This window comes from Neomonachus schauinslandi, chromosome 10 (assembly GCF_002201575.2).
Source record: "Neomonachus schauinslandi chromosome 10, ASM220157v2, whole genome shotgun sequence".
In the NCBI taxonomy this organism is placed as follows: domain Eukaryota; kingdom Metazoa; phylum Chordata; class Mammalia; order Carnivora; family Phocidae; genus Neomonachus; species Neomonachus schauinslandi.
In genome coordinates this window covers 99,214,963-99,333,106 of record NC_058412.1, presented here as the reverse complement: position 1 = coordinate 99,333,106, position 118,144 = coordinate 99,214,963, and the positions used below count along the sequence as shown (strand labels likewise).

General features: G+C 37.4%; 2 protein-coding genes across 3 annotated transcripts; one reads left to right on the top strand and one right to left on the bottom strand.

Annotated features, from left to right (window-relative positions):
• Positions 1–11,620: 11,620 nt before the first annotated feature.
• On the bottom strand, positions 11,621–76,332 carry ESF1 (ESF1 nucleolar pre-rRNA processing protein homolog). 2 transcript variants are annotated; one of them, XM_021700668.1, is made up of 14 exons: positions 76,283–76,332; positions 74,080–74,764; positions 68,192–68,583; positions 66,705–66,818; positions 64,420–64,520; positions 63,273–63,425; positions 60,839–60,953; positions 59,083–59,230; positions 53,392–53,550; positions 28,185–28,306; positions 24,283–24,370; positions 16,908–16,990; positions 13,418–13,564; positions 11,621–12,465 (listed from the first exon to the last, which is right to left on the bottom strand). In XM_021700668.1, exons 2-14 carry the CDS (start codon positions 74,720–74,722, stop codon positions 12,172–12,174), a joined length of 2,559 nt encoding a protein of 852 aa, XP_021556343.1. In that variant the 5' UTR covers positions 74,723–74,764; positions 76,283–76,332; the 3' UTR covers positions 11,621–12,171. The 2 variants fall into 2 exon arrangements, with proteins under 2 accessions (XP_021556343.1, XP_021556344.1); XM_021700669.2 differs by lacking the exon at positions 66,705–66,818 and having other exon boundaries at positions 76,283–76,308.
• A 90-nt stretch (positions 76,333–76,422) lies between these two features.
• On the top strand, positions 76,423–104,938 carry NDUFAF5 (NADH:ubiquinone oxidoreductase complex assembly factor 5). Its single transcript, XM_021700665.1, has 11 exons — positions 76,423–76,699; positions 79,170–79,210; positions 82,254–82,317; positions 83,555–83,602; positions 85,040–85,143; positions 86,713–86,752; positions 89,472–89,669; positions 95,121–95,181; positions 103,507–103,590; positions 103,941–104,023; positions 104,194–104,938. The coding sequence occupies exons 1-11, from the start codon at positions 76,478–76,480 to the stop codon at positions 104,284–104,286; spliced, it is 1,038 nt and encodes a 345-aa protein (XP_021556340.1). The 5' UTR covers positions 76,423–76,477; the 3' UTR covers positions 104,287–104,938.
• The last annotated feature ends 13,206 nt before the right edge of the window (positions 104,939–118,144 follow it).

Here is a 118,144-nt window from a genome sequence, read left to right as displayed (position 1 = left end):
CTTCCTTCCTTCCTTCCTTCCTTCCTTCCTTCCTTCCTTCCTTCCTTCCTTTCTTTATACAGTGCCATACTGTATTTATTGAAAAAAAGCCCTTCTATAAACAGACCTGCGCAGTTCAAATCCGTGTTGTTTGAGGGTCAACTATATATTCATTTCAGAGTCACTCCTTGCCCAGTGCCATCTTAAGAATATGTCGGTTAATAGCCAAACTGTGGAAAGAGCAAAGATGCCCTTCAACAGATGAATGGATAAAGAAGATGTGGTCCATAGATACAATGGAATATTACTCAGCCATCAGAAAGGATGAATACCCACCATTTGCATCAACATGGATGGAACCGGAGGGGATTATGCTAAGTGAAATAAGTCAAGCAGAGAAAGACAATTATCATATGGTTTTACTCATATGTGGAACATAAGGAATAACATGGAGGACCACAGGGGAAGGAAGAAAAAACTGAAGGGGGGGAAGTCAGAGGGGGAGACGAACCATGAGAGACTATGGACTCTGGGAAAGAATCTGAGGGTTTCGGGGGGGGTGTTGGGGGGATGGGTTAGTCCTATACTGGGTGTTATACACAAATAATGAATCATGGAACACTATATCAAAAACTAATGGTGGGGCGCCTGGGTGGCTCAGTTGGTTAAGCGACTGCCTTCGGCTCAGGTCATGATCCTGGAGTCCCGGAATCGAGTCCCGCATCGGGCTCCCTGTTAACCGGGGGCCTGCTTCTCCCTCTGACCCTCTTCCCTCTTGTGCTGTCTCTCATTCTCTCTCTCAAATAAATAAATAAAATCTTAAAAAAAAAAAAAACTAATGGTGTACTGTATGGTGACTAACATAACATTAAAAAAAAAGAGATGTCGGTCACTCCTAAATTGGGGACCACTGAGCATCAGTAAGAGCCACCAGCAGATGGCAGCCCAGCTGGGAATGCAGGACACTCAGGCCCCTCCATAGGTTCCCCTCTGGCAGGTTATTCTGGGTGATGTGTTCATCCATTGGGACTGCCCTAACAAAGTACCCTGGACTTGGGGGCTTGAACAGCAGACATTTACTCTCACTGCTCTGGAGGCCTGAAGGCCAACATCAAGAGGTTGGCAGTGCTGGTTTCTTCTAAGTCCCCTTTCTCTGGCATCCTTCTCCCTGTGTCTTCACGTGATCTTCCCTCTGTACATGTCTGTGTCCAAATTCCCTCCTTTTATAAGGACATCAGTTGCTGTGCATGAGGGCCCACTGTAGTGATCTCTAACTTAGGTAAAGACCCTACCTCTGGATACGGCCACTTTTTGAGGTCCTGGGGGCTAGGACTTCAACATATGACTTCAGGAGCCACAGTTGGGCGCAACAGATTTTTGCCTATTTTCTAATGAGATTTTTTTTTTTTAACTGTAGAGTTCTAAGAATTATTTATATATCCTAGATGTTAGTCCTCTTTTGGATATGTGGTTGGCTAAGTATCTTCTTTCAGTTTGTAGCTTATCTTTCCATTCTTTAAGAGCATTTTCACAGAGTAAAAAATTTTTTTTGCTGATGTAGTATTTTTTTTTCTGGCTATATTTCCTCCATTGAATTATGTTTGTACCTATGTCCAAAATCAGCTGGGCATATTTGTGTTGATCTATTTCTGTGTTCTCTATTCTGTTCCACTAATTTATGTGTTTGTCTCTCTGCCAAGGCTATATTGTCTTGACATAGTAGCTATATAGTAAGTTTAATATACCCTTAATATAGGGTAGAGTGGTTCCTCCCACTTTGCTCTTTTTTAAAAGATTATTTTAATCATTCTAGGGCCTGTAACATTAAAATTTTTAGAATAAGTTTGTATATGTATATAGAAAACCTTTCTGGGATTTTGGGGGGTGGGAGGGATGGTGTGGCTGGGTGATAGACACTGGGGAGGGTATGTGCTATGGTGAGCACTGTGAATTGTGCAAGACTGTTGAATCACAGATCTGTACCTCTGAAACAAATAATACAATATATGTTAAAAAAAAAAGAAGAAGAAGAAGAAGATAGCAGGAGGGGAAGAATGAAGGGGGGGAAATCGGAGGGGGAGACGAACCATGAGAGACGATGGACTCTGAAAAACAAACTGAGCGTTCTAGAGGGGAGGGGGGTAGGAGGTTGGGTTAGCCTGGTGATGGGTATTAAAGAGGGCACGTTCTGCATGGAGCACTGGGTGTTATGCACAAACAATGAATCATGGAACACTACATCAAAAACTAATGATGTAATGTATGGTGATTAACATAACAATAAAAATTTTTTAAAAAAGAAATTGCATTATGTTACACAGTGGAGGAATTCATCAACAAAAGGAAAAGGTAACCTACTGAATGAGAGATGATATTTGCAAATGATATATCTGACAAGGGGCTAATATCAAAATATAGAAAGAACTTTATAGAACTCAGCACCAAAAAAACCAATAATTGGATTAAAAATGGGCAGAGGGACGGGGAGCTAAGTTGGTGGCATAGGACTGCAGGCTTGCCTCGACCCTCAAACACAGCTAGTTAAGCAATAAATCATTCTAAATACTCGAGAAGTTGACCTGAGGACTGATAGAACAGACTGCACAACTAGAGGGAGAGAGGAGGCCACTTGGAGGAAAGTAGGAAGTGAGCAGAGTTGGTTTGGGGGAGAAATGGATGGCGGGTGCTGTACGCAGGTACCCTTGGTCACGGAGAAAGGCAAGAGAGTGGAGTGCACAGGGACAAGCCCAAGAACACTTCCCCCAAGTCATTGCCTGGGAAAATGAGTTGGGCTGAATATCATGAGTATTTGCAACCAGTGGCGCTCAAAGACTGGAGTTTCAGAGGTCAGCAGGCTTGGATGTGATAGAGACCTGAGGGTGCTGCCTTCCTCCTGGAGCAGAGCCCGGCAAACAACCCCGGGGGACAGACTGCGATCTAAGGATCGCCTCAGTGGCATAGAGAGAGACTGTTCGTTCTTTCTGGAGCACATCTGTGAGAGGTTGCATTGCCTCTCTGGGGACAAAAGAGCCCGGGAGGGGGGCACTTCCCTCCCCCACCCCTCAGCATCGGCGCAGAGACACCTGCTGAGGGGCTAACAGGGACACTGGCTGTTTCACCTGCTTGCTTCAAACCCCATGCCCCTGTGCTTCTGGGTCAAACCCGTACCAGTCCTAGCACAGTGAGATCCTTTCCCAGAGGACCAGTGCAAGTCCCTGCCACACAAGGTCCCTGAAGTTTGGAATTCTGAAAGTCAGCAGCCTGGCTAGGGTAGAGCCTAGGGTGCACTGCACTGCTCCAGGTGGGCAAGCGACCTGGAGACAGACAGTGTAAAATCAGCAATCTGAAAACCACCTGTGACCCAGGAGGGGAGATTGTTCGCTCCTCTGAGAGGGCCTCCCTAAGAGCAGCAGGTATGCACTGCCATTGCCCTCCCCCACCCCTTAGCCCCTTAGCATAAACTAACTCAGTAAACGGCACAGGGCCAACACTGGCCTAAACTGCTTACACCAAGTCCCACCCCCTGCCTTCTGCAGGTGCTACTTTTCTTGGGCAAGTGTGCCTGAGAACCAGAGCAGTGGGCCCCTCCCCCAGAAGACCAGCACACCCCCGCCCAACCATGCACCACAACTACTGATCAGAGCTCGGCAAAGCTTCAATTTTAGTGGAAATAGCATCGGTTCTCTTTTAGGAAGCAGACCAGACAACACCTAGTTAAAATTGCCATACTCTGGTCAAGGTCCTAACATTCCCCACTGCAGGCAAGGAGACACTCTGCAGAGGTCTGACCTGAAGGATAGAATAGCCATAACACAGCAGCAGAGTGCATGCAGCACACATCAGAGCCACTTCCTGAAGCACCAGGCCCTGGACATTACAAGACCTCATCTTCAAAAGCCATTACTCTCAGGAGCAGGAAACGTAACAGTCTTTCCCAACACACGGAAGAAGACAGACATCTAGACAAAATGCCAAGACAGAAGAATTCATCCCAAAAGAAAGAACAAGAAAAAGTCATGGCCAGGGATCTAATAAAAACAGATATAAGTAATATGCCTGATCCAGAATTTAAAGCAACAATTATAAGGATAGTAGCTGGGCTTAAGAAAAGCATAGAAGACATCAGGTAGGCCCTTACTGCAGAGGTAAAAGAACTAAAAACAAATCGTGCTGAAATGAAAAATGGAATAACTGAGATTTGAAACCACCTGGATGTAATGATGATAAGGATGGAAGAAGCAGAGGAACAAATAAGTGACAAGATAGAATTATGGAAAAACTTCTAAATTCATTCTATGAGGCCAGCACTACCCTGACTCCAAAGCCAGACAAAGACTCCACTAAAAAAGAGAAATACAGGCCAACATCCCTGATGAACATGGATGCAAAAATTCTCAACAAAATACTAGGAAATCAAATCCAACAGTACATGAAAGGAATCATTCACCACGATCAAGTGGGATTTATTCCTTCATTGCAAGGATGGTTCAATATTCACAAATCAATGTGATACACCTCATTCATAAAAGAAAGGATAAGAACCATATGAACCTTTCAATAAATGCAGAAAAACCATTTGACAAAGTACATCCATTCTTGATAAAAATCCTCAACAAAGTAGGGATAGAGGAAACCCACCTCAACATAATAAAGGCCATATACAAAAACCCTACAGCTAATATAATCCTCAATGGGGAAAAAACTGAGAGTTTTTCCTCTACAGTCAGGAACAAGACAGGGATGTCCATTCTCACCGCTATTATTTAATATAGTACTGGAAGTCTTAGCCTCAGCAATCAGACAACAAAAAGAAATAAAAGGCATCCAAATCAGCAAGGAAGAAGTCAAACTTTCACTTTCTGCAGAAGGCATGATACTCTATGTAGAAAACCTGAAAGACCACCAAAAAATTGTTAGAACTGATACACAAATTCAGTAAAGTCACAGGATACAAAACCAACGTACAGAAATTTGTTGCATTTTTATACACCAATAATGAAGCAACAGAAAGAGAAATCAAGGAATTGATCCCATTTACAATTGCACCAAAAACCAGAAGATACCTAGGAATAAACCTAACCAAAGAGGCAAAGGATCTGTACTCAGAAAACTATAGAACACTCAGGAAAGAAATTGAGGAGGACACAAAGAAATGGAAGAACAGTCCATGCTTATGGATTGGAAGAAGAAATATTGTTAAAATATCTATACTACCCAAAGCAATCTACACATTTAATGCAATCTCTCAAAATGCCACCAGCATTTTTCATAGAGCTAGAACAAATAATCCTAGAATTTGTATGGAACCACAAAAGACCCTGAATAGCCAAAGCAATCTTGGGAAAGAAAAGCAAAGCTGGAGGCATCACAACTCTGGACTTAAAGTTATATTACAAAGCTGTAGTGATCAAGACAGTATAACCCTGGTACAAAAACAGACACAGACACATAGATCAATGGAACAGAAAGTGAACCCCAGAAATGGACCCACAGCTAAATGATCAAATAATCTTTGACAAAGCAGGAAAGAATATCCAATGGAAAAAAAGACAGTCTCTTCAACAAATGATGTTGGGAAAACTGGACAGCGTCATGCAGAAGAATGAAACTGGACCACTTACTTACACCATATACAAAAATAAAATCAAAATTGATGAAAGACCTAAATGTGAGACAGGAAACCATAAAACCCTAGAGGAGAACACGGGCAGCAATCTGTTTGGCCTCGGTCATAGCAACATCTTACTAGACACATCTCCAGAGGCAAAGGAAACAAAAGCAGAAATGAACTATTGGGGCCTCATCAAGATAAAAAGCTTCTGCACAGTGAAGGAAACAATCAAAACTAAAAGACAACTTACTGGACGGGAGAAGATATTTGCAAATGACATATTGGATAAAGGACTAGTATATAAAATCTTTAAAGAACTTATCAAACTCAACACCCAAAAAGCAAATAATCCAGTTAAGAAATGGGCAGAAGACATGAATAGACATTTTTCCAAAGAAGACATAGAGACGGCTAAAAGAAACATGAAAAGATGCTCAACATCACTCATAATCAGGGAAATACAAACCAAAACCACAATGAGATACCACCTCACACCAGTCAGAATGCCTAAAATTAACAACACAGGAAACAACGGATGTTAGCGAGGATGTGGAGAAAGGGGAATCCTCCCACACAGTTGGTGGGAATGAAAACTGGGGCAGCCACTCTGAAAAACAGTATGGAGGTTCCTCAAAATTTAAAAATAGAACTATCCTATGACCCAGCAATTGCACTGCTAGGTATTTACCCAAAGGATACAAAAATATTGATTTGAAGGGATACATGAACCCGATGTTTATAGCAGCATTGTCAGCAGTAGCCAAATTATGGAAAGAGCCGAAATGCCCATTGACTGATGAATGGATAAAGAAGATGTAGTATATATATATACATATATATATATATGTATATATGTGTGTATATATATGCGTGTACATACACATATATACATGTGTATATATGTATATGTGTATATATATGTGTGTATATATATACACACATGTATATATGTACATGTGTGTATATATATACACACATGTATATATGTACATGTGTGTATATATATATATATATATATATATATATACACACACACACATACATACACAATAGAGTATTACTCAGCCATAAAATAGAATGAAATCTTGCCATTTGCAATGGCATGGATGGATCTAGGGAGCATTATGCTAAGCAAAATAAGTCATTCAGAGAAAGACAAATACCATATGATTTCACTCATATGTGGAATTTAAGAAACAAAACAGGTGAACCATAGGGGGGATGAAAAAGAGAGAGGCAAACCATAAAACAGATTCGTAACTATAGAGAACAAATTGAGGGTTGCTGGAGGAGAGGTGGGCGGGGATGGGTTAAATGGTGATGTGTATTAAGGATGGCACTTGTGATGAGCAGTAGGTGTTCCATGTAAGTGATGAATCACTAAATTCTACACTTGAACTAATATGACACTGTACGTTAACAAACTGGAATTTAAATAAAAACCTGAAAAAGAAAAAAAATGGGCAGAGGATTTTGAACATTTTTCTAAAGATACACAAATGGCAAACAGACACATGAAAAGATGCTCAACATCACTGATCATCAGGGAAATGCAAATCAAAACCACAATGAGATACCACCTTATACCTGTCAGAATGGTTATAGTAAAAAAGACAAGAAATAGGAGTACCTGGGTGGCTCAGTCAGTTAAGCATCTGACTTTGGCTCAGGCCATGATCCAAGGTCCTGGCATTGAGCCCCGCTTTGGGCTCCCTGCTCAGCGGGGAGCCTGCTTCTCCCTCACCCTCTGCTGCTTCCCCTGTTTGTGCTCTCTCTGTCAAATAAATAGATTTAAAAAAGATAAATAACAAACGTTGGGGAAGATGTGTAGGAAAAAAAATATGATGCACTGTTGCTGCGAATGTAAATTGGTTCAGCCACTATGGAGAACAGTATGGAGGTTCCTCAAAAAATTAAAAATAGAAATACCACATGATCCGGTAATTCCACTACTGGGCATTCACCCAAAGAAAACAAAAACACTGATTTGAAAGATATATACATCCTTATGTTTATTGCAGCATTATTTACAATAGTCAAGATGTGTAAGCAACCCAAGTGACCACTGATAGAATGCATAAAGAAGATGCACACACACACGACACAGACAGATGGACAGACACACACACACACACACACAGGAATACTACTCAGTCATAAAAAGGATGAGATCTTGCCATTTGCAACAACATGGATAGACTTCGAGGGCATTATGCTGAGATAAGTCAGACAGAAAAAGACAAATACATATGATTTCACTTATATGTGGAATCTAAAAAACAAAACAAATGAATAAAAAAACAAAAAGCAGAAACAGACCCATAAATACTGAGAGAACAAACTGATGGATGCTAGAGGGGAAGGGGGGAGGATGGGCAAAATGGGTGAAAGGGAGTGGAATACAGAGGCTTCTAATTATGGAATGAAAAAGTTGCAGGAGTAAAAGGCACACAGCATAGTGAATACAGTCAGCCGTATTATAATAGCATTGTATGGTGACAGATGGTAGCTACGCTTGTGGTGAGCACAGCATGACATATAAACTTGTCAAATCACTATGTTTTACCCCAGAAACGAATATTATGTGTCAACTGTACTTCAGTAAAAAGGAAAAGAAATTTACATTAATCTATACATCAGTTTGGGGAAAAATGGACATCTTTGCTATGTTGAGTCTTCTAATCTCTGATCATAGAATGTCTCTCCATTTACTTGTCTTCCTTGGTTTCTTTCACCGGCTTTTTGTAATTTTCAAGCATACAAATTCTTTACATGTTTTGGTAAGTTTTTACCTAAGTACTTTCTTTTCTTTGCAACAATTGTGTTTTTAATTTCAGTTTCCACATGTTCATTGTTAGTACAGTATATAGAAATGTGATTAATTCTTGTTTGCAAGACATTGTATCCTGTGATCTTGCTGAACTCATTTATTAGTTTGAGGCTTTTTCTGTTTTTGTTTTTGTAGGTTCCTTGGGATTTTCTACATCAGCAATCATATCATCTGCAGATACGAACAGTTTTACTTCTTTCTTTCCAATCTGTATGTTTATTTTTATTCCTTTCTTGCAGTGGCTGGAACTTCCAGTATTGTGTTGAGTAAGAGTAGTGAGAGTGAGTGGACATTGTTTGAAGGGTACCTGGGATTTGTTTATACAGATATGGTAAGACAAGCACACATGGAAATGACTGCCATGATGGAAATTTTTGTACTCTTATTCCTTAGAAAGAGGAAGGATAGCACAGCACATCACAGAAAGGGGCCACAAAGAGGAACACTGGGGTTAGTCAGGAGGCAGAGAAAGCAGGGGAAATGTGGGCAAGAGCTTTATTTGTGGTTTCTTTATGGGAGGAATGAGTGAGGCAGGGTAAGCAGGTTTAGCATTTGCAGGTTTGAATTTCAGTAGGCTCTAGAGTATAGGGCTGTTCCTAGTTGGGTCCCTGGCCCTAGAGTGATTAGGGTAGGGGGATAGAGCCCTGAGTGTGAAAGCCCAATAAAGGAGGTGATAAGGGGGTATGGACTCTGGATTGGTAGGTTTGCATTTGAAAGGCATGCTTGCCTGCAAGTTATTTACTATCCCCAAGAATTGGCTAGCCCTGGGAGGGGCAGTTTCTCAAGGGCCAGCGAGTCTCCACTGGTCAAAGCATCAGAATACAGAAAACTTCTAAAAGACAACTGTTGAATCTCAGATCTGTACCTCTGAAACAAATAATGCAATATATGTTAAGGAAAATAAAAAAGAAGAAGAAGAAGGTAGCGGGAGGGGAAGAATGAATCGGGGGAAATCGGAGGGGTAGACGAACCATGAGAGACAATGGACTCTGAAAAACAAACTGAGGGTTCTAGAGGGGAGGGGGGTGGGAGGATGGGTTAGCCTGGTGGTGGGTATTGAGGAGGGCACATTCTGCATGGAGCACTGGGTGTTATGCACAAACAATGAATCATGGAACACTTCATCTAAAACTAATGATGTAATGTATGGGGATTAACATAAGAATAAAAAAAAAAAAAAAGAAAACTTCTAAAAGACAGGGTTAAAACAAGACAGCCTTGGTTCGTTCTCAATCTCAGGAGGAAAGCATTCAGTCTTTTACTAGTTTATGTTTAGTTTTTTGTAAATGCTCTTTATCAAGTTAGGTAGTTTCTCTCTATTCCAGATCTATTATTGATCATGAATGGATGTTAGATTTTTGTCAGATACTTTATCTCATCAATTGATATGATCATATTAATTTTTCTTTAGCCTGTGAATATAGTGGATTATGTTAATTGAGTTTGAATGAACCAGCTTTGTATACTTGAAATTAAACCCCACTGGTTACGGTGTATAATTCTTTTTATAACGTTGTTGGCTTCAATTTGCTCATTTTGAAGATTTTTACACCTAAACTCATGAGAAGGACTCTCCAGAAGCAAGCACATCTCTAATACTAACAATGCCAGTCTCTAGTTTTATTTGTACTGTCTTTGTCTGGTTTGGGTATCAAGGATACCAACAACAAACAACAAACAAATCAAATAAATGTGAACTTATGGGTCACCCAAACTACCCTCACACTGTTTGCTGAATTTTGACAGTGGCCATTTTTTTATCCTGAGTTTTACTGTCAGCAATTATTTATTGAGATCTTCACATTCTTTGTGTGGAATATTTATTTAATGCTGCACCTGACAATGCTATTTTTTTTTCCTACCTAAAAAATATCAACTCTTTGAGAAAAGGAGCCAGGGCCATGCATATCTTACAAACAAGCTCAATTTATTTGTTATAAGCAATTATATGCCTGACTGGTAAAATGAGATTTATAATTAAAAATAGTGACTTAAAAACAGAACTCAAAAACAAAAAAACCAAACTAAACCAATCAAAAAACCAAAGGGCTAAGTTTCACAGGAATCTTAAAATCAAACTCTGAGTAATCCCTACATCGTGATTAAAGAGTTTAAAGGAAATATGTCTTTTTCCTTGCATAAATGAAATATGAATAATTATAAAACTGTTTATATACTGTATTCATAAACATATTGGGATTCATGGTCTTCTCAATGTTGAGTAGATAAATACTGGGAATTTCACAGATGGATCAATAGGAATGCTGCTCTATTTGGCTGAATTACCTAACAATGCCAGTGCTTTATGAAAAAAAACAAAACAAAAACAAACCACAATTTCCTGCATTTTCCTGTTATAATGAACAATTTACATGTTCTTTTTTTCTCCTTTCAGAGACTGTTTATACACCCTTATTATCTTCATATCCCTCTGAGTTTTACATCCTTTTATTCTTGAAAAAACATACTACATTAGTAGGCTTGAATTTTCATACCAAAAATGTCGAGTTTACTATTAACCACAAACCTAGCTAAACTCCTACTGCCTTTCAGAAGCTACCATATTTATCATTTGTTCTAAGTGACCATTTTGGTTTTTATTTTCATTTATTTATATAGCACACCTAATTCTCCTCTCTAAATGGTTAATCGTTTGTAAAACCTAGACCAGATGAGATCCAGGAGTATTAAGGCCTTAAAGATGTGCTTTAATTTTAAAAGGAATTAAAATTCCTTAAACTCTATAGCAGCATATCCACACTTCTAAGCATTCCAAAAATCTGAAGGGTAGACAGAAGAATTTTCTGTTACTACAAATAGAAAAATCATTGCAGAGCTCATGAACATTTCAAATACAATCATGAGCAATGCAAAGCTGGAACTGCCTCTTCATAGAATTGTCCTCTTAAACCATGAGAGACGATGGACTCTGAAAAACAAACAGGGTTCTAGATGGGAGGGGGGTGGTAGGATGGGTTAGCCTGGTGGTGGGTATTGAGGAGGGCACATTCTGCATGGAGCACAGGGTGTTATGCACAAACAATGAATCATGGAACACTTCATCTAAAACTAATGATGTAATGTATGGGGATTAACATAAGAATAAAAAAAAAAAAAAAAGAATTGTCCTCTTAGTCAAGTGTTCAGGTATTTTTTTCAGAGGTGCATAAAATGAAATAAATCAGTCCTACACAAAATAATAAAAATATTTTACACTTTTATTTACAAATTAATTTCATAAACAAACTATAATAAACATGAACAAACAATAAAGAAAATTACTGGCTTCTATCCATTATGGCTAGAAAAATAATTTACATAGATACCTAAATCTGCCTCCTGTTTCAGAGAAATTAATGTATGGCATATATATATTTTCAAATTATAATTCTTATTCAGACTTAAAAACTGTGCACTGCTCTATTTTTTACATAGAATTGTAAACAATCTTTTAAAAAATTAGGCTAAGTTTCTACTAGAATGGCTGAATTGCATAAAATTCAAAAATTTTATAAATTCCGTATTTCAATTTAATTAAATTATGATTAATCTGTGGAAATATACAGAACAAATCTGCCAATCATCCACAATTAGGTCAAACTGTTATATAGGGGGAGAAATTTTACAATGGTCAGAATAAGATTTTATTCTTATTCTTGAAAGATAGCTTTGTTCCCAATAAATATTTCCTCTATCACTTCTCTATACTTTAGGAGAACACATTCCCAATCCAGAAAGAAACAACATAGAGCTATTTGACTTTTTGTTTTTTTCTTGCTTGAAACTGCTCTGTTTTATTTTTTACAGATTTGATCAACATTGACAAGGCAGGATCGATGGATCTCTTCTGTGATTCCTTTTGAATTTCACTCTCTTTTGTCTTCATTGTCTGAGTAAGTTCTTGTTCTTTTTGTTCTCTCTGCCGGGCTTTCTCCTCAAGGATTTTTTCCATAGCTTTTGTTTTCTTGAAATTAGGATCTGAAGGATCCAAATTGAACAAGTGGGAAGTATACATTGCTTGAAACCGTGCATCCTTAACATTTACCTGCAAATCCAAAAGGGAAACGAATAATTAAATTAGTAAACCAAAAGGACCAGAAACGGGGCCAAATTTTGAAAGTGAGCTGTCGATCATATAAAATACAAATGTGAGTGTTTTGCATTGATTCATTAGAAAACTGTTTTCCCACAGATCTTCAATGGAGTTTTTTTTTAAAGATTTTATTTATTTATTTGACAGAGAGAGACACAGCCAGAGAGGGAACACAAGCAGGGGGAGTGGGAGAGGGAGAAGCAGGCTTCTCGCTGAGCAGGGAGCCCGATGTGGGGCTCGATCCCAGGACCCCGGGATCATGACCTGAGCCGAAGGCAGACGCTTAACGACTGAGCCACCCAGGCGCCCCTCTTCAATGGAGTTTTAAGGCCTGCTCTTGGAAGTCATTAAATAGTTGCTGACATCAGTTTGTAGACTTTTTTGTATAGGCTCAAACTCACACATAGGAGTGATTGGCCTTTAGGAATAAGTTCTTATTAGCAAAAAGAGGGAAAAGAGGGAGTGACAGAAACAAAGAGCTGTAGCAATAAAAAAAAACATGGCCTACTGCAGTGGCCACTGTACACAGTGTATGTGTGACACGATGTGACACGAACCTGCTCTTTCTCAGTCAAGCTTGAGTATGTATATCTTTCCCATCATGAGCATCACATTGCATATGATTCTAACATAAAAAGCTAGGTTTAAAAAAAAAAAAAAAAAAAAGCAGCAAAGCCATAGCTTTGGTGCAACCAAAAAACAAGCCACTACTTCACCTGGTGCTCAACTAAACAGTGATTTGATCCACCCTGGATGAACTGGCTATTTTGGACTAAAAGATGGCAGCTGTGGCTCCACTGTGGGCCTTTCCTAAGACATTTCAGACTAACTTTGGCTGTGCTCAATGCTCATCTCCAGAGCCAACTTTAAATTCAACCCAGCTTTAAGAGGTGTCCCTGGTTACCTCAAAGTCATCCTCTAATAATTCCTTCTTTTTCATAAGCTGTTTTTTCTTCTTTTTGCTCAGATTCTGGTGCTCTACAATCTTGTTGTAATTGAAGTGTTTCTTACTCTCTTCCTCCTCATCCATCACGAGCAAAGCCATTTCAGCCTGTGGAGGGAAAAAAAAAAATCAAATATACAACAGTGCTTTTTTTCCCCAAGCTGAAGTATGGGGCACAGATAGCCCCTCTAGGAAAGGAGAACCCAGTCGCTAGTGCTCTGGGATGACATCTGTCATCCATAAACTGATTGTGGATTACCAAAACTCATAAAGAAACTCAGAGATCTTTGTAGAGCAATGAGATAAAATTTTTAGAAGCAACATCACCAAGAGCAGGAGAGGAATGAAAATTTGTATTTAAAACCAGACCAAAGGGGCACCTGGGTGGCTCAGCCAGTTAAGCATCTGCCTTTGGCTCAGGTCATGATCCCAGCGTCCTGGGATCGAGCCCCGCACTGGGCTCCCTGCTCGGCGGGGAGTCTGCTTCTCCCTTTCCCTCTGCCTGCCACTCCCCCTGCTTGTTTTCTCTCTGTCAAATAAATAAATAAAATCTTAAACAAAACAAAACAAAACAAAAAACCCAGACCACATTTCACTTCATGTAACTGGTTAATAGGCTATAGAAAAGAGTCCTCAAACCCCCAAATAAAAATTTCTCATTTTCACTTCGGTCTTTTCAGGCAATGACACTAAATCTAGCAAACATGTAGTATTTTGTGAAACAACCTACACTTTCCAAACATGTGCTTTAACAGCAAGGAATTTTTTTTCTTTTGCTTTTTTTGCCTTTACTTTTTCAAAATTGATACATTTCTATGAAGGCAGAATCTTAATATTTGGTTCTGAAATATGTCTGTTTCCACTAAACAGTGGAATTTTCTTCCAACCATGGGATTAAACATGAACCTTTAGGAACCAAGTAAACAACCATGTATACGAGAGAAAATACAGAGTATACTGCCAAACCTCTGTGAATCTTTCTATACTACCACTTTAGATTATTTTTTTTAAAGATTTATTTATTTGTCAGAGAGAGAGAGCACGCACACATAGGCAGAGGGAGAAGCAGGCTCCCCACTGAGCAGGGAGCCCGATGCAGGATTCGATCCCAGGGCCATGGGATTATGACCTGAGCTGAAGGCAGATGCTTATTAACCAACTGAGCCACCCAGGCGTCCCTAGATTGTTCTAATTTTCTTTCACTTCCATCACTGGCACCTGCAGTTGGCTTTCTTTTAAGAACCATTTTCCACAAAAGAAAGATTTTTTTTTGCACTCCTTTACTCTATGAGCATTACTGTATGTGCAATAAATGGAGGACAGAAAAGATGCATTATCATGCAGAGTTTAGGTGACCAGTTAGGCTCACTCCCAGGCAGTGACATGAACATTGGTCATTGGGACATTGTTGACTCCAACTCCTGCCTCAGCAAAAATACATATTAATCTGTGCCATGGATCTTTGGAGTCAGTGAAGCATAAAGGTCACTGCATTTCCAAGAAAGACTTTAATTTTGTACATTACATTTATGTTGTTTGCAATAGTAAGAGAGAAATTAGCACTTGATAACACAAAAACAAAGTCTGAATTATAGGGCAGATTCAGATTGAATTAAAACTTATGGCAATATTTTCTTGTGTCTGTTGGCCATTTTTATGTCTTATTTAGAGAAATGTCTGTTCGTGTCTTCTGTCCATTTCTTGACTGGATTATTTGTTTTGTGGGTGCTAAGTTTGCTAAGTTCTTTATAGATTTTGGATACTAGCCCTTTATCTGATAAGACATTTGCAAATATCTTCTCCCATTCAGGTTTCTTTTGGTTTTGTCAACTGTTTCCTTTGCTGTGCAAAAGCTTTTTATCCTGATGAAGTCCCAAGCTCAACATCACTTGGCATCAGGGAAATACAAATCAAAACCACAGTGAGATACCACCTCACACCAGTCAGAATGGCTAAAATTAATAAATCAGGAAACGACAGATGTTGGAAGAGATGCGGAGAAAGGGGAACCCTCCTACACTGTTGGTGGGAATGCAAGCTGGTACAGCCACTCTGGAAAACAGTATGGAGGTTCCTCAAAAAGTTGAAAATAGAGCTACCCTATGACCCAGCAATTGCACTACTGGGTATTTACCCCAAAGATACAAATGTAGTGATCCGAAGGGGCACGTGCACCCCAATGTTTATAGCAGCAATGTCCACAATAGCCAAAATATGAAAAGAGCCCAGATGTCCATTGACAGATAAATGGATAAAGATGTGGTGTATATACACATGGAATACTACTCAGCCATCAAAAAAAGAAATCTTACCATTTGCAATGAAGTGGATGGAATTAGAGGGTATTATGCTAAGCAAAATAAGTCAATCAGAGAAAGACAATTATCATACGATTTCACTCATATGTGGAATTTAAGAAACAAAACAGAGGATCATAGGGGAAGGGAGGGAAAAATAAAATAAGATGAAATCAGAGAGGGAGACAAACCATAAGAGACTCTTAACTATAGGGAACAAACTGAGGGTTGCTGAGGGGAGGTGGGTGGGAGGTTGGAGTAACTGGGTGATGGGCATTAAGGAGGGCACATGATATAATGAGCACTGGGTATTATAGGCAAATGATGACTCACTAAACTCTACTTCTGAAACTAGTAATATACTATATGTTAATTAATTGAATTTAAATTTAAAAAGTAAAAAAAATTAAACTTATGGCAATATTATTTCAAGGTTTTAATAGCATTTTTTTGTCTTAGTTATAGTAAGTTTTTTTTTAAGATTTTATTTATTTATTTGACAGACAGAGACACAGCGAGAGAGGGAACACAAGCAGGGGGAGTGGGAGAGGAGAAGCAGGCTTCCCGCGGAGCAGGGGGCCCCATGTGGGGCTCAATCCCAGGACCCTGAGATCATGACCTGAGCCAAAGGCAGACACTTAACTACTGAGCCACCCAGGCAACCCTATAGTAAGAATTTTTAATAGTGACTGATTTTCCTCTAAATCAAAAAGGGACATGACCTGGGTTTGAGATAAAATTTCAACTTTGTATTAGCTGGAAAAATGTCTGGTAAAAACTACACTGCTAGGAGCACCTGGGTGGCTCAGTTGGTTAAGCATTTGACTTGATTTCAGCTCAGGTCATGATCTCAGGTTGTGAGACGGAGCCCCCACATCGGGCTCCCTGTTAAGCAGGGAGTCTGCTTGAGATTCTCTCCCTCTGCCCCTCCCCTCCATGAGCACTACCTCTCTCTCTCTCTCATATAAATAAATCTTTTTAAAAAATCCTACATTGCTAAAACATTTAATTATGTGTTTTATAATTTATTTATAAATTTCATTGCTAAAATCAGTTATTTTTTTATTAGGGACATTAGAAACTCATGTAGACAACTTCATTTAAATTGTACATATCAATTATCCACTAGGAATGTAGCAATGATCATGTTTTACCTTTTGTCTTTCTATTTCAGCATCTTCCACTGGAGATGTGCAATCTTTTGTAGATTTCATTGATTTTTTCTTTTCTTTTATACCTGGCACAACAAACCAACACAGAAGGGTGAAAAAATTACAAGACTATCCATGACATTCTATTTACACTAGGAAGTCAGGATTATTCCTAGGTATCTAGGAATAATCTTATAAATAGATGTAGAGAAACTAAAAGAAGTAAAAAATGTCAGTGGAGATAACTATGGGTATGAACGAAATAAATACATCTGGATACGGTGACTGAGTATTATAAAGAAGGGATTTCTTCTGAAAGTAGTGCATAATTACATCATTAATTAAAAAAGAAAAACCATGAGATCATTTGAAAAGATATAGAGTAAGCACTGGATAAAATTCAACATCCATTCATACAATAGAACAGTATGGCTTAGTGTGTAATAAAATGCACTATCATACATTGTTGGAAAAAGAAGGGATTATTCAATAACTGGTGCTGGGAAATCTGCTTTATTCTGGGGAAAAAAAATCGAGTTATAACCTCACCTCATAATGTACAGGGAAATAAAATGCAAATGGACTAAAGAGTTAAACATTAAAAAAAAAAACAAACAAACAAACCTATGAGAATTCCAGAAGACTAGTTACCTGATCTTAAATAGAAGAAATATTTTCTTAGAGTAAGAATAATAGAAGAAATCACAAAGAAAAAAAAGTGATTTTAATACATAAACTCTTAAAATTCTATATATAAAAAACTCACCTGGAAAATGAAAAATTCATCTCTACAATAAGAATTTCATAGTAAAAGTTTAACAATTTTTCCTTCTCTAAAGACAAAAACTGATCTTCAATTAACTTACCAGCCCTATTATTAAGCAAAACTACTTATGGTAAAAGTGGCTCCTGGTTGGTAACACTGCTTGTATCTCCGGGGACTCAGGGACTTCTGGAGACCACAAGATGTTAGAGGAGATGTTCTCGTCCTGAATGAGAGGTAGTCATGTGCAAGAGTTAAGGGCACTTGAATCTGGAGCAGTTTGCCTGGGTTTAAATTCTAGCTATATCACACTTATGCTGTGGCAGTTTGGGCCTGTGCCCTCATTTGTAAAATGACAATTCTAATAGTAGCACCTACCTCACAGGGTTATTGTGAGGACTAAATAAATTGGTAAATGTGAAGAGCTCAGTTAATGCCTGACACATGGTGCTATAAAGTGCTTGCTATTACTACACATAAATAAGATGTCCTGGGGGGCACCTGGGTGGCTCAGCTGTTAAGCGTCTGCCTTTGGCTCAGGTCATGATCCCGGGGTCCTAGGATAGAGCCCCGCGTCGGGCTCCCTGCTCAGTGGGAAGCCTGCTTCTCCCTCTCCCACTCCCCCTGCTTGTGTTCCCTCTCTCACTGTGTCTCTCTCTGTCAAATAAAAAAATAGAATCTTTAAAAAAAAAAATAATATGTCCTGGGTTCCTCAGTGATCATGCTGATGCCTTATTTTTTCTTCCTTTTTTTGTGTCTGTTGGAGCAGGAGGGGTGCAAAAAGGATTGGCATCAGGATGCTAAAGTATGAAAGACTAGTCTAATGAGTAAGACGTTTCAGAATCTACAAAGACATGTTGTGTTACTCTAGAATATTATTACACAATGCCAATCTTCTCTACGGGACGCTGTCCTCTTTGGCTAAGAAACCAATGGTCTCTAAGGTAATAATGATTAATGCTTACATAGCACTTACTGTGTATCAAGCAGTAGCATTGTTCTACTCACTTTACATATACTAACTAATATAATCCTCACAACAATGCTATGAGGTAGATTCCATTATTTGTTATAATCTTCATTCTGTGGATGAGGAAACCAAAGCACAGAGAGATTAAGTAATTCTCTCAAGTTTAGTAAGTGAAGAAACCATGATTCAAACCCAAGCAGTCCAGCTCAGGCTCTCTATTGTTAATCACTAAACAACACTCCTTTATTATCGAATGTCCTTCTCCTTGTAACAACTCTTTCTGTTTAAAATACATTTTGTCGTGAAATAATAAATAAATTCACAAAGCATATAATGGTTGAATAACTGCAGCTAATGAGGGGTAACAGGAAAAATGAAGCCTAAAAGTTGAGAGAGGCTTTAGAAACTGCTCCGTGAGCACTAAGTCCCTGCTGTACTTTTGCAGACGTGCCCAGCTGAGAGAAAATGCCAGCATACAAGTGCTGCTTAGGATCACCCTTCAGTGCTACCAAGGCATCTGTCTACACTTCCAGGAAGAAATAGTTGTAGACAGCCCTTTTTCCTAAAATGAAAGCCTTTACTGTTCCTATATCAAATGTTTTTAAGGAAATGATATATCTACTTTCAGATTATAACTTTTTCTCTATTTTAAAATATGTGTATATTTATATATAATATCATCAAGGTTCCACTTTCTTAGGGTCTGACTTCTACACCCTAAGTTTACTTCTGCTCCTATGTTCTCAAGGCAAGAGCTCCTTTTGAAGTGAATAGACAAGTGACATATGCAGAAGATAGTTCTGTGGCAGGAAAAAAAACCAGGCTGTATATGATTAATACATAAAGGAGATAAAGATCTTCATATACAGCTGTGGGAAATAATTTCAAAGAACCCACAATGAACTGTTCCTGATTTTATAACAACCTGGTGAAAAGTCATAAAAATAAACTTGAAAGAAAGATTGTAGCAAAGGAGGAAAAAAAGAATCTCCAAAATGGTCAGGGCTAAAAATGATATCCAATTTTAACATGATGAATATTTCTTTACTCACAAAGAATTTACTGTGCTGGTCCAAACTGTTTAGCCAGAAGATAAATAATGTGCATAGATCTTTTCTGCACTGTTAACAAGATCATATTAAGAGGGCACATCTTAATTTCTTTTAAAAAGCATTTTTTTTTTTCTCTTTGGAAAGCTATTAGGCCTAAGTTAGATAAAGAGTACTAGGGAAATGAAAATTCTGTTCTGAAAGGTAATCTTTATTTTTCAGTAAATCTTTTGGCAAGTAAGAAACCACGTGTCTGTGACTGCTGAGAAAAGGACATATGGTTGATTCTAACACACTGAATACTAACAGAGATTCCAGATCAGATATGGATTAAAAAAATAAATCTAAAAATCCTTACTGAGGCTACTATCTCTTTAAGCAAAAAATGTAACAGAATATATTTATGGAAAAAGATGTGTTGCAAAAACTTGACCTGTAAAAGGAATATCTGTAAAGGAAGTTCCATTTTCCATTACTTGTAATGTCCGAGAAGTATTCTCATAAAAAACTTCCTCCAAAGGGTTTAGCGGAGCACTTCGTACCAGAATAGTTAAAAGAATTCACTGGAGGGCAAATGCGGTCTCAGTACTGACCAGACCGGAGTGGTAAGCCCCCTTGCAATTCACTGTTTTTTGTAGCAAGTTCCAATGCCCATAATTAGATACAGTCTGTTAATCGTCCTCTGGACCTGGGCATTCTGGCTTTGGTTGGAAATCCAGCAATTCCCCATGTCCACCTCTTATACACATGGGTCCTGGCTCTGGCTTCGGTCTTTACAACATACTTACTTTGAGGGTGACAAAAAGTAAAGAGGGTCCATTAAGACTCAAGTTCTACCATCTACCACTGACCGTTGTGCAATTCAGCTATGTTTTTTGAGCTCCAATTTACTCATCTATAAAGTGGGCTGAAGTTTAGAGGACAGAATACAAATATAAGCATTTTTAAACTGTAGAACAACATATACAAGCAATTTGATATAAGCACTCAACATACTAAATGAATCAAGTATGTGTAGCATATTATCAGATTTTCATGGTAGTTTATCAAATATCTAAAGTTGTCAAAGGATACATTTTAATAGGGTATATTTACATGTGATATACTTTATTTTACTCCTACTTCTTCAAAAACAAAATCTTATTAAGGAGTTTATGTGATTAGACAGACATAAACAAATTTTTCCAATACAGCTGACCCTTGAACAACACAGAAGTTAGGGGCACTGACCCCCCCCCAGTTAAAAATCCACATATACCTTTTGACTCCTCCAAAACATAACTACTAATAGCCTACTGTTGACCTGAAGGCTTAATAACATAAAGAGTTGATTCATACATATTTTGTGTATTTGTTAGTATCTATTTTTACAATAAAGTAAGCTAGAGAAAAGAAAAATGTTATTAAGGAAATATAAAATACATTTACAGTACTGTACTGTATTTATCATAAAAAATCCACGTAAAAGTGGATTCACGGTTCATAGTGCAGTTCATACCCATGTTATTCAAGGGTCAACTGTATTTCATTTCTAAGAAAAAAGTAACTTTTAACTCATTCTAGAAGTACATTATATTTTTGAAACTCTCATTTGTTATCAAGTTTGCAGTTTAGGAAAAAACAGAAAAAAAAATATAGCAAGTTTATAGTGTAGGGGGAAAAATGAGAAAAGATTTCTAGTACTCACACTGGCTCCTAACCCAAGCCAAACACCAGGTCTGGCATTAATTAACGAACTCAATTCCTCCATAGTTTGAAGAGTATGTAAGTTTAGCTCTACAGGATTGCCAAGGGCAAAGGTGTTATAAATGTATCCAAGTCCATCTGGCTTAAAATGTCTCTGTCCTGCTCAACCATGGGGTTTGAACTATACACCCTTCCAAACACTAATGCTTTTCTTCCTATTCCACAGCTGCTCCTCAGTTTCTTCAACGTTCCCCCTACCCTCCAAGTAGAACCTTTGCCAGTATGACAGAGTAATAGTACCTTGTGTAGGCTTTACCCAACCTCGGAGCCCAATCCTGCATCCTCATCTCTTATCAATGCTTTTCACCTCCAGTTCAATGGTTTGAAATACTATTTATATGCTACTAATTCCTAAGTTTATATCTGCACTGACTTCTCAGCTGATCACCCAGACTCCTTTATAAATGTAACATAATATCTCCAACCATCTCAAAGTGATTATAACCAAAATGGACCTACTGACCTTACTTCCCACCCAAACCTATTGTTCCTACATTCCTTCCTAACTCAGTAAATGGAAGAATATACTTCCAGAGACTCAAACCAAAAATCTAGAGTTATGCTAAATTACTTCCCTATTCAAGTAAGTCAGCAAGTCTATGTCCAAAATATATCTAGAATTCCATTTACTTTTCTCCTTCCAATTCCATTACTGGCATGCTATCTAAACCAACCATCATCTCTTGCAAAGTCTGGTCTCCCAATTCTCACCAATGCTTCAATCTGTACTCTTCACAGGAACCAGAATACATACCAGATCATGTCATGTTCTTGCTTTAAAGACCCTTCAGTGGCTTCCCACTGTCAGGAGAGCAAAATCCAAATGTGTTGCCACGACACAAAACCCTGGGTTGATCCTGTGTCCAGCCTGGCCTCATACCAAACTCCTCTGACCATGCTCCAGCCACACCAGGGTCTTTCAATTTCTCCAACATGACAATTCTTTCTCACCTCACAGCCTTTCTATCTCTTACCTCTCATTTGCAACATTCTTTATGCAGGACTCCTCATTCTACAGGTCTCAGCCAAATGTCATCACCTCAGAAGTCTTTTTTGCCTACCCTATGTCTACAGTAAGCTACTCTCCTTCCTCTCAGTTATATCCTCTATATTACCCTATTTTCTTTAAAACACTGACCATATTCTCATAATATTCTTATTTGTTTACCTGTTTAGCATGTCTTCCCTAATACCATAGACTTCTCAAGAAACGTAACCTTGCTTATATCATTACCGTTCTACCTTTAGCCTAGCAGAGTGTCCAGCACCTAGTAGGTAATACTTATTGTTTGAATGAATAAACAAACATGGCAAGATACTATTTTTTGGCCCTAAATTTTATTAAAAAAATTCTCAGCCTTTTTGTTTTTCTTTTTCCTTTAAAGAAACAACTTCAGCCCAGATATAAATAATTACTCCTAGGATATACTCTGGAATCAAAAGTATATTGAAAGCAAAAAATTTTATCTATACTTTCCCTTGGAACTTTTGCTACTACCTTTCGAGGAAGCTTATTCACAATTTAAATGTGCTGATTCCAGGAAACAAGCTACCCCAAGCCATCAAAACATTTTTAACTTACTCTTTGAATCCTACCCTGAGTTCTAAAGTCTGACCAGAATGTACATGCCAAATGAAGCACTTTGGAATGAGAACAAGGAAACTATAATGCTTTGCATTTCTCCATTATAAATTTGGTTTCCTGAAATCAGAGGATAAGGCTAAAATCCATCATCTTCTAGAAATGACCACTCAGGTATGATAAAAAGCAGAATATGCTAAGTTTCCATTTCCCTTTCCAATTCCTAAGAATATGACATCCTATAATAGACTTTATTCATCTTGATCTCCTTTTCATCAATAAAATGTCAGTGCTAAAAGGCTATAAAAACCAGGAAATAATTTTGAGCAATTTTGACTTTCCTGTTGAGAACTATTCTGGCCCACTAGTCACAAGGGACAAGAAGCAGGGAAATTTCATAAAATCCTTCTCTTTACAATGCCAATTGGAGTTGCTCCAGGAGCAAGTCTTTTGGAGTTCATGTGTGTGGTATTTAGATCAGGGAAAGGCAAAATGCATGAAAACAAATGGAAAATGCTTACAGTAGTCTCTGCACTGACCTAAGTACGGCCTGAACCTTACCACACACATTTACACATACCAAAAAGGTAAGAATGAAAGCATTCAGGAAAGAATGAGCAGTGCATATGCAATGGAAACAAAGCTCCTTGGATACAGGAAATTGAATGCCTAGATAGTTCAGGGATCCAAGGAAAAAGGGGAGGAAGCTGGCTTTCATCTATAATGATGAAGTAGGATAAATGTAAAATGGATAAAATGGAACATAGATGTTTTTGTATATTTGAGCAGAAAAGTTTTTATACGTTATATAACACTGTAAAAATTAAAAGAAATTTATATACACATCCACGTGAACATAAACAAATTTTTCACTTTCACTTTTTCACAGCCTTCGCAAAGACCTAGAGTAGATGCATCATAAAAAAGCAGTGAAAGCACACAAGAAGCTGACTTCCTTTTTCTTTCATCTTTTCTCTCATCAATCCTTCTACAAGGATATTTCTGAGAAAGGAATCCCTGGTAAACCATTAAGTCAATCACATCACCAAAACCCTCCTAATGAAATTACCCCTTGTATGTATAGGAGGCATGCCGACCCTTCCTGAGCTGAGAGATATTTATACCCCATTGTACAGACTGCTTATAAGCCACTAAAAGAGCTACACAAATTCTAGGATTTTAAGAGAATGAGTAGTTTATATTGTTTCTACCTATGACACCTTTTTAAAAAAAATTCCAATTAAAAACTCAAATATGGGCTGGCTTACCTATTTTTGTAATTTCTTCAGCAAAGTATGGGTCATTCAAATCAACATCAGAGGGAAGTTCATCTTCACTACCCTCTTCAGCAAGAGCCTTAAAGTTGAATATAAAAATACATGTAGTTTATTACGAAGACCATGAAGGAAAATCCTATCATTTCTTTTAAATCAAATAGTTCAATCTAGAATTACACCAGTTTTTAAAATGGATTGGTTTGTAAAATAACTCCCATCTGAGTTATTCTTTTGTTTGTTCAACAACTATTTATGGAATATTTAATAAATATAGAAAATTATGTAGGGTTTTTGGAGAAATGAAAGCTATCAGATACATGGTTTCTGTCTTTAAAAATTTTACAATTTATAAGCAAAAGCTAGACACATAAACAGACACATATGTCAGTAATAGTAGTTCAAGATAGGAAGTGCTAGAAGAGGCAAAAATGAAATGATACAGACATTCAAAAGAGAAGAACACTTTTATGTGGTTGACAGCGAAAGGAGGTGGCCTTTTCTCTCACAAAACTGAGAAACTGCAGTGACTATCAATAGTTTGAAGTAGTACATTGTGGGTTATCATTTAAATTATTTAAAATAATTTATTTGCAGGTTAAAAAAAGTGATCTTTTATTATGACAATTAAAACATATACAAAAGCAGTAAGGACAGCTTAATGAAGCTCCTGTTCTTATCACCCAATTTCAACAATTATCTTGTTTTATCTGTAATCCACCCCTGAAAACCCTTTGGCTATTTTTAAGAACTGTTGGTTAAATTTTTTCCTAATTAAATTTGAACAGACGGTCTACTAAATTAGAATATTTAAATTAAAAATCAAGCCTATAAAATAAATAGAACATATGAACTAAGATCATACTAACCAGACTGAGTTTTATTCCCAGGAACCTAAAAAATGAGTCATTTTAATAAAAATATTTAGAGTATATATTGCTAAACATCACCCTGCATGCTGAAAAAGACCCACCAAGCCCTAAAGAGTATTCATTTGGATATTAATATCCTTTTTAAAAAATACTTAATTATTTATTTTGGAGAGAAAGAGAGAGAACACAAGCGAGAGGGGCAAAGGGAATCTCAAGCCGATTCGGCGCTGAGCAAGGAGACTGATGAGGGCCTCGATTTCACGACCCTGAGATCACGACCTGAGCTGAAACCAAAAGTCAGATGCTTAACCAACTGTGCCACCTAGGTGCCCCGATATTAATATCCTTTTAAGAACAAGAACTAAAAATTTTTCACCAAACTCTTACAACAGATTCAGTAATAATATGATGTTTCTAACAAAGATTATGTAATACCTACATATCTAACTATCCATTCACGTATTTCTTTAACTGCTTTTAGAGCTAAATTATAGCTATATCAACTCTGACACATAACCATGTATTCATTTCTTTATTAATAATTTCTCAATTTCAGGGCGCCTGGGTGGCTCAGTCGTTAAGCGTCTGCCTTCAGCTCAGGTCATGATCCCAGGGTCCTGGGATCGAGCCCCGCATCGGGCTCCCTGCTCAGCGGGAAGCCTGCTTCTCCCTCTCCCACTCCCCCTGCTTGTGTTCCCTCTCTCGCTGTCTCTCTCTCTCTGTTGAAAAATAAATAAAATCTTTAAAAAAAATAATAATAATTTCTCAATTTCAAAATTGAAGTCACAGAGAGGAAAAGGGGAAAAATATTTTTAACATGAAGGAAATTCTTGAAACTCTTCTCTATATGAAAAACTGTGGATGGAAGGGATCTGCTGGAATGCAGCACCAACCCAGCACAGAGCACTGAGTTTAGAACAAACTGGCTTTCAACAGATGTATTTTTAATGGCAGTAATAAAACGAGTCGTCTTAGCCCAATGAAGGGAAAGAGTAAAAGCACAAGATAAGCTCAAAGTGCCCAGCAAATGAAAATCAAAAAGAATAGCTGCTGAAGGTCTCAGAAACAAGTGACTACTTTATTGACCCAAAAAGGACCCACTTGTAAATTTTACAATAAACTGATGGTTTAATAACTTATGAGATTATTCCATTTAGAAGATATTTTACTGCTTACCTTAGTTTTAAAAGAAGTTCTAAGGAAGAAGAGAGGCAACCTATCAATGGGGACAGGGCTCTTACCCTCTATTCTCATTTTATTATCTATTTCCAGAAACACTGACTAAAATAGAGGAGTATTAAAAATCCCTCCAGTGCATCATTCAATTTTGCAGCCCTCTATATTTACAAGCACTGAAAGTCACACCTGTACCAAAAGCACAAGCCTCTGCAGGACAGAGAGAAACAATACCATACAGTAGAAAGGACACTGGAGTGAGAGATCTGGATTCCGGTCTCAGCTTGGTCATTAACAAGCTGTGTAGCTGGAGATAAATCAGTTATTTTTCTACAACTATAAAGCATCAGGATTGGACTAGAACAAATCATTTAAGATTACTCAAACTGCAAAATTCTGTGATTACTGATACTATCTTAAGGCAATAACTATACTGTTAGAATGCTGAATTTCAGTGATAAGATAGAGTATTTTTAGTGGCAAAAACTGTTAAGTGGTCTCTGCTATTTCTAAGGACTCTGATGGAAAAGATGTTATCCTCAAATTATGGGATTCAAATTAGATTTTTCAAGACAACATACTAGTGCAGAGGAAATATCCTTAATTAAAGGGATTTAATGACAAGATGTTAATAGATCCATATAATACTGAAACGTGAAAAATGCAGGTTGAGAAATGTAGAGAAAAAAATTTCACTCATTCCTACCTGAGAGGAAAGAAGTAGAAGAGACTGATGAAATGGACCAGGTAGAACTGGTGGACTTTGATCCAAATCAGGAAAGACGGCGCCATTATAATGGGGAAGCCTATGAGGATGATGAACATCATCCCAGGGGTGGTGTTCAGTGTCAGACCTCTTAATGGGGCCAGTGAATAACACTGCTGGCATTTTATATGCAGTAGTGAATGAGTGAAGGACTATAATCATAGCTCACTACTTGCTATTGTTTTTGTTTTAATATTCAACTATAGTAGTGTTTTAAAAGTTAAATGAAGAATAAACTCAAATATAAAAGCTCAAAAAAAAAAAAATTTCACTCATGTCAAAAATTTCTATATGTAGGGGCACCTGGGTGGCACAGCTGGTTAAGTATGCAACTCTTGGTTTTGGCTCAAGTCGTGATCTCAGGGATATGAGATCAAGCCCTACGTCGGGCTTCGCACTTATTGCGGAGTCTGCTTAAGACTCTTTCTTCCTCTCCCTCTGGCCCTCCTGCTTGTGCTCTCTCTCTCAAATAAATAAATCTTAAAAAAAATTTCTGTATGTATATAACCTCAAGTAAAAAATTCTGTATGCATCTTTCTTCCTCAAAAACACAAATAGAATTGAACTGTTTTATATCTACGTATCAACTAAACTATGTATCTTATAGGTGGCATACTTAAAGGTAAAATACTAGAACACTGTAGTTAAAGTGGCTCTGGTCTTTTATTAGGATTTGTACCTCATTACATCACTTTGCAGAAAACACTTAGGCTACTGGGTTTTTCCCTTCCTCTTTCTTAAAATTGTGATTATAACAAGGCCTATTCTAGTGAGTGGTTACATTATGAGATAATGGATGCCAAGCACCTGGTACCTTCTGATACATGGTTGTTGTTCAATAAGTATTTGCTTAAAATATCATTGATACCGGGGCGCCTGGGTGGCTCAGTTGGTTAAGCGACTGCCTTTGGCTCAGGTCATGATCCTGGAGTCCCCGGATCGAGTCCCGCATCGGGCTCCCTGCTCAACAGGGAGTCTGCTTCTCCCTCTCCCGCTCCCCCCCCCTTGTGCTCTCTCTCTCTCTCTCACTCTCTCTCTCAAATAAATAAATAAAATCTTTAAAAAAAAAATATCATTGATACCTTCTGTTTCTTCTTCAGTCTTTTTTTCTCTTTCTTCTTCTCTAAAAATTGTTCCCAAGGCGTCAATTTATCTTTTCCTTCCAATTTGTTTTTGACCATTTCTTCTGCACTTTCTTTCAGACCTAAGAAAAAACACAGAGTTCAGTTTAAAATGTTGTATCTTCATTCATTAAAAATGTAATTTACCCAAAAAGATAATTTACATATATTTACCAGAGTAACAAAATAAAATGCAACACTAAATTGTGTAATAGTCCCAAATCAGAGAAATATAGGATCAACTCATATCAAAGCTATTTCCTAATAAAAAACAACAATAAACTTAACCAAACCAAAATAAATAAACAAACCTAGCAACTTGATATATAGTCAGGCCACTGAAGAAAAATCTTTTATTTAGGTTCAAATTTCATTTCTATATACTTAATTGCTTTGAGACACTAGGAAAAATCCTGGAACAAAATCTTCTCAGGATATGACTACTAATTCATTTTTGATGGCAAACAGGTAAGTAGTCTTTAACATAATTATCTCTAATTGCTTCTGTTGCCCAAATAAAAGCATTCCTTGGAAACCATAGGTGACTAACAAAAATTGATTAGTAAGGCAATCCTTGTTGAAATACCCCCGGAGGAAAGAATTCTCATAATCTCTCCTCAAGTACTATGTGAGATACATCCTTATGATCAAAAGGACCACCAAGGTCAGATTCCACTTTGTATGGTTTACCTCTTTCAATGTTATTTGCTCTTTTTAAAAAAAAATTTTTTTAAGATTTTATTTATTTGAGAGAGATAGAAAGAGAGTGAGAGAGCACAAGCAGGGAGAGTGGCAGGCAGAGGGAGAAGCAGGCTCCTGCTGAGGAGGGAGCCCACCATGGGACTCGATCCCAGGACCCTGGAATCATGACCCGAGTCGAAGACAGACGCTTAACCGACTGAGCCACCCAGGCAGGCACCCTCAATGTTATCTGCTCTTGTACTTCATCTTTAAAGGTCCTTATTTCTTATATTCTACAGTTCCTAATTTGTGTTTCTAGGTGGCTTATGTAATAACTGGACTAGATGAGTGAGAAGGAAAAAGCCCTGAGGCTGACGTATCAGTCCTTGAAGACCCTCATTACTGCCAAAGTAAGGAAATGTGATTACTGTGTTGTTACCTTTGGTAATAAAGACGTTTCTTTATTTTGTAGTATTGTTTGGACATCACAGTTTGGTTTGGGGAGGAGGCAGCTTCACTATTTATATGACATAATATTCATTTCAGAAAAACAATACTTAATGGAATGATTCAAAATGCTTTTTAAGAGAGACATGGTCAATCCAGATCATCTTCCCAGATATACTCTAAATTCTAAGGTGAAAGCAATCCTAAGGATATAACAATTCCTTTTTTACCTGACGAGTATACTGAGACTAAGAGCATTCAGCAACTTGCCTAAGAACATGCAGCAAGGAAGTCACACGACTGTAACTGCCTAGTTATCCTCTATACTATGACCAGATACATCTAAAATGCTGGTTTGACCCAGAATAAAGAAATGTATAAAGTATAAAATGAATAAAGTCAAAAGCTTTGGGTCTCAGGTTCCTTATCTGAAAAAGGAGGTTGGTCTAGATCAGAAGCATATAACCCTCCCACCCACATACACCTCTCCCCCACCCCCAAAGAAAATATTTGGTAGAAGTCCAAATATGTAACAACTAGAAGTAGTGTTTTGGGTCTTGTGCCTCAAAGAACAGCCTGAAACAGCTGGAATAGATGATCTCTAAGGTCCCTTCCTTGGCTTTTAAGCCAAGACTTAATCTTAAAATTTCTATGACTTAGAAAAGTATTAAATTATCTGCATACTCAAGGTTATGCAGATTTGTTTTTATGATGCACTGCTGGTAAGATCTCTAATTTATTGAATGCTAAATCAGAAACACAACTCTCAATTCAAAGATGTTTCTTATGAGAAAAATACAATTCTCTTTACTAAACTGTTTTTAAGAGAAATGTGACCTGTATAAAATGATGTCCAGATCTTTGACTGAATCAACAGATATACAGCATTTAGGAAATGTAAACTGGGATCCTTACTTGGGAGAAAGCAGCAAATCCTGACAAAAGAAGTTGATTTTAAATCACAAAATAATAGGTTTATATATTATGCCTGTGGGTTAGCATACAATCAAGCCAGTCTAATTCTACATGTACAGTATTGTATTATTAGATATGATGTTTAAATAATCTTTAAGGCATTCTTGTATAATTTCCTCAAACATTAAGAAAGATTTTATTACTCCAAAATACTAAATTAATATATTTAAACTTTTTTATTCACCAAAAAGTATTCTGTTTAATTTTGATCCTTGAAACTTACTACAATGATAAGGAAAGTTCTGTATCATTGTCTCTTTCACGTGACTAGGACATTGCTTTGATGTGTCTTAATCACTATGAACTTCTACTCCACATGTAGGGTCTGAATCTTTTTTGGGAACATGGATACCTTGAGAATTTGATAAAAGATACGGCATCTCTCCCTGAAACACTGTACTGGAAAAACTTGCATACAGCATTCAGGGGTTTACGGATACTCAATGCTCATTTCGATGTAAGAATCTAAGGGTCTCAGGCAAAGAACATTTACAGGGGCACTAGAGGTCTACATGAAGATGGGGGGCCAGCTCCCATAACTTCAAAACTTATTAGCACTGACATTTGTAGATTCTACAGCAGGGTTCCTCATAACAGCACTGTTGTCATTCGGGACCAGATAATTCTTTGTTGTGAGGAATTATCCTGTACATTGTAAGGAGTTTATCAGTATGTCTGCACTATCCACTAGATGCCAATAGCCCCAGTCATAAAAATAAAAAAATGCCTCCAGATATTGCCAAATGTCCTCTTGGGAACAAAATCACCTCTAGTTGAGAACCACTGTTCTAGACAATGATTAGAAGGCATTTCTGAAAAGAAGGGCTATTTCATTATTTGCATCACATAAGTTATGTGTTATTTTATTTGGTACTTGATTATATAATGTCTTTTTCACTTTAGAGTTTTCTCCCAACTAAACCAAAGGCAGCTAAAGTCACCTTCTTTTGTATTCCATAATATTTAACATAGTGCCAGACACATAGTAAGTACTTAATAAACACTTAATTGATCTGTCTTGAAGGAAGAATTCTTATTTCAAGCCAACTGTTTGATCTTGCAAGTTTGGAACATACTCTCTCCAAAAGAAAATGAATCAAATCTTTAGGATATAAATATAAATGGCCTTTATCCCAAAGTGGTGTGTGTGTGTGTGTGTGTGTGTGTACATGTGTGTATGTAAGAACCTACAGCTCTAGAATAATTCATGAAATATTATTCTCAGAAAATATATTTTCTTTCTTTTTTTTTTTTTGGTATTTAGCTTGTTTGAAACAACAAAGAAAGAGTTATCTTCAGTTAAATACAGTCTGAAATTTTTTGCCTGGCTCTCACTTAAACATACCAAATGTGTATTAAGTAGAATGACAAACACATTGCAGTGAATTAACACAACACCATGATAACTTAAAAATGCTTTGTTCTCATTGTCATCGTGAGGTCATTTAAATCTCTTGCCACAGATCACAGTTGTTTATGTTCTGGTTCTTAAAAATATGTCCATCCCAGAAGTCTCTTGGCATATGCACAAGAACATTCTTCAGACAGTTTCAGCCTCATTTGAGAGCAGCCACTATGTGACTAAAAAACAACTTCATTATAGCTGTTTTTAAGTTTTGCACAAATTTGTTTTAAAAAATTGTAAGTGTATAGCCAAAGACTACCGAATTAAATATAAATTAAATATAATAAATATAACATATTTATATATAATACATAATAAATATAACATCAATAATCCTACAAATAAGTGGTAAAAAACTCTTTCAAAGCCAACCATGAACACAGATGACTCAATTATGACAATAATTTAAGTGCAATCCATTCAGAATGATTTTGGCAGTTTGCATACATACAAAAATACTTTAAATTTGCTTTCAAAATCCACTAAAACAAAAGTATACATTTCTCCTGACCTTACTACTCATGTGAAATATCTGGAAAGTCTTCAACAGGTAGGACATGAATAACCTAACTCAACTAGGTACTGTAGTTGGTTTTGTTTATAAAAACAAAATGCATGTTTTAAGATTTCTGATATAGGCTGAACTGGCACTTTTTATTTAAGTGAGGACTTAGGGTCCATTGAGAATATTTATGAACACTTATGGCTCTATCTTTATTTATGGTTGTATGTTTAAATCAAACAGTATAACACTCAATTCCAAAAAGAGCTTTTAAAATGTAACTAACTACCACCACCACCACTGCACGGGAACTCCCAGCTTGGAATTCACTCTGGGTATAAGGGTTTTAGAGGAAAACCACCAACCATGTCCTGAGGAACACTGACATCAAAGGCACCCCTTCAAACTGGCCAGTTATCCCCAATGGTGTGGAGAGAGGGAAAAACACACTTACTTATGTAACAGAGGTCACAGGAATACTTGTTCCCTATGAGTAATGGTGATCTTCACCAGTGGCATTTTTTGGTGATTCAAGTGATTATGTACTTAGGATATCCTCAAAGCATACTGGTTAAGTCAACTATCAATCTTTATAATGAGAAAAATGAAGATGTGAAATGTTTTGAACTTGGTTCAGGACTTGTTCAGAACAAGAAATTGTTTAGAACATGTTCAGAATTTGGTTCATTATTTCTTATTTTAACTTCTGTAATCCCTCTCTCTTAAATTCTTACAGTACTGTGTATATTCTTTTATTCTGTACCATTTATCACAGTTGCAACTTCATAATTTGTGTGATTTTTAAAATTATTATTAATAGCTATCTACTTTGTTAGCTTGCAAGCTCCATGAGGGTAGAGGCCATTCATAGCTTGTCTCCCTGAACCAGTCCCAGTGAGAGTCACCCTGGTGGCTAGTGGAGGGCCTCATATACATACCTAATAAATGTCTGTTGATAAATGAAAGGATAAACAAGTCAAATTTGTTGCCAACCTTACAGACAGAGGGCAACAATGCATGAAACTAAAAAAGTAAAATAACAACTAGTTTGGGGAACAATAGTAAACAGTAAAAATTACCAGTCAGCCAGAACCAAAATTGCTCTTCTTATTCACTTAATACTGTTAGAATACTATTATACCTACTATATGGAAACAACACAGACATCTATAATAAAGATAATAACGATAAGAGAGTATAGGTAAGCTACTTAGATTGGAAATGGTTTCTCACATAACATTTAATTTGGTATCTCCCAAAACATTCAATGAGGTATTCATAGAAGATACCGCTAAAGTATGTACTGAATGAATAAATGGTAATGCTTTTTGCCACTGCTGATTATCTAAAAGCTATCTCAGTGGGTAGCAACTGTTTTATATTTGTCTTGAATTTGAGCTTATACTCTAAGCTCTTCTAAATCTCCTTCTACTCTCCCTTAGAGTGATGCCTTCCATTTATTAAGTATTTTCAATTTACTGTGAACCAAGCTGTCCTGCTTCTTAGAATTGAATGTTCTTAAAAAACTGACTTCAAATACAAGACATTTGGGCCTCATTAGGGAGCTACTGTTTTCTGTATTTGTCTGTAATTATTTGTATTTTTTTTTTGTCTTTCAAATAGTTTGTAATCACAATGTACATAATAACAAGCTGTCCTAATAACAGAGTAAAATTTTGGCTGAGTTTGATGAAGCCATTCTGCTATTTAATTTATGGCAAAGAGAAATGACAACTGTCTATTCTACTTTCAAATAGTTATTTTTGGGGCGCCTGGGTGGCTCAGTCGTTAAGTGTCTGCCTTCGGCTCAGGTCATGATCCCAGGGTCCTGGGATCGAGCCCCGCATCGGGCTCCCTGCTCAGCGGGAAGCCTGCTTCTCCCTCTCCGATTCCCCTTGCTTGTGTTCCCTCTCTCGCTATGTCTCTCTCTGTCAAATAAATAAATAAAATCTTTAAAAAAAAATAGTTATTTTTTACACGTTTATGTTTACAGACAAGTTAGAAAGTAAATATAAAACTTTTAAGTGAATGGCTAAGATGTAAGGAAACAAAAGGGGATTTTTTTGGAGTCCAGTCACAATAAGAAAACTCAAACAGAACTGTTAAACTAGCTCAGAAGCAAGGACTTTCCCTTGGGGACATACCCTATTCCACTAGGGTCCAGCATGGATCTTGGGTTTTAATGGGCTGCTAGCCAAGTAGGCAGGATACAAAGTTTGGAGCCTGATTATGGGGGAAGGTCCCACTGGAGACCACTACCATGAAGCCAGCATCCTTAAGGGTGCCTTCAGGGGTGCTGCCCTTCCTCCAAAAACTTAAGAGAGAATACATGCCTTTTTAGGCTTTGGCTTTGAGCAGAAATAAAAACACGTTTTCCCCCCAGAGAAATTTTTTTTTAATTTTTTAAAAGATTTTATTCATTTATTTGACAGAGAGAGACACAGCGAGAGAGGGAACACAAGCAGGGGGAGTGGGAGAGGGAGAAGCAGGCTCCCCACAGAGCAGGGAGCCCGATGTGGGACTCGATCCCAGGACCCTGGGATCATGACCTGAGCCGAAGGCAGACGCTTAACGACTGAGCCACCCAGGCGCCCCCCCCCCCCAGAGAATTTATAACCACAAACCCACAAATCCATGGGTTTGTGGCTAGAATTCACACTATCTGTGTGGCCCCAAATACCCCAAACCAAAAATTTGGTTTCAACTGGTCTTGGATTGGACGTTGCCCTTAGGCATCTGGCAAATACTCTCTCAAGCACTCTCTAAAGAAGTACTTTTGACCCAGGCCTCTGAGAATTCCCACAGGTAAAGAAAGATCCAAGGACAATGAGATCACAAAAAAAATTCAGTATGAACCAGAGTAAGCAGAAACAAAATAATACAAAAGCTAGATCTATAAAGACTACAGATTTTGGAATGATCAGATATAGAATAAAAAATCAGCACATTAAAAACAAAAACGAGAAAATTAAAAGATAAGATCATCAAAAGTATGAGACAGATTTGGAAAAGAAAAAAAAAACTTCCTCAAATAAAACATGTAACTGAAATAATAAAGTCAGCAGCCAAGTTAAACAGCAGCCTGTAAGTAAAGAAAAAAATAATGAACTGAAAGACAAATTGAAGAAATTACCCAGCATGATACATAGGTTCAAAAATATGGAACATGTGAGTTATCAGCTATAGAATGAGAAGTTACGGGGCGCCTGGGTGGCTCAGTCGTTAAGCGTCTGCCTTCGGCTCAGGTCATGATCCCAGGGTCCTGGGATCGAGCCCCGCATCGGGCTCCCTGCTCCGTGGGAAGCCTGCTTCTCCCTCTCCCACTCCCCCTGCTTGTGTTCCCTCTCTCGCTGTGTCTCTTTCTGTCAAATAAATAAATAAAATTAAAAAAAAAAAAAAAGAATGAGAAGTTACCACACATATCAAATAGGATTTCCAGAAGGAAAAAACAGAGAACATGAGGAAAAGGCAATATTTTAAGAGAAAATGACAGAAGTTTTCAGAACTGATGAAAGATACTAATTTTTAAGACTCTGGGAATCCAATTAACTCTGCACAAGATTGAAGCTACCAAGCAAAAGTATGACTTAGATAAACCTTAATGAAACTCTAGAACATTAAAGTATTTTAAAAGTCAGGGACAAAAAACAGCCTGCAGAGCAAAGCAAGTGTGTTCTTTAGTTATATTGATTTCCTCACCTGTAACTGTCAACAGGAGTCAAGGGGGACCCTCGTGAGCTCACAGTAAATTTGCCTGTCCCCAGAAAGGGGTTAAGAGGGTGATTAGCTTGGTGCATCCACAGCAATATCAGATACCATTCCATCCCTAATCCTCAACACTTGCAGCCTCACCACCAAAATCTGCCTTATGCTTACCAGAAATAATCTCTGCCTTTTATCCCTATTCATTTTGGTCACCACAAAAAGCCCTAATCATCAGGTTCCCCCTAATCTTCCATGTTTTTATCCTCAGAAGTTAACTATACATCCACTCTTCTGCCACTATTTCTCTTCCCCTCCAACTCTCTACCACTAAATTCTCTGGAACTCACAGTGCATTATCAGTAGAAACTCAATTATTGTATCTCTGAACATTTTCTTCATCTTCTTGCTCTAATTGAAACCCGGCTTTCCCCTGAAGATACTGCAAACTATAGCATTTGCAAGTGGTTTGTTGGTGTTGGAGCTTGTTTTCTTCAAAGAGCCCTCAACCGATTGTTCTGGGAGGGGGTGGGATATTTTTGATGGTCACTTGTGCTTTTATCCAGTTTAAGAAGTATGGTACAGGTCCAGGGATAGACAGACTAACTAACTAATAAAACAGAGAGCCAAGCAAAAGATCCATGCAGTTTTTTTTTTTTTAAAGATTTTATTTATTTATTCATGAGAGACAGAGAGAGAGGGAGAAGCAGGCTCCCAAGGAGCAGGGAGCCCAATGCGGGACTTGATCCCAGGACCCTGAGATCATGACCTGAGCTGAAGGCAGACGCTTAACCATCTGAGCCACCCAGGCGCCCAGATCCATGCAGTTTTGAAATGCTGGTACATGACAGAGGTGACATGTCAGATTTTATTGAAGTGAGAGATGATTCAATAAATGGAACAGGATAAAAAACTCCATGTAGAAGAAGATGAAATTGGATGTCTACCTTAGATCATATAAAAAACCAACTCCTAATGAATCAAGGACTTCAATGTCAAAAACATTAAAACTTTCTACCTTTACTAGAAAATAAAGATGAATATCAGTCTCATCTGTATACAAAAGGATTTCATAGATGAAACACAGAAATCACTAATTAGAAAAGAAAAGACTGGCTTAACAATATTAAAATCAAGAACTTTTATTCATTAGATAAACCTCCAAGAGAGTGTATGTGGCAAGGGTTGGGGTGGGGAAGAGTTTCATATAGAAGAAGATATTTACTATCCTATGAAAGACAAAGGACTAGTATCAAAGATAAATAAAGAACTCCTAAAAGTCAGCATAAAAAGCACAAACAATATAACAGAAAAATGGCCAAAAGACATTTATGAGTATTTCACTGAGGAGGAAACATAAGGCCAATACATATATGAACAGATATTCAATTACATTAGTGAAAAGAGAAGTGCAAATCAAGCACTGCTGGTAGGAGTGTAAACTAATGCCAACACAAAAGAATTTAGTATTTCATCTTGTAAAGTTGAACATTCACACACCCTATGGCCCGGCAATTACACTCCTTGATAGATACCTAGAAAAACTTAAACACCTACCAGAAAATGCATTGAAATGTTCATAACAGCATGATTCATCATACTAAAGGACATCCCAAATGCATATCCAACAGGAGAATGGATATATAAACTGTGGTATATACACTCAAATGAATGAGCTACAGTTACACAAAATATGGATAAATCTTAGCAATATAATGTTGAGTGAAAAAAAAAATCAGTCCCCAAAGATTTTTTAAGTATCTAAAACAAACCCACACCCCTTCCCCCATGTGAACAAAGTTAACAGCTTTAATTTATACAATTTAATAGTTTTTAATATACTCACAAGTATGTACAACCATCACTAGTCAATTTTAGAACATTTACATTTCCTCAAAAAGACACTCTTATCTCTCTCCCCAGCAGGATACTCTCAAATACCCCCCTCCTCCAGCAACCAACAATCTATTTCCTTTCTCTATAGATTTTCTTACTCTGGATATTTCATATAAAATATGTGGTCTTTTGTGATTGACTTCTTTTACTCAGCATGAAAATTCAAGGTTCATCCACTTTGTAGCATACATCAGTACACCTCATTCCTTCTGATCCACTCACGCTTTTTATAAATGAGATGAAAATATACAATGGAAAGCCAAGGAGTGAATACTGAAATCTGGATGATGGTTATAACAGGTATGGGGAAGTAAGGGAGATCAAAAGGATAAAAGTAAGCTATTGTATGGTTCTAGCTTTTGTAGTGGGTTCACTTATTAATTTTAAAAATAAATAAATAAAAGGGCCAGGCTGGACCAATGATGAGAGTGTCCTAATCCAAGGATTATAATTAACTTAATTATATGAACCAGAGGTACAAAATAAAGGAACAAGTTTAATAAAGTTGACTACACCATTTTTGTTCTTCAAATGGTATTATAAAGAATAAAAAGATAAATTACAAAGAACATATTTGTAAAATATAGGACTGATAGACACCAGTCTAGAATATATGAAGAACTATGAATCACTAAAACAAAGAATACTACATAGAAATGGTCAAAAGACTAAACAGGCATTTCACAGATGAGGAAATAAAAAGAAATGTTCTTCCTCATAAGTAATTAGGGAAATGCCTGAGCAAGCCTTTAACTTAAGTCAGGTCATATCCTTCCACTTCCCATTTCATTTACAGTAAAAGCTGAAGTCCATTCAGAGGTCTCAAAACCCTCTGTGATTTGGCCACCTCTCTACCCTCATCTTCTACTACTGTCCATTCCCTGGCTCATTCTGCTCCAGCCACTGCTGTTTCTTAAATGTTCTTGGACAAATCAGAAATGCTCCCCCTCAAGGCTTTTGCATTTATTGTTTCCTCTGCTTGAAATGCTCTTCTGCAGGGTAACAACTAGTATGTACTGTCCTTTCTATTAGGTGTTTGTACAAATGTCACTTTCTCAATGAAGCCTTTCCTGACCTATTGAAATTGCTACCTACTCTCATCCCTGAACTTCCTACTCCTCATTCAGGCTTTGTCCTTTTGTTTCCACAGCCCCTAATCACCATCTGATTATTTTACCTATTTGTTTTTTTAATTCCCTTTCTCACCTTTTTCCTAACCCCCACACACTAAAATGTAGGGCCCCATAAACATCTGTTCAGTGTTCTGTCTCCAGAGAAAAAGAGTCTGGCACACATAGCAGGAACTTAACAAATATTTGAGAATAACACACATATAATGAGATACCATTACTTACATATTCAACTAGCAAAAACTGAAAAGCCTGATAATATCAATTAATGATGAGAATAATGAGCTTTGGGAACTCACACTACTGGTTAAAATGGCACATGCACCTGGGAAAACAATTCAGCATGACCTAGTTAAGGTAACTCTGTGAGCAGGCTCTACAACCAACAAATTCTACACATATCCAAGACATTCTCTCTGTATATTCCTAGGTAAGAAGTCCTAAGAATATTCACAAAGACCTTGTTTATAACAGCAATGAACTATAATAAGTGGCAATAGAACAGACATGTGATGTATCTAAAATGGAACTCTGTGTAGTAGAGAAAATTAATAGACCATATCCTTACATATTGATAACTTTCAAAAACAGAATGTTAATAGCAAAAAGCAAACAGCAGAAGAATATAGAGAGGATACTTTTTATAAAGATCAAAATTAACAAGACTGTTTAGGGATATATGTGGTAAAACAATTATATAGAAAAAGAGAATGATTAACATGAAATATAGTTTGCTTCCTCTGGTAGAGAAAGGAAGAGGGCGTAACTGGGGAGTCTCATAGGTGACTGCAGACATTGGTAAAGTTCTTTCTTAAGCTGGGTACACAGGTGTTCATTTTATTATTTTTCTTTAAACTGTATAACTCACTGTGTTTGCCTTTTGTATCTTTTGTTGCCTGCCCCCCCCCTCCACGGTAAAGCATAAAAAAAAAAGAGTGCTTACTCTTTGACAAGTGTGTGCAAAAATGGCTTTCACCCACCTTTTGTCATTTACTCCCCATCCAAATAATAAATACTTGAACCCAGATTTTCTGACAGCAAGCCCTCTATGCTCTTTTCATAATCACAGTAAACTATTAATGCTATCCCAAATTTCATTGTAAGTAGGTCCCAATCTATACACTGTATTTGAAAAACCCACCTATAAATCAGTGGCTTGAAATTAAGCCTGTTTTCCTCCCTGGAAGAGTTTCTGACCAAAGAAGCTATTAATATATAAGGACAATTTGAGGCTGGAGTCCAACCAAAATGGCATTTCTAAGTCAATTAAAGAAAAAAACTTCATATTATAAAAATAAAAGGAAATGAAAAATATATCAACCTCCCTAGCATTTCAGTATTTAACAACTTTTCAAGCTAGATTTTTCTTGCTGCAATCTAAGTGTTTTCTTCCACATTTACTGGGGTTTACATATAAATAAACTATACATTCTGATTTCTTCTAAAAAGATGTCACAAATAACTATTAGGAGAGCAACAGCCTACCAACCTTCTTCCTATTATGATAAATAAAAAAAAAATGATAAGACTTATATAGGACACTGGAGTAAATGGAGGAGGCAACCAGAGAAGGAAACCAACCTGAGGGCTCTGGTTGGCCTAAGGGCTAACGGGATCAATATACTGGTTGGGAATCTCTGACAGACTATCATTTAAGGTTTACTTTTTCAACTTTTCCAGTATTTGTAATTAACTCAGAATTTATTTCATTGGCAATTGTCCTCTATTGCAACATTAAAAAAAATTACAGAATGAGAGTAATATAGAATGAAAGTAACATTAAAACTTAGGACTTCAATATTTCCACAGCTTGTAAGTAAGCACTGTTTCTATTCTTTGGGATTCTCTGGTGACAGAATCTCCTGAGGAAATCTGTAATAGGCCAAGCATTCTTAGGTCCCAAAAGATAGAATCTTCAAATACCAACTAATAACATGCATACCCCCCAGAAGCCTGCAGTGTTCCACATTGTGCGAAATGTTTTTTTGCCTTTTCTGTTTGTTTGTTAACCTCCAGAACAGCTTATTAATCAGAAGATAGCCCTCTCTGACACTGTCACACAGGTTACCCTGGCTGCAGACCAAAATGTTCCCACATCTTGAGAAATCTGTAATAGCACATATGGGATCATCCCCGGTAAATGCTTGTTTTTTATAAAATTTCTCCAAATTCTCAAGTAAAATTCACGGAACATCTTTATGTATCTTTGTGCACACAACAGTAAACACATGCAGATTGAGAAAAAGCACTAAATGAAGACAATGGACCCAGACTCAATTGTAATCCAGGGAAAATACTCTAATGGGTACAGAAGTCAGACACATCAAGGTTTGAATTAGTTCTTCTAGCTCCTAGTTTTGTGATCTTGAGTAAGTCTGTGCCTCAGTTTTTTCTTCTGTACAGTGGTCTAATAACCACTTTACAGAATTGTTGGAAGAATTTAATATAAATTTTTTTGCAAAGCACCTAGCACAGTTTCTGACAGAGCACAAGCATCCAATATGTGCAAATTTCTCCTCCCACCCCTAAAGAGCATTTTAAAATGTAATTCTTCTGGATCAAAATTATACTTCCAAATAAATTACTTTCAAAAATATTTTTAAATCTCCCTACACTTCTACAGAAGGGAGCGATGGGAATCTAAAAATGAAATGTATTTTATGACAATGTAAGCTGAAATGCTTAGGAAAATCTTGGTTAAGTCCTTTGCAGACAGAATTCCCTATTTTACACAAGCCAATTCTTAGGGAAGCACATGCCTTCAAAGTACATGCTTCAACTTACTTCTAAGGCATATTATTCCAAACACCAGAGGGAACTCACCCAAGTCAAATTATTGGCACTCATCTTTTGGCATACATAGGATCAGGCTATTCCAAACTATGCCAAATAATTTTACAGGTACAGGTTTTCCATGTCACTGAATGAGCAGATTAAGCTAAGGATATATCTCTTGACAGTTCATTTGATGAGTGCTATCCCACCCACCCTCAGTGAAGATTATCCTAATGGAGAAAGTTCCCCTACAACCTCTTTCTCTAACAGATTACATCAGGAAAACAATGTCAATGTGAAATGAATAATACAGAGCCCTTCCCACATGAAGTCGGCAGATTCAGCCTGCCTAGCCACCAGTTCAAGCCACAGACATTTTACTGGCTTTATCTTGGACCTCATAGCTGAAAATTATCATTGCATTATAATCAGTGAACATTTGTCTACAATGGTCTAAAAGGGCACTGAGAAAGGCTGGCAAATGTTTCAGAGAACAAAGATATGGCATATGGTCTCAGAGTGGGATTAAGCTTTGCATCAAACCAAAGATCTGCAGAAAGTACTTATGCCCTTTCCTTTATGTGGATTCAAAACCTGAACCTATTGTAGAAGCTAGATTTGATTTTGTGTAAAATGTTATCAGCATTTCTATTTTTTTTTTTATTTAAACCTATATCTGTAATATATTTATTTGGGAAAGAGAGAGACAGAGCGTGTGCACGCAGGAGTAGGGGGAGGGGCAGAGGGAGAGAATCTTCAAGCAGACTCCACAAGGAGCGTGGAACCCAATGCACGGCTGGGTCCCATGTCCCATTAGATCATGACCTGAGCTGAAACCAAGAGTCGGACACCCCTGTTATCAGCATTTCTGAGGCACCTTGATAAACTAAAAAATGTTTCCCAGTTAGCAACATGAATTAATAGAACTATTTCAAGATATATGATAAGAGACATGGAGATGTTCTATTAGGAATTTACCTTAAGAAAATCCAATATAAGGTTATTATGTTATCCACAATAGCAAAACATTAGAAAGAGCCTAAAACACAACATCAGGGAAGTAATCCATAATTTATAAATCAGAAACACAATGGAATGTGATACAGGCATAATGATTATAAAGATTATTTAGAAATACATAAAAATAAGTATGGGAAATGAAATAAAAAAAGGAGAACTCAAAATGGGGGTCTAATCAATTATGTCTGCTTATAGAAAAGGTAATGTATAGTTAAAATATGAAAGCAACCCAAGTGACCATCAATGGATAAATGGATAAGCAAAATGTGGGGTGCGTAGTAAGATACTATTCAGGTTTAAAAAGGACAGAAATTCTCACATATGGATGTGAGATCTCAACATGGATGAACCTTGAAGACATTATGCTAACTTAAGTAAGTCAATCACAAAAAGACAAATATTGTATGATTCCACTTATAAGGTACTTAGTGTGGTCAAAATTATAGAGACAGAAAGTTGAATGATGGTTGCCAGGGGCAAGGGAGGGGGGAATGAAGAGTTACTGTTTAATGGATATACGTTCAGTTTTGCAAAGATGAAAAACAGTTCTGGAGATGGATGGTGTTGATGGTTGCACAACAACATAAATATACTTAACACCACTGAACCGTGTACACCTATAAGTGCTTAGGATGGTAAATGTCATATATATTTTATCACAATAAAAAAATCAGGAAAAAATTAATGTGTTCAAGTAGTAAATTTAAGATCATATGATTTTCCAGTTTCTGGAAAAAAAGAACAATAATGAAACCGCTGAAAGTAAGTAGTGTGAGTGGATTCTGTCAAAATAACATATGGAACATGTGTGAGAAAAATGATGGTTTGCTAGTCAGGCAGTTAGCATACAGAATGATGACATGGGACAACCTCAAATAGAATAGGCAAAAATTCTGCTTTAAAGACCAAAGAATTCACAACTTCAAACAAATCAGCATAGCTGTGGGAAAATAATACATGAAACAAGCTCACTCTTCTTGGACTGACTTCAGGCAGATTATAAATCTATGGCAAAGGCAAAAAAAAGTACTACTGTCTGGAAATAGTGGCTACAGATGCAAACAGTACAACCGATGTGATGTATGGGCAGAGAAGGAAGGACTGATTAAAAAAATCATCCTAGATATTTGCAACCATCCTATGACAGCAGACCAATTAACCTGAAACTTCAAAACATATGGGCATTTTACACTTTCTGACACTATGACTGGTATAAAAATATCAATTTTAAAGCTTTTTGGAAAGCTCTTTTAAATTAAGTCTTAATATTATTAAGAGAGAAAATAATTTTTAAAATAATCCAGGAAATTTGGAGACATTTACTGGCAACTCTATGGAGAAAATGTGCTAGCAATGTTTTCAGATAACCTTAGCTGCTTTTCATTTTCTTTTTTTTTTGCTTTTCATTTTCATTACACATTCCACAAATGATTCAAAAAAAATTTTTTTTGCACAGTAAAAAGTTTCAGCTTATTACCTTACAAAACCCTTACAGTAAACCTGTTAACGGGATGATTCAAGGAAGGAGCACACACCTAAGTTTTAAAATTCTAGCTGTGTACATGATATGAGAGTGCACTACAAACTCATTTCCATCCCATCATCAAAATACAAAGCAAACTGCAAATTTTTTAGCTTAAAGTCCAGGTTTTCCATTTAATGCTCTCCTCTCCCCTCAACTCAAAACTTTAAACATCTGGTTACTTTATTCTTACCAAAAAAACATTTTTGTGAATGTATTTCAAATATATTTCAAACATATCCATAAGGTGGATACCTTAACAATAAATGGAAATATTGATATAGCCAAAAGTAAATAGTGAACAGGTTTTGAGATGTCTGAAAATTAAAATGTTTGAAACTGCGCTGCCTAGCAGAAAGAATACCCAACTGATTCAAAAGCATTTTTTTTCTGAATAGAGAATAAATAATACAATGGCCATAAATACATGTTATTAATGTTTCTGTGTTTAAGCTTCCCAGTGGGACACTAAACAGAGGAATGAAGATGGAATAAAGGGTAAAAAAGGAAGGACAAAGGACAAAGCAAACACCAGAATAAACATAGAATTACAACTGTAAAGAGTGGAAGAAAGATTAAGTTGAGTAAGGAAGAGCTGCAACCATACCTCCTGCCTCAGTGAGCTGGCTTAGATAGTTCGAGGAGTCCTTGCTGCTTCTCCTCTAACTTCCATGTCTCCTTTGAAAAAGTATCCTATAGCTCTAGGTTCCTGACAAGAGCTCCCTCAAGACATTCACAGTCTCACTACTATTAGGCGCCTGGATGGCTCAGTCAGTTGAGTGTCCGCCTTTGGCTCAGGTCATCATCCCAGGGTCCTGGGATTGAGCCCCACATCCGGCTCCTTCCTCAGCAGGGAGCCTGCTTCTCCCTCTCCCTCTGCCCCTCCCCCGACTCTTGCGCTCGCGCGCGCGCTCTCTAATAAATAAAATCTTTTAAAAAAAGTAAATAAAGCTTTAAGGCCATCAGCACTAATCTCATCATGCCCTTTATCCCTATTTAAAACTGTCACAAGAAGTCTTTAACTTCCAAATCATTCTTCTAATAAGGTGGTAAACATTCCCATTTCTCACCCTTCCTAAATGAAGCCCTTCTAAAGTCAGTCATAAACACACTCATTAATATTCATTAACAGAATCCTCTTCATGCACCTGTTAGTCTGAGTCTCACTGAAACCTGGTTCTCCTCTGGGACATATATTTCTATATCCTTTTTAGGTAGTTAATTTTTCTCTCCCACAGTTTGTCTTTCTTACTACTCATTGCCACCTTCATTCCACTGGCTGGCCCTGCTCCCTAAAGCCCCCAACTTCGAATATCATGTTATGAAACCATACCACCAAAAAGCCCTTCTTATTGTAGATATCTAATGACTATAGTCTCTCCCCTCATTTCTTGAAGAACTAAGCCCTTGGCTCACTGCCACTCTTTCTGATAGTAGCCCTGTCATAATTCTTGGTGATTGCAATGTCTACACAGATGATCCTTCTAACACCCTGGGCCTCCCAGTTCACTGACCTCCTCTTCTCCTATCACTCTATACTCCATATCTCATCTTAGAAACTTACTCCCAGAATCATAACTAGATCATGTCATAACCCAAAATTGCAGTCCCATCATAATCTTAATTTCAAGTATCCTACTCCTCAAACATTAGCTCCAATCTTTCCATTTTATTCTAATATGCCAAGGCTAACAAGGCTAATCTTATGTCTCATAGGGACCTACAATCCATCAATCCTCTCACCTCTTCCCCATCCCTCACTCTCAATGTGCCCTCATTTTCCTCCTAACCCAACATAGATACCCTGGTCCATCATTACAATCAACCCCTTGCATATAACCTTCAATTCCCTTGCCCCTCTCTTGCTTGGTCATACTTGACAAATCTTCTAAAGCAGTTTAATCCAACTCTCTCCTTACTCCATGATTGCACATCGTTAAATATGGCTGAAGAAAAACATAATTATGTTGATTCATCTAACTTTACAAGACCATGAACTACAAGTGCACCCTTACTGCTGCTCAGCAGTACTATTAAATTTCCTTCACCACTCTCTTAAACAACTATTTCGTATCTTTTTTTTTCAGATCTCTACCTCCTCCCTCATTCTTGCTCTCACTGATGACCTTCCTGTGACACTAATACGAGCAAATAGAAGAGTACTACAAGCTCTCACTACCATTTTTATCCATTATCCTGTGATCATATTCTTTGCCTTCTCTCCTGTGACAATGGATGAAATGCCCATGTGCATGGACCAAAAGCCACTTCCTCCACTTGTGTAAAAATATTCTAACTCCTTTTGCCTACTTTAGAACATAGTTATCTGCATCATCATTTTTTCTTATCCCTGGTGGATCATTCCCAGAAGCATGCTGTTATTTTCTCCATATGAAAGAAAAATGCTCTCTTGATCTCACTTTCTCCTCCAGTTTCTTTCCCATTCCTCTGTGACCCATTATAGGAAAATGCCTCAAGATCTGTCAATCCATTAGTGCACGGTAACTTAAGAAAGGGGTAGATGTTAACTAATAAATGTAGAAGGAATGACAGAAAATCAGTATTTTGCAATGAATGGTATAACAACTTGATTCAAGCAAGGATCATCAAAGAATGCCAATGGCATCAGACAAAATGTTGGAAAATAAGACATTTACACACCCCACTCACTAATTAACTCACCAATTACAAAAAACAAAATGTGTCTTTAATGGAAAAATCAGTCAGACTCCTCCTTAACTGAGTGAGCAAAGTTAACAGCACAAATAATGGGACAAATTAACATCAGGGACCTCATGATGTGAGGCAATGGGAAATATACAACATCATTTATGGAGAATTCTTGCCAAAAACTTTTTATCAGAATTAACTGTGAGGAAAACAGATAAATCCAGACTGTGGATATTCTATAAGCCACTACAGTAGACACTTTAAAACTGACACTGGACCATGAAAGAATTATAAAGAGCATTACTGGAATGAGTAATATATCTATTACTGCATCAATATTAAATTCCCTTAGTGTGATAACAGCACTGCACTTATGTAGATGACTGTCTTTGTTTTTGGAAGTTACATGTTGAAGTACCTTTTTAGGGATGAAGTGTCACAATGCCTGCAACTTTTGAGCAAATATTTTAAGAAAAGGGAGTTGTCTGTACTCGTCTCCAATTCCACTCCTCATTCTCTCTTGAACCCACATTAATCTTATCCCTTCCATTCCACCAAAACAATTCAAAATTACTGACCTGATCATCTCCACACCAGTCATTCTTAGTCTGTATTTTATTGACCCATCTTCTCATTGAAATGCTTTCTTCACACTTGGATGTCTGAATACCCTACAGCACTGAATTTCCTCCTGTGGTTTTGGTAGTTTCTTCCCAGCCCTTTGGATATGTTTTCCTCAACTTATAAATGCTGGAGTGCTCCAAGGATCAGTTTTTGAACCTCTTTTCTTTTCTACCTATATTCACTCTTTTGGTGTTCCTCACTTTCAGAGACATAGACAACGAAGATCCCCCAATTTAGATCTCCAGTTCTGACCTCTTTCCCAAACTCTAAATTGTATATCCAAATGTCTTCTTGATATGTCTATTTTGATATCTAATAGGCATCTTAAAATTAACATGTGTCCAAAAGAGAATCTGAGGTTCCTTTGCAAACCTATTCCACCCACAATCTTTGTTATCTTAAGAATACTGCAATAGCCTCATGACTGATTTCCTCAATTTTGTCCCTACCTCCTAACTTAATCTACTCTCAAGACAGCAGCCATGGTGATCCTGTTAAAAAATAATTCAGATCAGCTCAAAACTCCAATGGCTTATCATCTCACTCAGAGAAAAAGTTCAAGTCCTTAAAATAACCTAAAAGACCTTCATGATCTGGCTTCATGTTACCGCTCTAACCTCATCTGTTATTCTTTCCTCCACTCATTCACTCCTATCACACTGTTCTCTTTTTGCTATTCCTTAAACAGGATAAACTACAGCTTCAGGGCCATGTACTATTTCCTCTGCTCTCACACTCTTCTCTGCATGTCTCACTCCCTGACCTCTACTAGTTTCTGCTCAAATATTTTTTTTATTAGACTCATCTGTCTCCCCTTCAACTGAACGTAAGATCCTTTATGAGGTCAAGGATTTATATTTTGTTCACACTGTGTCTAGAATAGTTCCTGGCATTAAGAGGTGCCCGGTAAGTTTTTAAAGAAAAGCTGGGGTACTGAAGGATACTGAGGAAAAAAAAAGACCAGATATCCTTTTCACCGGCATCTATTAAACCAAAGATAACTATAAAAAAGAGGACTCTTATCATATCTAGTCTCTTTTAAGATTATAAATGAAGAAACATTTCATTATTTGTTCATATTCTGGATGGAATTTCAAAGATATTATTTATATATATCTTGTATTATCTACAACAAAAACTGTTAATTTGAACTATTAACGTAAGAGAAGTTATTTAATATATGAGATAAAACTGAATATTCTTTATTTGTATTTATGTTACAAATTCCCTAATGGGGCACATTCACTGATGAAGGCCCAACATGCATCACCTTATCTATTTATCAAAGTGAGTCAGCCAGGATACCTTTTCAGCAGCACACTGAGATGGAAAATATTATTCTACAAACATTAAAATACTGAATTAGAACTTTATTTAAAAATCTTATAATTTAACATTTTTACTTATTTATAATCCTAACTAATGTGATTATATGATCACATTTCTATAAGGAACTAGAATATCAACAGAAAGACTAGTTTATTCTAGTTTTTACACCTATGTACCTGTTATCTGCCTCCTTTAATACTCTACCTTTAAGGAATTAAACTCCTGATGTTACTACAGTATATAATCCAATGTAAAAAGATAGGAAGTTTAAATAGTCTAAACTAAAATTCCTTTTAAAAACCAAACCAAACCGAAGCATATTCCAACAAGTGTTAGTGATTAAGGGTATTTATTTTTCTGAAGAGCTTAATATTTTGGAAATCAAGCCACAGAAAAACCGATGAACAATATAGTATAATCTCATACTGACCCTTTGTGGTTTACTGAAGTACAGCATCATAAAAGTCCTGAGGTTCAGGATAATTGTTACTGGGAACACACATTTCGTCAGACACAAATCCACCAAAATACACATATGACATGAATAACACTCTAGCTTATTTAGATACCTTTATAAATAACTCAGATTCAGCAAGAAAGATATTATCAGTGCCACTTTCCAAACAAACTGAGATCCTAAAAGATTAGCTCATTTATGTCATTTAACATGTGTAGTATATAAAAGACCCTTTACATTTATGCACACACATGCACATACAAAGTTGTGCAAAGATTCACAAATAGCAATACCCTAACTGAGGCCATCAAAAATACTATGGCTAAAGACTTACAAAACGCACTATATATCAGAATATCAATTTTCCTCCATTCAATTAGGAGTAAAAAAAAATATATACAATGTTGATTGTAAGTCCATGAAACTGGCACTTCTACCCCTTGTTGGAGTCATTATAAGCTAGTACAACCCTTTTGGAAAGCAATTTGGCACGAATCGTAAGACACAAAAAGTGTTTGTGCTTTTTCTTAGTAATTCCATTTCTGGGAAGTTATCCTATAAAAATAATTCAAAATATGGAAAAAGCTATAGATTATTTATAACATCCTAGATGCTTGGCATCTGAGATTTAACATTTGAGGTTTTAACACTGGTAGTTTTAACAGCTTGTGAGAGAACCACAGGTTGATCCACAGCATATGTCAAGTTGCTATGTGAATGAGGAAGTCACATGACTAACTACAGAGTGAGCCTGACTGCCAGCATTAGCTTTTCCCTGTGGTCTGACTGCTCTCTACATACATAGATATTTCTAAAACGGAGAAGGGAGCAGATGGATGTCTTTGTTTAAAAAAATTGTTTAAAAGTAAAAGGCCCTAAAATAGCAAGTCAATTACTTAGACTTGCTAAGTAATTGATGAATGTGAAGAGTCTAAGAAAATACTGATATTTGTGGTATGAGATTGCTAAAGGCCTTCAGTCACATTTATTCCCAATGCCGTAAGTCTATGGCAATGAAAGATTGGAAATATGATTAAGTATTCAACAACAAAGAAATGACAAATTAAATCAATCCAACTAATCATTTAGTGGCTAAATTAGGGTAGTAGAATTACAGATGATAATTTTTCATTTTCAAAATATTTTCTGTGACAATATTATATCTGGAAATTAAAGTCAAGATAAAAATGTACTGCTAAATAGAAAAGGGAACAGTTCACACAATTCATTTCATGAGGTCAGCATTACCCGGACACCAAAAACCAAGGACAATGCAAGAAGCAAAAACTATAGACAAATTCTCATCATTTAACATAGGTGTAAAAATCTTTAACAAAATATTAGTAAACTGAATCTAGGAATATATAAAAAAGGTAGTATACCACAACCAAGTGAGGTTTATCCCAGGAAAACTGTATTACTTACATCTTCCAGTTATAAATACAAGTATAGCTATCACTTGTTTGTATTTTCCCTATATAACCGTATTAATATAGACAAAGGTTTGACCTGGTCCACTTGACAAAGCTGAAGTATTTGCTATAAAGCTTCTCAATCAAGTTTATAATAAATCTGCCTTCTCAGTCAATTGAATACTTCAATTTAAAGTGTTTATTTAAGGGGCACCTGGGTGGTTCAGTTGGTTGGGCGTCTGCCTTCGGCTGATGTCATGATCCCAGGGTCCTGGGATCAAGCCCCATGTTGGGCTCTCTGCTCAGTGGGGAGCTTGCTTCTCCCTCTCCCTCTGCCTGCAGCTCCCCCGACTTGTGCTCTCTCTCTATCAAATAAATAAAACCTTTTTTTTTTTAAGATTTATTTATTTATTTGACACACAGAGTGAATAGTGAGAGAGAGAGAGCACAAGCAGGGGAGCGGCAGGCTCCCCTCGAAGCAAGGAGCCCGATGTGGGGCTCAATCCCAGGACCCTGGGATCATGACCTGAGCCTAAGGCAGCTGCTTAACTGACTGAGCCACTGAGGCGCCCCAAAGTCTTTTTTTTTTAAGTGTTCATTTAAAATATCTTCATTTGGGGGCACCTGGGTGGCTGAGTCAGTTAAGTGTCCGACTCTTGATTTTGGCTCAGGTCATAAGTCATGGGATTGAGCCCTGGTAGGGCTTCGTGCTCTGGGGGGAGTCTGCTTGAGATTTTTGCTTTCCCTTTTCCTCTCCCTCTCCACCCGCCAGCGCGCACGTGCATTCCCTCTCCTTCTCTCTCGAAAATAAATAAATCTTAAAAAAAAAAAACCATTCATTGAGCTCATTCTAAGATTAAACTTCAATTACAACATACTTGACGACTTAAAAGACAGCATTCAACATTCCTTAGAATCATAAAGTAAAGGACCTCAAGTAAAATATTGCTTCACAAACATCCCTGAGTGATATGGCAATACTGTCATATTGTGAGACTTACTGAAAAGGGCACCCAACCCCTTAAGGCAGCCTCTTTGATTTTTGCTGGACAATTCTAATAATGAAGAGAATTCCTCTTTATATTATGTTGAACTCTAATTTCCTTCAACTTTGATTTACTGGCAAAAATACTGACTTCTGGGGGCACCTGGGTCGCTCAGTCGTTAAGCGTCTGCCTTCGGCTCAGGTCATGATCCCAGCGTCCTGGGATCGAGCCCCACATCGGGCTCCCTGCTCGGCAGGAAGCCTGCTTCTCCCTCTCCCACTTCCCCTGCTTGTGTTCCCTCTCTCACTCTGTCTCTCTCTGTCAAATAAATAAATAAAATCTTTAAAAAAAAAAAATACTGACTTCTGATGTAGTAAGAGTAATGAAGCCTTCATTAATATATTCATTCTGCAAATACTTGAAAATAACTAGTAAGTCACTTTTTCATCTTTTTCTCTCCAGGCTAAACTGAGTTCTCCCAACCATTGTTCAGATGATACTACTACTAAATTTCATTTTTTCTTACCACCACTTCCTGCCAAAGACAAACATTTAAAACAAATGGGCTACAACATAGTACCTACAGGGGACGAGTCCACCCTAGGAAATTTATTACAATAGTCAATCAACTCTCAAATATCAAAATATGCCCCCAAATAAAAATCTATGCAAACATTTTATTCCCAGTGCAAAAACATACTAGTTGTAGGAAACAGATATAATTGAATATAAAACACTTAATTTTTAAGCAATGATATTCTTACAAGTTATCAGTATTCTTTTATCTAGAGATGAATTATGGAAAAAGAACTGAATCCTGGTCAAAAGTTCTACCTAGCTTTCAAAGATACACATGTATGTTGTACACTGGAAATGACTACAACACCGTATGTTATCTATACTGAAATTAAAAAAAAAGATATACATGTATGTAAACAGCGGTCAAAACCAATATTGGTTCCAAGGGTACAAGCTGCTTTGCTTAGGTTGCTGAAAAAATGGGTGTGCTAGAAAACAATCCTCATTTATACTAGCTTTTATCTTTGCTTAGCTTTGACATGGTTTTAATTAGTATTGTACTACTCTAAAAAAAATACATGGAGCCCTTCAAGGCAGTTATAAAAATCACTTACAATACTGTATTTCTTTGACTTCACAGCAAAACTGAGATGGAAAACTATGTATTACATATTTTGTGCTAGTGAAACCTTGGTAATTAAGGTCTAGTAGGAGTTATGGGAGAAAAGTTCACTTACGAATTACACATTTTAAAAAGAAGTTTAATGACTTTAGAATGCATGGTGCCTGGATTCAAGTTTGTATATCCTGAGAATACTGGAATCAAACCTAGGAAAGGTCTACCTTCATAAACGGACAGAAATAATTTGTAGTTAGTAAATCAAAGAAACCAATCAAGAATAAACTGGCAAGAGTCTAAAACACTAGTCCTTAAGTGAATTAAATGATGTATGCAAATACCATGTTAACTTCCTCACCAAAACATTCCTGGCAAATAAGATGTTTTTAGGCTTACATTTCTAAGAGTTAATGTTCTCTTCCTTTGTATCTAAAATGCACTCAACATCTTGAAATGAATAAAAACAAGTGAACATTTAATGAGTATCCAATTCTTACCTGGAACCCACTTAATTTCCATTTCCATATCATTTTCTTTGCCTTTCTTTTCTTTTTCTTGAATAACCTGCAAGAGCTGCCTGTATTTAGCAATTTGTTCTTCATCATCCTTCTGATTTTTCTTTGTTTTCCCATCTTCCACACTGACTTTATCATCACCTAATTAAAAAAATCAATTTCATTTAATACACAAAAATAACTGACTTTTAAATCTAGTATTTAAATCTCACAGTCACTATAGCACCTTCCAAAAGATGTTGTCAGATAAAATACAACAATAGAATATCAAAATCAGACAAACTTCTTAATATTAAATGAATTAGATGAAAGCATTTGGTCTTGTTCATAATAAAAATCACTTGCAATATAAGTTAGCACTGTCTAAGCAGTATATTGGGAATCTCCCTTTTTATTAAAATTCATGTTTCAAAATAATTTTATAGACATGCAATACCTTGGACTTTCTCTTCCCTATACACAAGACAGGAGAGACAGCATTTTATCCCTCTTTATGTCTTCTGCCATCTGCACACTGGCTTTAAAATATTATGGTCACTAAAAGGAGGCTGAATATTGTTGGGATGCATTTGGTACATGGATTTAACTGTTTATGCTGAAGAGACAGATAAAGGAAGCTCCTCGAAATCCAAAAAAAATAATAATGAGTCTTTTCAATTTGATGGTGAATAAAAGTACGCTTACTCTCAGGACCTCATTAGTACACTGAGAATGAAAGTTAGTAAATTAGAAATTAATTCAACTAATATCCCTGTGTGGAAAAATACCCACATTTCCATTTCCTAATTTTATAAAAATAATTAGAATACAAAGGAACAATATAAAATTCATGGGCAACAAACACCAAAGAAACTAATATGTGAAAAGTTTGTTTGCTCTGTACTTCCACTGTAATTTTCCAAGTCAAAAACATAAATTGAGAACCTGGGTTTTAATGCAAAACATACAGACTTATTGAACTGACTAAACATCCCTGGTAAAGGAAAATTTAGAAGCAGCATAATGAAGACCCTCTCTTCTATAAGTTATGGCTAACTGGTCACTAAAAATGTCTAACATCATTAAGCATTTAGCTGTCAAACATTAATGTTAAGATTGTCCTCACATCTTAAAAAAGGTGACATGGAAAAAGCACTGGTTAAGTAAATGTTTTCATAGTTTTTTTCTCTAAATGAATAAAAAAATAGTCCAGGACATTCTTTCCATCCTATCACACTTTTATATTTTCACTCAAACAGCTGAAATTCATTTTTTTCCTGTTTGTGCTTTGTGCCACAAAAATAATGTTGGATGGAATTCTGTCATGTATCCCATAATTCAATGGATAAAACATCAGGAACACATTAACAGAATGGCAATGTATTTCTTTCTATTAAAAGCTTACTTCTGAAAACATAATTAGAAGCAAGCTCCTTCCAGGTTAAAATTTTAGTGGTAAGTCTCTGATGGCCTACTTTAAATTGATTTTTTCCAGTACTAAAATTTTACTTTCTGAAGCTCTAAAATGTGGGATAACTCATGTATATCTGTTTTTTTGCAATTCAAGGACAATACTTTGTGAAAGCCTTAATACTATATAAGGAATGAAAAAAATAATCCAACAGTAAGAAGCCCTGCAATGATCTTTTATAAACACCAGGAACTTCGAGTAACTCTAAGGCGTTCAAATATACTAATGTATCTATCACAGGCACTAAATTACAGATTAAAGTAAGCTGGCAATCAACTAAAATACTGAAGAAAAATGCATGCTTTTAAAACTTAATGAGTAGTATATTTCAAACAAAAAGCCATTAATTCTTAAAGTTTTAGACATAAAAATATATGATATGGTGTAGTATGTTAAGCACTTTATAAACATTAACTCAATCTTTCCAACCATGAGCCAGGTACTATTATTATTCTCATTTCATAGCTATGGAAAGAAAAGCACAAGGGCTTAGGAAACCTAACCTATATAACTCTACTATGTGGTAAACTCAGGATTTGAAACCAGAGGGCCCAGATCTTAAGAATATATTGACAAATTAATACATTTTTGCCCAAATGCCAATAATGTCATTTTAAAAATCTAGGTCAGTTCTTCCAAACCAATCAAAGAAAACTGTTAACATACAGCCAATCTTCACAAGTATACATGTTCTCTTCTTTCCTTTAGCCTAGAGCCGCTAATGAAGAAAAACTATGCTGAATCTTCAGAAAGTGCTAAATGACCATATAGGCATCTGAATAAAAAAATATATAGATAAATCAGTATATATATTTCAAACGCTATTTGAAAAAGGGCTTAGCTCTTCTGGGCACACTAGAAATAAAATGGTCACTGAATTGTTTGGAAAGCCAAAATGTTAACAAGCAACAGCCACTGAGACCTTAAAAGAATGAGAAGGCTTTTGTGCCCAATATAACTACCCTTGCAAATCATACTTTTTCAAAGACTATTAAATACCTAAGAAATTATGTGGTTTTATTAATATGAGATGTCTGAACAAAGAAAGTAGAATGATTAAGCATGATTCTCCATTCCATGTGTAGAGCATAGTTCAAGAGTAGCACTTTAGGAAAAACTCAGAAAAATGATGCAGTGTCTTCAGTAGTCTAAAGAAACAATGACAGGCCAATCACAGGACATAAGAAAGTTAAGAATTAATGGTCCTATGTTAATACTAAAGAAGAATTTTATTTAATTTGACGTTCAGGTCATAAAAATAACACACATGCAAAAGGAAAACCAGAAGACAGCTATGAAAAATATTAAGCTATAAATAAAACAATATTCACCACTGCTAATTTAAAATACTTATACCTATGCTTAACATTTATGGTATTTGTTGTCAGCACTAAACCTCTTACACAATTTTGTGTGACTGGGAATTGTATTAGATAAGGCAAATAAAGATGTGAAAATATCAGGAAGATAGCATCAAATAAAAACTGATAAGAAATTACAATCAAGCAACCATTTCCAAACAGAGCCAGACTATATAGAGGGGAAAAAGATGTTTTTTTGGTTTTATTTTTAAAAAATGAGTTATTTTAGGCAAACAGCATATACAACTAGAAAATACACCACTGATCATTTCAATCATCAAAACAAATTTTTAAATAAAACATAGGTAATTTGAAAACTTCTGTTTCCATTCATGGCAAGCTAGATTTTTCAAACCAAACTTTTCACCAAGGATATAAAATTAAATGAAATATTTTTAAAATCTTCAATGGGTTAAAAAAAAGAAAAAAAAAACTTCAAAGAACTGACAAACTAGTAAAAAATTACCAAGTCAAAATCAAGGGAGCACCAGGTAGTTGATCCTGTATTCAAGATTTATTTTTCCCTGAGAACATTTACTGATCCACAGAAGAAACACAGCTATGAAACTAAACTAGTTTTGGCAGCCTGGCAGGGCCAAGAGGACAAATGTTACCAGAGAAGAGATTTCAACTACTATGTCCACTTTAAGCAGAGACCCAGAAGGATATACAATTAGGGTAGAAGCCAACCAGAAGTAAACCAGCCCTCATGAAGACTTGCATCACCCACAAAGTCCAAAGAACCTGAAGCCTTAAAACTTGGAGTAATGTAGTCCTAGAATGACCATAGTAAATGAAAGTTCTCTGATTAGATACTCATCTCAACTATCAAATTAGCACATAAAGTTAACCATGTATACAAATAAAGAAGAAATATCTTGTAAAGTAACAAAAATGAACCCAAGAAGACTTAAAATACTGAAATTATCAGACGCAGACTATAAAAACATGCTTATACCATTTATAGAGATAAAGATTAAAAATACCTGCAATGAATAGAAAGTTATAAAAAGTGATATTGCTGATTTGAAAAATAGTCAAATAGGACTTTTAGAAGTGAAAAATACAATAACCAAAATTAGGAACTCAATGGATAGGTGTAGCAACAGATTCAACACTGCTGAAAAGCAAATTAGTGAACTGGAAGATAGGTCAGAAGAAAACATCCAGAACACAGCAGAGAGAGACAACAGATTAAGAAATATATGAGAGTAGCAAGATGGAAGTTATAGTGGAAAGAAATAATATATATACTTAATTGGAATAGCAGAAGGACAGGTTAGAAAAAATATCTGATTTAGATAATGGCTGAGAAAATTCCAAAACTGATGAAAGCTACCATGATACAAATACAAGAAACCCAACAAACCCCAAGCACACAAGTAAGAAGAAATCTGTTCACAGTAAAACTGCAGAAAGACCAAAAAAAAAAAAAAAGACAAGAAAACTTCAAAAGCAATCAAAGAAAAAAGAAATCTAGACAATCTTCAAAAGAATGAAAAAAAGACAACTGAGTTCTCAAAAACAACAATGAAACTACAAGTCTGTAGGATATTATCATTAGTGTGGAGATGGAGAGGACTTCCCACCTACAATTTTTTTTTTTTTGCCATGAAAGTTATCTTTCACAAATGTAAGCAAAATAAGGACATTTTTATACTAAAACTCAAGAGAGTTTGACACCAACAAATACTACCAGAACTTATCAAGGATATACATAAGGTAGAAGGAAAATGATCCTAGACAGAAGTATGAGATTTAACAAAGAATAAGGAGCAAAGAGAGTGGAGGAAATGTAGCAAAAAGGAAGTAAGAGCAGTTTAAATATTAATAGCCCATAGGACTTACAAAAAAATAGAATTACAATACACAGGATAGCATGAGAGGTGTTTTAAGATTCCCTGTATTTTCTAGGAGGTTAAAGATATTACCATTAGACCTTAGTAAATTAAGAATGCAAGTCATAATTTCTAGGATAATCACTAAATGAACAGAAACAGTCTACTTTTTAAACTATTTGAAGAGAAAATGGATATAAAAAATATTCAATCAATTGGGGAGCCCTGGGTGGCACAGTTGGTTAAGCATCCAGCTCTTGGTTTCAGCTCAGGTCATGTTCTCAGGGTTGTGATCTTAGGATCCTGAGATGAAGCCCCACATTGGGCTCCACACAGAGTCTGCCTGGGATTCTCTCTCCCTCTCCCTCTGCCCCTCCCGCTTGCACTCTCTATCTAAATAAATAAATAAATCTTTAAAAAAAAAGTCAATCCAAAAGAAGCTTAGTTTTTTTTAAAAAAAGGGGGGGTAATAGAGCATTTTACTAGTTTGTTAACAGACTGCAAAACTATATGAATCAGGACAAATCTAAAAGGCCAGGCTTTTTTGTTTGGTAATTATTTTTATTTATTTATTTATTTATTTTTAAAGATTTTATTTATTTATTTGCTAGAGAGAGACACAGCGAGAGAGGGAACACAAGCAGGGGGAGTGGAAGAGGGAGAAGCAGGCTTCCCGCTGAGCAGGGAGCCCGATGTGGGGCTTGATCCCAGGACCCTGGGATCATGACCTGAGCTGAAGGCAGACGCTTAACGACTGAGCCACCCAGGCGCCCCTGGTAACAGTTTTTAAACAAAATGTTCGTGGTTAATGAAATTTAGGCTAAAAAAAAACCTCTAAATAAAAAATTTCAAATACCGTTTGTAGGTGTATATAATACGATATATGGTAGTATGTTTTGCAGACAGCTTAAGAATTAGCTTGGCACTCCCTTTTAAGCTACCGCCAAAGACATATTTCCATTAACAAGTCTAGATTAGGCATCTAAATGCTTACAAATATAAAACAGCAAAAGATTACAAGTACCCTGTAGCTCCTCTTCTATCTCTTCTTCATCCTCACTAGAGGAAGCTAAGTAGGCTTGAAAATCCATGTCCAAAAGCTCTTCCTTTTTAAACTTCCTGTTGAGTGTTGTAATTCTTTCATGATCAGTCTCATCCCAAGTGATCTCCACCTTTCACCCATAAAACAAATAAAAATAGAAGTGTCAGTAACTCTCACTCACAGAATATTTATCACTAAGCTAAAAAAGACGTAAGCTAAACCAAATAATAAATGACATGCATAATAAAAAGTATTTTACTTATGAAAGAGGAACCATTTCTATTAACCTGTACCTTTTTCCTCCTAACTCTGCTATATGCAAACTAATATTAGGAGTAAAAACTCACCAGTGTTTCTATTAATTGTAGGGAAAAGAAAATGCACTAGCGAAAAAGTTAACATTACGAATTGACAAAAACATGTTTTTCACCTGGAGTTCTAAGTACTTCAGGAGGTCTGCAAACTACACGAAATCTATTAATAAAGCTTTCAACAAAATTTCAGTAGGCTCCCTTTCAAAAAAGATTAAGAGCCACTGATAAAAAAGGCATCTACTGGTTGGAAGTACAGTAAACCCCCATGATACAGAAATTAATCTATAACATGACTGGTTTGGCTCCTGCCCTCCATGCAGCCCCCATTCTCAGATAGGGTCTTGTCAGAAGTTTTAGCTTCATCACAGGGTAGGTCTCCTATCCTAGTTTTTTTTTTCCCTCAGGCTAATCTCCTCAGATCAGGACAACAAAATGGGCACCAATTAACCAAGGAATCTTTAAGATAGCTGTCACTACCTTACAAGTTCTAATTACGAATTACCCTTATTCTGATAATTTGCCTGAGTGATAACCATAAAACTGCTGCTGGAACTGGGACATATGTGGATGGTATGGCCGGACCCTAAGAATTCCAGAATGGCTGTCTGGACAGACTTGCCTTGGTCATTTTTCAGGCTTGAAAATAACCTGACCCTGTATTTTATGTTATTGAATCTTTTAAACTTCACTTATTGCATAATGGTGAGGTTTTACCATACTCAGTAACTAATCAAGGCCACACAGTGCCCAATACAGCATGCAAGTGACAGATACAGTAGATCTCTCTACCACCAGCCTATCCTCAGAAGAGCATAGAAAAGGCAATGGGAAACCTGTGTGGTTCCTGCAGAGTCTATCTGTGGGCAGAAGGTTTTTTTTGTGGGGGGGAGGAGAAGAGAGAAGGTGGGCAGCTAAGTAACAAATTAATTCAATAGAAATCTTTTGGCTGTTCATTACTAAGCAATAATGTGACATCTAATAGTCCTGAATTATTCTACTTCAATTTTTACAATTTTGGATCATATCTACAGAAAAAAATGTGTTCCTATTTAAAATTTCCACTGGTTTTAACTATGATTTGAGGTAATCTGTTACCTCCTTCCCCCACTCCCTAGGATATTAATAACTGACATATTACTTATTAAAGAATCTAACTGAATAAGAATATATGGGAAAGACAGAGGAGAAAAAAAAACATTTGCAGGTAATTGACTCAAGCTTAAAGGCATAACAAAAATCTGAAAACAGGTTCAAACAGATGTGGTAGATAAAAATGCAAATACATTTATGTCTCACTTCTATTTGTATTTGTGCATTAAAATTTTGAATACTTTCCATTTCTAAAGATGCTATACGTAAATAATACACAAGTTCTTTCCTGAAAGCAAGAGTCCAGCCATATATTTTTAAAAGTTAAGAAATACCGTTGATGTTCCCATTGCAGCAGATGTAAAATATTTTGGTTTATATGCTGTTAAATCCACTTCTGAGGCTACGTCCTTGGGCTCATCATCAAAAGTAATATCATCTGGTATAAACCTAAGAAGCAAAGAAAAAATAAATTTATTTAAACATATGCTGTAGTGATAAACAACCAGAGTTTAGGTTCTCTTCTAATTATAGTTTATACATACATACCATATAAAAGTTTCTATAGAACACACATGTAGATGGGGCAAACAATGTTAGAAATAACGTTGGCACAAAATTTCTGAAATTCATAAACTATGAATCTGTAATTCCACTAAATTTGAGTGAACTCTGTAGGTAGAAACCCTGTGTTGGGAGTCAGTTAGTATGAGTCAAGTGCAAACACACATGGGTCCCTCATGTTTCAAAAAGACCTAGACACCTGATAGCACAGTGTTGACTTGCTACATGATATTCTGAAGATCAAACAGAATTAGTAGTGGGTAAGTGTTCTGAATGTAAAGTATCAGACATATAAGGTGTCACTGAAAATAAGGAAAAAGCTTAAGGTTGATTCTTTAAGACTAAAAAAATCTTCATAATCTTATCTTACAATATTTTTTCACAAATAATGAGCTGTTAGATGTAAATTAGCCACTGTAAATTGTATGACAATGCTTAGGCATTAGGCTAAAAAATAGGGGGGAAAAGCAGAATCAAATAACCCATGGTTAATATATTTGGGCTTTGTAATTTATATAGGAGATTTTGGTTCCACACACACAAAAAGCATATGATAATTAAGGCTCATTAGGTTTACACAATATCCTTCTCCAGCTATACTTTTGCAAAGACTTACTAGAAGAAAAATATCTGAAATCAGTATTTTTAAATGGTATTAATATGCATGCATTTATATTTTGGGGCAGATGAAAATAAGTTTCTAGATAATTGGATGGCAGCAGAAAACTCAATTTTCTTTTCTGATGTTATGTTTAACAAAATAAAACAGGGAATGTAAATTTTTTCCATGGTCATTGATCTTATTTTCTAGGCCTGCCAGAGCTTATTCTAACATTGCATGGAAATGTCCCAAAAAGGAAACAGAGAGAACAAAATGATCCTGAAAAGAACATGTTAACATGAATTCATGAAACCCAAAGTTTGACATTCTAACAAATGTTTGGTACCTACTATTTAAACATTCAAAACAAGTACCTCCTACTGAAATTGTTAAGAGAGAAAAGAAAGAAATACTTGTCTGATGAGACAAGCCCTTCTTGTTATAAATGCAAGCATACTAAAATATTACCTCAAATTATCAATGCAAAAATTTTTATTTGTATTTTTTTTTTTTAAGATTTTATTTATTTATTTGAGAGAGAGAGAGAGAGCTCATGAGAGGGAGGAAGGTCAGAGGGAGAAGCAGACTCCCTGTTGAGCAGGAAGCCCGATGTGGGACTCGATCCTGGGACTCCAGGATCATGACCTGAGCCGAAGGCAGTCGCTTAACTAACTGAGCCACCCAGGCACCCTATATGTATTTTTCTACCAGTCCAAATGCCTTTGAAGTATGAAAGCCAGGGACTACAAAATGATGCAAATTTTTTTGGAAATATTTCATTTTGAGAACAAAGCCTCTCACAAACTTGGATACAAAGAACTGATTTCTATTCAAAGTGTCATAGAAGAATGGTTTACTGGGTTCAAAAGCATTAAGCTAATGATAAAATGGTATAGTAAGTAGTTCAGCTTCCCATTTCCTCAGAACTGACATTTACCACCATTTAAGGTTTTTCAGCTTTGGGCCAGTGAAGCCTGTGCATGGGGTGAAAATAATGCCCAAGTCTGAAGACAATGCCAGCAACACCATCCCATTCACTGAGCATTTAGAACAGCACCATTCAATGGAACTTTGTGATGATAGCAATGTTCTGTATCTGCTATGTCCATATGGCCAGTAAGTACTTGAAATGTGTCCAGTGATGAAGCAAATGAATAAATTTAAAATTTTTAAAAATTTTAACTAAATAGTCAGATATGACTAGTAGCTACTGTTATTAGCACAAGTCTAGAGGTACCAATTTATTAGCAAATTCCTTTGCCCCCATCTCAATGCTTTTTTTTTTTAAATTAATTCACCTGGTTCCTAGTTCTAAAAGAGAGTTGCAAAGGAATATCACTGCATATAACCCATTATCCTAAAAACATAGCCAATATATTTGAAATTCAGGATACAAATGTGGGGTGACTCATACACAATACTTAAGCATTTTCTCATTATAGTTTTCTTTGTTAAGAGTGATGTTCCATAGGACAGAGTTCACCTAAAGCAAAAAATCCTTTTTTACAATATGAAACAACAGAAAATACTACCAGCCTAATATCTTACTTCCTACAATCATATTGTGCTACAAGATAAAATTGGTAAGATACACACTGGATTACCTTAAATCTATGAATGAACAACTACTTTCGAATTCCAGGCCATCACAATCCTCATAAATTTTACCAGCTGTTTCAGGAGAATCACAGTCTACTACTGCATAATAGTACTTGAGTCGTTTGAATTGATAATCTCTCAGTTTTTCTCTAGAAGTCCTAAAAGGTAGAAAACTCATTAAGCTTACCTATACAGGAACACAAACACCTATCTTCCTTTAAAAAACAAATGTTAATTATTTCAAGAAAAATATATTACAAACTGGACTTCATCCCAATCCATCTTTCCTTCATGATTTATGGGCATTAAATATTTAAGCTCAATTTATTATTTTGACAAAGCACAGACTAGGTATTTTAATTAAAATTTAGTATCTAGAAAAGGAGAGTGTAAGAATTACATATGCTTACTCATAATTTTAACTCTTGAATAGTCTTTTTGTTTTGCTATCACATATAGTCTCTCAAGTAAAACTCCTGAACAAGATCACTATATTATAAAATAAATATGCTAGGAAAGCATTAGCTCTAATTACAAAGAAATTCCTGATTTTGTAAAATGTTTATTCCAGATTTATGTGTTGTCAAGTCTAAATGGTTTTAAGTTTAATTTCATTTAACTACAACATACTCTTTGAGAGTCTTCATTGGCTGTTCTGCCACCAATCACCATTTTTATTACGTGCACATATAGCTCCACCTAGTGGTTTAAAAACTACCTTAAAATTTTTCTATACATTATGATAATAAAAAAGTTATCATTATTTTTTTATTTAATCCTCAAATTAAAAAATACACGTATCACGAAGGCAAACAGGGTTTCAATGCCACATATATGGAAAGCAACATCTCATGAAAAAACCAAAACTTACTAATTAAGAGCAAGGAGGCTGAGAACCCTAAATCAGTCTAATCATGGAATGTTTTTCAAAACTGCAATAATTGTTTTTGTGAATACAGAAATATGAATATACACACAAAAGGTTGTTGGAATAGTATGCCACTTCTGACAGACTTTAATCTGCTCTGCAACTTGTTTTAACCATGAAAGGCAGGCACAACATAAACTTTAGTCCCATTAAAGTGACCAGAATTCTGAGTTAGTGACATGAATTCATGAGATTTAGTTTTATTTTCTGTAACAGGTTAATACCAGTCCTTTTCAGGGGCATCTTCAGGAATACTTAATAACTCTACTGGTCCTTGAACTTGCTCTTCCTTCATCCTCTCCTTTCCAAACTCCGAAGGATATATCTAAACACAAAAAAATAAGATCAATGTAATTTATACTTTACTTTTCTTAAAACATCCAGACCCGTCAAGGTCAGGAACTCTAAGAGTTACAACTGAACTCGATGAAAGCAGGAAGGATGACTCACTTCCAAACCTACTACAGGAAGCTAAAACATCCTGAGGAATCTCCTTAAAAATAGTCATTTTGGCTGGAGAGTAACAGATGTGGAGCTTAAGAACAAAAACAGAATTATCTCCTGCATACATCAACTGGGACAAGATGGTCCTGGGATCCAAGGGAAAAATTAAGAAAAGCAAAACGAGTCTAAGGGCTCAAGGAACTTAAAAGTAAACACATACACACAAAATGACTAATTAGTTGACACAAAATATACAAAAATGATTAAAGAAGTATATAAAACATAAAGAAAAACAATTTTGTTTTATCTCTTAAGTCATATCATTTATCCAATGCTTTAAGAAATACTTTAAATAGAAAAGAACTGATAATAATCTTATCACACGGTTTAGATGGTCTTGGTAAAAGAAAAAGGATTCCCTCATTGGGATTTGGTAATTTTGTATGTCGGCTACTTATGAGAAAAATATAACTGTATTAATTTGTATTGTTTTGATACTACTGGGCTTAATATATTTTTGCTAACTAATACATGCTTTTCTGAGTTCTCTGCAATATGTAATTTATCAAATAGGGATTCGAGTTTTTCTTACTAATTTGAGTGGCAATAATAGGTTTTGATGTAAAAGTTTTAAATACATATGTAGTCACATCTGTTGATTCTGTTTTTCTCTTTTCTAACTCTAGAAATTCCTACTATCCATTTCCTGAAATATAAGATTTAACAAAAACACAATACTATTTTATTCTGTTTCTGTGGTTTGAGTTTTTTGTTTGTTTGTTTGTTTTAAAGATTTTATTTATTTATTTGAGAGAGAGAGAATGAGAGACAGAAAGCATGAGAGGGAGGAGGGTCAGAGAGAGAAGCAGACTCCCTGCCGAGCAGGGAGCCCGATGCGGGACTCGATCCCGGGACTCCAGGATCACGACCTGAGCCGAAGGCAGTCGCTTAACCAACTGAGCCACCCAGGCGCCCCTGTGCTTTGAGTTTTAATTCTTTTCCCTTACTTTATCTGTAGTTTATTTTGGACTATGATGAGATGAAGATCTGAACTAAGCTCTTTATACAAAGACTCACTCATTTGTCCAAAATACCAGGTATTCAAGCTTACTTTGGTCTATATTATAATATAAACTCTTCTATTTATCTATTTCATTCCATCAATTTGTCTTTCCCTTTTTACCCAAACTTGTTAACTCTTGTAGCAATATAAAATGTTCACATGTTATATCTGACAGGGCGAATCCTTTTACACTGGCATGTTTTCCTAAAAATTTATTAGTCATTTTCACTTATTTATTCTTTTAGATGATTACTGGTAGCCTTTTTCTTTGGTAGGAACTGAGATTATGCTTGAAACTACACTAAAACTATAGAATTGACATCTTTAAATACTTAAACAGAACAATAATTTAGAGCTGTTTCAGGCACTGTACTAAATACTTAGTGTAAGCTTCTTATCATTTCATCCTTACAACTACCCTAGGAAATGCTACTGTTATATCCACTTGTCAGGTGAGAGAACACATCTGAGAAATTAATAAAATGCCCAAGATCACATGGCATGCATCAGAATCAAGATTTGAATGCAGGTCTGTCATACTGCAAAGCCTAAATTCTTAATCGCTATGCTTGCTCTCCAAAAATATGGTATCTCAACATTTATTTAAGTTTTTCAAATTTATCCAGTTATAGTTTACTTCATATATATCATATATGTTTAAGGTAATTCTCAAGGATTTTACATTTCTGCTGCTAGTAAAAATAGATTTTTTTCTTAACTGGTTAAGAATTGAAGAATGCAATTAAAAAATATTTATTTTATTCTGTCCCTTTATTGAGCTTTATAATAGCTTTTCAATTGATTTCTTTAGGTTTTTAAAATACATAAATCACATAACCCATCAATAGCAATAATTTTACCTCTTCCTTTTATATTTATTCTACCTGTTTTGTACCTAATTGTACCAGACAACTGCCAGATTATTTTCCTTAAAACTATGACTTAAAAAAAAGATTAAGCTTAAAATGTTTAGAAATATTTCAAAATGAAATCAATTCTCACCTTTACGGAAAATATAACACCCCCTTTAGGTTTAAATGAATTGAACAGAGCTAGCAAATCTTTTGCCTTTAATCTGTCCCAGTCCATGTTGCAAACTGCTAATCGATGTGTAACCTAAGAAATGAGAAAAATGAAATATTACATAATCTCTATCATTCCCATCACTTGCAAAATATACAAAAAAATGTGTCTTCTTTCCTTTCTCAAATTCTGAAATCACCAATACAGTATTTATCTAAGTAGTTTCAATATGTAAAAGAAAACTTCGGTTGAGTCACACAGTGGTAAAACTGTCAACAGATAAGCACTTTCTCTTACTAGGTTCTTAGTTCTTGAATCAGAACTTGATAATCAGCTGACTTTTCTTTTTTTTTAAAGATTTTATTTATTTTTTAGAGAGCGAGCGAGAGAGAAACAGCATGAGAGGGGAGAGGGTCAGAGGGAGAAGCAGGCTCCCCGCTGAGCTGGGAGCCCGACGTGGGACTCGATCCCAGGACCCTGGGATCATGACCTGAGCCGAAGGCAGACGCTTAACCATCTGAGCCACCCAGGCGCCCAATCAGCTGACTTTTTTTTTTTTTTTTAAAGATTTTAATTTATTTATTAGAGAGAGAGAGTACAAGTAGGCAGAGAGGCAGGCAGAGGGAGAAGCAGGCTCCCTACTGAGCAGGGAGCCCGATGAGGGACTCGATCCCAGGACCCTGGGATCATGACCTGAGCCGAAGGCAGCCACTTAACCGACTGAGCCACCCAGGCGTCCCATCAGCTGACTTTTTTTTTTTTTTAATTTATTTATTTGAGACAGAGAGAATGAGAGAGCCAGAGAGCACATGAGAGGGGGGAGGGTCAGAGGGAGAAGCGGGCTCCCTGATGCGGGACTCGATCCCAGGACTCCAGGATCATGACCTGAGCCGAAGGCAGTCGCTTAACCAACTGAGCCACCCAGGCGCCCCATCAGCTGACTTTTTAACAACCAAGTTTGTTAAGCTATTTTGCTACCCATGAATGAGTATGGAGGTTGAGTATGTTACTCTACCAGCTACAATAAGTATTTTCTAAAACTTTCATGTGACCTGGGGCACCTAGGTGGCTCAGTCGTTAAGCATCTGCCTTCAGCTCAGGTCTAGGATCGAGCCCCGCATCGGGGTTCCTGCTCAGTGGGAAGCCTTCTTCCCCCTCTCCTACTCCCCCTGCTTGTGTTCCCTCTCTCGCTGTCTCCCTGTCAAATAAATAAATGAAATCTTTAAAAAAAAAAAAATTTCATGTGACCTTTCTTTAATCTCTATTTGCTTGGACAGACATCTAATTTATATAGCTACTTTCCATATCAAGAAGTTATTTTACATCAAAAAGTTTTAATCAGACTAATCATTAAGAATATTATTTACCAATAAAGGTTTTCCCACTCAATTTAATGACATCAATTCTACCATGCATAAAAGCTACTTTTACTGTGCTTTTCACAAACAATTTATTCAAAAGTTTACCTCATCAGCCCGAGGAGCATCTTTATCTAATTCTCTCCAAGCGTGCTCAAAACCAGAGTCCTCTAGCAGTAAATCTGCCATATCTTCTTCATCTTCAGAACTAGTTTCTACATTTCCTTTACCCCTTGCAAGATCAGGGCCACTGTCACTTTCATCATCATCACTATCCTCATCTTCATCCTCCTCATCACTTTCACTTCCATCAACATCATCATCATCATCATCTTCATCAGCTGAAGTTCTACCAGTGCCTGTAATTCCATCTTCAGATTCCTCATCACCTATTTCACTAGCACTTTCTGAATCTTCCTCCAGAGCATCTTTGTCAAACATCTTACCACCTGTAGAGTTTCCATAACCATCACTGTCTTTTGCCATTATTAGTGGAATCACTGCAAAAAAGATTAAAGCAGGGAGAAATTTAAAAAATGTAAACACAATTAAATTAAATCCAACTTATTTTGACCTCAAATCCAGTAAAAATATAATTTCTATGAAATAGACTAAAAAAACATAAATTCAGCAAAGTTGATGCTGAAGTTACTTAACAGAAATTTTGACATATACCCAGATCATACAAGTAGATTCACATATTCATTCAGTAATTACAGAGTGCCTGCTGTGTGCTAGGTGCGCAATAAAAATTATTGGCAAGAGAAGCTATCAGTGCCCTCAATGAACTTAATAGTCGAGAGGATAGATGGACAGATATCAAATAAAACCAATCAAATCAATACACATAAAAAGCATACAATAAAAGTCTCTAAATAAGTGTAACTGAGTTGCTACCTGAAGGATGAAGAGGAGGTATTCAAGATTAGACTAATAGATGAGGAAAATGTTCCAAACACTGAAAAAAAACAAATGCAAATATCCACGAATAGGAAAAAAATTGGCAAGAATGTCTGGATTGCAGATGGCCAGGAGTCAAGTAAGAAATTAAACTGAAAGTGAGGTAGGGGCCGTGCTTCCCAAAAACCATGTAGAAGGTTTGGACTTTGTCATAAAAGCAGTGAGAAGCCACCATTATATTTTCAGAAAGAGGGACATCATCAGATTTGCACAGTGAGATCACCTTGACTCGCTATAGAAAATTGACTGGAGGGAGTCAAAAGCAGATGTGACTACAGAATTAGAAATATAGTATAAGACTCCTAGCAAGAGATGAAGGTAGCACTAAACTGTTAGAAAGAGACAGAAAGACGTGAATGGATTCACTTCAGAGTTGCAGAGTCAGGAGGTAAAATCAACAGTAATTAGTGCCAGGGCTTGTGGTATGGGACAAAGAAGTTTTAGAAATGTCAAAGATAAGTCCTAGCTTCCCAGCGTGCAGAGCTAGCTAGCTAACTGGATAGATAAACATGTGATGTTGGAAAAGAACCAGTTTGCTGTTTGGTAGAGGTAGATCATGAGTTCAGTTTTCAATATGCTGAATTTGAAGTGCCTGTGAATCGCGTAAGAGGAGATATCAAGAAGGCTGCTGGCCATCTGAGTCTACAGCTCTGAAAAGTTGCACACTGGAGATAAAAATTTTTCACTCATTCATGTGTAGTAATAACAGAAGTTGTGATGTGGATTAGATCACCTATGCAGAGCAAAATAGTAAGTTTTCTGCTAAATCTTGAACTTTGTAACTAACTACGGTTAGCGATATATGAAAAGTAAAAGACTGTTTTTACTTAAGTTGGATTTTTTAGCCCACATAACTCTGAAAAAACTCATTTTCTATTTCTAAAGCAATCATGATTTTATTGTGGGTATATGTGTATGTTGATATACAGTATCTTACACATTTTATTCACCTTTAAGTTGGAGATTATGTTTCTGCTTACAGGCTCTGCTTGTAGAATTAAAAAATAAATTTAAAAGCTTAACACTTGGAATGAAATTCAAACTTAGTTTTTTCCTTGGCCCTATAATCTTATAATAGTCATTCATTGTCCAAATATTTATTATCTACTATGTAAAATGCATTGAGCTCAGGAAAGGGAAAAGGGAGATGGCTTGTAACATGATCTCAGGCTCCCAATGGGTTCATAAACAAAAAGAAATTGTTTACTGATTTATGAAGCTATGTTCTAAGTAACACAGAAAGAGACATCTAAATTTGCCTGTAGAGGTATTTATAATAAGAAAAGCTTCACGAAGATACCATTTGACCTGAGGCTAAATGAAAAAGAGTTCTGCTAGGAGGAAAAGAAATGGGTTTTTATTTTATCTTTAAATTTTTCATTCAAAGATAACTGGATGGTTATTTTGGTACATAATTCCCTAAGTTTGTTTTCTATGATGTACCCACATAAGAGAGTGGGGGAACATAAAAAATAACTAGCCAGTAGGTGTGAAAAAGCAAAAACAAAATGCATGATCATAAGTTTTGCATATGGGATCAGAAAAACGCCACCACAAAAGTGTAAGAAAGTTACTACGAGACAAGCATCAGAATTCACCTTTAAGCAATATGCTCAGAAATAACACCTTGGGGACTTAGCTGTATCTAATATTGCAATATTTCTCAAGCATCAGTCATTATTATACCATTCAATGATTTTTGCATTTCACTGTTTTTCATTAAACTGAATTTTTTTAAGTTAAAAAAATTAGCTTTGTTCTAAATATCTCTGAAGTCACAGATGTAATGTAGTGATTACATTTTTTCCTAAGATGTTGAAACAAATACATAACTATTAACATAAAAAAGTTTGAATATCATCTCACATATGCCCTGTTTTCACATATGACAATGGTACACATACCACACTCTGGGTTGTATAATAAATTGATACACGCAAGACTTAAAAAAGATCTAGTATTTTAATATTTTTGACAACATCAAGTACATTCAGCGTATTGATTCATTCAGTAAATATTTGCTCAGAGTCCACCATGTACAAGGCTAGATAATGTGGGATTATCTCTATTCCTGGATGGTACTGCTCTAATAGTAACTGTAAACAGTACTTACCTAGCTACTTAAAAAAAAATGCTTTATACATATAATGAATGCTCATTGCAAAAAAATTAAGAAAATATGGTTTAATTAAGAAAATAAAAATGACTAGTAATTTTTCATTCAAAGATAACTGGATGGTTGTTTTGGTACACAATTCCCTAAATTTGTTTTCTATGATGTACCCACTAATTTTTTTTAAGTAGCTAATCATACAGTTTATACTATTTTGTAACTTATTTTTAAAACTTCATATATCATAAATACGTTTGGGTATATCACAATTTATTTAATCAATTCCCTAATGATTTACATTACTTTTAAAATTTTAAAAACAATGCTAAGATGCACATTCTTTGCACAAACGCCCAATTATTTACTTAAAATAAGTTCTTAGGGGTGCAATGCTGGGAATCAACATTTTATGACACATAATACCAAACTGCACTCTTCACATCACCTTTACCTTGAGGCACTTAAAAAGCTCTCTGCAGGGGCGCCTGGGTGGCCCAGTTGGTTAGGCGTCTACCTTCGGCTCAGGTCATGATCCCAGGGTCCTGGGATGGAGTCCCGCATTGGGCTCCCTGCTCAGTGGGGAGTCTGCTTCTCCTTCTACCCCTTCCCCCTGCCTGTGATCTCTCTCTCAAATAAATAAAATCTTAAAAAAAAAAAAAACCTCTCTGCACAGAGTAGTTGCTGGTAACTGATGAATAATGAACAAAAGATGTTTACATATGAAGTCACTAATCCCTACTTACACATACTGCCTTTCTAGACCGTGGAACCGATGTAAACTACTGGAAGCAATATGATGCGGTAGAAAGATTTTTCAAAGACTTGAGTTGCAGGCCCAGCTCTGTGTTTCCTCACATAAATCACTTTAGCCTTGTTTCCTGATTAATCTATCCTAATTTCTCAAGCTTATTGAGAAATTTTAATAAAAAAAAGATAGGCAAAAAGATTCTATAAAATCAATCCAAAGGATTTTATCGATATGTTTTATTAATCCAGTGCCCTAAATCAAGTGAAATTTAAGATGCTAGACTGACTTGCCTCACAAACTCATCATCAAACAAACTTTGCTGCTGTTCCTATTCTTATTTTCCAATTTCAGTAACCAAACTCCTATCCCTCTCCCTATACCTCAGTTTGCTGCCTGGTTCCACTGCAAATGGAAAGAGATCCCACTCTTACCTCCTAGGCCCTGCTATCTAGAATTCTACCCACTGCCTGATACCTCCTACCTTTCAAATGTGATCTCAGCCTGTCAAGTCCTCTCTGACTTTTTCCCAATGCCTATCCTCCTTGGATCTTGTAATCACGGCCAGCCTTTGGCTCATCTGAATACCAATTTTTCAGTTAACAACATAAACAACAGGCAACACCAACACTCAAAATTTCTTGCTACTGGAGGGGACACCAAATTTTAATAAGCTCAGTAAACAAGTAAGCATGAACCAGAATCAGATGTTTCTTAGTTCCAAACAATCTTTTCTAGTTGTATTACCCGCTTACCCCTTCAGAGACCTTATTATCTAATCAAATGGGAATACTGATTTCTTCTGAACATATCCAACCATATCTTTGCTCAAAAAGTCCATTCTATACAGAGTGCTCTGGTCTCTCAATTTACTTTTTCCAAACCTTATGGTACTTCCCCTAAGAATTTTTCTCTGGTTACCATATCTTGAGTGACCTCTTCCTCTGAATTCCCATAGCCCTCTGCTAAACATCTTTTATGGCACTTACTATTATTTTATTATATTACAGATCTAATTTCTTCCACTTTAGATATGTGGTGTCCAGTATGTAACCTGCAGCCACATGTGGCAACTAAGCACTTATAATGTGGCTCGTCCAAATTTTATACTTGAGATTAGTATGAAAATAGAATGCAAACTATGCCATTAAAATTTAAGTTGATTACGCATTAAAACAGTTTTTTGATGTATTAGAGTATGTTAATAAAATTAATTTCACCTGTTTTTTTCACTTCTTAATGTGTCAACTAGAAAATTCAAAATTACACATTTTTTATTGGACAGTGCTGCTTTAGGCTGGTGCCACTGTAGAGTTTAGCAGGCTTTTATTTGCAATATAGGATCTTGGGAAGGGCTGAAATCAAGATCAAATCCACTCAACAAGCTATGCACCTTGCAGAGGTGCTGTGTCTGCTCAGGGGGAATAAATCTACTGCTTCACTCAAAGATGCTGTCCCTTACCAAACTGTGAACTCTAAGAGCTCTATGTATCCAAAAGGGCATAAATTTTTCTTTTTTTTTTTTTAAAGATTTTATTTATTTATTTGACAGAGAGAGACACCGCTAGAGAGGGAACACAAGCAGGGGAAGTGGGAGAGGGAGAAGCAGGCCTCCCACGGAGCAGGGAGCCCGATGCGGGACTCAATCCCAGGACCCTGGGATCATGACCTGAGCTGAAGGCAGACGCTTAACGACTGAGCCACCCAGGCACCTTTGGGCATAACTTTTTCTAATCTGCACAGGCATCATATAAGCTAGCAGTAGCCCCAAGATGGGGGACCATGTCTTACTCATGTTCTACCTGCCACATACTAGTTACTAAAAGTAATTGAATGAAGGATGGATGAACACACAACTCTACTAGCCCTCTTCAGACACACCTCTTCTTACTGTGTGATGACAACATATAACACTTTATCTGGTTAAAGAATATAGCTCTCACTAGTGCCTACCACAAATCAAAATCATTCATTAGCCTCAAGTTTTCCTCTCTTAGCCATTATAGCACCAAATAAAAGATTAATAATCATTTTATGGCATTTTTTTCTTTCACAGCTTTATACTCCCAAATAAGCATTTGATCATTCCCATTATACTATGAAAATACTATAAAAAAAAGAATCAGTATAAAAATAAATAATGTAATATCAAAGAACATATAATTCTTTCCAACCAACCTGATTGCATTTCTCTTCTTGTGTCAGAGTACTTGACCTTGGGAGATTTCACAATTTCAGAGGGGCCCAAGTCTCCTGTGCTTAGTTTTCCTTTGGGACATGAGTCTGTACAATGCTGAACAATGCTTTTCTTCTCTGTTGCACTTTTTTGTGTAAATTCTTCTCTGTCTTTCTTGGGACTTATTTTTGAATCTACCTTCTTAGATTTGCATGACTTTTTCATTTTCTGGATTCTGTCAGAGTTATATAAATCATTTTTATCTCCAGAATCCTTTTGATTAATTTTCTTGGTTTCTTTCTTTTTCTCCTCAACTAGATTTTTTGATTCTATTTTGTTGTTAGTCTGGGGTTTTTTCTTCTTCATTTTCTTTTGGTTCAGTGCTTTATCATCTTCATCAGATAGATCTGAATCAGAATCTGAAAGGTCATAAAAACGTTTCAAGTCCTCTGTAGTGCTGTGGTTGATGAGGCGTCCTCTTTTATCTACAGCATAATTCAATTTGAACCTTTTGTCATGAAACATTGCTCGAAATCTCTTGTCAATTTTGACTTTTCGATCCTTTTCTGGCATTTCCCAAAATCTTGGGTCTTTTGTAACCTTCCTAAACCGCTGGTCACTCATTATTTCTTGTTTGGATGCCATTTTTAAATGTCTGATTGGACAAATGCTTGAAGAAATAAAATCCTAAAAAGTAAAACAAATATTACAATAATGAAGGGTTAGTTAAAAAAGATGCTTCGGGGAAAAAATGCTAATTCAGAATATATTCTAAGTTAAATAAAAGTAACACATCCAATTTCATTTCCCAAACTTATTCTGAGTCACATACAGAAAAACAAAAACTATCAGAATATCCTCTTTTGATTATAGAGCATTTGGAGAAATAAATTTAAGACAAAACCAAGCAGAATTCCAGGGCTTTACAGAGGGAGACAAACGCTTACTAGCCAATTGCACTCACTTAGAATTTCTATATTTCTTTTTGTATACCTGTGTACCTGTTACAAGTTAAAAGCTAATGTAATCAAAAGTTTCCCAAGCCTCAGTTGGTCCTATTTCTCTCTTCGCATTCTGGTCCCATTCTTTCTGTTAGTCCTTACTTCATGCTTAGTTAGTCTCCTAACTAAATAGACTCAAATCAATTCAGATTCAGCTCACAAAATTCCCTCTTTAAATCCGACCATCCTTCAAAAACCATGTAAATTTTCATCCCAGTTATTAATAAACATCTCTTCTCTGTATAATTTCTTATTCTATAAGTAAGGCCCAAATGGGCTGGTTCTCCCCAAAATATAATTAGACTCTGTGTGTGTGTGTGTGTGAGAGAGAGAGAGAGAGAGAGATTAGTATTGTTCCCTTGAAAACAGTAAGGGTTTAGCAACTCGATTTGATTTTGCAGAGCTAAGAGTCATTTTTTTTTTTTTTTAAGATTTTATCTATCCATTTGTCAGAGAGAGAGAGAGAAAGAGAGAGAGAGCACACAAGTAGGGGGAGCGGCAGGCAGAGGGAGAAGCAGGCTCCCCTGCTGAGCAAGGAGGCCAATGGGGCACTGGATCCCAGGACACTGGGATCATGACTGGAGCCGAAGGCAGACGCTTAACCGATGAGCCACCCAGGCGTCCCAAGAGTCATTGATTATTAAGAACAGAAAGGAACTGATCAAACAGGGTAGCAGTGTTTTGTTCTGAAAGCAAGACTTGTATTTTTTTCCTTAAATTTGAAAACAATTTTTTATACGTCAAAAAAAGACACATAGGTTTCAATGATGCACTTATACACGTAAGCATTTACCCCTCTGAACAAACAGGGAACAAGGTAGGTACCATCTCATCCAACTATTAGTGACAATGCATATATATGTTTACAACAAAAGCATTCGATAAACGTCAGATATTCAGACAGAGAATCACCTTCCGACGCCCACCTTCAACTCCACAGCCCACTCTCCCTTCTACCCACCCTCTAAAGCGGAGAACACCAGGGTGGTCCTAGAATGGCGATCTCCTTCCTAACCCCAAACCTCAGGGCACAGCTACTGGGCTGAGGTCCCTCGACAGGACCCTAGAGAAGACCAAGGAAGTCTGAAAAATGACACTGGAATGGCAAAGAAAAGGGCGCAACCCCTCACGAATCCAAAGAAGACCCTGTCAAAGACTGGTTCGGCAACCTCCACCGCGGTTCTTGAAACCCAAATCCACTAACCTCCTCCGAGCTCTCGCCAAGTCTCACGTGCGACACACACCCACAATTCTCCGCGTGACGCTCCGCCGTGATGGCAAGAGAACTGGGCCAAACTACTTCCCCTTTCCCCTCCGCGGCGATCTCCGGCGCAGGCGCCGGAGCCGCGGTGGCGCATGCGCAAAGTAAGTGCAGCGGCCGGTGGCGTCACCGCTGGACATGCTGGGGCTGGGCGGTCTCTGGCTCTTGTGGCGGCGACCTCCTGCAGCGGGGGTCCCAGCAAAGAACCTCCGCTTCAGGAAGGTCGCCTCCGGCGTCTCTCACCCGGGCAGCACCTCGCCCAGAGCCCTAAATATCTTCGACCGGGATTTGAAGAGGAAACAGAAAAACTGGGCGGCCCGGCAGCCTGAGCCGATGAAGTTTGACTACCTGAAGGAGGAGGTGAGCCCGCGGGGCAGGGGGGGGGGGGGCGGCGCCGAGCTCTGGCGCCGGTTCGGGGGCTCCGGCCAGGTCCCAACCGACCCCAGCTGACTCCACCCGCCGGGTGACCTTGAGCAGCTGCACGGCCTGTCTCAGCGTCTACTGTAATCACTGAAGGGGTGGGTGAGGATATTTGTAAGGTGCTATTCATTCATTCATTCATTCATTCATTCATTCATTCAGATATCGCTTGAGTTACAGCTCTGTCCTGGGCAGAGTAAGACCGCTGCCCTCAGGAGGTTTCATTCTTGGGGGCGTCGGTGAACAAGAAATGTAATTTCAGCCAAAGAAGTAAGGTGAGGTACTAAAGTGAAGTAGTATAATGACTGCGATGGTCAGAGAAGGCCGCTCAGGCAGACGACATGATGAGGAATTAGGCAAGCTAAGATCTGGAGGGAATAGCCTTATAAGCAAAGTGAAGGACAAGTGAAGAGTTTCTGAGGCGGAAAGGACCTTGTTGATGCCTCCAGTGAAGCTTCGGTGAAGGAGAGAGTGGGAGAGGAGGTCAGGGAAGGCGCAGGTTATTAGGGCTGTAGATAAGAATTTTGGATTTTCTCGTCTAACTGAACTGCCCATTCAGTATGGTAATCTCTGGCCACATGTGGCTATTGAGTGCCTGAAATGTAGCTAGTCCAGTTGAGATGTGCTGGATCTGTAAAATACACTGGATTTCAGTGACTTAGTGTGAAAAAAGGATGCAAAATATTTCATTAACAGTTGTTTTTTTTTTTTTATCTTGATTACGTGTTGAAATTGTAGTTTTGTTATGTTGGGCTAAGTAAAATATGTGAAGAATAATTTCTCCTGTTCCTTTTTACTTTTTAAAAGTGGCTATTAGAAAATTAAAATGACACATATGGCTCTCATTGTTTTTCTGTTGGTCAGTTCTGTTCTAGAGGAATGTGAGCCTGTTGAATGGGTTTTTTGTTTGTTTGTTTGTTTTGAGGGGAGGGGAGAGTCAGCCCTGGGGCTAGATCTCACAACCCTGAGATCATGACCTGAGCCAAAATCAAGAGTTGGTCACTTAACCGGCTGAGCCATCCAGGCGCCCCTAGCCTGTTGAATTAAGCAGTGGAGTGATAGGATCTGATATATGTTTTAGGAAAAGTAATTAAGATAAATTAAGATCTCAGATTTGTGCTTGTTTGGAAGACCTCTTCCTCTGTCCAGGTGGACTAGAAACTGAGGGTTTTTACTCTCTGGACACACAGCACCAAGTTCAGGCCTAAGTAAATGTTTCTTTGGGGATGAAGCAAAATTGAAGTTAAGTGTAGTGAACTCTTTAAAGCCGAAGCAAGAAACAGTTTTTGAGGTCTGTGCAAGCTTGGCCTGACCAGATGATGACTGTGTTCATTCTTAGGGTTCATAATGACATGTACTTAGAAGATGTATATTTCTAACCACTTTTCTCCAAGCAAAGCGTGTAGATCTGGTATACCTCTTTCCCTTCCCCCACTAGCCCCCAAAGCAAATACACATATGTTCTGAACTTCCAAGTCCTAATAGAAACTCTGGGGCGTTTATGAAAGAATAGTAGAGTGTGAGGACTATTTCTCACATCTTTATTCCTGACAGATGAAGCTAGCCTAGCAAAAAGGAAGCACCTACCTTATGGCCTCTTTTAGATTGGGATGGGATTGGGGAGAACAGCATAAAGTGCAATTTCTTCAGATTTGGCTGACTTTCTAATTTGCACATGTTCCTTGGAAAAGTTGTTTACTTGTTTAGTAGTTCCACAGAATTTCTTAGGAGTCTTTATAGATAATAGAGTTTTTTTGTTTGTTTTGTTTTGTTTTAAAGATTTTATTTATTTATTTGACAGAGACAGCAAGAAAGGGAACACAAGCAGGGGGAGTGGGAGAGGGAGAAGCAGTCTTCCCGCTGAGAAGGGAGCCCAACGCAGGGCTCTATCACAGAACCCTGGGATTATGACCTGAGCTGAAGGCAGACGCCCAACAGCTGAGCCACCCAGGTGTCCCCAAATAATAGAGTTTTAAAGTGATCTTTATACATTGATCTGTAATAAACCCTAGCTAACAATATTTTTTCACTTTCATATATCTTATGCTAATATCTGGGGACAATAATGTATCTGTTATGCTCCTGTTGCTTCTTATCCTTGTAATCTTATATAGAACATACAATGTAAAGGCCAAATATATACATATTCATGAATATTTAGTCTTGGATTCATTAAATGGACTTCTGAAGTAATTTGCCTGAATTTGTTTCCTGGGATAGTTTAATTTATGGTGTTTATAATTTATGGTCAAATTGATATAATTTGTGGTCAAATTGAAAATGGGATAGAGAGAAGTACTTATCAACATGTTGAAGCATAAGTAACATGTGGATTATTGAATATAAGAAAAAGTGTTGCTTCTCTTTTAAACCTACTCAACTTTTATAATTGCTGCTTGTAATCCTTCAGGTTGGAAGTCGGATTGCAGACCGTGTGTATGACATAGCCAGGTAAGTAATGATTATCATAATAAAATACAATTAACTTTTGGCTGAAGATTCAAGAGATTGAATGCTGAGAGCTTAATGTCTTGAATGGCAGAATCTGGAGGAATTTATTACCGGAATTAGTGATTTTAATCAACTGTTAAGTCTCTCCTTTTTTTTTTTTTTTTTTAATTTGAGAGAGAGAGAGCAGGAGCACAGGGAGAGGGAGAAGCAGACTCCCCACTGAGCAGGGAGCCTGATGTGGTGCTTGATCCCAGGACCCTGGGATCATGACCTGAGCCAAACACAGATGCTTAACTGACTGAGCCATCCAGGCACCCCAAGTCTCTCCTTTTTTATGTCTGGAGAGCAAGTGTTCTTTTTTTTTCCTTTTTGCCAATAAAAAGAATGAATAGAAGTACAACTCATAGCTTCTCTATGAGCCTGAATGACTGATCCAGTTTCATTTGGCTAAAAGCCAGTAATGAAAACATTGCTCCAAAAATGGAGGTAAAAATTGACCAGCTGTGAATTTTTAAGATTTAATAAACCTAGCTTTAAAAGTTTAACTACAATTAAAACAGAATCTTTACTATCTCAGTGAAGGAAATCTACCTAGATTTGTTCCCCACTCAGGTTATATGAGACTTTGGCCATTTTATCTTAAGTATTGTTAATGGCAGTAGGGTTCTATGACAATTACATAGAGGCAGATTTGAGAAGAGAACACTTTAATGAAGTATTAAACCCTTGGTGAATTCACTGCTGTGTATTAGGCATAACAATTTTACAAATTCAGGTTTACAGCTGTGTGGCAGGAACCACATAAATAATGGTTAAATAATGTCTTTACTGTAGAATTGTTCTGTGATGTTAGCAGATCACTTTTTTGTGCTCTTTTGTTTAAAAGACATCCATTAATTAGACCAACATGGGATGAATTTATTACATTTGTTTATAAAAAGGGGAATTTTTTTAAAATCAAAAACTCAAGTCATTTTTTAGAAATATTCTTGCTACTTAAAAGAATCTTGGGATGAATTAATTTCATATGGTAAAAAATGCCTCATTGTTACAAATAATCACCCCCATTTCATCTGTTTTATTCCATTATTTTAAGGCTCTGAAACAAATAGCTAGTTCTGTGTACTGCAGCCATTCATTTGCCTGGATTTTAGGCCATTTATTAAAAATGAAACATTAAGTTTTCCAAATCAGTATGGATTTTATAATCTCTTTATGTCATAGTACTGAGCAAAACATAGATCTACAGAGAGACCTGTGATTATGGCTAAAAGCATGTCTTAAACTAATATTAACTCTTTAGAACTAAATTATTAAAAATACCAGTCTAAAAAAATACAGTGTAAATGCCCTTGCACCAACATTCTATTGTTACAAAGTATAGTTTATATTGTCCACACTGATGTTTTGTTGATTCTTAAAAAAATAACCCCACAGATTATTAAATGTCTTATTTGTGGTATCTGAAGTCCATTTAATACTGTTATAATCTGGGGACTCCTGGGTGACTCAGTTGGTTAAGCGTCTGCCTTTGGCTCAGGTCATGATCCCAGGGTCCTGGGGTTGGGCTCCCTGCTTAGTGGGGAGTCTGCTTCCCCCTCTCCTTTTGCCCCTCCCCCCACTCATGTGCACTCGCTCACACTCTCTCTCTCATGAATAAATAAATCTTTTAAAAAAAACTGTTATAATCTGTGGTAGTAACAACTTATAACCAACTTCTGTTGAGCATTTGTACTGTGCTAGATACTTTAAATGCACCATTTCATAAAATGCTCTTGAGGGAGGTAGTAACTTTTCCATTTTATAGATGGGGAAACAGATTCGGTAAGATTAAATCACTTGTCCATGGTCACAGAGCCAATAAATTACAGGCCCAGAATTCTAAATCATGTCTTTCTGATCCCAAAGCTTGTGTACTTTACCATGTCATACTGCCTATGTTCACAATCAAGATAGAGGGCATTATGTAAATAAATGGTTCTTTCTCATCACCAGTTCTCCAACTGTGTACTGGTGATCTATATTTTTGACATAAGTTTTTAACAGAAATTGAAAAAGGACTGCCAATTTTGTTTCCAATATAAAAAATGTTATTCGTGGATAAAATTTTAAGTTTTCTTGTCATATGAAATTGGCTTACAATTAGATGTGTGAACTGGTTTTGTATGACATATATTTAGAGGAGGCAATGTAGTATGGGGGATAGTAATTCTGGGTCAAAATTCTGACTAACTGAATTCAAGTTCTGACTACTGCTTATTAGTTGAGTGACCTTGGGTTGACTTACTTTGAACACTTAGCACATTGCTTTGAACCTGCTAAGATTTCTTTTTTTTAAGATTTTATTTATTTATTTGACAGAAAGAGAGAGAGACAGTGAGAGAGGGAACACAAGCAGGGGGAATGGGAGAGGGAGAAGCAGGCTTCCCGCTGAGCAGGGAGCCCGATGCGGGGCTCAATCCCAGGACCCCAAGATCACAACCTGAGCCGAAGGCAGATGCCCAACAACTGAGCCACCCAGGCACCCCAAACCTGCTAAGATTTCAGTAAAAGTTAGCTACTGTTTAGTTGTTTTGTTTTGTTTTTAGTTTAACATGTTAGTATTTCATGGTATTTTACATGATGATTTTTAAATTATCTGCTGCCTCAACAAATTTGAGAAAAAGGGATAATTAAGTTCCTGACAAGTATGCCAATATTTTCATGTTAATTTAGGTTAGCTTCTTTTCATTCTTTATTTGTATATATTATTAAATTAAAATATCCCCACTAAATTTGTTCTTTGAATCCACATCATGGAGCAACCTCATGGAAAGCCAGTTGACTGTGAGGTCCTGTGAATGTCTGGACTAGATAGACTTGCTCCTTCAATATGTTCTCTGGTAGAAACAGCTTATAAGGTGAGGCAGAAAAGGCAGATGATGTAACTTTTTGAAAGTTGTGTTCATTAAAATGTTTTTACTTAAGAAAAATTAGTTTTTAGTAATTGTTTTGTGGACTGTGTTATTACAGACAAAACATAACTTCTGTGTCTATTTTTTAGACATTTTTCCCTTGCTTTGGATGTTGGTTGTGGAAGAGGTTACATAGCACAGCATTTGAATAAGGTATATGTATTCAGTGACTTAATTTGCTTTAAGAAATAAACTTGACTATTTTTACAGAAAGTCTTCCTTAATTCAGTTTGTATCATATTTAGATTTTGATTATATCAAACTTACTAAATTTTTTTTAAATTGACAAACACTACAACTCGGGGCACCTTTTTTTTTTCTGAAGCCTGTAGTTAAACATTCACCTGCACACCAGTTGCACTTGACTAGTTAGCAGTGACCAGGCAATAATAGGGTACCTTTTCCAAGTTGTGGACAGGGAAGTTCTTTAAGAAGGGAGTGTGCATGAAGTAGAAAGGATCAGAAGGAGGGGAAGCAGAGTAGAAAGTACTGAAGAAGTTTCTAGAAGACCACCAACAGTGCTGGACTTCAAAGAGGTCAAGTAAGGTAGGACTGAAAGCCGACACGCTGTTGTAGTTGATTAGGTCATTAATAATCTTTATAAATAGTGTTGTTAGAGGAGTGAAAGTGGGAATAGGTTACCAAGAATTGAGGAGAAAGACATTAATGAGAATTGGAGTTGTAGATCGCAAACAGAACTAGAAGGTAGTTAGAGGTGAGGAGAGATTGGGAGGCTTATGTCTGTTTCAAGGTAAGGGAAAGAGACACAGAATAAAGAGATGGAAGATTAATAGAGATGGTGATGGGCGGAGCAGAATCCTGGAGAAAAGAGTATAGTGGAAGGTGTTAATCTGGGAAAGAAATGGTGCAGTACTCTTGGAAGGAAGAAAGAAGAGATGAAACAGGGAAAATGAAACCAGTGAGTTCCCCTTTTCCCCAAGTGTCTGTGTTTTTTAAGTCTTTCTTTACTCTTTGTAAACTCTTTGAATGAACGGCTGAAAGGCAGGAAAACTATCCAAGTCTTTTGTGGCCCAGGAATGGGGACTAGCTCTCAGCATGTTGTGCTATGGAAAAGTTAACACATAAGCCTTAATCCAGTGGAGTGAACTAAAGAGGTTGATTACTCACACCTATGTTGTGTATTTTATTAAATATAGTTAAATGTGTTAAATATAGGCATGGTTGCATGTATTTAAGTCTGTGTAACTTACTATATGTTATTGTAGCTAGTTGTTAACCATACTGGTTTTAATGCAGAAAAATACCCTTACAAAGCTGAAAGTAACTCTATGATTGCCACTTTCTCGTTTAGCAGTTTCAACAATTATTTTGTTTTGTTAGTGGTTTTTTGTTTGTTTTGTATTATCTGATTTACTTTATTCCATTGCAGGAAACTGTTGGAAAGTTTTTCCAAGTAGACATTGCAGAAAATGCTTTGGTAGGTAGCTCTATAACACTATTGATTTCTGATCTCTTGGTTTTATTTTTAGTTTTTATTTTTATTTCCTTCAAAATGAAAATAGCTTTTTTTTTTCTGATTATGTATAACACATATAAAGAATTAAACAGTACAGGAAATGTAAAGGGGAAAGAAAATATCATCCCTGGTTCCACCATTCAGTGGCAACCACGGGTGACATTTTGATCTCCACCTTTGCAGATGTAGAACTGTCTCCCAACACATAGTTTTATACAGATGGTATAATGGTAACATGCCATGTTTTTCACAGGGTATCATTCTTTTATATCAGTGAATGATATATGTGCGCACAAATTCCACCTTTTTAAAAGGCTGTATCGTATTCCAATATAAGAATATTCCATGGTGTATTTGGCTAAATTTCTATTGAAGGACAGTTCTATTTCTAGTTTCTTAATAACCAGCACTGTGAAGAACATCCTTATATAAAGCAACTTGGTACATTTGATTTATTTTTCTCCCTGGAAATAAATTCCTATACATCAGACTACTGTTAGGAGCACTGGGTGTTATACGAAAACAATGAACTGTGGATCACTACATCAAAAAATAATGATGTATTGTATGGTGACTAACGTAACATAATAAAATAAAATTTAAAAAAAAAGAAAGAATAATATTATATGAAAGCACTTTTTCTCTTCTTTGGCGAGACTGGGCCATTTTTTCTGTCTTTGTCGGTTTGATAGGCAGAAAGTAGAATCTTACTGATAGTTTTATTTGCACTTTGAATGCAGCCAAATAGCTATTGATGTCTTTGGGCTATTGGTATTTCTTAATTTGTGAATTTGTAAGTAATTTTGGGATGTGCCTATACCTGCACTGTTGCCTTAGTGTGTTCTTCCTCTGGGTAGTTTTAAGAGTTTGTTTTTTTAGGGAAATTAATTTTATCATTTTTGTTGTAAATATTTTCCAAAGTGTGTTGTTTACATTGTTTATGGGTTTTTAGAAGTTTTTGATTAATTTATCATCACATAGATCAGTCTTTTTCTTTACAGTTCCTGGCTTTTGAGTCACGTTTGTTTAAAGTGTTACCATCTAAGAGTATAAAAATGTTTACCCATAATTTCGTCTAGTACTTTTATGGCTTCAGTTATTCCACTGAAACTTTCAGCTTTCTGAGATTTGTTTTGGTGTGAGATAGGTATCCTGTTTATATTTTTCCAAACCATTAGCCAGTTTTTGTGGCTGGTCTTAGTTCTCATTTAAGAAACACTTCTTGAGCTTCTCTGTGGCTCTGTTTTGGTTTTTTTTTTGTTTGTTTGGTTGTTTTTTTTTTTTTGGTAGGGATAGAAACTGCCGAGTAAATATAACATTGACTAAATTTAACAATGATTGCATTAGTAACAGATTTTCTCTGAATGTATTTTGAACTTTTATTTTTTTAACCACTAGAAAAATATCTTAGAAATGGAAATTCCTACTGTTAGTGTTTTAGCTGATGAAGAGTTCCTTCCCTTCAGAGAAAATACATTTGACCTGGTGGTTAGCAGTTTAAGGTTGGTAATCTATTTGTACTTCTTAAGAATGTATGTTATAAATAACTTATGGTATACAGTTTTAATATTATTGGGTAAAGAAAATAGATAATGGAGTAAATTCTTAATAACTTCTTTAAAGTCACAAACCAGTTTTCTTAGTTTATAAACTGTAAGATTTCTCTGGTAAAGAATTACGAATTATATGCTCCCTAGTGGAGATGATATGATATAGTACCTTAACTTTTTTCTCCCCAACTTTTTTTCAATTTGCTAAAGCTCATCTGTGATACAGGGGTTTTCCTCCCCAGTATACATAACTTAGTATCCATATTGATGAGGGCAGGAGTTGGAAAGAGTATACTGGCTCCAACATTCAAATATTAGAGCACTCTTATAAACTCAGTCTGGCAAGTAAGGAAAAGCTAGTAGTTCCTTCAACTTCAGTTTTTCTCCCACACAGAAATATGGTCCTTAAGGTTATATTTTCCCATTTGTGCTTCCTACCATGTCCCTGCACATTGATTACACAAACATATAAATGTTTATTGAATAGATTATAATACACGAGGCTCTGAGCTAGATGCTTTGGGGAAATAGAAACATGAATGCAGACAGGGATCCCGTCCTCAAAGAACTCAGCATTTAATAGGGAAAAATAAAAGTCTGTGTGTAACTTTATTTCCCCTATCTTGTTGTATAGTCAGATTTTCTTTCAAAGATTCAACATGCTCTTCATGTCAGCGCAGCCCTTTTGATCGCTGTTTTTAGGGTGACCAGTCACTGTGGTTCACCCAAGACTTTGCTAGTGTTAGCACTGAAAGGCCTATATCCCAGGAACGCCTCATTCCCAAACAGTTGCACTTTAGCTGTTTCCTTCAGTGAGTTTATAATTTCTTCCATACTTTTTAAGGTATGCTTGGCAAATTTAGAAAATTATTCACATTCTATCATGAAATGAAAAACATTACAGAGAATGTTGGTCTAAGGGAAAGAGCCCTGGGTGGGGCGTTAGAATGTGAGTTTTAGCTTTTCTGCTTTCTGTTTGCAAGTACCTAATTCTGTTGCTTTCAGTTTCCCCATAAGTATGATAGAGCTTGTGATATGACCTTCTTAATTTCTAAAGTATCTAATAATTGTTACAAAGCATCATGAAAGATAAATGTGAGCTTAACAGTATGGTTTGAAATGGGTATTCAGTGCTATCCTGGAAGTCAGCATAGGAGGATGCCACCTGTGTCAGGAAAGTATGACCAAACTCTACAGAGACTATGATTCTTGCCATCACATATCATCATGCACTGGTAGGGGGTGAGTAGAGGCAAAAAAAAAAATGCAAGAGATTTCCTAAATTAAGTTCTAAATAGTATATAGTATTTATAGTACTGTAACATTTTCTCATGTCACAGAAGGAAGGTTTTCCCCTAGGAATATTTTTTGCTTTAAAACTTGCATGAAAACAATCAATGAATTTTGATTGCAATTTTAGACTTCAAAATTAATACCTTTTTGATGGCTTTTCTTTATATGAGTGATAATTATACTAATTATATGAATTAAGCTAAAACCAAAATGTTGTTAATATTCTAGTTTACACTGGGTGAATGACCTTCCTAGAGCGCTTGAACAGGTAAGAAATTCTCTAATAGCCTGTATTATTTTATTATTAGAAACTTCTAAATATTTCTGTTTTTATCAGAATCTTCCAAATATTTTCCATTTTATACTTCTGATAGTTGGAAATGAAAGCAAATCAAGTATTTATTATCTTCTGTGGGCCAGATACCCTTGGTGCCCTTTGGCATATTAAGTACATTGAGTGACTCCCTTGCCTAGGAATTCAAGAAATCTAATTATGGAGATGTTTTAAATATTTATGAAAAGTTATACAAAATGACTTGGACAAAATGATATTAACATCACATTGATAAAAGACATTTTCTGTGTGGGTCCCTTTTCTTAATTGCCTATAAATTTTGTGTGGGTAGGAACCTATTGGTTCATATTTGTATCTTCCCTGTGCCTTATAATTAGAGAATGTGAGGTATGTTTGTTGGGTAGCATTTATCAATGAACTGGTGAAGAGTAGGTAAAAAGCACTGTGTTCAGAAGAGGGAAGGAGATCACAGTGGCTTGGAGTAGCCTAGGAGAGCTTCAAGAACAGGGAATTACTTTAGCAGGGCCTTAGAGAATAGGTCAGATTTGGGGTGGGAAGGCAGAATCACAGGATAGGCGGGAGATATGAGAGCCTCAGAAGCATGAAGGGACAGAGAGGAAGCCTCTTTGGAGATTAGTATAGTACTGGGAGATAAAGTATCTTGGGACCAGATTTAGGAAGATTTGGGTAACAGATTAAGGAATTTAGAGTTCATTCTTTATGCAATTCAGAGCTGCTGTGGAGGATTTTGAAGAGGAAAGTGACATGTTTAAAAGGCCGGCAGGCAGGATAACTACCATATCTTAAGCACACACTGTTTGCCAATCACTGTGCCCTGCTTTATATGTGCATTAAATAAATAACTCTGTAAGATGTCTTCATTTTGCTACTTGGAAAACTGATGCCAGAAGTTTTGGTTCAATTAAAGAGACTGCTTCCATCATCCAAGCATGAGAGAAACTGAAGTTAGGTGACAGTGGCAGGAGTTAACAGGAAGAGAGAGTATTTGGGACTCTAAAGGAAGAATCAACAGTTTGGTGGCTGGTTAGATCTGAAGATCAGAGACAGGGAGGAGTCCAAGCTCATCTTAAAGTTTTGAGTCTGGATGCCTGAGAGAATATTTAGTAAAAGCAGGGGAAAGAATGGTAATGATCAGATAAAGGGAATGGAAAATGGTACTTGACAGAAATATGGCAATTGGAGAGGGGAGTGGGTTTGAGAATAAGTGTGTGTGTGTTGGTTGTGTTGGGAGGGTGAGTTTGCCAAGAGACAAATATCCATGGCACAGGCAGATGAAAATGAGTTTAGAGTTCTGGGAAGATGTCCAGGCTAAAGATAGTGACTGGAAATCATCCTTGTGAAATCCATGGGAATCGATAAGCCCCTCTGAGGTAGAAAGAAGCTGCAGAGAGCTGAGGACTGAATTTTAGATCCCTGCTATATTACAGTTTGGTGACAAGGGAAGGAAGCAACACTAAAAGGGCAGAAGGGAAGAAAGTGAAGATTTTATAGTTTGCTTATATACTGTTTTGTAATTGCTTCATAATTTATTAAATATAAATTTAGGATAGATACTTTGATGAGAGAGCCTACTATGATTTGGGGTTTACTTCAGAATCTACCCTCTCCTGTAATGTTCCTTATTGTTAGAATGGTCCATCAAATCTAGTTCCAGATGGTGGTTCTAAGAGAGTCAGTGAGTAAACATTTGTGATTCTGGAAGCCATTACAGGCACTGTTTTGCTTGAGTTATCAATTAAAAATTGCTTTCGTTTTAAAGTTGGAAAGTAAGTTAGTTACTTCTCCTTCAAGGAAACTAATGTTTGACTAGGTTAATCTTGTGAATCACAATAATTTCTGTACAAATTAGCTTTTTCTGCTAAAAAGCCACCCCAACTTAATGGTTTAAAACAGCAGTTTACTTAGCTCAGGATTTTGTGGATTGGGTGGGAGTTTGGGTTGGCCTTAGATAGGAAATCCTTCTGGCTCTGGCTTGGCTCACAAAGCCAGTGTCTGTGATCTGCTTCTAGACTGTCTTGAAGCTGGCCTCTCAAGAATGGCCTTAGCTGGGGTGTCTGAGTGATTCTGCTCCTCATGTGGCTCACCCCTCACTGGGCTGGCTCAGGCTTGTCCACAGCATGGTGGCGGCACAGGGACTCGTGGAAGGCCATTTCAGACTTCTCTGTGACACTGGCACACTGCCACTTGCGCTGCATTCTTTTGGCCGCAGCAGGTCACAAGGCTGTCCCAGATTCAGGGAGAGGGGAAGTAGACTTCAAATTTTTAATGGGAGTTGTTTGATGGGGGTGACATTTCAAGGACGCAGTAGAGGTTTGTGATTTTTGCAACCTACCACACTTTAAATTTTTTTCTTTCAGTATTTTTCTCATTATAAAAGTAATTTGTGTCTATTATTAGAAAAGTTGAAAACATATAACATATTTTATAGGTATTAATACTATCAATGAATTATTGTCCATCTTTATAATAATACATATGCTGCAGCAGTTTCTTTCTGACATTTGGTTGCCTTAGGTGTTACTTATTAAATTTTCTGATTATTTGACAAAATAAGAATGGTGATTGTAAAATATTGATTTAGACAGCATATATTTATTCTTTTAACATTTTTTATCCTAACTTTTTTTAGTATAAAATTTTAACTAATTTTGTTGTCTTGTATTTATTACAGATTCATTACGTTTTAAAACCAGATGGAGTATTTATTGGCGCAATGTTTGGAGGTGACACACTCTATGAACTTCGGTGTTCGTTACAGTTAGCAGAAACAGAAAGGGAAGGAGGATTTTCTCCACACATTTCTCCTTTCACTGCTGTCAATGACTTAGGACATCTGCTTGGGAGAGCTGGCTTTAATACACTGACTGTGGTAACTATCAAGAGAGTTAATTAATTCTCATTAACCCATTGATCACACAGTTCAAAAACAACTTCTCATTAGAGATCTGTAGGTATCGATGGTATTATGAAAAGGTTTTCACAGTTTTTCTCTTTTTAAATTTAGTTTGTATAAACACGTCTTGATTGATAAAGGTAGGAACATGAAATTTTTAGTATTTCTTACCTGAATATGTAGCTCAAAAAACCCAAACCTCAGTTAACAAGGAGATTGTTTTCCAAGACATACTACTCCATTAGAATTTTTAAATCCAGAGTTATATGTAATATGAGAGAGTTCAGATAATGGGGAAAAGAGGATGTACGGGAGCATTTTCAGCACTACCTCTACCACCAGCCCTCAACTGAAATCGTGCTGTATGAGGCAGAAATGAAGGTATGTACATTTATGGTCAAGGGTAGAAAATGTAGGAAAGGGGGCTATACACCATTAGGGCTAGAGAGATCTGGAAAGAGGACCTATAGGCTCTCAGAAGAAACATGGAGTCAGCACGGTACGGTGATGGTACGGGGCATAAGGTGTCTGGCGGGTATAATTTGGTTCCTTGTCTTGCCCCTTTACTAGCTAGGGGAATTTGGGAGATTTACTTCACGTCTCTGAGCATTCATTTTTTTAAGAGAAATTCAAATGTTTCTCACCTCAGGTGGCTACTAGTATTAAGATAAAGGGTGTGAAGTGCCAGGACCATGGTAGATGCTCAATAAATATTTGCTCCTGCCTTCCTCTCTCCCCCTCCTCATACTCCTAGTACTTTGCCATCCAAGGCTTCCAACAGGGAGTCATCTGGACAGACAGTGGTTGCCCCTTCTAGCTCCTTTCATTAGCACAGTCACTCTAAAGGATTTTATTACTGCCTTCAGAGGTCAGTTGGGTAGACTTGCTATGATTTTCCAAACCCCTCAGGTTAAAAACACATCTCTATTCTAGAGGAAATAGGAATTTCCTGATGAAGAAAGCTTCTCATTGATCATAGGCTTAAGATTGAAATAACCATTTAAGGAGATTTAATGTGAATATATTTCATAAAGTCAACCAACCAAGAAAAGATTGTCCCGTCCTTCCTTGTCTTGTTAGAAAGCACGGGGCATAGACCATAGTCCATGAGAGTCTCTGAAGTTGGAAAGGGGCCTCAAGAAGGGAAGAGACAGTAGGCTAGGAAATGACAGCAACCCTCAAGATTTCACAGCTGTGTCTTTTGTAAACTGCTAATGGCCTGAGTCAGCAAAACAACAGTCAGTTGTTGGCAGCTGGAAAGGGGAAAGCTCTGCTTTGTGAGGGTGCTGCTTTGTAATTAAAGCAAACACTGGCAAATACAGGCAATTGTACAAGAGGGATCACTATATTTTTCACCGTTTTTTAATTATATAAGTAATAACACAAATACATTTTGGTCGTAAACATTAACTGTAGAGATAAATTGGCAATTTGTCATTCCTCTTTAATCCCCCAAATCTTAGTTCTCTCCTGTGAGCCATGGTTCTCAAAATTTTGTTTTTAGGACCTTGCTACACACTTAAAATTATTGAGGACCTTAGAGAGCTTTTGTTATGTGGGTTATGTCTATTAATATTAACCAAATTAAAAATTGAAACTGAATTTTAGTATTTATTAATACATTTAAAACTAACAATAGTGTACCTATTATGTGTTAACATAAAACATCTGTTTTTTGTGGGGGAAGAAAGAAACTATTTGCCAAAAGAAAAAATTAGAAGAATGTCATTGCTTTACATTTTTACAAATTTCTTTAACGTATGACATAATAAAAGTGCTAAATTCTCATGCCTTCTTCTGCAGTCATAAGACTGTCTATGAGAATATCACATGTCATGTAACTTAGGAAAAATTCAGTGTACTCATGAGAGACTGAGAGGTGAAAAAGCCAAATAGCATCTTAGTATTATTTTAAGAATAGTTTTGACTTTGTGGACCCCCAAAAGTGTGTCTTCTTGTGGTTTTGTATGGTTGTAAAGTGGACTGTGCATTTTAGAAAAATTTCTGCTGGAGCCCTGGGTGGCTCAGTTGGCTAAGTGTTCGACTTGATTTTGGCTCAGGTGAGGATCTCAGGGTCGTGAGATCAAGTCCCACGTTGGGCTCTGCGCTCAGCACAGAGTCTGCTTGAGATTCTCTCTTCCCCTCCCCCCCGCTAGCACATGCATGCTCAATAAATAAATAAAATCTTAAAATTTTCTGCTAAAAATGTTTAACCTAACATAGCACGTAAAATCCTACATTTCTGTTAGTTGGGAAATCTATTATGGAAATACCTTCTATATTCTTTAAAAAATGAACTGAATAACTCAAACATTAAGGTACAAAAATATTGGTGTGGAATCTTCTTTGTGGTTTATAAAAATTAATGATTTAATAATAAATATATACAAATTTGTTCCTTGATACATATACACTGTCTCTAATGTGGCGTATTAACATTGTATCATAATTCATTTTCTAAAAAAATCCCATCCCAGAAGCTTATAAAATCAGTTACACAGGTTTAAGTTGCATACAACATTAGGTATATCATTTTTATACTGCAGTGGATTTTTATTTTTAAAGTGAATTCAAGATTTGCCTGTTTACATTTATATGACTTTCATAGTGAATTATTTTCAGAGTTGGTGGGCATTCTGAATGAGGCTCATTTCCTTTTAGAATAGAGTTGCCAGATAATATATTAGGAGAAAACTGCAGATATGGTCCATCTTAATTTGAATAAGGACTTTGACAAAGCTATTGTGGTATTCTTTTGATTGAGATGGAGGTAGTGCTTTTAGTTTCATTGAAAGATTGTTTTTGAAGGATATTGCTTAATGGCTATTGTTTTTAATCTTATGATTTCTTTAAAAAATAGTTTCCTAAGGTAGAAAAATATAGAGAAGAAATTGACTACCCAGAGATGGTCTTATTAAAAAGAGCACATACGAACAACATGGTCATGCATATGTTAAGAAAAAGGAAATTTAAAAAATGTATAGATAGAATGAGATAAACAGAGCAGGTCTAAAGTGAAAAGAAGTCTCCTCCTCCTGACTTCTGATACCTGGTCCCTCTCCCCAAAGATGACCATTGTTGTGGGTATATCCTTTCAAAACAATTTTTTATCATAGACCACTATACAATTATGTCATTTAAACCTACATATGCAACAGTATATACCCTCTGTTGCTTTTATAAGCACTCTTCGGGGTTTTTTTAGTTAATAGCATACCTTTTTCTTTTTTTTTTAAGATTTTATTTATTTATTTGACAGAGAGGAGCAGAGGGAGAGGGGAAACAGACTCCCTGCTGAGCAGGGAGCCTGATGCGGGGCTTGATCCCCAAGACCCTGGGATCATGACCTAAGCCGAAGGCAGACGTTTAATGGACTGAGCCACCCAGGTGCCCTAGTTAATAGCATATCTTGGAGATCTTTCCCTACAATATCTACCACATTTCCTAACAGCCGCTGTATGGTATTTCATTAAGTAGATATACTTTAATCAGTTCTCTATTAATGGACATTTAGATTATTTACAGCTAGTTTTTTGGTTTTTCATTGTTGTTTTGTTGCTATTTCAGTGCTGTAATGTATTTTCTTTGACATAATCTTGGCACATCTGTCAGGTCAATTTCTAGCAACAGAATTGCTGGGTCAAAGAGTCTGTACATTGAAATTTTGACAGATAGGGTCAGATGACTTTCCAAACGTAGCATCAATTTATATGCCCCATCAACAATATAAGAATATGGCAACTCTTGCTTATACTTTGTTTTGTATCTTTAAGATTAAAAATAGTGGTCATTTTGTTTTGCATTTGTCTGGGAATTAGAATGGATTTTTTAAGATTTATTTGAGAGAGAGAATGAGTGGGGGCGAGGGGCAAAGGGAGAAGCAGACTTCCTACGGAGCAGGGAGCCTGACGTGGGACTCGATGGGACCCTGGGATCATGACCTGAGCCGAAGGCAGACACTTAACCGACTGAGCTCTCCAGGCACCTCTAGAATGGATGTTTTTGATAAGTGTTCTTTGGGCTTTATACTTGATTCTGTTCAACATTAAAGTCCAAAATCAGGAGGAATAATGAACACATTAGATAAAGTTACAAAACACGGAAAGATCTAGACACTTCGAAAGTGGTTAATGCAAATAAGATGAAAGTTTAGTTACATGCAGCATTTTGATACCAAACTTGGGGAAAAAAAAGTATGTGTCCTGTATTTGGGGGCTAATTCCCAATATAGGGAATTTTTTACAGAGATCTAAAGATTAAGAATCTTTAGGAAGATTTCTCTTAGAATAGTGAATATTTATTCTGCAGTTTGACATTTTCATATATCAAGCATAAACCAGATGACATCTGTAAAGATTATGTGCTTAACACAGAATTTTATCACATCACAGCCCTGTGCTGGTTGGGCAGCTTATCTCCATCCCATAGTTGTGCCACCTGGCCCTTTCATCTTCTGAGGTTACCACAGCCAAAGGGATGGCCTGGAAAAGCCTCACTCGTTCTTTATTACCTTGCTCTTTCCTTTCCTTTTGCTGTGGTAGGCCAAAAGAAATGCCTTTTGGGGGCTGGGAAGTATCAGGAGCACCTGGATATTTGGGGAGCATCAGTCCCTGCCACTGTACCAACCGTAAACTCTTGTATCAGACTTCGAAAGAAGGGACCAGAAGTCCATTTGAGAAATAAATTGTATGTGCCAGCAGTGTGCCTGTCTCCCAGGTGAGCCAGTGCAGTATGGCTGCATTACTAGAAGCAGATTGGAAACATCTTGGGAGATGACCCTATTTGGCTTGATATTGGGTGCCACTTTTTTTTTTTTTTTTTTTGATTTTAGAGAGAGGGAAGGTTGGGGGAGAGAATCCCAAACAGACTCCTAATTGAGCACAGAGCCCAACGTGGGGCTCAGTCTCACTACCCTGAGATCACGATCTTAGCTGAAACCAAGATTCGGACGCTTAATGACTGCACCATCCAGGTGCCCCTGGGTGCCACATTTTAAGAGACTGATTCTGACAACGTACATAGTAACTCAGTAAGGATGTGTAAGGATCTATAAATCTATAAATTTTGTCTAGAAGACTAACCCCTCCGTCTAAAAACTTACAGTGTCCTGGAAAAGTTGAAAGACTTGAAGAAGAGGGTGATGGTTTGCAGATATAAAATAGACTTGTTTTGTGTTGTTCCCAGGGAGAGAACTGGAACTGGGTTGATGGAGTAATTTTAGGAAGATTTCTCTTAGAATAGTGAATATTCTGCAATTTGACATTTTCATATATCAAGCATAAACCAGATGACATCTGTAAAGATTATTATAAAGAACATTCCTGTTTACCATGAGAAATTGGTCTGGGTAATCTCTGTGGCCCGTTTTCAAATCTGGGTCTTTTTATGATGAATGTCAAATGAATATTCCTTTTTCTTTTTAAATAGGATACTGATGAAATTCAAGTTAACTATCCTGGGATGTTTGAATTGATGGAAGATTTACAAGGTAACGCACTTTAAAGAATGTTTAGTCTCCATTTGAGAGTCATATTTTGAGAGCAGACTCGATGGAAGGTACTGGGGCTAAGCACTAGGGATACATTGGTGAGGAGAAAGCAGACTGTGTTCATGGAGCTTATAAAATGGGCGAGGCAGACATCATGCAGCTGCCATAAAGATAAATGTTAAATTAGAATTGTGGTAAGTGCTACAAAGTAGAGGTGCATGGTGCTATGACTGCTTCTAAAAAGATGGCGGAACTTTCTTGAAGGGTGCATCTGAGGCAGGTAGAGCACATCAGTGACTTTCTCCAACAACAATTGGCAGCTCAGGTCCAGGCACAAGAAAGCAGGTAGTTGGGTTAGTGTGGGATTGGGGTTTATTAAAGGGATAAGTCCTAGTCGGAGAGAGTCAACGAAAGTCTTGTCTGAGGAAGTGGTGATTGTGCTCTAAAAAAAATGAAGATGAGTTAACTAGGTGAAGAGGGGAGGGAGGTGAGTGGCACGCAGGGAGAGTAGCATGTGCAAAGGCTCTGTGGCAAGAAAGAGCATGGCAGGTACTGAAAGGGCATTTTGGCTAGAGTACAGGGAATAAAAAGGAGAGAATTAAATAATGAAATTGGTGAGTAAATGGGGACTGTATAGTCCCTGTTGAGATTGTCTGTATCTTAAAGCCCCTTTGAGGCATTAAATGGAGGGAGAGGGGGGAAGTCATGATATCAGATTTGCATTTTGGATAAAATGGATTGGCAGATCAGCTAGTAGGGAGACTCGTTGCTGTAAAGCTTATTGAGAAATGATGGTGGCTTGGATTAAGGTGGTGGCAGTGGAGATTTGAGACAAGTGAATGGATTCTAGAGATAATTAGGATGTAAATTTGGCAGTCCTTGCTGATGGGTTACATGTGGGTGAGTGGACAGAGCTATTTCAAACATAACTGCTGAGGTTCTGGTTCACATAACCAGATAGACGGTGCCCCTTCATTGACAGAGAAAACAGTAGAAGAAGACCAAGTACGGACAGGGACACCTCTTGAGTTCACGTGTGGGTATTTTGGGTTTGAAGTGCTTGTCAGATGTCTTAAGAGGAGATGTCAAGTAGGTGGCTGGGTGTGTGGGTATGTTGTTTTAGAGGAGGTGATTGCCTGGTTAAAATATCATGAGTCATTTGTGAATTGGTGGTATTTGAAGCAATTGCCTGGAATGAGAGCATGAAGTGAGAGGAGAACACGGCCAAATACTGAGCCGTTAGGAACCTAATAGACGGTGACTGAGTAGAAGAAGGACGTGTCTGGACGTATTACAGATGTGATGGCAGAGGCAGAGTATTGGAGAATCATTAATGGTGGGGAGACTAAAAAGTCTCAGAGACCATGATACTGGTGATTATTAACACTGGTGATTATTAACCTAGGGTGGTGGCAGGACTTGGGGTACAGATGGAACCTGAACCAGGTGCCAATCCTCTGATGAATGAGAAGAGGGACTGGGAGCCTGATGTCTGTGTCTGACAGCAAGCAGGAGTGAGAGAGGATGACGGCCAAATAGTGTGGGTCTCACCTTGTTTTTGACAAGTTAGAGACAAAATGGCCTGGAAGAGGCTTTGAGGAGCAACAAGGATACAAACCCTTACCTCCCAATTCTGAAAGAGGTAAGGTACGCAGATAGACACATCTGCCACAGAGTGGGCTGCTGGAGAAGTGATTTTCTCCAAGGAGAGCTTTGACTTGCCTAAGAAATTATGAGCTTTTACTTTTTATTACCCAAATGGCATAGGCAGCTTTGCTGAATGAAGGAAGCTGAAGCGATTAAAGGTGTGTTCGTTGAAACCAGAACTGTGCTTACCTAGGGGAACCTTAATCTGGATCCTGAAAAATGAAGATGATTAAGCAAGAGGCTTATAAGACTAAATAGCTTGCAGTTATTTACAGATTTATAGCTTTTCTTAAACGCTATTGCAGTTGCTTCTCTCAGTAGTCCTCTGGTAACTATTTATCTCTGTATTACAAGTGATGAATATGAGGCCCAAAGGGAACACTTGCCTGTTAATGGAAGAATTAGGCCAAACTCTTGCCTTCTTGACTCCTGCTCTGGCAGTCTCTTACCTGACCCGACTTCTTTGGGCTGCCCATTTATAACAGTCCGTTTTACCCATCATCCAGCCTCCTCTGAGAATGGCACTTCTTTTGGCTTTACAAGGAGAAAGGTATGTAGCTGAAAACTTACTACTGTAGTCACTCTTCGTTCATTATAATTCAATACAGGATTGGCAGCTTATAGCGTGTGTGCTTCAGATGACAGGGGATCAGTGATAAATCACACATTCCCCTCCCAAGCATTGCCCCAAACACTTGGCTTCCCTTGACACAATCACGGAGTCCCTTCATCCAAAGACTTGAGAGATGGTGGTGGGTCGATGATGTATCATTCAGACTCTAATGATAAAACCATTTCTCAAATGCAGCATTTATTTTTATTCTGCTATATAATAAATGCTATGCTCATGATTCATTTCAAGAGAGAAGCAAGAAAGAGACTAGAAATTAGATGCATCAGTTGGAAAAGGTTACTACCCACTGATTTAAAAATATAGAACTTACTCTGTGCTGGGTGCAGTTCTGTGACATTTTCTGATATCCTAATTTTACAAATGAGCAAATAGAGACATTGAGAAGTTAGGTATCTTGTTCATGGTCACACTGGAACTGGAATTAGGATTTGAATCCAAAGTCCAATACTGCCTACTTGATCTGTGTGCATTTTTTTTTTTATTGAAGTTAGCATAGTAAAATGCTCTAATCTTACATGTATGGTTGCTTGTATTTTTAATCACTATCCAGACAAGGATTAGAACATTTCCAGCCCCCTCAGAAGGTTGCCTCATGCCACTATCCAGTTGATAACCCCCGCTTCCCCCAAGGGTTTTAAATAGGTCATCTATTTTGAGGACCTGTTGCCTAATATTTACCTTAAGAGGCTTTGCCAGTGCTTCTCTTATTTTTACTGTTAAGCCTTTTACATAAATCATATATTTTAGTCTTTGAGTCTCTTATCCTTAGGAGAATTAAGAAGAATTATGTAAAGATAACTTGTAAAAGTGATATTTAACGAAGTAGATATAAACATTAAATGGTTGATTTTATATTCATTCACTTACCATTTATTGAACATCTACCATGTGCCAACTATTGAGCCAGTGATGAAAATACATAGTTCCAGGCGCCTGGGTGGCTCAGTTGGTTAAGCGACTGCCTTCGGCTCAGGTCATGATCCTGGAGTCCCGGGATCGAGTCCCGCATCGGGCTCCCTGCTCGGCAGGGAGTCTGCTTCTCCCTCTCCCACTCCCCGTTTGTGTTCCCTCTCTCGCTGTGTCTTTCTCTGTCAAATAAATAAATAAAATCTTTAAAAAAAAAAAAATACATAGTTCCTTATCTCAGGGAGCTTGTGCTGTAGTAGAGACATAGAGATAAAGAGAGAGACATAGGCATTTAACTGTAAAATGAGATAATTGTGTTTGAAAGTATAGGGAAAAACAGAATCCCTAAATCTGCTTAGGGTATCAAGGATGCTTTTGTAGAAGAGGCAGGACCTAAGCTAAAATGAGTTTGCCAGGAGAGTGAGTGAGTGGTACAGGTTTGGGGCATTGCCTTCCAAGCCAAGGGAATGGTCCGTGTAAAATCATGGAGATGTGAGAGAATACACACTGCCTTCACTTTCCTAATTAAGAAACTCTACAGTAATTCTGTATCGCTTGAATATGTGGGGTGGAGAGATGATAGGAAATGATGCAGGATAGTCCACCAGGGGCCTCTAGATTTTATCAGGTGAGCCTGGTACTGTGGGTGGAGAATTTCATGTGAAGGAGAGACTGGCAGATCACTGTGTTAAAAAGCTCATCCTCGGGCGTCTGGGTGGCTCAGTTGGTTAAGTGACTGCCTTTGGCTCAGGTCATGATCCCAGAGTCCTGGGATCGAGTCCCGCATTGGGCTCCCAGCTCAGCAGGGAGCTCAAATAAATAAATAAATAAAATCTTTGGGGCGCCTGGGTGGCTCAGTTGGTTAAGCAACTGCCTTCGGCTCAGGTCATGATCCTAGTGTCCTGGGATCGAGTCCGACATTGGGCTCCCTGCTCAGCGGGGGGGGTCTGCTTCTCCCTCTGATCCTCCCCCTCTCATGCTCTCTGTCTCCCATTCTCTCTCTCAGATAAATAAATAAAAAATCTTAAAAAAAAGCTCATCCTCCAGCATTGTTCATAAAGCATACTCTATGAGGAAGGTAAAACTAGAGCTAATATAGTTCATCTCTCTTGTTACACGTGAGTAAACTGAGGCATAGAGAGAAATCAAGTAACTTGCCCAAGGTGATATAAGTGATAGAGCCAGGATTTAAGTCCAGTGTAGCAGCCTAACCAAGATCCTGAAATCTCAACCACTCTGCCTTTAAAAGGTCAGAGGCAGCTGAGATGGGAAGGAGAGTGGTCCAGGAATGAATGGAGGGGGGGGCGGAGCTTGGGTGACTACCTCCAGGTGTGCTTTGCCTACTGGAACATGGTGTTGCCTTCAAATTGGTTTTTGCTATTTTATATTGTTACACTTTTTTCTTGATGGTTGTAGTGTTTCTCATTTGAGCTGCCATTGTTATTAATTCACAGAAAAAAAGTCCAGAATGTTGACCTAATTTTACAAAACAAGTTGTGTATCAGCTGATGAATGCATGAAAAGTTTTGGAGGCTTTCACAGTAGTTTTAAGGTAAGTTCAGTTTGTTTGTTTTTTAAAGACAGTACTCAGTATTGTTCCTTCTAAAGCATAATAGATTAGATTTTTATACAAGCAGTTGAACTTAACCTTAAAAACACTGTGAGAGTCTTAAACAGTCACTTGCTTCCTGGATTTTTCTGTTATCCCAAAGCCCAGAGCTGGTCAGAAGTTCCTAAATGTGTTTCCCAGGTGGTCTTCAGTAAAGGTCTACCATGATGCATTATGAAGTGTTCTCATTCCATTTTGAAGATGATAAACCATTTAATTAGAGTTAAGTGACGTTGCCCTAGATTACTTAAGGATCCGAACTGGCATTATGATCCCAAAGTCTAGACTTTCTGCGCCACATCACACTGCTACCATGAGGAGAAAGGAAGGTTGGTATGGTGGAATGCTTCTCTTGTGAGTCAAGCAGCAGAGTTACTGACTATAAGTGTTATGCGGTAGTGCTCTTGAATTTCTGTATCAGAGAGAACATTATGCCTAATAATCTTAGTGTATCTAATACCAATTTTCTAAAAGGCATTTTAGAATTTCTAGTGTATTAATTATTCCCCCCTCCCTCCATGTATTAAGTCTTTACGTTAAATAAATTAAACCTGTTTTCCACTGGTATTGCCTATGTCTAAGGTGTAATAAGTCATGGCACTGAGAAGGTGAACAGAAATGAAAGCACCACAGCCATCATCAACAATAGATTCTTTCAATCCAACTCCCAGTTTACCTCTGGTCACTTGATATGGTTGATACAATGTAGGAGAATGTTTTTAAATCAGATTATGTAATGGGTCTGTAATGTTAGCTTAGAAGCCTTCAGAGATCATCTGGTCTGGCCACCTAGAAGACACATAGCAATTGGTCTAAGGTCATGTAGCTGCATTGTGACAGCAAGAATAAGATCCACCTTTTTCTTCATGACAGTCTAGCTCATATATCTATTGTTCTTCATGAATTGGGGCTGTTGTATTCATAGGATGCTGGACATTGCTTTTAGTGTCAGAGATTCATTATTTTAAGGAATAGTAGGAACATTTTGGGATTGGAGAAGAGAAAAAAGTTTTACTACAGCTGATTTGTTGATTGTTTTTAATAAGGCCATTGAAAACTTGGAAGATTATTATTTTTAAACTTCTGAAGAACAACTGATATTGGGAAGTTTATTGGGGCTTTTTTGTGAAAGTAGAAAAACAAAAGTAAGAACTGATTTTTGGTGGTGTAGTATATAGAGAATAAATAAAGGATTTTTACTTTTGAAGTTTGTTTTGATTTCGTGGACTAGTTTAAAATGTGGCCTCAAAGGAATTTTAGTATATGCATAAAAAATAAAATATACAGCACTAATTGTTAATGAACAGTAGAAGAATATGAATCCTAGCTTTTAGGTATCAACTTGAAGAAAAAAGTCTAGTGATGCCTGGGTGGCTCAGTCAGTTAAGCATCTGCCTTCGGCTTAGGTCATGATCCCGGGGTCCTGGGATCGAGCCCCACATCAGGCTCCTTGCTCCGTGGGGAGCCTGCTTCTCCCTCTCCCTCTGCCTGCTGTTCCCCCCTGCTTGTGCTCTCTCTCTCTCTGACAAATAAATAAAATCTTAAAAAAAAAAAGTCTAAGAGGTCTTAGCCGCAGCAACTTCTTCCTAGAAACATCACCAAAGACAAGGGAAGCAAGGGCAAAAATGAACTATTGGGACTTCATCAAGATAAAAAGCTTCTGCACAGCAAAAGAAACAGTTAACAAAACCAAAAGACAACCGATAGAATGGGAGAAGATATTTGCAAATGACATATCAGATAAAGGGCTAGTATCCAAAATCTATAAAGAACTTATTAAACTCAACACCCAAAGAACAAATGATCCAATCAAGAAATGGGCAGAAGACATGAACAGACATTTTTCCAAAGAAGACATCCAAATGGCCAACAGACACATGAAAAAGTGCTCAATATCGCTCGGCATCAGGGAAATCCAAATCAAAACCTCAATGAGATACCACCTCACACCAGTCAGAATGGCTAAAATTAACAAGTCAGGAAACAACAGATGTAGGCGGGGATGCCAACATCCTAGTGTTGGTGGGAATGCAAGCTGGTGCAGCCACTCTGGAAAACAGTATGGAGGTTTCTCAAAAAGTTGAAAATAGAGCTACCATACAATCCAGCAATTGCACTACTTGGTATTTACCCCAAAGATACAAATGTTAGGATCCAGAGGGGTACATGCACCCCGATGTTTATAGCAGCAATGTCCACAATAGCCAAGCTGTGGAAAGAGCCAAGATGTCCATCGACAGATGAATGGATAAAGATGTGGTATATATACACAATGGAATATTATGCAGCCATCAAAAGGAATGAAATCTTGCCATTTGCAACGACGTGGATGGAACTGGAGGGTATTATGCTGAGCGAAGTAAGTCAATCAGAGAAAGACATGCATCATATGACCTCACTGATATGAGGAAAACAAACAGGGTTGCTGGAGTGGTGGGGGGTGGGAGGGATGGGGTGGCTGGGTAATGGACATTGGGGAGGGTATGTACTATGGTGAGCGCTGTAAATTGTGAAAGACTGTTGAATCACAGATCTGTACCTCTGAAACAAATAATACATTGTATGTTAAAAAGAAAAAAGATAGCAGGAGGGGAAGAATGAAGGGGGGAAATCGGAGGGGGAGACGAACCATGAGAGACGATGGACTCTGAGAAACAAACAGGGTTCTAGAGGGGAGGGGGGTGGGGGGATGGGTTAGCCTGGTGATGGGTATTAAAGAGGGCACGTTCTGCATGGAGCACTGGGTGTTAAACGCAAACAATGAATCATGGAAGACTACATCAAAAACTAATGATGTAATGTATGGTGATTAACATAACATAATAATAAAAAAAAAGTCTAAATTTTATATATGTATGTATGTAGGCTCCAAGCTGGGCTTGAACTCAACAGCTCACAACCCTGAGATCAAGACCTGAGCTGAGATCAAGAGTCAGATGCTTAACCAACTGAGCCACCCAGGTGCCCCAGAAGTCTAAAATTTAAAACAAAGAAAAGTGCCCCTGTAAAGAATGCACATAATTTTTTCCTAATCTGGGATTAGTAATATACTGTAAAATCTGAAAATGCATCGTAGTTTTGGTACTGTCTAATGAGTCTCAGAGCCCTCTCCCAAGTTTCACGATCAGACATTTATGGCTTAGAAGGAGTGAGGCATTGTAGCAGTGCCCTGTCCTCTGAAGAGCATCTAAAAGGGGCGTAAAATGTGGCATCCTTGGAAAGGTACTTGCCACCTCCTCATGACTCACCTGGAGGGTCAGTTGCCTTGCTTTTGCCCAGCTGGCCTGCTTTAGACCACTGTTGGCAAGTAAGGCATGCTTATGGGACTTGCCTCCTGAAATTTGACTTCTCTGGTCTTAATATCCAGAAGCTTCAAGTAGTTTTTGCCTTAGAGTCACTAAGAAGCCTAGCTACAACCTATTAGAGAATGGGGAGGGGTACATTGTTGGATGTGAAGAGGTTAAATTTGTGCTTTGAGCAGCTCAGCTATTGGCGGTATTATCTAAAATTGCCTGTAGTGTATTTTTAGGTATGGGTGAGAGTAACTGTGCTTGGAATAGAAAAGCCCTGCTGCACCGAGACACGATGCTAGCGGCCGCGGCGGTGTACAGAGGTAAGCGAGCTGGCTGTCTTTTCCACCCGCGCCTCACTGAGGAATGCGCGCCCTACCGTGTTTATCCCTTAACGTTGCCAGTACTTTTTCCTTTCCCGTTAAGGCATCATCAGATTTTTGTCCTTCCTTTCAGAACACAGATCCTGTAGTTCTGTATCCTTTTTCCAAACAGCCCTTAACTGTATTTCTGTCACCTTCTCAGCGTTGAGGATTTTTCATGTGAGGCATTCTCAAAGTCCTCCGAGTATCCCAATATCCATTTCTCTTTGGAGGACATGACTTTTATTGAGCAGATGTTTTTCTTCCTACTTCCATTTTTTTCAGATTGTAACCATTATTTGTCTTTATAGAAATGTACAGAAATGAGGATGGTTCAGTACCTGCCACATATCAGATCTATTACATGATAGGATGGAAATACCATGATTCACAGGTAATATTATTAAGACAAATCATTTTTCCTAGTGGGTTCATGTTTTCATTTACTTTTTATTTACATAGGGTGGGTTTTTTTTAAAAAAAATACATGATGGCGTTAAGGGATTTCATGTAGAGCTGTATATTTATCTATTTCTAATATCTTTAATCTTTCATTATTTTCAGGCAAGACCAGCTGAAAGAGGTTCAGCAACTGTGTCATTTGGAGAGCTGGGAAAAATAAACAATCTTATGTCAAAGGGGAAAAAGTCACAATAAATACTTTATTCAATGTTAATGTAGTCCAGAATTTTCATCAGAGATGGATAACTTTCACATCTAAAATTATTACATTTTGAAGCAAGAAGCAATCTATAAGCAATGTACTATCAGACTTGTAGTAATTAGAATAACCTAATCCTACATCTACATTTAGTAACCCTTTCGGTTTTAGGTAGTTTCTGTTTTCATATGGATACTGTTATCTGGTGATTCGAATGTCTTATTTACAGATTCAGCCCCAAAGCAGGAAGATATTTCAGTGAAAAATCCACAAATATGTTCACATTTATAAATGCCTGACTTGATGGGAAAACATGGCCCACGCTGACGTTTTGTACCATTTTCTCCTTCTGATCTTTTACTGCCGTGAGAGGGTGAAAACAGTGGAGATGAGAGGAAGGACAAGTTGGTAGATTCTCTAGAGTTCCGGATCATTTGGAATAAAAACAGTTTTTATAATGACTAGTCTAAGATACTCAAGCTAAAATTATGTCACACTGTCATTTTTGTTGTGAAGACAGTATAGGCTTGTCTCTCCAGAGCTATTACATAGTTTTATACTTTAGAAAAGTGTGGATCTTGGGGCGCCTGGGTGGCTCAATCGTTAAGCGTCTGCCTTTGGCTCAGGTCATGATCCCAGGGCCCTGGGATCAAGCCCTGCATCAGGCTCCCCGCTCCGCGGGAAGCCTGCTTCTCCCTCTCCCACTCCCCCTGCTTGTGTTCCCTCTCTCGCTGTGTCTCTCTCTGTCAAATAAATAAATAAAAATCTTTAAAAAAAAAAAGAGTGTGGATCTTTAAATTGACTCTTTCCTCACCTTTTTTTTTTTTTTTTAAAGCATCTGAATTCATTCATTTCTTTTTTACCTTCGTGATCTGGGTAGGATCCCAGGGTTTTATACCCCATGCTACTTTAGGTAAGGAGAGAACGTTTTAAAGAATTACAGAGGAAAAATCCCCTGTGAAAGTATCTGCACAGTGATGAAAAGTGCTTTGTTGTTTGACTTTCCTTTGTCATTTCAGGCCTTTGGCACTCTTATTCTAATCCAGGTCCACTGTCCCATTGTCATGTAGTAGTGATCAAAATCATTTGGAAGCAGTCCAGCTCAGACAGCTTAGAATGGAGGGAAGAAGGCGGTAATGAGGAACTTGGAAGGAGGCTGGGAAGCAAACAAGAGTGAGTGCCAACTGCTGTCTTGCATTGCTCCAGGTGGAGAAAGGGAGTTAGTGCTGGCGGCTGTCAGGTGTGTTAGAACTTCATCCTCACTGTGAAATGCCAGGTGGTGGCACTTGCTTGTCATTTATGTTGAAATAAACCCAGCAGAGACAGGTCTTTGTCAGTTCACATTGGAATGAGGCACAAAACTCACCATACTTAAAAAAAAAAAAAAAAAAGCTGAGTTGCATAACCAGGCCTTGGAGCGTCATTGCTGTCCTTTACCTTTCACCATTTCACCAGGCACGGCCCCAGCCTCCTCTTCAGCCATAGGTAAGTTATTGCAGTCTTTGTCTCCCCCCGCCTTCCCTCCCTTGACCACACTGGCACCAAGCTCTTCCTGAGTAGGGGCTGTGTCTGCCTGTCTCTAGTGCTTTGCACATAGTAGATACTCAATTACATTTTGAGTTGAATTAAATTAGGTGAAAAATGTGCCCTTTGAAAAACAAGTTACAGTTAAAAACCAAGGCTTTGTAGGAGAAAAAGAAATTACTATTCTTGCTGTCTTTGAGTAGGAGATCTATCAACATTAGAAATTGGGATACTCTTTTCAGCTTTTATTTTTAACACAAGGGAAAAGTATTTAGGAAGTAAAATTTGGTCTTCACATCTTCACAATTTTAAGGTTTTTAAGCTTAATTTTCAGAATTTGAAGGGAGAAGAGAAAAATGACAAAAAATCCTATGTGTTAAAATTACGAACTAATGACTGAGGAACGGATAAATCCTATGGTGACTATGTTTCCTAAGGGACACGTGTTTATATGCATTGTTTTTTTTTAATTTTTTTATTGTTATGTTAATCACCATACATTACATCATTAGTTTTTGATGTAGTCTTCCATGATTCATTGTTTGTGCATAACACCCAGTGCTCCATGCAGAACGTGCCCTCTTTAATACCCATCACCAGGCTAACCCATCCTCCCACTCCCCTCCCCTCTAGAACACTAAGTTTGTTTTTCAGAGTCCATCGTCTCTCATGGTTCGTCTCCCCCTCCGATTTCCCGCCCTTCATTCTTCCCCTCCTGTCTTTTTTTTTTCTTAACATATATTGCATTATGTTTCAGAGGTACAGATCTGTGATTCAACAGTCTTTCACAATTCACAGCGCTCACCATAGCACATACCCTCCCCAGTGTCTATCACCCAGCAACCTCATCCCTCCCGCCCCCCACTACTCCAGTAACCCTGTTTGTTTCCTGAGATTAAGAATTCCTCATATCAGTGAGATCATGAGACCTGTCTTTCTCTGATTGACTTATTTAGCTCAGCATAACACCCTCCAGTTCCATCCACGTCATTGCAAATGCAAGATCTCATTCCTTTTGATAGCTGCATAATATTCCATTGTATATATATACCACATCTTTATCCATTCATATGTCGATGGACATCTTGGCTCTTTCCACAGTTCGGCTATTGTGGACATTGCTGCTATAAACATCAGGGTGCACATACCCCTTCGGATCCCTACATTTGTATCTTTGGGGTAAATACCCAGTAGTGCAATTGCTGGATTGTATGGTAGCTCTATTTTCAACTTTTTGATGAACCTCCATACTGTTTTCCAGAGTGGCTGTACCAGCTTGCATTCCCACCAACAGTGTAGGAGGGTTCCCCTTTCTACGCATCCCCGCCAACATCTGTCATTTCCTGACTTGTTAATTTTAGCCATTCTGACTGGTGTGAGGTGGTATCTCATTGAGGTTTTGATTTGGATTTCCCTGATGCCCAGCGATGTTGAGCACTTTTTCATGTGTCTGCTGGCCATTTGGATGTCTTCTTTGGAAAAATGTCTGTTCATGTCTTCTGCCCATTTCTTGATTGGATCATTTGTTCTTTGGGTGTTGAGTTTGATAAGTTCTTTATAGATTTTGGATACTAGCCCTTTATCTGATATGTCATTTGCAAATATCTTCTCCCATTCTGTCGGTTGTCTTTTGGTTTTGTTGATGTTTCCTTTGCTTTGCAAAAGCTTTTTATCTTGATGAAGTCCCAATAGTTCATTTTTGCCTTTGCTTCCCTTGCCTTTGGCAATGCTTCTAGGAAGAAGTTGCTGCGGCTGAGGTCAAAGAGGTTGCTGCCTGTGTTCTTCTTTAGGATGTTGATGGACTCCTGTCTCACATTGAGGTCTTTCAACCATTTTGAGTCTATTTTTGTGTGTGGTATAAGGCAGTGATCCAGTTTCATTCTTCTGCATGTGGCTGTCCAATTTTCCCAGCACCATTTGTTGAAGAGACTCTTTTTTTCATTGGACATTCTTTCCTGCTTTGTCGAAGATTAGTTGACCATAGACTTGAGGGTCCATTTCTGGGCTCTCTATTCTGTTCCATTGATCTGTGTGTCTGTTTTGGTGCCAGTACCATACTCTCTTGATGATGACAGCTTTGTAATAGAGCTGGAAGTCCGGAATTGTGATGCTGCCAGCTTTGCTTTTCTTTTTCAACATTCCTCTGGCTATTTGGGGTCTTTTCTGGTTCCATACCAATTTTAGGATTGTTTGTTCCATTTCTTTGGAAAAAGGTGATGGTATTTTGATGGGGGTTGCATTGAATGTGTAGATTGCTCTAGGTAGCATTGACATCTTCACAATATTTGTTCTTCCAATCCATGAGCATGGAACGTTTTTCCATTTCTTTGTGTCTTCCTCAATTTCTTTCATGAGTATTTTATAGTTTTCTGAGTACAGATCCTTTGTCTCTTTGGTTAGATTTATTCCTAGGTATCTTACGGTTTTGGGTGCAATTGTAAATGGGATCCACTCCTTAATTTCTCTTTCTTCTGTCTTGTTGGTGTATAGAATGCCACTGATTTCTGTGCATTGATTTTATATCCTGCCACTTGACTGAATTCCTGTATGAGTTCTAGCAGTTTTGGGGTGGAGTCTTTTGGGTTTTCGACATAAAGTATATCATCTGCAAAGAGTGAGAGTTTGACTTCTTTGCCAATTTGGATGCCTTTTCTTTCTTTTTGTTGTCTGATAGCTGTGGCTAGGACTTCTAATACTATGTTGAATAGCAGTGGTGATAGTGGACATCCCTACCATGTTCCTGACCTTAGGGGGAAAGCTCTCAGTTTTTCCCCATTGAGAATGATATTTGCTGTGGGTTTTTCATAGATGGCTTTTATGATATTGAGGTATGTACCCTCTATCCCTATACTCTGAAGAGTTTTAATCAAGAAAGGATGCTGTACTTTGTCCAATGCTTTTTCTGCATCTATTGAGAGGATCATATGATTCTTGTTCTTTCTTTTATTAATGTATTCTATCACGTTAATTGATTTGCAGATGTTGAACCAACCTTGCAGCCCAGGGAAAAATCCCACTTAGTCATGGTGAATAATCCCTTTAATGTACTGTTGGATCCTATTGGCTAGTATTTTGGTGAGAATTTTTGCTTGTTCATCAAGGATATTGGTCTGTAATTCTCCTTTTTGATAGGGTCTTTGTCTGGTTTTGGGATCAAGGTAATGCTGGCCTCATAAAATGAGTTTCGAAGTTTCCTTCCATTTCTATTTTTTGGAACAGTTTCAGAAGAATAGGTATTAATTCTTCTTGAAATGTTTGGTAGAATTCCCCTGGGAATCCATCTGGCCCTGGGCTTTTGTTTGTTGGGAGATTTTTGATGGCTGCTTCAATTTCCTTAGTGGTTATAGGTCTGTTCAGGTTTTCTATTTCTTCCTGGCTCAGTTTTGGTAGTTGATACATCTCTAGGAATGCATCCATTTCTTCCAGATTATTTAATTTGCTGGCATAGAATTGCTCATAATATGTTCTTATAATTGTTTGTATTTCTTTGGTGTTGGTTGTGATCTCTCCTCTTTCGTTCATGATTGTATTTATTTGGGTCATTTCTCTTTTCTTTTTGATAAGTCTGGCCAGGGGTTTATCAATCTTGTTAATTCTTTCAGAGAACCAGCTCCTAGTTTCATTGATGTGTTCTACTGTTCTTTTGGTTTCTATTTCATTGATTTCTGCTCTGATCTTTATTATTTCTCTTCTCCTGCTGAGTTTAGGCTTTATTTGCTGTTCTTTCTCCAGCTCCATTAGGTGTAGGGTTAGGTTGTGTATTTGAGACCTTTCTTGTTTCTTGAGAAAAGCTTGTATTGCTATATACTTGCCTCTTAGGACTGCTTTTGCTGCATCCCAAAGATTTTGAACAGTTGTGTTTTTATTTTCATTGGTTTCCATGAATTTTTTTATTTCTTCTTTAATTTCCTGGTTGACCCATTCATTCTTTAGTAGGATGCTCTTTAGCCTCCATGTTTTTGAGTTCTCTCTGATTTTCCTCCTGTGATTGAGTTCTAGTTTCAAAGCATTGTGGTCTGAAAATAGGCAGGGAATGATCCCAATCTTTTGGTACCGGTTGAGACCGGATTTATGACCTAAGATGTGATCGATTCTGGAGAATGTTCCATGGGGACTAGAGAAGAATGTGTATTCCGTTGCTTTGGGATGGAATGTTCTGAATATGTCTGTGAAGTCCATTTCGTCCAGTGTGTCATTTAAAGTCTTTATTTCCTTGTTGATCTTTTGCTTCGATGATCTGTCCATTTCAGTGAGGGGGGTTTTAAGTCCCCCACTATTATTGTATTGTTGTTGATGTGTTTCTTTGCTTTTGTTATAATTGCCTTATATAATTGGCTGCTCCCATGTTAGGGGCATAGATATTTACAATTGTTAGATCTTATTGTGGCACAGACCCTTTAAGTAGCATATAGTGTCCTTCCTCATCTCTTATTACAGTCTTTGGTTTAAAATCTAATTTGTCTGATATAAGGATTGCCACCCCAGCTTTCTTTTGATATTCATTAGCATGGTAAATTGTTTTCAACCCCCTCACTTTCAATCTGGGGGTGTCTTTGCATCTAAAATGAGTCTCTTGCAGACAGCATATCAATGGGTCTTGTTTTTTAATCCAATCTGATAGCCTGTGTCTTTTGATTGGGGCATTTAGCCCATTTACATTCAGGGTAACTACTGAAAGATAGGAATTTAGGGCCATTGTATTGCCTGTACGGTGACTGTTACTGTATATTGTCTGTGTTCCTTTCTGGTCTATGTTGCTTTTAGGCTCTGTCTTTGCTTAGAGGACTCCTTTCAATATTTCTTGTAGGGCTGTTTTCGTGTTTGCAAATTCCTTTAGTTTTTGTTTGTCCTGGAAGCTTTTTATCTCTCCTTCTATTTTCATTGACAGCCTAGGTGGATATAGAATTCTTGGGTGCATATTTTTCTCCTTTAGTGCTCTGAATATATCCTGCCAGCCAGTCCTTTCTGGCCTGCCAGGTCTCTGTGTATAGGTCTGTTGCCAATCTAATGTTTCTACCATTGTAGGTTACAGATCTCTTATCCTGAGCTGCTTTCAGGATTTTCTCTTTGTCTCTAAGACTCATAAGTTTTACTATTAGATGTCAGGGTGTTGACCTATTTTTATTGATTTTGAGAGGGGTTCTCTGTGCTTCCTGGATTTTGATGCCTGTTTCCTTCCCCAAATTAGGGAAGTTCTCTGCTATAATTTGCTCCAATATACCTTCTGCCCCTCTCTCTCTTTCTTCTTCTTCTGGGATCCCAATTATTCTAATATTGTTTCGCCTTATGGTATCGCTTATCTCTCGAATTCTGCCCTCGTGATCCAGTAGTTGTTTATCTCTCTTTTTCTCTGCTTCTTTATTTTCCATCATTTGGTGTTCTATATCACTAATTCTCTCTTCTGCCTCATTTATCCTAGCAGTTAGCGCCCCCATTTTTGATTGCACCTCATTAATAGCCTTTTTGATTTCAACTTGGTTAGATTTTAGTTCTTTTAGTTGTCCAGAAAGGGTTTCTCTAATAACTTCCATGCTTTTTTCAAGCCCAGCTAGTATCTTTAAAGTGATGATTCTGAACTCTAGATCTGACATTGTACTAATGTCCGTATTGATTAGGTCCCTGGCAGTCGATACTACCTCTTGTTCTATTTGTTGAGGTGATTTTTTCCGTCTTGTCATTTTGTCCAGAGGAGAATAGATGAATGAGAGAACAAAATGCTAAAAGGGTAACAACAGGGCGCCTGGGTGGCTCAGTTGGTTAAGCAACTGCCTTTGGCTCAGGTCATGATCCTGGAGTCCCGGGATCGAGTCACACATCAGGCTCCCTGCTCAGCAGGGAGTCTGCTTCTCCCTCTGACCCTCCTCCCTCTCATGCTCTCTGTCTCTCATTCTCTCTCTCGCAAATAAATAAAATCTTAAAAAAAAAAAATTAAAAAAATAAAAGGGTAACAACGTCCCCAGAAAATATACTCTAAACAATTCAGAAAAGACCTGAAGCCGGGGGAAAAGAAAGGGAAAGAAAGAAAAAAGAAAGAGAAAAAAAAGAGAAAGAAAAAAGATAAAAACAAAACCAGAACAAAACAAAAAAAAACCAGAATATGATGAAATATGATCAGGCTGGTGCATAGATCAGTGCCACACACTAGATTTTGGGTGTATTTTGGTCTGTTAGAAGAAAGTGACTCCCAAAATTTTAAAGAAAGAAAAACTTATATATGTACAAAAATAAGGATTGATATGATGAAGGGATGGAATATGACTGTAAAGATGAAAATTATAAAAAATTCTATAAAAGGAATTAAGAAGTTGTTTGAAGGGGGACCTGGGTGTCTCAGTTGGTTAAGCAACTGCCTTCAGCTCAGGTCATGATCCTGGGGTCCTGGGATCGAGCCCCGCATCGGGTTCCCTGCTCAGCCAGAAGCCTGCTTCTCCCTCTCCCACTCCCCCTACTTGTGTTCCCCCTCACGCTGTCTCTCTCTCCCTGTCAATTAAATAAATAAAATCTTTAAAAAAAAAAAAAGTTTGAAAAAAGAAAGAAGAGGATTTAAAAAAAAAAAGGGAGAGAATATGATCAGGCAGGAGAGTAGAACAAAACCATACACTAGAGATTTAGGGTATATTTTGATCTGTTAGAAGAAACTATCTCAAATTTTTAAAGAGAGAACAACTGATATATATATGCCAAAAATAAGGGTAACTACTATGAAGGGATAGAATATGACTCTAAAAATGAAAAATAAAAATGTTTTTTAAAAAAGGGATTTATAAGATGTTGTTTGAAAAAGGGAAAAAGAAAAATACAAAAAAAAAACCAGTTAAAAAAAATTAACTTTGAAAGGCTAAAGAATCATGGTAAAAAAGCCATGAATTCTATGTGCAGTATTCCCCTAGCACTGGAGTTCTGCCGTTCTCATTGATCGGTAAACTTGCTCTTGGCTGGCTGTTCTTGCTGATCTTCTAGGGGAGGGGCCTGTTGCCGTGGTTCCCAATGTCTTTGGGGGAGGCGGAATTGGCCTTCCCTTGCCGGTCCGGGCTAAGTAATCTGCTCAGGTTTACTCTCGGGAGTTTTTGTTCCACACTTTCCATACAGCTTTGGAGGACGAGAGTGAAAATTGCGGCCTCCCAATCTCCACCCCGGAGGAGCCGAGAACTCGGGGCCCTGCTCCTCAGTGAGCCCCCAGAGAAAAGCAGTCAGTCACTCCCGTCTTCCCGGTCTGCGGCCGCACTCACCTGGCCTGTGACCGAGCATTTCTATCTCTGGCACCCGACTCAGTGTGGAGTCTCCAAACCCAGCGAATCCCTGCAGTGCGCTCCTGCGCTGCTCCTCCCGGGGGAGGAAGGAGACTCTCCCCGGATCTGCTGCTCTTGGGTCCCTGCTGGAGGAGCAGTGGCCCGACTGTGCCCTGGATCACGGTTTATGACAACCCCGAGCTGAGAGCCCGCTCCTCAGCTCCGTCTCTGCAGCTGGCTTCCCTACTCTGATACCTGGGAGCTCTGTCGCACTCAGGCACCCCCGGTCTTTCTGTGACCCTGAGGGTCCTGAGACCACACTGTCCCATGAGGGTTCCACCCCCCGCTTGGCCACTGGAGCAACCTCCTTCAGCAGAGCCGACTTCTAAAAGTTCCGATTTTGTGCTCCGCGGCTCTATCACTTGCCAGAAGCCGCCGATGGAGGCCCCTCCCCCGCCATCTATCCTCTCCAATATCGCCTCAGATTGACTTCTCCGCACGTCCTACCTTCCAGAAAGTGGTCGCTTTTCTGATGAGAGAGTTGTTGCTCTTATTTTCTTCGATCTCCTGTTGAGTTTGTAGGTGTTCAGAATGGTTTGATCCCTATCCAGCTAAATTCCTGGGACCAGAGGAAATCCAGGTCTCCTACTCCTCCGCCATCTTGCTCCGCCCCCTATATGCATTGTTTTTTAAAGACTGCATACAAACTTGTGAAGTGCTTATTGTTGAGGAACTAGGTATGTCTGCATCTGTCAGGTTTGAATGTTGGGTGCAGGAGATGGGCAGAAGCTAGGAAGATTTGAACTTTTCATTTTTTTATCTTTCTGTAAAATTTGAAGTTTCTTACCAAGAATATTACCTGTTTATTTCATGCTGAATATGGTTACATGGATGGTGGGGTGGGGCTGGGGAGGAGTCTACCCTGGGCTATCTCAAAAATAAGATCATGGTTTAAAAAAATAAAGGAAAGGAAAATTAGCACAACTAATTGAGGACACTTGTTGTTTAACATGGGTGACAGTAAAATTATTTTTTTAGTTAATATCTGCTTGAAGTATCTATCAAGTTTTAATTGTTTGAAACCCTCAGGCAATTCATTTTTCTGAATAGTTGTGTTTCCCAAATGATTAAGTACTCATCCTTTTTAAGCAACAATACTTTATTTTTTTAATTTAAAAAACTTTATTTTTTTAAATTTATTTTTTAAAAACAATTTTTTAAAATTGAAAATTTTAAAATTAATTATATTAATTTCAGGTGTACAACATAGAGATCTGGCAAGTTTATGTTATGCTGTGCTCACCGTAAGTGTAGCTACCATCTATCACTATACAATGCTATAGCATTACCATTGATTATGTTCCTTATGCTGTACCTTTCATCCCCATGAGTTATTCTATAACTGGAGGACTGTATCTCCCACTCCCCTTTACCCATTTTGCCTACCCTTCATCCCCCTCCCCTCTGGAAACCATCTGTTCTCTGTATCTATGGGTCTGTTTATGTTTCTTTGTTTTTTTAGATTCCACTCATACATGAAGTCATATAGTATAGGTCTTTCTCTACCTGATTTATTTCACTTAGCATAATACCCTCTAGGTCCATCCATGTTGTTGCAAATGGCAAGAACTCATTCTTTTTTATGACTAACATTCCATTGTATATATGTATATATGTATGTATATATATATGTATATATATACAATCTCTTTATCCATTCATCTATTGATGGACACTTGGGTTGCTTCCATATCTTGGCTATAATAAATAACACTGCAGTAGGAGCACCTGAGTGCCTCAGTCAAGTGTCTGCCTTAGGATCAGGTCATGATTCTGGGGTCCTGGGATTGAGCCCCAGTCAGGCTCCCTGCTCATAGGGGAGTCTGCTTCTACCTCTCCCTCTGCTCCTCCCCCCCCGCTCCTGTGCATGTTCTCTCCCCCCCCAAATAAATAAAATAACACTGCAATAAACATAGGGATGCATATATTTTTTTGAATTCGTGTTTTTGTTTTCTTGGGGTAAATGCCCAGTAGTGGAATTACTGGATCATATGGTATTTTTATTTTTAATTTTCTGAGGAACTTCCATACTGTTTTCCACAGTGTCTGCACCAGTTTATTCCCACTGACAATGTATTGCGGGGGGGGGGGGTTCCCTTTACTCCACATCCTTGCCAACAATTGTTATTTCTTACCTTTTTGACTCTAACCATTCTGATAGGTGCAGGTGATATTTCATTGTGGTTTTGATTTGTAATTCTCTGATGATGAGTGATGTTGAGCATCTTTTTCATGTGGCTCTTAGCCATCTGTATGTCTTCTTTGGAAAAATGTCTGTTCAGGTCCTCTGCCCATGTTTTAATTGGAATTGTTTGGGGTTTTTTGGTGTTAAGTTGTGTAAGGTCTTTACATTTTTTGGATATTAACTCCTTATCAGATATATCATTTGTAAATGTCTTCTCCTTTTAGTGGGTTGTCTTTTCATTTTGTTGATGGTTTCCTTCTTGTGCAAGAGCTTTTTATTTTGGTGTAGTCCCAGTGGTTTATTTTTCCTTTTGTTTCTCTTGCCTGAAGAGACATATCTAGAAAAATGTTTAAGCAACAATATTTCCAAAATATGTCACATTCTTAAATAGTGTGTAGAACATAACCATTTTTTTATAACTCCACAGTTATTATCATAAACTCAAGTTGTACTGCATTGCTTGTTCCTACACTGGCCCCAAGAATGATGTGGTTTGTCTCTTTTCCAACACTTTATAAATTTATCTGCCACTTGTCAATTTCATCAGCTCACCAAAAATGAACTTTCTTGAATCCGTTCTACTTTCTGATGTGTAAGATTAGAATTCAGATTAGAAGGTTTCTAGGACTAGTGTGTAAGGTAGGAAAGAGGAGTGAGGTTCTGGGAAAAAGACTCTTACTTTGCAGTAAAATGCATGGGTTTTACTGGTTCCCTTAACAAATCTCCTTTGAGTTTCTTGTGCTAGGCTTCCAATTCTCTGCTTTTAGTTGTCGGTCTACTGGGCTGTGGGCACTGGGACATCTGTTGGCTGCTGGGAGACTTTGGATTATTCCCTGGTTCTTAGCAGTATTCCTTTGGATTATTCCCTGGTTCTTAGAAGTATTCCACATTGTTGGTATGGAGAATTCCAGAAGTGGCAGTGTATATGAAAGTTTATATTTATAAAACAGAGAGTGTTGCTTTATAGAAAATTTTTGGAGGATTTGTTGAGATGGAAGCCACTCCTAGACATCAAGTATGTGATATGACCATAAAAAGTGACCCAAGTGTGTAACTCATGAGATATCTATATGTGCTTTTCAAACTCTTTTAGTACCACTTTATCTATTAGGTGGAAACAGTTACAGTATGGTGTGTACTGAAGACACGTACAGTTTTTATACTACACATCTGGCCCTTAAGTAAGGATGAGGTAAAAGTATTTTACCATGGACTGGATTCTGTGCAGGAAAGAAGGTAAGATTAATAGATATTTGGGGAAATGAAGGATATTTGGCACAGTGATTATTATTTTATTCCTTCATAAGTTATTATTTTATCCTCTGGCCTAAGAAGAAATGTTTTGAGCTTGCGGGGGGGGGGAGGGGGGGTTGTGAAATTTATCTTCAGAAAACTTACCATAAGTGGGCCTGCCTCTCCAGAAAGTGGTATAATTTAGTTCTCTGCCTGGATACTTGACAGGTATTTATCTTGTTGATTTAAAAACAATTTAAAAATAATAGAAGGTAAGTGGGCACTGGTAAGTTGTTAACAAATAAGTAAATAATGCTTTGGACTTGTAGTGGTTTTAAAATCTATCCACAGATTGTGCGATATGTTCCTTTCTAAGTGGAGGAGCTTAATTTCCCTTCCTTTGAGCACGGGCTGAATTTAGTGATTCCCTTCCAATAAGTAAAATGCGGAAGAGACGGTGTGTCACTTTCTGAGAGAAGGTGATGAAAAGCATTGCTTCCACCTTGCTCAGTCCGGGATCACTCATTCTGGAAACGCCAGCAGCCATAGTGTGAGGGCCTTCAAGCAGCACTGTGGAGCGGACATAGAGGTGAGGAACGGCCAGCAGCCATGTGAGGGAGCCATATTGGAAGCAGGTCCTCCAATCCGTCTAACTCACATGACCACAGTCCTGGCTGGCTGATGCAGCCTCCTGAGAGACCCGGAGCCAGAACCACACAGCTGAGCCACTCCCAAACTTCCAAAGCACAGAAAATGAGATAATAAATGTTTGTTATTTAAGCTACTGTCTTTGGAGTCATTTCTTAATGTAGCAATAGATAACTAACAATACTGTCTGAGAAAAGTTGGGTTCCCCAGGTATTCCAAGTTGTTGTTACTTTAAGGATAGAACATAGCTTGCTTGGGCGCCTGGGTGGCTCAGTTGGTTAGGTGACTGCCTTCGGCTCAGGTCATGATCCTGTAGTCCTGGGATCGAGTCCCACATTGGGCTCCCTGCTCAGCGGGGAGTCTGCTTCTCCCTTTGACTCTCCCCCCTCTCATGCTCTATCACTATCTCTCTCAATAAATAAATAAAAATCTAAAAAAAAAAATCAGCATCTTTAAAAAAAAAAAAAGAACATAGCTTGCTTATTTCAAATTATGTAAAGTCAGCATAAGCTACCGATACTACATTTGTTCTCAGGGAAACCTGGAACTGCGATGCTCTTACCTTGAGGTTTGAATCCATGGTCTCTCTAAATAGACCTAACCTCCACTTCCAAGGAATACTAGGATCAGTTTTCTGGAAGTCCAACTGGGGCTAGTCCAAAATGAAACCAGAGAATTTGAGACGATTCTGACCATGAGGATTCAATAAATTAAAAAGTACATGTGGCTTCCTCACTCCCTTCCCTTCTGCCTTAACTGTTGAGTTGCTGACAACTTATTACCAGTATGGACTGTTGACACTGTGCACTTAATTGCCAGCCTGTCAGATGAGCACGATGCTGTCGAAGTAGTTAAAGGCTTTTTTAAAGCTAGACTTGATCTTGTCTTGCTAGCCATTGCTAAAACCAGGTAAAACTAAAGTGCTTGCACTTTCAAAGTGGCACGTGTAGTCCGGACATTCTCCAGACTCCTTGC

Bases quoted from the DNA above. Each gene is read 5' to 3' on its own strand.
- ESF1 (XM_021700668.1), bottom strand. From the start codon at position 74,722: ATGGCATCCAAACAAGAAATAATGAGTGACCAGCGGTTTAGGAAGGTT. The intron at 16,991-24,282 runs GTAAGCCAGCCC...TTGTTGTGCCAG, and splicing joins TGAAGAAATTACAAAAATAG to GTATAAAAGAAAAGAAAAAA. The intron at 12,466-13,417 runs GTAACCAGGGAC...TTGGATTTGCAG, and splicing joins TATTAGAGGATGACTTTGAG to GTAAATGTTAAGGATGCACG.
- NDUFAF5 (XM_021700665.1), top strand. From the start codon at position 76,478: ATGCTGGGGCTGGGCGGTCTCTGGCTCTTGTGGCGGCGACCTCCTGCA. The intron at 83,603-85,039 runs GTAGGTAGCTCT...TTTAACCACTAG, and splicing joins ACATTGCAGAAAATGCTTTG to AAAAATATCTTAGAAATGGA. The intron at 104,024-104,193 runs GTAATATTATTA...CATTATTTTCAG, and splicing joins GGAAATACCATGATTCACAG to GCAAGACCAGCTGAAAGAGG.